The sequence below is a fragment of the Brachionichthys hirsutus genome, chromosome 19 (genome assembly GCF_040956055.1).
Source record: "Brachionichthys hirsutus isolate HB-005 chromosome 19, CSIRO-AGI_Bhir_v1, whole genome shotgun sequence".
Lineage (NCBI taxonomy): Eukaryota > Metazoa > Chordata > Actinopteri > Lophiiformes > Brachionichthyidae > Brachionichthys > Brachionichthys hirsutus.
In genome coordinates, this window is record NC_090915.1 from 1681732 (window position 1) to 1815177 (window position 133446).

Here is a 133446-nt window from a genome sequence, read left to right on the forward strand (position 1 = left end):
AGAGACGTTCCTGGAATACAAGGACACTCCTACTTATGGGTAAATAGTACAGCAGCAGCATGAAACCAGAGACTCATCCCGCTTGTCCCTTATAGGAGGGAACAAAGGAGCAACCACAGTGTTGTCAGGAGACGTAGTGACGTTCAGGCAAAGTTACGCGTCTTTTCTGGAAGTGTAGAGATGGAGGAGATTCTCCGGTCGGGACAAAGTCCCCAAAGGAACGATCCACTATCTGCCAGAGAAAAAGAAAGCGAGAAAGAAAGCAAGGTCTCGGCAGAAAATGTAATCTATACTCATGGTGGCATTAGCCAAATGAAGCCCTCGCGGTTCCAGACGCAGAGGACAGGGCGTCTAAAATACACGTCTGTTCTTGTTTTGGCATAAACTGCGGCATGACAGCCTCACGCAAGTCCGACGGACACGAGACTCGCGGCCACCGAGGAGCGTCAATACCCGAGCGTGAAGAAAATAAGGAGGCGGGGGAAAGAGGAATAACGACTAGGACAGGTATTTGTGTGTCTCTCGTAGAAAACGGGGAAAACAGAAATATATCGAAGTCTTTACCTGCATGAAAGTCCGTCCGTCAAACATAAGACACGCAGCGTCGTCGTGTTCGTGTCGGAGGCAACACGCCGACGCCGAAAGGAGATAAACGTTAGGATGGAGAGAACACGGAGACGGCGTGTTGCTCAGGGCGCTCTGCCGCCAAAACAAATACAATTGGAGGACATGTTTTGTTTTTGCCTGTTTTGTCACTGACGACTGTGGTTTGTCAGCCTCCAAGAAGTCTGAGGGACACATTCATGAGACTCATGTCCACAAATCCTCATCTGAGCAGAGAGACAAAGGTGAGGAGTGAGAGGGACAAGCTGGGAAAAGGTGTCATAAAATAAAATGTACCTCCTACTGCTGCTTGTAATATAATGATTGTGTTTCAGTCACTCATAATGTTGAGGTGCATGAGCCTCGTGGCCATAAAACCTCATGCGTGCATGAGGAAGAAAGGGAGGAAGAGGAGCACGAAGGTACTGTACTCCAGTAGAAACAGCCAACTGTAGTTGTAGTAAATAAACGTCAACGAGTTAAACTAGGATAACTATTGTTATTCTGAAGGGCAGGAACATGAGACTCATGGCCAAAAAACCTCATCCGTCCATGAGGAGGAAAGGGAGGAAGAGGAGCACGAAGGTACTGTACTCCAGTAGAAACAGCCAACTGTAGTTGTAGTAAATAAACGTCAATGAGTTAAACTAGGATAACTATTGTTATTCTGAAGGGCAGGAACATGAGACTCATGGCCAAAAAACCTCATCCGTCCATGAGGAGAAAAGAGAGGAAGAGGAGCACGAAGGTACTGTACTCCAGTAGAAACAGCCAACTGTAGTTGTAGTAAATAAACTTCAATGAGTTAAACTAGGATAACTATTGTTATTCTGAAGGGCAGGAACATGAGACTCATGGCCAAAAAAACTCATCCGTCCATGAGGAGAAAAGAGAGGAAGAGGAGCACGAAGGTACTGTACTCCAGTAGAAACAGCCAACTGTAGTTGTAGTAAATAAACTTCAATGAGTTAAACTTGGATAACTATTGTTATTCTGAAGGGCAGGAACATGAGACTCATGGCCAAAAAACCTCATCCGTCCATGAGGAGGAAAGAGAGGAAGAGGAGCACGAAGGTACTGTACTCCAGTAGAAACAGCCAACTGTAGTTGTAGTAAATAAACTTCAATGAGTTAAACTTGGATAACTATTGTTGTTCTGAAGGGAAGGAACATGAGACTCATGGCCAAAAAACCTCATCCGTCCATGAGGAGGAAGAGGAGCAAGAAGGTACTTCCTGACGTACTGCAGGTGTAGCTGAGACTTGCTGTGGGTACTGATAGTAGTTTACAGCAGTTGTGTTGTTGGTGGTTGTTGTGTAGTTCAGCAATGATTGGGGTGTTTCAGTGTCTCATAAACCAGACAGAACGCAACAGGTACGCCAGATTCACGGCCACAAGACAACCTCACCTGGGCATGTGGAGAGCAGGGAGGAGGTGGAGCATACAGGTACAACCACAAGTACTGGTTGAGCATGGAGCTATATCCTGATATGAGGACCCCCTCAAAAACGAGATGGATCATCTCGAGGGGTTTTTCCTCTTAATGATTGTAAAGAATGAAATCGAGTGCGTGCAGTAAATGAGCGATTCTGTGCAAATCACGACTGATGTTTCAGTCTCCCATAAGTCTGAGGGACGCAGACACGAAACCACCACCTCACATGAGCACAGGCAGAAAGAAGATGAAGAGGAGGAGCATGAAGGTACATACTTATTTACTGATGTGGCTAACCAGGGTTAGCGTTTAGCTGGTGGACAAATTTACAAAAACAGCTCAACTAAACAGCCTATAGCTCCTTTTTAAATACTGGATTTCTGATGATGTGGCGAATCAGTCCCACACACATTTGAAGAACACGAGGACCAGAAAAGCTCATCTCACGGGGAGGAAGGGCATAAAGAGGAAGGAAGGGTTGGAAGGAAACGTATCCTTATGTGCAGTATTGAGAATATTCTCGTCAACTCACACTTTACGTTTTTGCTTGCTACGATGAGTCAGTCTCTCATCACTTTGAGGGTCGTGAGCATGAGACTCATGGACACGAGACAACATCCGGCCACGAAGTGGAAAGGAAGGAGGAAAGAAAAGAGAAGAAAGGTAGATATATTTCAATACGAAGTTGAGACATAACTCACTGCTTAAATGAAATCTATTAAAAGTGGAAATTGAAAAGAGCAGAAACGTCCATGAGTGATTCGTCATCCACCCTGTCTTCAGGAACACAAACTCTTTTCTATCTTTTCCAACATTTCCAGTGGAAAGAACAGCAATTAATCAAAATGCCCAAATATCAAAGTTTTCAGGGTTGACTGAGGTGGAAAAGTTGACAAAATACGATAGAAACAGACACAGTGGATAAATCATCTTGTCTGTCCCTGTTACAAACTATATCAAGATTGTTGTTTTAATTGTGTTTTAGTCACTTCTGAGGGACACACTCACGAGACTCATGGCCATAAACCAACCTCATCTGAGCAGGTGCATGAGAAGCAGGAGCATGAAGGTATATCCTCCTACATAGTATTGACAGACGTGCTGCTGTGATAAATGTTAACATGGATAAATAATAATGTAGTAGGTATATGAGGTTTATTATTTGTCAAATATGAATGCTGTTTCAGCGTCTCACAGACCTCATGGACATGATCATGAGACTCATGGCCACAAAACAACCTCATCTGTGCATGCAGAGACAAGAGAGGAGGCGCATGAAGGTATATGCTTCCATTAAAAATGAGATACCTGCTTCCCATCTCGATGAGAAATGATGATAATAGAATAAAATGAGGGTCAGTCTCCAAAAAGTCCACTGGACATGCAGAGGAGACTCAGGGCCACAGAACAGCATCTGAGCGCATGCAAGAAAACGATCTTCCTAATTTGTCGGAGGCCACAGTCGTGAAGCTGCGAACTGTAAGCAGCGATAAAGACGAACAGCTCCCATCAAACTGAGGAGCTCATTAACGCCAGGCGCGTGTGCTCGTCAATTCGGTTTGGCAGACAATTATGGGGTCACCACAATTCAGGGGACACTTGTTGAACTGCTCCAGAGCAGCTATGGCTCTGGAGAGAAGATGCACAGGGGATGAAAGGCTTTACAATGCCCGCCAGGTGGGAGGAGTCATTGCGTATGATGTCACAGGGAGGGCTTTTCTGTTAGCGTTCGTCTTCTTCAGCGTCCTGCGGAACCACAGCTTGTTTGTGTGCTTTCATTGTGAAGCCTCAAGTTGGACACTGCCTCCAGGTCGGAGCCCAGAATCGCTGCCCGAGGACAGGAAATTGTCCTCGGGCAGTGATTCTGGTGTTTGACGTGAACCAGTCAGCTGATAAAAAGGCTGAAATGTATTTCTGTTTACCAGCTAGCTTCAGATATATTTCTATTTTATGGCATTTCAGTCTCTCAAAGCTTCGAAGGACATGAACAGACTCGGGGACATAAACCCTCACCTGCGCAGGACAGAAAAGGTATCTTCTTCAGCTCTAGTCACTGATCTGCTTACCAAATCTTCCTCATATTATTCTCTGACGACAATTGCGTCAGTCTCCCGCTTTTTCGAGGGACATGGACATGAGCCTCATGGCCACAAAACGAGCTCATCTGAACATGGACGGAGAAGTGAGGAAGAGGAGCGTGAAGGTATATCCGCAGTAGTTCTGTTAGTGTAGCTTAGTGGCAGGCAAAGCTTTAGCGCCGTTTAAGCTTACAGATGCTTAAGATAAATTTGGTCTTATAGTGTCTCATGAGTCCCAGGGACACGGGCATGAGACCCACGGCCACAACGCAAAAAGCTCATCTGGGCACGAGGAAGAGGAGCACTATGAAATAAAAGGTACCGGTTTCGTTTTGTTCACTATTATTCTCAGCGGTGCATTAGCCTGACACGTGTGATATGTGGCGTGACAGCCGTCCGCCGGTCTGAGGACACTCATGGCCACAAAAGCTCATCTGAGACGGGGAACGCAAGGGAGGACGGAAGAAAAGACGAAGGTACCCGCTTCACGCTGGGGGAAATATTCCCTGAAAATATACATGTCTTCTCTTTATCATCAGATGATTAATGTATTTCAGTGTCCCATAACTTTGAGGGACACCTTCCGGAGTCTCATGGCCACATGATGACTACCTCATCTGAGCATGAGGAGAGAGGAGAGGAGCACGGAGGAAGACACACTGAAAGGAGAGGTACAGCTAGAATACGCAGAGGACAGCAGCTCGAGAGATTCCCATCAACATTGATCTTTGGTTGTCTTAATACCAATAAGTGTCTGGAATTAATCAATGACAACAACCAGCGTGAATAGAGTCTCTGCTGCCACGCCTCGAACAAACCCCTGGATGGCGTCGCTTGGTCAGCAGTCGTTATTTGGGGAGACAGTCAATGCGGATTGATTTGTGAGTTGTTGCTCCTTTGTGCTGCACAAAGTTATTGAAGACCCCGAGTGGGAAGGAGGCCGGCATGAGACCCCGAAACAGCCTCACGGGAATGAGGATGAAGAGCGAGAGGAGCGTAGGAGAGAGAGAAAGAAAGGTAACGTCCGTGTGGTAGAAACAGCAGCGATTCATAACCGGCTGCACTTATAATACTGAGGTTAACGCGTGACGCGGGGGGGTAATTATAGCACATTAAAGGTGGTGATTTAGATCATTTGAAGCCACAGCTGAGTCATCAATCCTTATCCGAACGCCCCCCTCCCCTCATTGGTGTTTGGCTTCAGACAGTCGCTTTAAATTCATGTTAAAAACACTGATTGGACTTGGAACAGAATTTCAACACAGGTTGATGTTAAAATTCCTCTTTCCCGGTGCCATTATTGATTTGATTCTAGGTCTTTACAAATAACGATTGAACTTCTCAGACACAGAGGTTTTCAAGGTTGAGAAAAAACCTTCACATTCATCTTTTTTTCGGGAGGGGGGGGGATTCCGGACATGATTTTTCTGCTATATGCTGTAAAAACTGTTGGCAGTGCAAACAGCAGTTCTTTTTATGCGAACTGCTCAGGATGACTTTTGGATTCTGTCCAGCCGGTTAAGAATCGCTGCGCTAGAACAGCTTCATAGAACAAAGACGCTCCCATCACGAAGGTAGAACTTAGCGGGAATCCCTTCCACCTGCTCCGGATGTGAATCATGCAGTAGACAAATCCTAAATAAAGATTCCTTCATCCCCCCCAAGGGCTTCTGAAACTTTTGATCTCAGGAGAGCCGCAGGCCAGACAGTTGTTTGGGATCATATATGACTTCAAAGGTAAGACCGGCACCGGCAGCGATGGTCTGAAGGTACAGGAAACTCGCGCTCAGTTAAACCCCCGGATCTCCGGTTAGATCAGCGGATTCTTCCTGTCAGTTTGACGTTGCTCTTCCAGGAGAAAACCTGCGGAAGAATTCCCTCCATTGCACGTTTGGTTTTTCATTCCACTCAAATTCTTTCCTCGTGCATCTGTGACCCCCCCCGTGTGGTTTATATTTAATTTTGTGTGAATGACCAAAGTAAGTGTATTCAAGCATCAAACTATTTGTTTATTCGTTAGCATCATTTCCACCTCACCGCTTCTTCTCTTTCTGTCACTCAAAGTAAAAGTCTCTCGCCGTTAACGATCCAAACTGATGAACACGGAAGCAGCAGCATTTTCACTTGTAACGTCAACGTGTGGGACAACGTCCCGTTGCCTCCACCGTCTGTGGGGTAATTGGACATTTATATTTCATTAGGCAGTTCCTCCCCCAGTGCTAGCGAGGTTCCCTCAGTGCTGAGAGCGGCACTTTATGGCGCTTCTCTCGCTGGCTTCCGATAAACCAGCTCATTATTAATTCAGCTAGCATCGCCAACTAAACAATAATAAAATAATAATGTGACGGCTGATTAAACTGCTAAACCCTAGACTTTTTTACCGTGCGTTTAATGCGTATTTGCATAAACATGCCCGGTAAACGCTGTAAGCGGACACCGATGCCTTGCAGCACACGGTTGCACCCGACTTCTAAAGCTTAATTAGGGAGGAGCCGCAGCTCTCCTCTGCAAAACGCAAAGGCTTCAGCGTCTCCCTCTGAGGAGGCTCGGCCTGATCGACCAGCGACTGACATCTATAATTGATATGCAAGATTTGATTGATTGTGTCCATCAGGAGAGCTGGTGTGAGAAAATTCTTATGGCAAGCAAACAGGTACAGGCGAGCACCTTAAATTCATACAGAAGACCCCCAGCGGGAGAGCTATCAGAGTTAGCAGGTAGCTAATAACTTACAGCAACGTTCAGAGGAACGTGAAGTTACTTTCATTCGATCCATTTCTTACAGCTTATAGATTAGTTGTAATAAATGGTAATCTTTTTAATGATGCTAATTCATATTCAGAATCCAAACTCCCAGTCGGAGTACCTTTGATTTCAGGGTGTAAAGTCTGAAGCATTAAATTCATAATTGTACAAACTTGTTGAGGGTAAAAGGCAAAAAAACCCTCTCAGATAGTTCATGAATTACAAAGAGAAAGCTTAATGAAGAGTTGATTTTGTTGCTGCGTTTGAATTTAAAGCAGTTGAAATGAGGAGCAACCAGAGAAGCGAGGCGAGCAGGTGAACTCCTCCGGCGCCGCACCGCTCGCCTCAGATCCTCTCCGTTATCAATCTGTAGGTTACAATCTACTCATCGAACGCAGTTCAAGTCCCAGACACAATTAACACGCACACAGGATGGTGGAATTCCCATCAGAAATCAGAGCAGCCCAGTGAAGCAGACTCAGCAAGCCTGAGTGCAGGAATGGACAGGGGGGGGGGGCCTCTATGCCTCTATTGAACCCATATAGAATCAGAAAGGCGAGTCATAAAACACACTCGGCGTCATTCATTTGTTCACAGACGTGGAAAAATAAAACTTTCAGACAAATCTGCCAGCGCAGGCCGTTCATCATTTCCCACCGTCACCGGCGAATCCTGCGAGGACGCTTAAACACACCGACCCATCGGCTGGAGCTACCCGGCTAAAAATACATCTGCCTGTCCTTCCTTCCAGACTGCGAGTGCTACGGCCACTCCAACCGCTGCAGCTACATCGACTACCTGAACATCGTCACCTGCGTCAGCTGCAAGCACAACACCCGGGGCCAGAACTGCCAACACTGCAGGCTGGGATACTTCCGCAACGCCTCTGCTGACCTGGATGATGAAAGCGTCTGCACCGGTCAGTCTGCAGGGGGGCCGGGGAACGGCGTGTGTGTGTGTGTGTGTGTGTGTGTGTGTGCTGAGTGCGGTTAACGAGAAGAGACTGCAGTTGGTGAAACTGTTCAGAAGCTGACAGGAGGAGTCACGTCAAGGTCACAGCAAAACTATTTAATTTAGATATTAGAGACGGAGATTTCTACCGAAAAGGTTCGAGAGCCAGAAGAAACCGAACTGAAAGCGTGCTTTTTATGAATAGCTTCTAAACTAATGCTAAAGGTTTGTTTTCATGGTTAAGGAATCTAAAAATAGGGATAAAATAAATGTAGGACAATATCACAATACAGGGGGACCGAGGTGCTCGGCGGAGGTCTGCGCTATCCGAGTGCTTTTCTAGTTTATTAACGATTAACGGAGCCGGTCGACATTCATCAAGCGGTAAAAACTCCAGCAACGTGTCAGGAACGATTTCATAAGAAAAAACCCCCACAAAAGACGACCAATCAGATGCGTCTGCATATAAAGCAGCCGAATTCACACGGTGAAAATATGTCGGTGTCACGGATCCAGGTCACGCTGTTTACACGGCCATGGAGCTAAAACCTGCTGTCCATATGGATCCACCTGCAGGTGGACGCTGGACGGGGGGGGGGCTATCTGTGGAGTCAGCACACACAAAGCCCCATTAGCTTTTCTGCTAGCAGCGAGCGTGGCAGCAGAAATCCGTTCACGCCAGCGTTTCAAGCTAAAGATGCATCTTCTGGTTCTCACAGCTCACACACGAGCCCAGCATTAACGACCGCGACCCACAAGCACGCCGCTGCACCGCCGCGCTGGGCCCGGGGCCTGTTTCACCTAATCAATAGTCTATAACGCATTCAAAGTAAGTGCATTCATTTGAATTTGGGTTTCAGCAAAGGCGAAACACATTTATTCTACCTGCGTTTGACCAGAACCGACGGTCCGATTCGAGTCCGACAGCAAACAGCAGCCGACTCGTTCTGACACGGGAAACCCGACGATTCTCCTGCGGGATTGATGACGCTTCGTCTGTAGGAAGCCATGACACCGTTTCTATTTGCTTCACCACTTTCTGTTCAGAGTGTAACTGCAACCAGATGGGTTCTGTTCATGACCGGTGCAACGGCACGGGCTTCTGCCAGTGCAAGGACGGCGCCGCGGGGGCAAAGTGTGACGACTGCGTGGTGGGGTACTACTGGAAGCAAGGCTGTTACCGTGAGTAGAACCCTCGCCGTTCTCTGTGGTCCCATGAAGCAGTCCATCAGACACCATCAGGATGACCTTTCCGTGCCCTCAATCCGATCATGCATGAAACATGATAAAAAGTCAAAGGAGAACGTTTTTAGTTTTAAAGATTTTTCTTTTTGCACTAATTACTTATTTTGAAGGCAAATGTTAAATTCTTCGGCCTGCTTGGATCAAATGAGGCAGAGGCGGGTCGTTCCGGGTCTGGGTCTGGACGGGAAAAGCGCACAATATGCTTCTAGGTTGCATCTCAGAAGTGATGATTGGCTCAAAGAATCAGAACCAGTGAGCAACTCCTTGCCTTTTTAGAATCATTAGAGAGCGCTCGTCTCGGTGCCGCAGGCTCCGCCTTTCGTCACCCCATCATCGCTAACTTAACTAACATTTACAAAACGGATTCCGGCTCCTTGGACCCAACAGGGGGGTTAAATTATGTCAAGTGGGCTGCGGGACTTTACAACGCACAGGATGAAGGAAGCCTGCAGTGAAGTCGAGCTCGAGGTCGAGGCGACGGCCTTTAGCGTGACCTTGAAGAAGTGCAGGCTCGAGAAACACAGAGAGAAAAGTGCAGCAAAAAAAAGGGCAGGTGGAACCGGAGAATTTATCTTTCCTCTGGTCTGTCCTTCCTCCTGCTTTCTTCTCTCTGCCCTAAACTCTTCCTCATTGCTGCTCCCTCTTCATCCCCATCCTTACCGCTTCCTTCCCTCTGCTCCTCCCTTCTTCCATCGCACTCTTTCCCTCTGCTCCTCCCTTCCTCTCCGCTCACAGCTAATGTTTGCGACGTGGAGATGCTTCTGTGCCAGAACGGAGGAACATGCCACCAGAACCAGAAGTGCGTCTGTCCACCGGAGTTTAAGGGGGTGCTGTGCCAACACTCCCGCTGCGAGGCGGGCAAGGACTGCAACGCCGCCGCCTCCCTCCGCCGCCCCGTGGCCACCTTGCTGTTGTGCGCCCTGCTGGCCACCTTAACGCCCCGCTGAGCCATGACAACCCACCTCAGAACAAGGAGTGTGTTGAAGTGTGTGTATGTGAGGCGAGGGGCGATCCAAAGAGGGTCGGGCTGCCCCATTCATGGACCCGACAAACACACGTACAGCACTAGCATTAGCTCACACACTCACATGACCCTAGCTGGCCCCGGTCTCTCTCACACACACACACACACACACACACACACAGGACTGTTATGATACCGAGTACTTGCTCAGGTACGGGATGGACAAACTGAAATTTAAAACAAGGAGAAATCTGAGAAGCAGCCGAAGGGAGGAAATAGAATCATACCAACCACTGTTCCCTTTATTCCTGAGCTGACGCAATGTGCATCAAACCAAAAAGCATTAACGAAACGTTTCACTCCAAAGGGAAGGACGTTTGAACCACGAGGAACTTTTCTTGTTCTTGTGTTAGACTGAGGGGCTCGGCCAGAGGACGATGTTTCGGCAGCGCGGTTGGGCCTGGAGCGAAGGGGTGCGCTCGTTCCTGCTGCCGGCGCCGACATGGGACGTTAACCGGGTTTCACTTCCTCCCCGACGAGACTTGATTTGACATTTATTCACTTTCTGCTGCATTTTTTTAAATTATATCTTCAGTCATGGTATCTAACGTGCCCACTAACAGTCGCTGAGATTATACGTATTATATCATATCCAGGGGGGGGGGGGGGGGTTACGAATTATTAAAGAAAATAGCCACTATTATGGATGTTTTAGGAATGAGTGATTGTTGCCACATTTAGCGAGATTTAATCTTGACACGTATTCAGGAAGCAGAATTTAACTTATGAGAAAGGAAACCATGTATCAACATTATATGATATTATTTGAATCTTTTTTGTAGAAATTATTTTTGTTTGAAGTTACAATAAATTATAAAAAAAGAAAATACATTTACAACTATTCCAAATGAGCATCTCGTTGCAGAGCGTTTAGCTTGCCGTAGATCTGACTGTTATTTGCCTTCTTGCTTGCCCAGTTTTTGTTTTTTTTCATTCAAGCGTCTGGATTCCATGCTCTTCATTTATTGTATTTTCTTTCAGCAAAAATAATCAGAGCAAGTTAAGAAAAGAGAGCTTTATGATTGGATGTATGGGCGCTGACGTGTGGATGATTGCTCATTAGCACAAGCAGATTATTCGGGTTTGGATTCAAACAGTCTGACAATCACACAGAATTGCTTTCCTGTCAAATGAATATAAATTATTTTATTCTGATAAAAGTTGCATCATTTTTACATCTGAAAACGTTCCCCTTCTCCAAGCGAACCGCCGTATTGCCGAGTCAGCGCAGGTACGCGTCGCATAAAGAGACACGAACGCTGCTTTGCACCCGGATGCAGTGAACATCAGAGATAAAAGCGAGGCTGAGCCTGTGAGAAATGACAAGGCTTCTGCTATTACGTCTCCACTCCTGCAGCGGCGGCAGCTTTATCAGCCATTCTGTGTGTAGAACTCGTCGTATCGGAGTCTGAGGCGTGGGAGGGAAGCGTTTCAGAACATTGGGCAGCGCGGACAAAACAGTCGACTTTACCGACGGAATAATGCTAATAGTTAATGACACTATAGATACAGTGGAAATAAAAAGAACAATTCAGTTTGAATTGAGGAACACACACGCGGCAGACGGGGGTGAAGCTAATGCTTTTAGCTTTAGCAGCTTCTGAGGATTTACTCTTTAAGTCAGGTGTGCATGAATTCGGGGCTCTCCGTCAGGGCTCCCCGAGGATTGGATCATACCAGATGAGCTCTATGGAGCCATTTAGGCGTAAAAACAAAAACGTTCAGCCGAATTCTTCCAGAAAAGGTTCGAATACGTTTTGCAGACAAAGAAACCGCCGCAGGCTTTAACCGGCATGAGTCAGAACGAGCCTTCAGCTACAGGCTGCAGCTGGTTAGCTTGGTTTAAACACTGAAATCCAGTTTAACGCATGACCGATGCTGCATTTCGTAATTCATGGGCAAAAAAAAATAAAAAAATAATAATCTGTGCTAAGTGACTTTTAAAAAGTTGGGTATGTTCTGCTGATATACTATTCCTCACGATAAAAACCGTGCAGCGAGGCATTTATCTTCAGGGTTTGTTAGAGTAATAAATGAATATTCACATCAAACTCTCTAATTAAATTAAAGTGGAGCATCGCTGCAGTTTCCTGCTCTCCTCCTCTTATTTCACCTCTAAATGGCCGAATAATTAAGGAAAAATTTAGTGTATTTTATGGTTTGTCTTTAATATGTGCGTGGGCGTCGTCAGCGGTCGGGCTGATACGGAGACGACGCATTAAAGAGATGCAGGAAGAAGTGACAGATATATCACCTCTGATTTCATCATGGGGTGTGTGAAGCTAGCCTGTAGCACCTGCCGGCGCCGAGGTGTCCGTCCGATGACATCAGAGACGTGGGTGAACAGCGGCGAAACAGTTTGGTGAAACACGTCGCTACTTGTCCCCGTCATCTCCGTCCTGTTTTCCCAGCTGCACCGCCGCGGCCTGTCTCGGTATTTTTGCCATAAGCTTCTCTTCATTTCGAGGACACGCACGCCCGTCACCTTCCCCACATCTCTCGTTCGTTACAGATCTTCCCTTCTACCGGTAGGTTCGTGTGTCTCTGAGTTCATGTTTCATCATCTTTCATAAAAACTTGTGGAGTCAGAGCAAGTCTAGACGAATCCCAGAGGAAGAGGTCCGACAGAACGGAACAAACTGGACACTCCCAACAATCAATACGACTCCAATGCTATATTAGAGCATATTATCACTAATATAACCCGCCCACAGCCTCACCTTCACTCCCCGGCGTCGAAGGAGGGTCCCTCACGCCGTTAAGATGCCTTCGGTTTTGAAATACAGCCTTTGAAGAATTCAGTGCCTGAAATGAGATGCAGTTTGTGTAAAAAAAAAATACATGGCAACAGTTCTTAGCCAAACTAAAGATTGTATGACGGCGACCTAAACATGAACTAGGAGAGATAGCGGTGACCCAACAGCGAAATCCGCTGAGTTTCTTACATACCTCAGGATGTTCTCTTGTTTACCATTTAAATGAGCCGTCTTACCTTTCAGCAAGAAAACAAGAAGAAGTAATTGTGCGGGAAGCGTCTCGCCGCCGCCTCCCCTCCATCTCTACAAAGTAAATTCTCCTAGACTCACAAGGGTTTTCCTCCACAGGTGTGCCACCAGCAGATGCTTCATCACAAGCGCTCCATCATCATCCCCTTAAAGCGGACTAGGAAGACTGAACCGGCTTCAAATGACAATGGTTTCACGCACATACAGCGGCGGATGATCAGCGTCTTCCAAATAAAGTACTTCTACCGCCCTGACCCCAAAATCTGTGCAACTTAACATATGAAATGTAGCAGGTTTAGCTAAATTTAGCGGAGACCAAACGTAATCAGCGACTCTTTATTATAAATATCACAATTTGTAAAAAAGAAAGCCGACTTCCTGTTTGTGTTAGCTGATCTCTACCCCAATGCATTCACGGAGTAGAAGTTAATTTAAAAACGAAACGCTTATTATTTTCATGTAAGACAAACTTCCCAATTAAATTAAAAAAATAAACATAACAGTGCATTTATAAAGCCCGACAGTGTAGTTCACATTTACAGACCATAAAGCTTTATTAGCAGTAAAAAGCAACTTACATAATAAAAGATGGGGCACTCAAACCAAATACATTTACCCATACTCTTTAAGCCTGTGTTAAGAGTAAAAATTATGATGCAATATTTAATAAAACACTTGATTCCTAAATGCAGAGCAAAGTAGTACTTTTACTTTGCCTGGATATTGTAATATTATTTAATGGTAGTATTTTAATATTTTGTAATGACAGGCATAAAAGAGGAAGAAAGACTCACCTGGATCAAAGTTCCATCCCACCGCACCAATTTATGGGCGTTGACTTCTCTCTAGCTAATTAGCTAACTTGTTAGCATAACAGAAGGACCCGTAAACATCTGTTGTGAGGCTATAGTAAGTGTCCTCAAGGTTCGCGTCAGAGTATTTTTAGAATACCGGTACTTTCCGCTGACCTAAAACGTGTGTTTCACGTTTTGCCAAATGTTTAAATCAAAAGCTGTCAGCTACACCTAGCTAACCTTCAGCAGAGCCCAGGTGACAGCGCCGGCTTCAAGGGTGCAATACCATCTTTCACCACCAACCTGGGTGACATTGACCAGCATTACAACACAGAGTGGCGCTGTTTCGCAGCAGGAAACTAGTGAAGAAAAATGTCCATTTGTTTACGTTCAGTGGAAAATATAAAATATAAAAATATAAATCTGATGTTTGAGACCCGAGGTTTGGCTTCATGGCGAAAAAGACAGGGAATAAAAATATTAGTAAACCCTTTCAGGGTAAACTGATTATAAAATAGGATCTTATGTTAAAAATAAATTATAAAGATATTAGCAATTGGTTAAGCCATTTCCTGATTTCAAAGGTTCAAATGACTTATTGAGTACCTTAAAAGGTCAGTAAGGTAAAAAATAAGGCAGCTGGTAACTTTAATATAAGACTATTTATATTTATGCATGCATTAATTATATGCCAAGACAAGTGTAGTTATATACAGGGTGGCCTGTTTTATCCATGAAGAGGAACCTTTTACCATTAAGGACATCGTCCTATGATACCTCCAAACAGCTTTGTCTGAAACATCTATACAGATGGAAAGAGAGATTGAAAAATGTGGCATTGCCTCTATGAAGAAGAGGAAAAACAGCTTTTTACCACACCAAATTATTGAAAATGGCATCTTTAGAGACACACGCCGCTCAGCAGTGTGGAGCTCAAGAGAAATTGGAGCAAGAAATAACAAAAATACAGATACAAGGGAAGGTTTGGCAGCTAAATGACATGGGGGAAGGAAGCTTGGTTCATCAACAAAGAAACACTGCTATTTAACAAATGCATGACTCTGCAGTGTAAACAGCATATCCAGCAGAGACATGTTTGTAGTTCAAGTTGTCTGAAGACTGAAAATTTGACTTTGAAGACAGCACAGCCCAGTCTTGACATCGTTTTCACAAGAAGCTGACAGAAGAAACGGAGAGTCCTCGTTTTGAGGACGCGACACAAAGAGTCAGCCAAAGCGATTCACTATCTTACGATGTATACCTGTGGTATTTTGTGTTTGGTGAAACAAGCATTCATTTTAAACATTTGACCATTGATAAGATGAACATTTATATCTTTACACCTCTGTTTTATTAAGAGAATGGTTAGTTCTTTGGGTATGAAGTACTGTACTGTATTTATTGCTCTCATTAAAGCTCCCTGTTTGTGTTGAAGTTCTAAGCATTGACTTAACATTCTAGGTTTTTAGAATGCCTAAAAAAAGCTTTTTCTCTTCCCCTCTTTTGCACTCTGTTCTTGTTTGTCTTCTTCAAACGCTGATCTCGCCGCGGCTTCGTCATGCGTGGCAGAGCGCCGTGTCAGCGACTGCCACACATCTGAGCGCTGAAGCTTCTGATCTGTATTTACTGTAAATGGGTGGAAAGAGAAATGGTTTCCGGAAGAAGAAAACAATTGTTGGTTTTGTTTCCCAAAGTTTGACAGTTGGTAAAATATTTATGAATGACTGTGGAACGAGCAACACCTGCATCTCGACGGCAATTTAAACACTGGGTGCCACAAAGGAACTCTAGCATTGGTAATAAGAGACTTTTACAGGTCTGCTAAATTGTATTTCCTGCAGGTGCAGTGTGCTAACAATGCTAACAGCATGTGAGAAGATCTTAGCTTAACCAGTTACAATGCTAATATTGTGAACCACGTTTAAACATAACAAGATTTATATTGACCTGATAAGTGATCACATAGTTATTGCAGTAGATGCTGGGGCGGGACATTTAAGAGTAAGTACAGCAGCAGTTACAGGTGAGGGAGGCACGCAGGTAACCTTCCAAACGCAGCTGTGTGGAGCTTTGTCAATGTTCAACCGACTTCACAATAAAAATTCACAGTAAGTAGACGCTTGTAAAAAACAAAAATGTTGGCCTTAAACTTAAACTCGGAGAGCAGCACGAAGAAAACCCAGCGAAATGTCTCTGAGACGACACGACGCTGCCGCTAAGTACAGGCTGTTCCTCAGAAATCTTCTACGCCTGAGTTCAAATAAGCAAACCAAAGAAGTAGAGAGAGAGAGAGCCGAGGTGGAGAGAGGGAAACGAACTAGCGTTTTATTACACGGAGTGTTTGGAGGTTAGTTCGCTAGCGCCATGTTTCTGCCTGCCTTTGTCATCGGCCCCGTAAAACCTTCTGGTAGTTTTAATAAGTTTCAAAATATAGAAGGTTCTGGGCTCGTGACCTTGGCATGGCTGAAATGTGTAAAATAAATAAACAAGCTAAGCGGGACAGGGAACAGTAGCAGCGTTCAGACATCTGACTGACTCAAGGACTTCTGTCGCTAAGAAGACGCGAGTCCTCTGGGAGACGTGCCGTAAGCTTATTTTAGATGCAACGTCCAACTTTAATGAGATCTGTCAAAAGCACTTTATCACAAGATGGAGACGTAGGTGGAGTCAATGAGGTCAGTTTAGAAGCAGGAAGGAAGAAGAGGCGTCCCGAATCTCCCACAGGGTGCAGGTTACCCTTATGTAAAAGCATATATAGTTCAAAAATCCTGCAGGTGGAGGAGTCTGCCATACCCAGAATGCATCAGGAGGAGGACCTGGGGGAGGTGCTAGCTCAAAGCATCTGAGTGTGCCATCTGGGACAAGGTCTGCCATCCCATCATATCCTGCACGGCTGCCAGCGGCGACGAGAAGCTGTTGGAGAACACGACTTCACGGAGTCACAGCGACGAACCGACAGGAAGCAGGGTTTACAGACACGTCACAAATGTGAATTATTCACAGTTTCATCCACAATCGAGTCAGTTTCATCAAATCTGGGTTCAAATATCACCCAGGAAGGATGGATGTATGTTATCCATCATGCATCCAGGAGGGTCAGGGGTCATGACCCCCCCAAAATAGACTCAAAATGAAAGCCTAAATGTGCAAAAATGCTCTAAATTCGTTTAAATATCTGATTCATGAAGATGTAAATGAATATTTTATCTGATTTTTCTAACTAATGTCTATTGTCACCCACTCTTCCATAAACCAGGCCTTCCAAGGTCGAGGACTCGTATTCTGAGAGTCTCGTGGGACGCAGGCTTCCTTCCAGGACCCGTCAATACGGATGTCTTTTAAAGCTACTGTGTGTTTGGTCCTTTCATGTCGCTTCCTTCTGTCCTACTTTATTCTATTTTACTGCATCTTTCAACCCTAAATCAAATTATTTGACCATTTAATGCGTTCTGGGATCGTGCCGCTTGCAAGCGCATTTCATCGTGTGAACCTGACTCGTATCGAGTCGTGAAAATAACAAAGATGAACATTTAACCTTGAGAGGGATGGAACTCAACAGAGCTGAGCATCTCCACCGTGAATGATGTGCGCCACACCCTGCACATATTTCACTTGTTGTTGTTGCTGCTCTTCCAAATCTGCCAGCGGGCCGTGAGGAAGTGCCAGGAGCTTCCCCGAGGACAGGGAAGCTGCAGCTCTGCCAAATCTTATCAGATCTGCAGTGCAAGCGTGCAAACGGAAGACGTAGAGGAAGTCGCTGGAAATACAGAACGGCCTGCTGGTAATGAGGAGCAAAAGGGAAACAGCAGCAAAGCGGCGAAGCGGAGCGACCAATGGACACGGAGCACAAAATGAATCCGTAACAACTCGAGCAGGACAGTTTAAGCTGTTTTACAGGAGGGAAGAATGACTTCCTGATGCTCAATCCGTGATTGGCCGATCAGCCATGACGTTCGCCTCAGCGCTCACCTGCGACCTCACTGCGCAGGTGATAGACCCCTGGTTCCGCAGGGCCTGCCTGTCCGTCTGTCTGTCTGCCTGTCTGTCGGTGCGTCGGTGCGTCGCTTCACGGCCAGACGGGACGAGACAGCAGGAAACGACCTGAGACATGACGCAGCGTCCGGTTCTGCTGCAGGTGAGCCTGCAGCGAGCGCGCGCCCGGAATGACAAGTGGAAGAGGCGAGAAACAAATCAATAAGAGGAATATTCATAAAGAGATTAAAGCGTCCCAAAAGAAGCGAAGACATTTACTGAGCGGGACTAATAAATGTCAGCAGCCGCGTTTCAATGCGCAGGAAGCGAGGACGGGGCGCGCACACAACGTTCATCATCATCACGCACGCGAAGCAGGCCTGACGCAGCGTCACCGTCCGTGTGGACGCGCGGTGCGTTCAAGAGCAGGAGTCGGGGAAAACGCTGCTTAAATAATGAGCCAGCAGATAGACAATCTCTCTTTAGCTCTAACAATAAAGATTATAATACAATACAAATATACATTAAAGAAAAAATAGCAAATAGAGCAGCTGAAACAAAAACGGGATCATTTACCGGCGTAGGAAATCAGCTCGCCGGCGATAAAACTCTAATTTACGTCCTGCAGAAACACTTTCCTCATTTTATTACTTCACTAATTAAAAATAAGACAACCGTTGTTTGTTTACGCGCTTGTCAACATCAGCGCCGATGTGCGTCCGCGGATGATCCTCAGCGATCTTTCCCACAATCCTCAGAGCCGATCGGTCGAACCTCTTAATCATGTGGAATCAATAAAACACGGCTGAGGCTCCTATCGACGGATGATTGTCTTTACTTGGTTATTTTAATGGGAAGAATTCCCATGCACTTAAATAAGACCTGATCTGCATTATACTGGAATAAGAAGCTGGAAGCGCCAGGATCCCCATTAATCCCCAACAGGTGATGACTCACAGGAGCTTCAGGAGGATCACCATTCATTCATTCATGCAGGCTGTGAGGATTAGAGGATGAGGAGGGAGTCCCGGGAACAGGATCCGGAGTCCTTCTGTTTCACCGGAGTTCACTTTCAGTCAAGTCGGGAACGCAAGGAAAAAGGAGGCTCCACAAAACAGACATTAAAGGGATGACAGGTACCAAGAGAAGGTCAAAGAGAAGGTCAAACAGAAGTTTATGTCACACATGAAAAGAAAGAGGATCAAGAATCACACTGAGGTCACCAAAGGTCATTTAATCCTGATTGGGAATTTGGTGCAAAAGAATTTCTGCACCAAATTTATCGAGGAATTTTGTGCTGTGAATATCTTAATTCCACAAATGCGAGCTTTGCCCTGATGGAAAATGAATAGGAAACAGGAAGCATGGTGTGTGAAGCACAAGCAGAAATGTTGATTCCAGCAAAGTTTGATAAACACGGACTGGAATCTTAAGTCAGTGAACGCACCATCCCCGAGTTTCAGATTTATTCATTTTGATCTCCTTGGCTCGAACATGCTTTGAATGATCAGAGGTTTTATAGTATTTGTGATGCATCCAGGGTCCAAATCATATCTTATTTGATACCTTAGTGAAGTGTTTTTTGGAGATATGGATCTTTGGACACCTTATTTCTGAAACTGGACATCACCTGAGACGGTTTCAGGTAGCCAGGAGAGAGTCTCAGCCAGCAGGGCAAAAGGGCCGGCTGGAAAACGCAGGAGGGTTGTTGGGCAGAGGAGAGAGAAAGACCAGAGATGAAAGGTTGCCTGGAGAGAAATCAACGGCCCGGGGCGGCAGGGAGGAACGTGTGCGGCTGAAACAGAAGCTGAAAGAGGTTGGGAAAGAGTCCAGGTTAGAGAGAAGAAGAAGAAAGTAACAGAAGAGAGGGGAGGCGCTGGAGTGAGATCCTGCAGCACAGCCGGGCTCGGGTTCGAAAGGACAGCCCGATAGACATCACTTCTCAGTCCAACCTGACAGCCAGGAACCAAAACGCTTCATCGTCTCGTGTCCCTCCACGCGAGGACAGGAAACGTCTCAGACGTGTCCAGCAGGGTTCTGTTCGCGGTTCCTTGTGATTCCACTAAATATTTTAGAAATATGGAACTTTAAATTGCTGCGTTCATCTGTGGGAATTAATTATATGGTGGTTTAAAGGTTGAAAACTTTAAAAGGAATGCTCACTTATTAAATAGAGTCCACTTCTTATATAATCTAATCTATGTCCCATTCGAGCCGTCATGTGCTGATAACACAAACGTATTTTAATTACTTTTAGTGTGGATTTTAAGGATTTGTTTTAACTTTAGCCTGAATAAAGGCTCTTCATACTCAGTATACGAGCACAGTCAATCATATAATCCTAAAGTTAATGATCAGACATTAAGTTTTTAATTCATCAGAATAATGGGTTCGCATAAAAAGGATAGTTTCCGCTGAAACTAATTGCGTTGTTTTGATCTAATGGCTGTAAAACGGAAATGCTGAAGTTGCCGTCTGTGAACTTCTCGGGCTCAGTTTGGTGGAGTAAATTCAGTTTATGGCCTCGTCCCACATTTAAAGCAGGACAAACAGATTTGTTATTCAAGAACAATAGAAATACCCCATTATTTCTATTTGGTCCAAAACATCTCAAAAACTTTGTGTTTTATGGACGAGTCCCGAGTTCTGTTCATTTTGATTTCATCAAACTGAAGACACAAAATGTAAAATATGTTTACTGTGCCAGATAGAAATAAAAGAATCAGTCCGAAGGGCCCAAACGGTCTGTGATAAGTGAAGGACAAATAATAGTGCTGCTGGACTGGTGGTAAACGCAAAGTGTTGGACACATTCAAAGACTAAACCAGTCCTGGAGAGACCTTAAGTTTTCACGCCCTCACAGATCTCTGATAAAATTAAAAGAATCTGCCTCGGCGAGGCGGTTGAGCATTTTGAATCGGGAATAAGAACTATTTTACTCCCAAAAGACCAGAAATATGTCCAGGAAGACAGGGGGGGGGGGGACATTTGTTGTATTTTGAGTTCTATCCAAGACGAATAAAGAAATCTGAGGGCGGCAGTTTGAGCGCATCTCGTGTTTCCTCTGAGGATGGAGGAGCTTCAGTCACTCATCAGACGCTTCAGCGTCTCAAGGAACGTTCAAAAGCTCGGAACAAAAGTCGGATTCTTTTTATCGGTTTATTATAGCTTGTCCTCTTTATTTATAAAACCTAGCTCTGCCTTGCATGAGTCAGTTTGAAGGGGCCTAATCCTTTCTACCCGTGGATCTCAAGACACGCGAGACTAAACTAGTCACCTGGTTAAGCTAGTTAACCAGTGAACAGTTCATATCGACCATCCATGTAGGAGTCTGGTTTTTTCTGTCAATCCGAATCACCTTCAGTGTCATCAGGTAGCGGCTCGTAGCTAGAAGAGGGGCGCCCCCTAGCGGTGACACAGACACTGTGTTTGGACTTTTGAGTCCCGCAGAATAAGTCCTGAAAGCCTTAAAGGTCTCGGACTGGGATCGAAAAGGGATTAAAAATATAATCACAATTTTGAAGGATAACATCGGTTTAATTTCTTATTTTCATTGCTGTGAAGAAAACACACGAAAGGTTCAGGAAAGCATCAATCCATTCCTTTGTGTGTGTATATACACACACATACATATTTACATACACATACTACTAACAAGCCGTAAATAAGAGGAATAAAATCACCAGACATTGATTGATGGACCGTCAGCGAATCAGACGCTCGAGACGGATTCAGCGTGAGAAAATGAAAGCAGCATTTTGACTGCATTTCAAAGCACGACACAAGCCATCTATTATACATAAAGACATTTTTATTCAGCCTGATATAGGTTACACGTGGAAAAAACAAGTCAATGTCGAGGAGAACTACTTCCCTTCGTGGCGCTAACGATATGAAGGTTTAAATCAGCCTCAGATCTCAGGTTGACGGCTTTAAACAGCGGCCGCCGGCGAGCCGTGAGGAATGAAGCGTCTCATGCTACGACTGACCCGAGGCTCTCGTAAAAAAAGAAAACACCCCCTCAGCAGTCAGGGTGTTTTCTTCACTTGGAAATGCAGGTATAATGAAAAAAAACGGAATATAAAAACACAAACTGATTCTCAGCTTTCTGCTACCGTGTGTGAGCCGTGAAAAAAAGCCACGAGATTAACCGTGACCCGATTCCATCTCACGAGCCTCAACCGTGGCGATGAGGAGAAACACAGCGCTGACGATAACACCCAGAGAGAAGGGGCATTAGAGCCACGCTTCGGACTCTAACAGAGAGAAAGGCGTCGGCTCGGAGACATTTAACCGCCACTAGCTCTTTTTCTCCTTTCATTTCACAAAGTGCTCATTTTATTTTATGTTACATCACATCCAATTTATAGAAATGTTGAATTTCTATTATATTACAATAGTTTTTTTTTGAAAGCCGGAATAACAAGCCCCCCCCCCCCTCCCCACAGCGACCCATCAGGATGAAAGGAATCACGCATTCCATGCTGCCGTCGCCCGTTCGTTTGAAACCTGCTTTCAGGCTCCTGGAATCTCTTTCTGCCAGCGTGCGTTCAGAGTTAGAATATATATATTAATCTATCCTTAAATAGTGAGCCTCTGGCGCAGGCTTGCATGCGTTGGGAAGCATTTGGAGCAAGCCGCACAAGGAGAGGCGCGTGGACGGACTCGCTCGGGCTGTCTGCGCCGGGCGGGTCCAGGCACTCGTTCACCACCTGGAAACAGTTTCTGCCCCTTGCAACCAGTCCAAACGATGGTTCTCCAGTGTGTGTGTGTGTGTGTGTGTGTGTGTGAGTGTGAGTGTGAGTGTGTGTGCGTGTGCATAATGTGCGGTCCTCAACTCAGTTTCAGGAATAAAAAGAAAAAAACAAGGCGGATCACTGAAGTTTTGTTCCGAGCTTCCGTTGTCTGTTCCTAGAGCGGGAGGGAGACAGGAAGGAGTGAGCCGCGTGATCAATGGAAGAGCCGCGTGATCAATAGAAGAGCCGTCTATACTCAGAAAAGCATGGCTAGCTACTAGCACTGCGCTAATGTGCTCCAGCTCGTTAGCATGGTGGGCAGTAGCCGTGCAGATTCCCCTCATTGGAATGCCTTTGAAGTGAAACCACAAGGCCTTCAACACGTGACCCTGTTCGTGACTCACCTCGCCTCTGATCTGGTCACCGTGTACTCAAACCACAGGATGTTGGGGATCAGGCTCGTGTCTCGCACCAGGAAGTACTCTGATATCGGCCTGCAAGGGAAAGCCAAAAGAAGGAGGAGTCATCACAGAACCGGAATGGACCAGTTCTGATCCGGGCCAAGAATGAATCTTTGTCCCCGGTGACACCAGACGGAGGAAGAAAATGAGAGCACAACTCACCATGCTGCTATTTTGGGGAATATTGGTGTCAGCACCTCCTGTGTGAAAAAGAACCAGAAGATTCCAATCGTGCTGCCGGCCACTCCGCCGTAGAACACCTGGCTCCAGGTGTGGTACAGCAGGTAAACCCTTCAAACGAGAGAAGACGATGTCCAAACAACAACGAGTGAGCGTTTGCAGGGTGGACTTCAGACAGGAGTGGCACAGAGACTCGTACCACGCGAGTTACCGTTAGTCGCCGGCCCCTTACCTGCTATACGACACCGATAAGGCGACGCCCAGAAGGATGACGGACAGTATGTGTCTCCAGAGCAGGTCCACGCACCGAGCATTGTTCGTCTGATGCATTCTGACACAAACACACACACAGACTCACACTGACGTCCGTTTCACATAGAGGTGGAGTCAAAGCAAACGAGTGACTGTTTACATCTTTCATTTGAGAAACGGAGAAACACTCACCTTAAGTAAAGGAAGAGGAAGAAGTAAACAAAAAAGAACCAAATGAGCTGGGAATGACTGGAGGGCATCCCATAATCTGTGTTCAGGTTGGCGTGAGCTCCTGCAGAAACACAACACAGCCTGGTACGGCGCTCCAATACGAAGCGTGAAACGCACACGTCCGTGGGGGGGGGGGGGTTCATGCCGTTCTACGGTCCGGATCCTTTTAAAACGTTTTAATATTTCCCAGACAGATTGAGACTTTAACGGTCGTCACCGCAAACTGTGGGAATAGTTTCTAATCGACAGAAGATAATCTGGATAATAAAGGGCAGCGTTAAACTTTAACCAAACTAGACTAGATTGCTGCTGCTCTGCACCTGAACAGATGACGTCGCCACGTTCTGGATACCGTGACGCTTGTCGCTTCGCTTACCTGCACATGGGCGTGGCTCTCGGAGAATGTGCTTCAAAACCCAGTTCAGCCCTTCGTTGAGGAGGAGCCCCCCAAAGAAGGAAATCTGCATAAAGACGGGGACAATCAGACATCTGTCCCGCCTGACACCGCCGTCCATGTCAACACCCGACCAGGACCACTGTAGAGATGAAAAACATTCTGCAGACGCCGAACTCACCGTGTGCAGCTCCCGTTTAAACACTATCAGTGTGACGAACCCCACCAGGATAGCGATGGGAAGGAGACTGATGTAAGCCAGAACCCGTCCCAGCAGATCACCTGGAGAGATAGTGGCAAGGCAGGCGAGTTAAGCCGCATCGTAAGGCAGAGTCACCGGGCGGGGGGCTCAGGTAGAAGCTGCTGTGGTGGGTGCAGCTCGGTGATCACCGAACCACACCGTTTGATCTGGCTCATACAGGAAGATGAGTGCAATGTGGTTTATGCTACTTATTCAAATTAGTATCAGGGCAAGGAGCTAGCTGGCTAATGCGATAGCCGTGGAATTTCCGGCTGCTTCCCCGCAGTTATGAATAATACTTTGCTTTTCAGTATTCTTTTTTTATGTCGAATAATTATGAGAATACAATCTGCATTCAACCATCGCGAGAGAATATAACAGAGCCAATATTACAACAGCTAACGGGCTAGCTAGCCTCCATTGTGGCCATTGTCGCCAACTGCGCATGCGGCGATGTCTCACAATTTTGCAGATCGGGTTACACTCCCCGCTAGGCTGTAGATTTTTGCAGCGTCTCACAATTTGGCAATATCGCCAATGGCCGTATCCATTCAGCAGCGAGCAAGCAGACATTCGCTCCGGAAATGAAACCGCCGCAGTTCATTAGCGCAGCTTCGGCAGGTGAAGACGCCGAGTTCGCTTACCTTCCGGGAACTCGACGTGTGTTAGAGATATGGACCGCCATTGAGGTGGTGCCGAGCACTGCTCTTCCGACGCCATCTTACCCGGACACAACCGGGTTCTCCCAGTGAAACGCCCCCGACACGCGTCCGACCAATAGCGAACGGAGCTCCGCGTTCACGCGGGCCCAGCGGTGGAGGAGCCGTCCAATCAGAGCCGCTCACTGGAAACGTCCATAGACGAGAAATATTGAATGAACAAAAACAATAAAGTCCTGCATTAAAGCACCAAAGTACACTCATTCAAGAAATTCTAGTTATTTCTCAATAAATCAAAATGTTTTGTTTTGTTACTAGATTCAGAATACTTTAATAATCCCATAGGGAAATTATATTATGATCAGATATCACCCTAAATATTTATATATGTTGCTATTCACGGAGCAAAATATTCAGTTATCTCTGTCTTTGTGAAGTGATTAGTTATTTCTAAAGATATAACAAAATACATGCATTAATGCATTACAGCTCACACAGAAGTTTTCAATGTAAGGTTATTTAAAATAAATGAAATGTATTCCCCATCTCTATGGGAATATACTGTACTTATATTCCATATAAGTACAGTTGTACTCGTGGTAAATTGAGAAAACCACTTGTACATCTACAAGTAGGAACCACTTCATGAGTCTGCAAACACATTTATAGAAAAACATAGCCTTCATCCAACTAACCCCAAACCACACAATAGTCAACAAAATATAACTTTGGAAAATGTAATGATTGGTGTTTTTATGTAACAGACACTACCCGAGATATATATGTTTTCAATGCAATCTTAAAACATAACTTTATATTTTTGGATTCCTCATGGAACGTAAAAAAAAACAAAGAACTGTCATTAAATGGGACAAGACATCATAAATATAGGTTTTAATAAGAAAACATAACATTTAATGTGGATTGTTGGACAGTGTACTGGCATCGGCATTTAACAACAGAAAAGACAAAAGGCATGAATGGGACACTTTTAAGGTACAGCAGTGACTTAAAACAACAACATCCCTTCACATTTGGCCATTTGAAACCCTTTTTATCTATCCAGTCTTTGAGTAGCGTAATCCATCCCTGAATGTTGACTTTCAAAGGTTTCTCAGTTCCTAAATGTTGTTCTGAAGTTTACTGTGGCTTTTTGAATGCAGCAACGATTCCAGCTCAGGCTGGGTCTGAAGGATGTGTCTCCCATCATCTCCCCTGTTAACATGCACATCCATCCAAGGAGCTCCTTTCATTTCAATTCTGATCATTAGCTCTGACACAGAAAAAGCAGAGCTACATGCTAACACAAACTTAACATTTACCTGCACATATACTGAAGACCCAAACATGGGAGGACGTTATTTAAAGCGGCGCTTCCAGGACGGGCACAGGGCAACACTTTGGATCGATTTTCTTGGAACTATAGTACAGAATTAATGCTCTGGTATGATTCAAACAGGGTTGTTGGGTATTCCTGTGTCTTTCTGCCTGTTTCATAAAGTGCAAAATGCTTTTAAAAACAAACAAAGCTGCACATTTGTCAAAAAGAAGCATGTAAAACGTACGATTACGGTTCCGACTGAAACTTGTTGCATCTTTCACACATTCTCAGAGGCGTGTTTGCAACAAGAGCTGGACTTGAATCAGCACAAAAAACGCGCTCGCACCCTTTTTGTGTTTCTACTGGCGTCCATATAAAATTATTCCTCCACATTTAACCCACGCAATTCAGTTTCTTTAGCAAATATCACCTGCAATCTGCCCAAACCCACCTGGCTTTTACACCAGTTCCCTGTCCCCCCCCCCCCCCCCCCCCCCCCCCCGTCTCTGCTCCAGCAGACGACTCCTGTTACTCCCTGAGAGCACCGATTCACTTTCGGGTACATCCTCAACGCTGGCACTAATACCTGCGACGGTGCTGCGGATTCCGTCACACCTGGCGACAGGTGTGGTGGGTTTTAAACGGTGAGGAATCCATTCTGCACCGTTGCTGCGTCCTCTAGACGAAGCTTTGTGTGGTCTGAGGTAAAACCCGGGCTTCGGGATGACCCGACTCCGCTATAATTATCATGTAGGCACGCTAACTCAGATTGAAATGGTTTTTTAATCGATCATTGTGGATCTGTGACAAAGAAAACAACGGGATCCTTTCATCCTGAGGGCATCGCTCATAGCTTGACATCCGACGGATGGACCGGTGAGGCTGAGGAACACGATTCAATCCGGCCTCACTGCTTTTCTGTCTCTACGGATCAGCCCACAGCGTTCAGCCTGTCCAAACCACACGCAGCACTTTGTGACCTTTAGTTGGACCCTAAAGGGGGGTCCATGTCTCTGGGCAGGGCCCCATTCAGCTCCAGGAGGCTGTCTATTCCCAGGTAGCCCAGTAAGATCTCACTCCGGCGGTGGGAAAGGCTCAGGACGTCCTCGGCTAAGCTGTGAGCGGAGGTGAAGCGCACCTTGTCGTGGTCAAACATATCCTTAAAGTACTGCACGATTTGTTGCTGGAGAGAAAAGGATGGATGACAGAGCGTTACTCTCATCAACCCGTTTATTTCTGCTCAAACATAAAACCAGGAGCTTCAGTCTCATCTCTGCTGCTGCAGAACCCTCGCCTGAACGCAATGTAAAACCGCTAACGGGGAAAACAGCCACTGGTTGTGTTGGTCTCACCTTGAAGATGGTGCACACTTCACTGAGGTGCCGCCTGGGTCCCAAAAACCCAAACGCCAAAACCGGGCTCACGTGTTCCGATATGGCATAGAAGTGAGAGATGAAGCCATCGGGAACCTCGGAGAAGAAAGGAAAGACCTGCCGTCAGAAATGAATGTGAAGCGCGGCGCCGGGCGACGCAGGACAAAGCTGGAACTCACCATCAGAAGACGCCTTTTAGCCTTTAAGACGGACCAGCAAGCCGTCGCCAGAGCCTGACGGACAAACAGAAGCGCGTTACCACAGGAAGCCGCACCTCTGCCATCACGTGCGTTTGTGTGAGCAAATGAACCGTCTCTTTGAAGCTGTCTGAAAGCCAGCGGTTCCGTAACACGGCGACCACAGACGAGGGCGGGCTCTCCAGGTCTTCAAACGCATCCATGAGGATGAAGTCCAAAACTATGTCGAAAAAGTTCATGCAAACCACCTGGGGAGACGAGAACCCATCAATGAGACTCGAAGTCAAACAGGAAAGCCATTTCTAAATGGCTGCTTCCCTTTCGTCAGTGTGTGAAATCCACGTGTTATTCCGTTATTCAACAGTAGGTGGCGGTAATGTCCTTAGGCGATGACTAAATCTGTTTATGACTATAACACTCCTTTCCACCGCTCACCTTGGGGATTTAATGAAATGTGGATGTGTTCTTTACAACCGATCGATCGTGCACAATCTAGAGAAAACGCTCACAAAGTCGAACGCAGCACACGTTGAGAGGCAAACGAGGAGACGACGACGCAGCGCGACTCACCCCTCGGCCCTCCAGCTCCATGGTCGTAACGGGCCACGTCTCCTCCCTCTGCGTGTAAAGCAGCATGTCCTCGTAGCTCTCCAGGAAACCCCGGGGGCTCTGCAGGAAGGCAAAGAGCAACACAACGCCTGCTGCCTTACAGTCGAGATGATTCCACAGAAGGAGAAGCGCGTCCTTTCTGTCTTTAGGTTAAGGAGCTACTCCACCTTGCTGGCCTTCACCATCAACCCCGTTATCATCTGCTTCCCGGTCTCCATAAAGAACGTGCGGTGAGTTTCATCCAACAGAAGGACCTGCAATGCAAGCCAAGGTGATGTGATTGGTCGGCGTCCACCAGATGTCTCGGTCACTGCAGTGAACGTCCACAGGGGACAGATTTAACAGTAGTCTCGTGTAACGCGCGGCCTGAGCGCCCTCTAGTGGCCAGAGTGGCAGCCTTTCTATTGAACGTCAGCGTCCGGATGTTTCCAGAGCTTTTCAAAGCGCCACCGATTCGGAGATCATTCCAACAAGAACTGAATCTATTAAGCTGAAACAGACCTGGAACGCTTGTCTCACACAATGAAGCTTGGCGAGGAAGTCTTGGTCACTAAAGCATTCAAGTAATTCCGTCCTGGTTAGAGAAACAGAGACATCGATTTAGCCAGTGGAGATCGAAAGCAGTGCACGTTCATTTTGGGCAGCTGGGTCGGATAGATCGAACTTTATATACAAAAAAAATGAACGCTTATGTTCATCCTCCTCATAACCGAGGCGTGGCTCACCTCAGAGTCCTGTAGGCCACTTTATTCTCCTTCACCAGGGACAAAGCTTCTTCGAAGAGCGCCGCCGGCTTGAGTGGCCGGTAAACCTCCCCGAGGGACATGGCGTCAAACAGCTGCACGCGCAAAACACACGCATCGACAGGCACCCCATGTGACCGCCCGCATCCGGCGTAATCATCCGTCTGTCTCCGGAGAGGAGAGGAGAGGAAAGGAACTGACCTCTGCGGCGGAGAAGAAAGAATCGTCGGAGGAAACGGTGGAGGTGTCGTCGTCCTGAAGCCGGCGGAAACGTCCCCCTCGAGGCAGGATAAGCGTTCCTTCACTTTCTGTCGAGACAGAAAACTGTTACCGACGGGGAGCGAAGAGGGTCAAAGGTCACGGAACCGAACCTACCGAAGTCTGCCAGCACGCTGTCGGTCGGGATGCTGCTGCCGAAGTCCTCCTGCAGGTGGTACGCCCTGTGCAGCAGCGTCTCCAGCTTCTCTGCAAAGACTTTACTTCGGGCTTCAACCTGTCATGAACGGAACAAAATCCCAAACACGGCCACGGTTACATCAATATTGGGTAATAAGCAGCGCCTGGATCAACGCAACGCAGGAAACAACATGACAACAGCAGCAGGAGGGAGATACTGGAGTTCCAACCCGCCTGTGCTAGTGATGATGATGATGAAGCTACCATAGGAAGGTCTCCACACGCGGCCCCCTGCAGCGCCAGGCTGCTGTTGCTGGAGGTGGAGGGGGCGTGATGGCCGATATTCAGGGCCTGTTCCCACTTCTGAAGCGCTTCCTCAAACAGCTCCATGCCTAGAGGCAAAATGGCGCCCAGCGAATCAAAAACATTTCCGTCATCCATGATGAATAAACGGATGAAACAAACCGTGAACGATCACCGATAACCGACCCGTTAAATAGAGATTCTCCGCGTCCGCGTCCTCCACTGCCCCCGCCTCCTCCACCACGGCCGCCGCCTCCCAGGGGGGCGGCGGATCGACGGGCTGACTCGGAGTACTGGGAACCCGCACCTGTCACCCGCGGAACGAACACGTTAAGGGACGTGAACACGAAAGCAAAATGAATGTCAAACTGTAGATCTGACCGATGTCAGGCTGTGCGAGGAGGTCGAGTGTCTGCTGGGGGCCAGCGACGATATTCCACTCAGGGTGTCGTTGCTCCGGGCGCCGGGACTCGTCGCCTGTCGCCCGCTGAAATGGCCTGCGAGGAGTAAACGTTCTCTTTACGTATTCCCAAGTAGACTTTAATCGACAGGAAGCATCGGGTCTCGCACACCTCTCTTTAATGACGAGGGTCGCCCGGTCTTCATCAGTGCCTCGGGCATTCCCACCGTCTTCTGCCCCTCCTTTCCTTTCGCCGCCTGCTTTCTTCTCCTCCCCCGCCTCTTCAGCTGATGAGCAGCGAGAGCCAGAGCGACGCTGCCCAGAGTCGTGGCGAACAGGACCTTCTTCAGGCTCGGCGTCAGCTTCAGCTGCGAAAATATGGACTAAGAAAGGCATCAGCATGAGCAGCGGTGTCTGGAGGAGGCGTTCCATACGGGACACAAAGAGGTTTACCTGCCCAAAGGTGGAGGAGAGAAAGACGGGGATCTCTGCCACAGTCATGGCCAACGCCTGAGCGATGGACATCCCTTCCGCTTGTTTCAGCGCCATGTCAGATCACGCTCGCTACAGGAAGGAGATCAGCCGGCTCAGGGCTCGCCGGCGAAGCATCCGTCCTCATCCACGTCGCACCGGGCCAGATTTATCACCCTACAGTGAATAAGAAAGGGGGTCCCAGCCCTCCATTATTAAGGACATAAAGCCTGTCGGCTCCAGGTAAAAGATGAGACGCAGCCTCGACTTCAAAGGGCTCGAGCTTTAAACTGGGGGAATCAAGCTGGAACTGACAGTTCAGCACCAGAGCAACATCCTTTCAGTCTGGAAACCAGCTCGACGGACCGGCCGAAGCTAATGGACGCGATAAACCGCAGTGGCAGGTTGTCTCTGTTGAGACAGACAGCCGGGACAAGTGATGGACAGCGGACAGGCTGAGAGGTGAGACAGCCGCGGCCGTCGGGCCTGTCCACAATCAAACGATCCAACACGGAACGTAAAACGCACCGGAACAGTTTTATTTAGCTAGCATGCTAATATGGACGTTAGCTTGCACATTGAGTTAGCTTAGCTCTGACACATTTGTCACGTCACATCCCGGTATCGTCCAGTCAACCGGACATTGACTGCAGGGCTTTAGCGGCGCCGCGTTCAGCTCAACTAATAACGTACCGGTAATCCTCCCCGTTAAGTACGTACCACGAGCAACCACGACGGGAAGGGCATTCCAGTCACCGGAAAGCCGCACACTAGCTTTATCACCGGGGCGGGGCTTTGGGCACGATGGGACGCTGGCGCAGCCATCAGCCAATGGAATAAGGAGTACAGACGGGATAGTTTCTTTCTTGACGAATCCAATAAAAGATGGGCGGGACAATCATTTTACTGTCCAATCAGGTCGTACCTCACAGTGTCGCGACCCCGCGGCACAAAAATTAAAGTTTTCTGCAGTCCGCATGTTGATAAAAAGTACATGCAATGAAGTTTAAGAGAGATCATTTGTGTTTTTATGATATTTTAAACTAAAAAATATATATTCTAGCATTTCACATTAGAAGCATCTTGGAGGCTGGTTCTGGTTCCGCCGTGATTAACTGGGTTTTCTTCAATATCCTGATAATATACCGATCATTTAAGTGTTTGCCTGCAACTTTTGGGAGGTTAATAAATCAATTTCACCCGACGAGGGTAAATGCGAAGGCAAACGATTATCTCCATAGCTACACTTAACTTTTATTGTGAAATAAACCTAACAGGAAGTATTTTTCATACACGGGAACAAGGTCCGAGTTATTAAAAACGCTTTCATGTATCGGCTACCAGTGCGAACAGTCTGGATTCAACATTACAGCAGATTACAAATAATAATAATAATAATAGAATTATTATTATGGTGTTAAATCGGACGCGATTCTGGACGGAGAGAGGCTTGTGACCGAGTAAACACGAACCCAGCAGACCCCTCCGCGGTCGAACCGGGTCTCTCTCGTCGGCTGCGCCTCAGGTAGAATGGACCACGATGCGTCCGGCCTGGCTCTCCGGAGCAGGACGTTCTTCAAGTCCTCGACATGAAATCTCTGGTAAGATCGACTCTTGATTTGATGTCATGCGAATGACGTCAGAAACACGTCAGAAGGTGTCATTCTCTTCCCAGGTGTGCCGCTGGCTCTGCTTGCTCAGCCTGAGCCTCCCCCTGTTGATTTGGTTCGGCCACAGAGGATGGTCCGTGAGACCGGGGGGGCCGTGGCCGGCTGCTGGAAGCACCGGACGCCGGGGCTACGTGAGGATCACCCGCAGCAGGGGGGCCCAGGTGCGAAGGGTTCGGGTCAACGCCATTACAAACATTCATTCCAAACACAGCAGGCGGAGGTCCGGGTGGAAGTCCAGGTGTCTTCTCCGTCCAGGAGACGGACCGACACTGGAGGGGAGACCTTTGTTCCATGTTCCGTCCCGGCTCACATCTACGGTCCCCGATTACATCAGCTGTCGAACCTGGAACGATTCCTCATCCTGTCGTTCTCCTCTCAGGTCCTGGACATGAACTGCAGCCGGTGCGCCCTGGTCTCCAGCTCGGGGCAGATGCTCGGGGCGGGGGTCGGAGAGGAGGTGGACCAGGCCAAGTGCGTCATCCGCATGAACAATGCACCCACCGGGGGGTTCGAGGAGGACGTCGGGAGCCGCACCACCATCCGGGTCACGTCCCACACCAGCGTCCCCATGCTGGTGGCAAACGAGCGCTACTATTTCCAGCAATCCGCCAACACCACCTACGTGTTCTGGGGTCCCGAAAGGAACATGAGGCGGGACGGGAAAGGACGCGTCTTCAACACTCTGCTAGAAATAGCAAGGAAGTATCCGCACGTCAGAATGTACACCGTGAGCAGAGAGAAGATTCAGCACTGCGACGACGTGTTCGAGAACGAAACGGGCAAAAACAGGTCGATCAGAACCAAAGCGTTACGAATACCACGATAAATCGAGCCCTGCATCCAAAGCCAGTATTCAAATATTCTTAAAGTATCAAAAGTAACGGTTCTACACGCAGCAATGAAAAGTCATTAGCCCAGATTTGGACTTTTATTTTGTAATCGGCGTGTAACGGCCTTCATCCCACGCAGGATGAAGACGGGGGCGTTTCTCAGCACCGGCTTCTTCACCATGATCCTGGCCATCGATCTGTGCGACAGCATCCGTGTTTATGGAATGATCGATGATCAATACTGCAGGTGAGACGCGACCCGCGCGATCGCGTGTCACCTGAGCTGACGTTCACCTGCCTCCCCGACAGTCGAGCCAATCGCAGCGCCGTTCCGTATCATTACTACGAGAGGAACCGGATCGACGAGTGCCGGATGTACCGGGTCCATGAGCGCAAGCGGCGGGGGGGCCATCGCTTCATCACAGAGAAGGCCATCTACGCTAAATGGGCGAGGCAGCACAAGATGGAGTTCAGACACCCGACCTGGAAGCTCTGAAGACAGCGTTCCCCGAGCGTGGGATTCATCAAAGAAGATATTCTTCTGCTTCCAGTCATCGTGTATAGAACAGCTCCATGTGCTGCTGATACCACTTACCTGTGTAAAGTACTACCTTGAGTATTACGGACACTTCATAGCGTCAAAGTATTTCACTGCTCATTTCAGACGGGAATCGTTTGAATTAAATGTATTAAAAGCTGAACTGGAGCCGTTCTGCTTACGTTTGGACCTTTACAGGTAAAAACTTGAATGTCTTTGCTGATTAAATTAATAAATGTTGCGATCATCTGATTGTGTCTCGATTTAGTGAATAAAATGTCCTTCATATAGATTCCATTCTTTCTAATCAATCAATGAGCTTCAGAGCCTCCTCCTTTAGCCATCAAATGGCCCCAAACATGAATAACGTGACGCTGTTTGATGACGTATGTTATTAATATCCGCCTCACGCACGCCACCCAGAGAGCAGTCCCCCCCCAGTTACTGTGATGCGGGAGGGGATGGAGCGAAGTGGCGGTGACGTCATATGGTGGCGCAGGGAGCTGGGTAACGGGGAGAGACCGTAAAGATCATGACACGGTAAACGCTTTAGCTTCACTCGAGCTGACGTTTTACATAAAGACGTGATAATAACGGATGTGAAGGAAGGAAGAAAAGGATGTTTAAATATGTGTGGTGACTATGAGCTAAAGCTAAAGCTAGCAAGGCTACGGTGCTACTGCACTGTAAACACCCAGACGGAAGTTATTTTCCTACCGAACGAAAAGATGTGACATAAAAATAGGATTTACTTCCTCTCAGGTATGACGTCAGACGCTGCCATCCAGCCTATCGGTCCGCAGCCTGATCAGAAAGCATGGGGATCAAAAGCGGCGTCAAGGTGAGCCGGGGCATGGCGCTCTGACGTCATTGTCCGTCATCACGTGTTGCTGTGTTGCTAACCTGTTAAACAGACGCAAGGCCCCTCGCACTTTGCGCCGACCGGAGGAAGTGACGTCATCGGCTTGCTCGTTGAGTCCACTCCCACTGTTTACACCGCAGGGACATCGCAGCCACCGGGCGGCGATCCTGGCCGCCGTCGCCATCCTCACGACGCTCGTCATCCTCTACGGCTCCAACAACATCCCCGATGAAAGCGGCGCTCCGTTCCGTGTGGCCGCGCACGCCGAGGTCAAGTCCACGGACCTGAAGAAGTGGGCCGGCGGCGACGGCTACGTGCCGGTTCACGGGAACAAGGTGCCATGTTTGAGCTGGGTCCTGAATGAACGGCTGAATGCACGAAAGCGGTGCTGATGGCGTGTCCGAGCCCACGCCGGACCTTACTCGTCAGTGATTGGTCGGGTTCTCCTTTCAGAACATGACCCTGCGTTGTCACAGCTGCGCGCTGGTGACGAGCTCCAGCCACGTTCTGGGCACCGGCGCGGGGGAGGAGATCGACGGCACGGAGTGCGTGATCCGTATGAACGACGCCCCCACGCTGGGGTTCGAGGCCGACGTGGGCAACCAGACCTCGCTGAGGGTCGTGGCCCACTCCAGCGTGTTTAGGGTGGCCCGGAAGGTCAACGAGCTGCTGCACCGGGCGGGCGGCGGTCCCGTGGTCGTCTTCTGGGGGCCGCCCAACAAGATCGGGAAGGAAGGCAGAGGCACCGTGTACCGGCTGATCCAGAAGGTCAGCACGACCTTCAGCAACTTGTCGTGCTTCAGCGTCGCCCCCAGCAAGATGCGCAGGTTCGACGTTCTGTTCCAGAGGGAGACGGGGCGGGACAGGTGCGTCTCTAGCGCCCCCCGTGTGTCAGTCGCTGCCGAGGCGACGAACCAACGCTTCTGTTTCTCACCCCGCCAGACAAAAATCTCACTCGTGGTTGAGCACAGGCTGGTTCACGATGGTCATCGCCATCGAGATATGTGATCACGTCAAGGTGTACGGGATGGTCCCGCCCAACCGCTGCGGGTGAGTAGAGGGGGCAGCCCGGCCGTTTAGCCACGGCGGCTCGCTAACGCCATCGCTTCTGTTCCTAGAAGGAAGTCCGGCGCCGGGAAGATGCCCTATCACTACTACGAGCCCCGGGGGCCGGACGAGTGTCTGACCTACATCCAGAACGAAGGCGGGAGGCGGGGCAACCACCATCGCTTCATTACGGAGAAGCATGTGTTCGCACGCTGGGCCAAGCAGTACAACATCACCTTCCTCCACCCCAGGTGGCCTGAATGAAAGCCCGGAGCCGGAGTTCGTCCCCGGAGCGGCGGATACTTTCACCTCCGTCGGCTTTAACGGGATCGGACCGCCCGTAAACCGACGAGCTCCTGGATCCATAAGTGGATCATTTGACAGTATAGAAGCTGAACTGAGGGCGACTTCGGATGCTGCGGCGCCGCGGTGTTGCTTGATATCAGTTTAACTTTGTGCAGTTTCTCACAAAAACACGTCAGTTCAAAGCAGTATTTGTATTTAAATATATACACGATCCTTTCAGGACACAAACAGGTTTTCCTGTTTCTGATGTTTATGGAACGTCTGCCGCTACGTCTTTGCGTTCGTGCATCAGGAACTCTTCACCGATCCGTTGGACACGACCGCGAACGCAGCTGTGATCTTCTGTCTCAGAGTCGCCATGGAAACCAAAATGGCCTCCTGTTCCAGCAAAATGGCAATAAAAGAAATGGACAAGCAATAAACGTAAAGCGTTTGTAGGAGGAGCAGAAATGCGTCTCATCACATGGTCTCACACCTCTGTGCGAATGGTTCTGCTGCCCTGACCGGGACAGGTGTTGAGGTAAAGGTCAAACAACAGGCTCGGGTCGGCCACGTCCAGGTTTGGATCCGCGTCCACGCCGGCCTCCAATCCCTGAACTCCTCCAAAAACCACCAGAAGATGCCTGGAAAACGTTTCAATAAGACGTGATCGGCTAAGAGTCCGACGCGAAACATGTAGCAAGTCCTGCGCCGTGGTTTTGTACATTAGCATGCTAACGTTAGCTGCTTAGCAAAGTAAAGTACGACAGGAAGGACATTACTTCAGCAAATTGAATATGATAGAGGGATGGAAAACAGTCATACATCATGAGGGCTTCGTGTGTTTGTACCAATTTTCATGGCTAGTTTACTAAAAACGACACGTTAACCTGACGGAGGCGAAAGAGGAGGAGTCAGAGGCGTTGAGATTAATCCCAAAAAATGTCTGCTCAAAATATGATCGGATTTCATCTGGTAATCGTTCACATATTTCAGTCAGGATCAGCATCCCGCCACCTGATTGGGCGTGAACCTACCTGAACGGCGGCAGCGCCACCGGGTCCACGTCGCCGCCTCTCTCCGATGTACCGACAGTCACGTCGTATCCTTCCTCGTACGGACTCTCAGAGAAAACCGCGCCTGCAGTGAAAAACACGACGGGGGGTGAAGCGGCGCTGAAGGGACGGACGCGGGTTCGAACGCACCCTGGATGAAGAACGAGGGTCCGGCTCGGCGCCGACGTACTGAGGCAGGATGCCAGGCGAACACTGTAACCCCAGTAGAGGCCTCCTCGGGTCCGGGGCGTCTGGGGAGGCACCACCACGCCTCTGTAAACTTTCTTCTCTTGACACCATTGAAAAACACAAATAACGGACGAAAGATCATTTTCAATTCAGAAAACATGAAAAACGGAGGAGGGAGCAGATTTTACCTCGATTCTCCGACTCGTTGAGCCAAACAGTGACTCGGAGGCCGGAGCGCAGCTGCTTATCGATCCGGACCTCCTGTGGGAGCAGAGGGGGGAGAGGGGGGGTCCGGTTCCATCATCCACATCTAAACATTCTGCTTATTGGCTCATTCCAAAGCACGAAAGCTTGACGATGCTAAACTGATCAAAGCTGCACAAAACAAGAGTTTCTAGATAAGACTTCTCATTTAAAAGCTCATTTCTCACCATTTCATGACATTTAATAAGCAGTTAAGCTGAATAAATAAAATCAATCACCTATATACGAAAGCGCCTTTGAAACATTCTTACTTTTCTCATTCCGCAGTTGACTAATGAACCCTGTCCTTGTTTGGCCGGCCTGTCCAGGACTATTCCCTCCCGGTATTCCGATTCATCGTCCATCCTCATGTGATGAGGGCTGTCTAAAGGGTTCAGCAAACCTGGCAGAAAAATAGATTACATTTATTAAACAATTAACATCAAACCCTTTGTTCATTTATCAGTCATAAGTCAGTCAAATCTGAAAATCTTTTTCCAGACAAACTTGCCTCAAATTCAAAGATCCGACACGTGAAGTTTGTGTTCGAGGCACAGGGAAATGTTTTATCATGAAGAGAAACAGACTTTAAAAACGCTCAAGGAAATTGAATTGAATTAGACTGTGGGACGCATGAGATCAAGATGGAACGCGTGGAAAGGAGGGTTTTACCTGCGTACTGTAAATCTTGATGCTTTGGGAAAAAACACTTCCGTAGATACCTGGTGGCAAAGCAAAGCTGTAAACACGATCTGATCGATCACAATCAGATTAAAGTACCGTTGCTACTCACTGCGGACACTCCAGGAACTGGAGTATTCTGGCGAGCTGAATACTCGCGTGTCCTTTCTTCCCAACACCTTTAAATTCTCCTTCCACGCTCCTGCGAGGGAATTTCTTCTCACGGTTAATTTCATGACCTTTTGGAATAACCAATGAACTGTTCTTCTTAAGAAAACATACGTGACGTCGTCGCCTTGTTCATCAAACACAATAATCTCATCCACGCAGAAGACGCCGCAGGCGCGGGCGATCTGTCCGGCCAGGTACGTCCGGAGTTCAGCGGACTGAGCGTTATCCAGGACGGATCCCGGCAGCGCCACGCTCACCGTGTACGCACGGCCTGCGACACGCAAACAGACCGTGTTCACTGGCGCCCGCGCAGGCTAACGGCGGCGCGTGACGTCACGCTAGCGGCTAGCCTCACCTTCTGCGTTTGGCCTCTGCTCCAGTTCCCGTCTGGCTCGCTCTGCAGCCTCTTGATCTTTCTGCTTGTCCAACTGCTTGATCAGCTTGGCCTCTTTCCTTTGCTTACGAAGCTCCTTTACTGTCGTTGAAGGAAAACAATGACGTAAAACGTAGCGGTGACGTCAGAACGGTCCAAACCCTTTTTAAACGGTATGTTTTCTCTCTTTCATGCAGATTAAGATCTCAGCGAGGCGACAGGCTCAAATAAAGGATTCGATTATGTTTGATTTATTATCTTATTATTCAGCTGCAACTTATCATGAAATCTACGTATTCGGTGACGAACAACACTTTTAACAGGATAATTACTCTTAATTACGCGTGGGTTCGTTTTATTAACAAACAGAAAACAAAATAAAAGTTTGACATTAACATATGTTAAATAGTTTTCACTCCGTTCTTGGAGTAAAATAAATCATCGCAGGTCGCCTGATGGTGCGTAAATGGCTAGCTAACCGTTAGCTTCGTGTAGCGTTTACTCACTCTCTGCTTTCCTCTTCGTCCAGTTCACCTTCTCTTCCGGCTGTCAGAAACAGAAAACACACAGAATGGAGGCTATTCACAGAAGTGCGACATAATTAAATGTAAAGCATCGGTACCTGAGAAGACACGAGTCTGGGTTTCTTCACGGGAGAAGACATGACTATAGACATAAACGTGTGAACTCTATTTACTTCCGGGTTGTTCCTCTTCTTCGGGGTTTTACCGCAGCGGACATCCTTAGAGGTGCAATTCCACCCCCTGTCGGACAGATCCAGGTGTACACGGTCTCAAATATTCCTCAGCTCTGTTCCCGTCGGTTCTTCTTTCTTTTTCACCTTGCTGGATATCATGTCTTATTTTTGTTGCATAATTTCTGCACATTAGGGCGCTGTTGCCACACAGCTAAAATGTTCTGGGTCCGAATCCTTTCTGTGCGGAGATTGTATGTTCTCTCCGTGTCTGCGTGGGTTTCCTCCGGGTTCTCCGGTTTCCTCCAAAATTCCACGATTCATGCTTAAGCCCTGCCCTCACCACCAGGGTTCATTAGGGTTCTTCACGCCTACTAATGGCTTTGAACAAATGATGCAAACACGAGTCATCAAAGTCTTTATTGAGCCTTCTGGATGGTTGGAAGAACAATGAATCTTTAGGTTTCTTCTTCTTTGTAGAGGCAGTGAGTTGCCGGCTGAAGGTGCGACTCCATCAGGACAGACAGCGCATTTCTGCGTGTGGTCGATTTCACGGGTTAAATCTCTTCAGTATGTCCTGGGCTGCTTCCAGAGTGGAATCCTCCTTTTATTCAAAGACAATGAAAGGGAACGTTAAAGAGGAACGCACTGAAACATGAGAATGCTTCAAGTCAATGAAATAAAAGATAAGAATCTGTATTTTGTGTACTTTGATGAAACAGAGCCGAATGTATTTGTCGAAATCCTTCTTGTGGTCACGGCTGTAAAACAAAGAGACCGGGATCGCCGACAAACCCTGCAGGAGAGAAAGTCAAACCGTTTGTGGTCGGCCATCCAGCCAATGTCCTTCAGTCTTAAAACCTACTTAACCCTCGCATTGCTAATATCTGTTGGTAAGCTTCTTGCCAACCTTCTTAAACGTGTTTCCGACATGGTCTGTAATAAATAGATTCTCTTTTCCTTCCAACTTACCTGAAGTCGACATTAAAATTGAAATCTTTACCTTCTCTTTAATTAGCCATTTCACAAATCTGAGATCATAGGGATCATTCTCAGTGCCGGAGTCACCGAGTTCCACGTCTGTAAAAAAAAGAAAAGAAAATAACTCTTATTCTATGTCACGTCCACCGATTTACACCACGCTAGGCTCACTGATAAAACTAACGTCCAACACTCACTGAAGCAGGAGATGTCTACGATTATGAAATAGCCTCCCTGCGGCAGGATGGGCTTCAGACCCAGCTGCTCCAGGGTGGAGGCCAGCTTGTCCCTCTTGTTCTTCAGAAGCGCAGGCAGCTGGAGGAAGTAGCTCTCCGGCGTTCCGAACACTTCGTACTCTCTCTCGAACCCCTGAGCGACAGCCTCCTGTCAACGGCGAGGATGCATCAGGTGGGATTTTATTAGGGCCACTAAATAAATAGCTATGACTCGGTTTCACCTTTATTCTAGATTTATAGTTGTACTGCGCTTCTAGGCCACACGGGGCGCTGTTTCATAGCTCAGCATGAACACAAAGGCAGCCAATGCCCTGTTTAGAACTCATTCTAATGATGGCCACCATTGTTTATTGATCACCAATAGGAGGTTAAGAACACCTCACCAATCAGAACACAATGATAAACCGTTTGGAGCTAATTAGCTAGCTTTCTAAACGAGAAAGTGACTGTTATTATTGATTATCAATGACATCACCTGTAGCTATCAGACAGAGAGACAGGTGTCGGGTTTCAGCGACTTCCAGCAGTGACAAAGAGCAGCAAATGACTAAAATCATAACCTGTAGGTCGCATCCATAAAACAAGACCATCAGAATCCTGAGAAGCAGCCAATCGCCACGGTTCACGATTATTTGTGTGAATAAACATTAAAAAAAAGTGTTTTTTCACCAAGAACCCTGGATTAAAAAATTTGTTTTTTCACCGAGAACCCTTGATTAAAAAGTTTGTTTTTTTACAGTCAAGATGAACCTGAAGGTTCAGACGCAGACGGATGATTTTCTGGAGCAACAATGGCCACACGGCTTCGGAGCGCATTTACCTGAGCAGCAGTTGCACATTCGGAAATAGAAATCTGTTGCACGGCTTTTAAGAGTTTGGTGATGTTCCCGGGGCTGATGGCCCAGCCGACCTGACAGGGGGAGCAACAGGAGGGCGTCGTTACAGGCGGTGGTCGCTGGAGGAATGCCGGCCGACCGGCGCCTCACCTTCCAGCCCGTCGCGCTGAAGCTCTTTCCGGCGCTGCCGATGGTGACGGTTCGTTCCCACATCCCGGGGAGGGTGGCTGTCGACGGCGATATAATGAACACGTTAAAAACGCTGCTTCGTCTGCGCCGATTCGGCCGCTCTCTGGCCGCGTCTCACCGATCCGAACATGTTGGACGCCATCGTACGTCAGCCACTCATACACCTCGTCACTGATGCAGATCGCCTCGTATTTGATGCACAGGTCAGCGATCATTTGGAGTTCCTCCCGAGTGTAAACCTGTCAAACAGAGGAGATGCAACCCAGAGCCGAAGCCTGGAACAACCGGCAGCTTGTCCCGCTGGTCTTACTTTGCCGAGCGGGTTGTTGGGATTGTTGATGACGATCGCTTTTGTGCGTGAAGTGAATTTGCTTTCCAGCTCTTCGGGGTCAAGGACCCAGTCTCCGGACCGGTTGGCACAACCCCCAGCTTTCTTTAACACACCAAAGGAATCCAGAGAGTTATGAACTGAAATAAAGACAGGCGCTACACAACGCGGGCGTTTCCCACTCACCGGCCTCAGAGGCACGTTCACCGACTTCCCCCCACAAAGATGCGCCATCGATTGATAGCAGTCAAAGAACGGCTCAACAATTATGACCTGGGGAGACAAAGGAGCCTTCAGAACTGCTTCGACACGCAGAGACCAAGAACCCTGGATTAAAAGACAAGAACTTGGCATTTGGACTTCAACAAATGTGTTTTGGTGAGTAGATACCGGTGTAATAACTCGTTAGCAGTTATTACACGTGTATAATATAAGGTTTAGTGGTTAATTGCCACTAAAATACGTTTATAAAATAAAAACCTGGACATTGGCTCTTAGGCATTTAAGGCACGACTCCTGGCGATCAACTCATCACCCCCCCCCCACACACACACACACACACACTGAAATTCCTCTCATCATGTTGAGTGATGGTGCGAATGCTAGGCTCAGTAGCATGGCCAGAGTGAGACGCTAGGTGAAGTCCCACTGGTGGCCGGGGTGAGTGAGTCCGGGAGAGTCCACGGGCGATCAATGGAGTCAACAGACACGAGAGCACACATGACCTGGAATCTGACCTGGAATCTGACCTGGAATCTGCATTACACGTAACTCCACCCACCAAGTCAGCAACGTAAAGAGCAAATGAAGAACACATTTCACACCCAGAACTACATCCACGTACTATCATGAGGGAAGAGTGGGAAACCGTTCCTGATCATCTCTGGGCGTAAATTGTGTTTGCAGAACAAGATCATTAAAGGAACAATGACACAACAATCACTTGATATCCGCAGTCAAGATAACAGAATGTTCAAAGTCGAGTAAACGCTGAGAGTATCTGGTACGACGCGTTGGTAGTAACCCGCGTGACTTTATTCTTATTTCCCTTCCCAGCTAGAACCTGGGACAGGAAGTGCCGCAGCAGGACAGCGGCGCTGCTTCCTCGTCTTCGTACCTCGTCTCCTTCGTCAACCAGAGCTTGGAACGCACAGAAGAGCGCGTGGTACGCCCCGACCGTCACCACGACGTCCTCCAGAGGGTCGATCTCTCGTCCCGTCATCCTGCTGAAGAACTTGGCGAGACTCTTTACAAGCGAGCGCTGGCCCTGAGGAGAGAAGGCCCACGGTGATCCAGGGAGGGGGCGCTGAAAGACGCACCGGGCGTGTCCACTTACTGTACTCCGGGTGTACTGGTGCATCATGGCCCCCCCATTCAAAGCTTTGCAGAATGCCTCTTTGACAAAATCAGGGGGGGCAAAATCAGGAAAGCCCAGGCCGAGGTTCACCGCGCTGTACTCTGCTGCTAGGAGCGCTAATTGGAACCTGTCGGCACCAATGGCATGTTCATTAACCCTTTCAGCGTCAGACAACGGCCCTTACTCCGGGAGAAATGAAAGATTCAAAATCTGATCAGATCAATAATGTTGATTAAAAATGGTTACCAGTGCAAATTAAATAAAAAAAACGGGTTCAAATATTCAACAGGTTTCTCGCGCAGTGCAGGGAACGAGCCCGCGCGTGCCAGTATCACGCAGCGGCGGACGAGCCCACGCGTGTCGGTATCACGCAGCGGCGGACAGACCCACGCGTGTCGGTATCACACTCACCACACGTCATCGTCCTCTGCCAGATACGCACGAACTCGTCTCGACATGCTTCAGCGTTGTCTCCGCGACGCGATCAGCTGCTACAGACTGACAGTCAAAGTTTATTGACGTGGCATTTGTGTTTCTGAGTTAAAAGTTGAAAAATCACAAGCAGTATCTCCATGACGTCACGGGTTTCATGCTTTTTTTTGCGACGTTTTGACCCGCCCTACTTCTCTCTGATTGGCTAGATCAGTTTGAGAATCAGACATTGAGCGAAGACAGCGCTGAAGCCCATCCCTGAAAAAAGGAGTTTGTAAAAAAAGCATTAAAAAAAATCCCCCACGACAGATTTAGCACAAAGATCGATCGATCAGCGTTGAATTCACCGATATGAACCATCATGAAACACGTCTTCTGAACGCGGTCAGGACATTTTCTAAACATTAAAACCCATTTATGGAGTCAAAAATCTGTAATAAATAAATACACGTGTGCACCGTGTGGATGGTTTCAACGAGCTGCTTGGTGGAGGCTCGTGCTCTTCTTGTTTATTGATTTCATCTACATTTTCCAAACCTACAAAGACACTAAAGCCATCGGGAGGGGACAGGATAAAGGAGGGGGGCTTTTTTGTGTGGGCGGTGCTTCACGATGCTTTCATGGATGGAATCACACACGGACGCTGATTACGGCTCACTGTTGACCTCGCCGGAGCAACGCGGTGCGGTCCAATCTTCCCGTCACGGCCGACTGGACTGTCCCCGACTCCACCGCTTCACGATGTCTCCCATTGCGTCCAGGGTGGAGTCCTCCTGTGGACGAGGACGGGAGACGCGAGTCGGGTGGACAACAAAGCGCCACGGCAGGAACAAGATCCGCGCCGAGGTCGGAACTCACCTTGATGAAACAGAATCGGATATATTTTTCAAAGTCCTTGCTGTGCTCCGGGCTGTAGAACGCCGAGACCGGGATGGCGGCCAAACCCTGAACGGGGAAGCACACGGCGTCCAAACCTTTATGTGCTTGTTTAAGTCTGATTGGCGATATCTGCTGATACCGATAAACATTCAACATTTTAATACTCCTCATCATCGCACACCAGCTGCCCGGGAATTTAAAACAATCACGTCTCAGTCTCACAAACCTGAACTCCAAATGAGATCGACACCCAACGTTTACCTTCTCTCTAATCAGCCATTTAACGAATCTGAAGTCCATCGGCTCGTCTCCAGAGCTCTGATCTTCGGAGTCCGCCTCTGAAACCCGAGGCAAACGCAGATCAGACGCGACAAACAAGGGAATAAAGAAGAGATGCTTGAACGAAGCGTCTGCTGCTCCGGACTCACTGACGGAGGAGAAGTCTGCGATCATGAAGTAGCCCCCCTCCGGCATGACGGGCTGCAAGCCCACGCTCTCCAGACACGAGGCCAGCTTCTGCCTCTTGGGCCGCAGCATCGCCGGCAGCTGCTGGAAGTAGCTCTCTGGGGTCCCGAACACTCGGTGTTCCCTCTCAAAGCCTCGGGCGACCGCCTCCTGCCGCAGGGAGGGGCGGAGTTAAAGGCGTTTTAAACCCGGCTCAGATTGAGCGAGGACTCGGCTCACCTGTGCCAGCGTGGCGCAGTGGTACACCACGTTCTGATGGATGGTCTTCATGTGCTTCATGATACGCTGGGGGCCGATGGCCCAGCCGACCTGGACAGAAGACACGAGTCGTCACAGCGGAGCGTCTTTGGGGGGGGGGGGCACCTGAACGCCCGGTCGACCGCCGCCTCACCTTCCAGCCCGTCGCGCTGAAGCTCTTTCCGGCGCTGCCGATGGTGACGGTTCGTTCCCACATCCCGGGGAGGCTGGCTGTCGACGCAGCGGCGCCGTTAGTCTACTGATGGCGCCGCCCGGCCGCCGTGCATTCGGCGCACCTCACCTATTTTCACGTGCTTGGCGCCGTCGTAAGTCAGCCACTCGTACACCTCGTCGCTGACGCAGATCACGTCGTGTTTGATGCACAGATCGGCGATCAGCTGGAGCTCCTCCCCCCTGTAGACCTGTGGAGGACATTGATCTGTGGCGTCTGAAACATCCGACACGCTCCAGCCGTGAAGCAGCACCCGGGTCGCCCCCCCCCCCCCCCCCGGGTCTTACCTTGCCCAGGGGGTTGTTGGGAGTGTTGATCATGATGGCTTTGGTGCGTGGACTGAACTTGCTGCTCAGCTCCTCTGCAGACAGAACCCAGTCTCCACTGGACAGGACGCCGCCGGCCCCCGCTTTCTTCAGCGCCGCACAAAGAATAAAGGCGGGTAAAAACCTCAGAGTCCGTGAACGCAAAGACGGAAGAGAAACGGCCGCAGCCCAACGTGAGAAGCGCTCACCGGCCTCAGAGGAACGTACACCGGCGCCCCCCCGGCCATCTTCACCATGGGCTGGTAGCAGTCAAAGTAGGGCTCGATAATGATGACCTGGAAGACACAGACCCCGCCCCCGCCCCCGAAATCTGTTCACCAGCGGAGAGACGGCGAGTTCAAGCTCGCTGTGACGTTTCACACCCGGTCTGGACTTGTACCTCGTCCCCGTCGTTCAGCAGCGCTTGCAACGCAGTGAAGAGCGCGTGATAAGCGCCGACTGTGACCAGGACGTCCTCGAAAGGATCGATCTCATGTCCCAGAATGCCACTGAAGAATTTCGCCAGACTCCGTACAAGGCGGGGGTGACCCTGGGGAGACAAAGGTCGCAGCAGACGTCACACTCCCCCCCCCCCCCAGCCTCTCATAGCTGGTTAAAAATAAATCCTCGTCGCACAAGCCACCAACAGGAACGCTTATCATTCAGAGACAAAACGTCCACTTACAAAACCCCTGGTGTACTGGTGCACCATCGGCCCCCCCTCCTTCAAAGCGTCACTGAAAGCATCCAGGAGGAACTGGGGGGGGGCGAAGTCTGGGAATCCCTGTCCCAGGTTGACCGGCTTGTACTCGGCAGCCAGTTGAACAAATTCATTCCTGTTGGTGCAAAACAGGCGAGAGATCCAGAGCTACATTGACTGGATACATGTCGCTGTGACACGCGAACGCAACACACGGTTTCCGTCTCATTGACTGGATACATGTCGCTGTGACACGCGAACGCAACACACGGTTTCCGCCTCATTGACTGGATACATGTCGCTGTGACACGCGAACGCAACACGCGGTTTCCGCCTCATTGTAGGTATTTGGTGTCACTGGTACTTGATGTTATTATAGGATTACTGCGTTTACTGTGCAAACGTTGTAAATGTTATGTGTGTTTTTTTATTGGACCATTGTGTCTGCAATAAAGATTTGATTGATTGAATAGATACATGTCGCTGTGACACGTGAACGCAACACGCGGTTTCCGTCTCATTGACCACTAGACACATACCGCCCTGACCTGTCACTCACCACACGTTTTTATCGATGCCGTCCGTTCTGGTTGCCTGAATCTGGCCGGCCATGGTTTCCTAAAGCCGTTATGGCGGCTTCTTTTACGGGTTTATGGCGTCCGGGAAGTACCGACGTCTTCTTCAGGATCTCGGCTCACAGCAAACCGTTCGTTTCCAGCACCAGGACTTTGTTATCCTCGAGTCTTCCTCGTGATCTCACTTCTACTTCCTGTTTGGGCGGAGCTAGTCCTCACTTAACGTACTCGTTAAAGATGTGAGACTCAATACGTCTATTTTTATGTGATGTTTTATAAGCATTAAACGATTTCCTACGGTGGATTTCCGCTGGGTTTACAAAATGCATAAGTCGAGGAAAAGTCTTCCCCGACCGGGAATCGAACCCGGGCCGCGGCGGTGAGAGCGCCGAATCCTAACCACTAGACCACCGGGGACTGTGGCTGCCCGGCTTGTATTAACTTAGATTAGCTTCGTCGAGTCTGTTGTGCGAGGGAGGAAAGGTTGAGTTGTTGTTGTTGTTGTTACGTTTAAACTCCTTTTGTCACTTGTTGATCTTGCAAGTTTTTCTATTTGTCACTTTGATACAAAATAATGATTCCCTGACCGGGAATCGAACCCGAGCCGCGGCGGTGAGAGCGCCGAATCCTAACCACTAGACCACCAGGGATATGCAACGGGGCGGAACTCGAACAGCTAGCATGCCGTAAAGTGGAGTGTCGTAAAGTGTCTTGTGTCGCTACATCTAGTAACAGTATTATGGGATGTCTGTGGCTACTACATCAACAATAACGTCAGGTAAAGAAGGATTCGACCCTTTTAACCGGATTCACCGAAGGGTGAGACCGTTTCCACCGTTTTTAATGCGACCGGAAGACCTCCTGACAGAATGTTAATGTTGTTTTCTGATTTGCCATTAATCTGAGTAGTTTAGATGTAGTATAAATAGATGTCGTCATCAGCGGAAGTTTGGAGTGTGTGAGATCTAATACCATCCAGCGGGACGCAAAAGCAAATCTGATTGTGGTTAATGGAGTCATAGAAAAGGTTAGCGCTATGCTATGCTAACATGAAGAGTGCTATGATCACTCCTATTCGGCTAGCAGGTGTATTTACTAACGTGCTTCTTTCTGCCCCCCCCCCCCCCCCCAGGTTCGACATGGGGGCTAAGCAAGTGATGAGAAGGAATAAAGTCGCCATCATGAACGGCTTGTTAGACTGCGACCCCATCGCTTTCCTGGAGAAGTGTCGCGATCACGGTCTCGTCACCTCTCGGGGATTCTGCAACCTCAGACGTCTCTGTGGGGGGGACGCGAGGGGCGCCGTCATTGAGCTCATGGATTGCATCATGAATGAAGGGGACGGGGCCTGCGACGCCTTCCTGAAACTTCTACCAGCTGAAGACTTTAAGGACCTTCATCCCCACAGGTGTACAGGTACGTCAACGGGTAGAATCTATCGCGTACGAGCTCAACATAACCGTACTTTCATGTTTGGAGGTGGGACTAAAGCTTCTTATTTCTTCAGATGCGCCTTTAGAAGATGGGAGGAGACGAAAGCAGGTGAGGAGGAACCCACTAGAAGCCGTTCCCTGCAGATCAGAACCCAAGGATGACGTGTACCGCTTGAGCCGCCGCCCCATCGGCCTCCTGCTCATCCTAAACAACGAGAATTTTCTCGCTCGACCTCAAAGGAGCGGAACCGAGCGAGACGTCCGTACGTCGGCCCGATTCGCACGCCGTTTCCCACCGAGGGGCTTCTTAAGCTTCTCTCTTGTGCAGAGCGTTTGGCAGAGACCTACGGCGGGCTGGGGTTCAGGGTGCTGATGTGTAAGGACCAAACCAGGGACCAGATGACCCGGCTGTTGAGGCGCTTCGCCTCTCTTGCTGACCCCTCCCAGCTGCGGGAGCTCGGCGTCGCCGAGTGGTCCGGTACCGGATTCGCCGACCTTCAGGGCGCCCCCGAACACGGCGACGCCTTCTTCTGCGCTGTCCTGAGTCACGGAGAGCAGAGCGGCGTCTACGGGGTGGACGGGCAGCTCCTCTCTGTTAATGCGATGCTCGGGATCTTTAAGGCGACCCCCCAGTCCCCCCTCGTTGGGAAGCCTAAATGTTTCCTGATCCAGGCCTGCAGGGGAACGCCGCTGCAGGGCGGCGTGCCATCGGGTGACCTGCAGACCGACGGCTTCGAGCCGCTGTCCGTCCCCCTGGAGGCTGATTTTCTTGTGGCCTTCGCCACCGTTGAAGGCTACGCGTCGGTTCGACACGTTCGAGAGGGCAGCTGGTTCATCCAGTCGCTGTGCAAGCAGCTGCAGGAGGCGTGTCTCAGGTAAGCACCCCCCCCATGGATCTAGCGGTAGCATCTTTACCACATGCTAGCAGAGCAGTAACCGTTCGCTCGGGTTTCAGGGGCGAGGACATGCTCGCCGCCCTCGTGCACGTGAACGATGAAGTCAGCCAGAAGGAGGTGGGCCTTCAGCCGGGTCGAGGGAAGCAGATGCCCGAGGTCCGGTTCACCCTGAGGAAGAGGCTTGTGTTGGCACCAGCAACCCCCTGAAGCTCCATCAACATCTGGAATGGCCGTGCACGTTGGCCGTGCACGTCCCTACTTTATCTGTGTTTTTATTTTTGTTGTAGTTTAATGTGTTTGATTTTCTTTTGGGGAAGGAACGAAGACGTTTCTGCTGTTCGCTGTGCCTTTAATTACCTGGCCTGTCGGCTCACCTGCCCATCAGGTGTAAACATGTCCAGGTAATCCAGATTCGTGTGTGTACGCGCATCATCTGGTTTCAGAACGCCGCACTAAACCAGTTTAAAGAGGCGTTACCGCTGATGTTTAGCGGTTACGCCTCGTCGGAAGTAGCGCTTGCTGGACTTTCACAATAAGAGCATCACGCCAGTTCGATTACGGGAAGTGACGTGTGAAAACGATGACGTATCGAATGTGAAATAGATCTTTATTTTGTCAATGCATGCACACACACACACACACACACAAGGCTCGTACCCTCTATGTGATGCTGCATAAGAGATTAAAGAAGAGAAGATCACGTCCGTCTCTCTGTCTCTTATTCCCACGTACGCTGAACTGGCTAACCGGGCTCTGAACCAACAACCTGCAGACAGAACCCTACGTTTAATTTATACGTTAAACACACCGAGGGAGGGAGCAGAGGGCTGGGACCGCAGTGTGGCCCCCGTCCAATGTCCAGTCTCAGAGGAGCAGTCCGGGATTCGAGGTTGTTCCTGTAGGGGGCAGCAGCGCTCCATGCCCTGAGTCTTTCCCCTCCTTTTCTGGGACGTGTGGAAACACAGCCCCCGTTTAGACCAGAACCCCCGGCTGGAGGCCTCAAGGAGGGTAAAGTGAGCCCCGTGCGCACTGGCACTGGTGAAGCTATCCGGATTGGGGGGGGTCAGGCAGAAAGCACAAGGAGGGGAAAGTTTCCCATCCTCTGAGGACATCGTAGGACGTGTTGAGTAACCTCTGTGTGAGTCAAGCCTTCCAGCTCGTTGGACGGGCGAGTTCCCCGTCTGGAAAGTAACTGAACATCTGGCGTCCTTTCATCCCGAAGGCGTGGCCATGTGGACGCAGACGTGTCGGGATTAGCGCTACCCAGAGGCGTTTTCAATCCTCCCACATTCCCAGGATTCCAGGAGCTCAGCTGGTTTCATCATCAGTGGATGTTGCATTCAGGGAAGTTCAGTGTGTTTACCTCCACCGAGGAGGTTCTGGGTCCGTCAGCAGGACGACTGGAAAACTGCTGCATGGATCTGGATGAAATCAAATTCTGTAGGTGGGTCTTCAGATTTCATCCAGATCCACTCTGGAACCTTTTGGAGATGACCCAGATCACCATGTGGACGGTGTAGATCCAGTTGGGAGGGGCGTGAGCTGCTTGGAGGAGGTCTGTGCAGCCGAGCCAAAGGTCAAACCAGCTCTCAGGATTCAACACTCCGGGATCGCGTCCGGCGTGAAATCCTGGTTTCACCTTCGGCCGTCCAGGATACGACAGAGAACTCGTCCAAAGCTCTTATATAAGAGACGAAGGAATGCTGGAGCTCGGCCTGGGACGTCTCGCTCTGTCACGCAAAGGGGGGGGGCAAACAATCTGCCCCAGGAGAAGACCTCACTAAAATAACCGAATGAATCAACGCGCTGACGGAAACTCGGATGTTTATTATCGACAAAACCGAAGCAGGGATTCAATAAATTAGAATTACAAAACTTCTGTGCGGGAAAATTCATAGTCCATGAAGCTGCGTTCCGGAAAGTCCTCCGTGGAGAAGTATGAACCCCCCCCCCCCCCGACCCCCCCAGGATTCATTACGGCTTTGTTGAGGCGTCAAACACACACCGAGGAGATGCAGGACGTGCGTGAACCCTGACCTGAAGTGAACATTCGACCTTCCCAGAGGACGGAAGGGAACCCGGTCCAAATCACAAAGTCAAAAACCTTCATTGTCCTTTTAAATACAGTACAAAGACATCAACTTCAAAGAAAAGGGTCGAACACTGACCAGAGCAGCTGCGCTGTCATCACATACCTCGTATTGCACTGTCAATGACGCTCTTCTTCTTTATGCGCCCCCCTCCCAGGAGCCCCCCCCCCCCCCCCACAAAGACCACAGTTCGTCCCGGGATGCGTTAGGCGTAAGGTGAGACGACCATCAGGATTTGCACGGCCATAGACACACAAGGTATTTGTGCCAGGATGTAGGCCACGGAGCGGCTCGGCGCGCGCCACGCCAGCAGGTAGGCGGCGCTGTGCAGCAGCCGGGCCAGCAGGAAGGCCAGGAAGTGAAGGCGGGCGGCGGCCAGCGAGGGCCCGCTCAGGGAGTAAACGGCCCCCAGGAAGAGGAAGGGCAAGATGTTCTCCATGTCGTTGAGATGGGCTCTGCTGGGACAAAGAAAGGGCTTCAGTCACAGGCCCGGTTCCTCTGGGGCGATGATGAAGCTCAGAGTCTTCCTCACTGCTCATCCACATTCAGATCATTACAAAACTACCGTTTGTTTTTGTTTTTAAAGGTGACTCATCGAGTTCACGGGTCTGAGTAAAATGGGATTATCCCGCATGCATCAGCAGGAAGGGTTCCGATCCCGACCCGGGTGCAAATTCTCACTCAGTGACCAAAGTCACTCCTAAAAAGTAAAAAGTGAAGGAGATCAAACGCCCCGCGCGACCATTACACGATTACATCATCAGCTCTGACATCATCCATGACAAGATTCACTTCTGGGTTAATCTGATGAATACTTTACCCATTAATTCTAAAAAGGGTTAAAAAAACAACAACATTTCACTGATTCTTGAATCCATAAATGGGTTTAATGTTAAAATGTAATATTTGTTCCTGACCTCACTCTGGATCAGAACCAGAAGACGTGTTTCATGATGGTTCTTATCGGACCCCTTTATGACTCTGATTTTTAACGAGTGAATTTAATGCAGATTTTACAAGATAGGATTTATTTTTTTAAAGTATCCATTATAAGTAAATGGGAAAATCCAGATGTTTCTCTATCCAGACGGGAATCCGGATCTCTCTCAGAATTGAATGGATCTAAAGTAGACCGGGACCATCTTCAGATTTCTTTTGATCAACAGACAGACGCACGGCGCCAGAAACGGAACCTCCTCGGCGGAGCCGGTGATTCTATATTTATTGGACGTTCTTTGGTTCCTTCAGCTGCGGGATCTAAAACTCTGGAAGCTGTTCTGATGTTTGAAACCGACTGGGCCAGACTTTATCCTGCCTTGGCGCTGCGCTCTTACCTGCGGCACCGCTCCACGTCCGGATCCTCTCTCAGGAACCGCAACCCTCCGTGCCGCAGCGCGTCCTCCGGGTTGGCAAAAGCCTTTCGTGGAAGAACAAAAAGTTTCCCCATCAGCGAAGGAAACGAGCCCGACCCGCTTCCCCGGCTCCGGGTCCGACGCTCACCTTTTTGCGCAGCCTCGCCTGTCCCACGATCACCGCGACCAGGTACATCTTCAGCACCAGCAGCACGCCGTAGAAGATAAAACAGGACAACACTTCATTCCGGATCATGGCTTCCATGGATGTAGGAACCGGAGAGGAACCGGAGAGGAACTCTGGCACCGACGCGTAAAAGTGAGAGTCAGCCGGGGGGGGGGGGGGGTCGGCTTTATACCGCCGGCGGCGCCGCCCACTCCCATGACAGGTTCGAATAAACCGACGATCTCACCGACGCCCCGAAACGACAGAAATGTTCCACTTCAAAAAAAATCTCAAATTAAATCTTACAACGAATCTAATTTAAAATCATTCCGCATCAGAGTAGAATTATAATATAACAATTAATTAAATATTAGGGCTCGTCCTTCTGAGTCAGAGCATAAATCACTTCATAAAGTTATATTCCAGAGGCGCGCTCAGGAAGGGGGCGGGGCGGGGCGGGGCGCCACCCACTAAAAATCGCAGCGTAAATGCACGTTGTGATGAAACCCGTCTCCATTGGGTCAGAATTCATGACGTAATCACATTAAAAGCACGTGACTGCATCATGACTCACGCTGACACTAATTGGCAGTTGATATTTAATCGACTGAATAATGCGACCGTTTCCAGGATGACGTCATCTCCTTCCGGAATCAGGAATTATCAACCTTCCCGATGTGGGAATTCCTCAAAGCCAGATGTGGCTGCCGGGTTCTGGTGTGAGAAGAACCTGGTTTAGAGCTCAGGTCTGACTCAGCGGCTCTCTCCTCTCCTTCTGCTTTCCCTGCCGGCAAAATATGACTTCAGATTTTAGTTGCAAAAGAATGAAACTTTCCAAAGTCGTTGAGTCAAGCTGTGACCGGCTGCCCTCGTGACGTCACGGCGGCCTGTCGTCATGGGGACGCAGCGGCGGAAAGCGTTGTCATCACTGTTTTATCGTCCGATTTGGAGAAGTTCAATAATTGATCCTGATTTCGATCGACGGAATGTTTGGAGCGTCGCTTCTGTCTCTGAGTCTGGAGGACAAACCGTCAGCGTTTATTACAGGCCTATAAAAGGTTTATAACCGGAGACGGGAGAGCGCAGCTCCCGATCAAGTCCTCTCCCGTCTTCTGCAACCGAAAAACCGCAACAGTCTCACAACAGCAGGCCCGGGGGGGGGGTGCTCCACCCGGGAAGCTCAAATCAGAGCCGGAACCGGTTTGGGAAGAGGTCGCTGCCAGGAGGTACGCGTAAATATTTACTGCAGCCGCTTGAGAGAGACAGAGTGATGGGGGGGGGGGGGGGGGAGTCAGATGAAGTCCAGGCCCAGAGTACCGGTACCTTGTACCGATCAAAGCGTCTGTCTCCAAGTGGGTTGAGGGAAGTTCTATTTTAAATATGCTGAGTCATGCAAAGAGTGGTAATAAATACGTTTACTTTTATAGGCCTTTTACCTTACAGCTCAATCTGGAGTCCCTCAGGGTTGTTTCATTATCTAAAGGTTTAATGACTTTAATTTAGTTTCTGGAATAAGATCACAGGTTTCAGGATTAGAGCGGCCAGGCGGTTCTAATCCTGAAACCACGACGAGACGTTCCAACAGAACCGCTTCCACGCCTTCCACAGACGGTACCGCCGAAGCGTGTTGGAACAGATCGAATTCACAGCGGAGGATCATGTCATTACGCAAAACAGAACCGGCGCCGGTCCGACGGTACGCGAGCACGGAACACGCCTTACAGGTGTGAAGCACAAACACGAGGCTGCTGGTTTTGTTCAGACAAACGGACCAGAACCTGACCCTAACGGGTCTTTAAGGGCGGAGGGTTTATTATGAGCCACGGACGCCGTAAAGTCCGATCTGTGATTGGACCAATCAGACCTCGATAAATCAATTGATTCTATCTTCTCTATTCACACACAGGTTTAAACGTAGAATCGATACACGATCATTGTTATGTATCGATTCTTCAGCCTCGCGTCCGGCTCGGGGTTCTGCTGCTTCGGTCCAATCAATCGAGCGGAAGGCGAGGAAACGAGCGGCTTCCTTCTTCAGGGACGGGAAGTTCATCTCAGATAAGATCTTCAAACGCTTTTAGAAGCGAATGTTCAGAGATGAGAAGAGATATTGATCAGAGATGATCGGTTCTGACTTTCCAAATAAGCGGACGCAGCGTTCCCGGTCGGACGAGACGCCTGCGGCTGTTTCCTTTTTCCTTTTTAATGGTTCGGTCATCAGATCGCCTCGCCGTCTTCAAAAGAATTCCGATCATTGGGGATCGATTATTCCGTTTCTCAGGTCGGCCGACAAAAACATTTATGCAACATCACTCATGTCGGAACTTCTAGCGAGGGACAAAGTGGAACGACGACCAGAAAGCGAAACGTCTCTCCCGTTGCTTCCGTAGATGAACGGGCCGGGCGGCGGTTCTGTCCTCAGCAAACCGGATCAGCAGTCCATGACGGCGCGTCTCCACGGCAGCCACGGCTCCATCGTCCATCCCATAAACACACGGCTACATTTACAAAGTGCTCACGGCGAGGTTCCTCCGCCGAGGTGCAAATTCCCGGGAGGAGGAGACGGGGAGTCCTGGAGGTGAAGGGAGAACGCGGTGAGGACACGGCTCCTCCAATCAAACGGCTCATATCGGACCGGGAGATGTTTGTTATCCGGACGCGCTGCCGGCTATTCCTGATCCCTGCGGATGAGGCAAGAAATGCTCGTCTCCGGACCAACCGGGCCAATCCCAGTTCTTCTTTTTAACCCCACCCCTCTCCTTTTTGAGTTCCGTTATGGTTCAGATGTTTATCTGTTGGGGAACCGGGATTGGACCCTGAAGGCACCAGCGCCTCCGGTAACTCGCGGGTCAACGCTAATGCTTTAAGACGAGCCCCAGACGTGTGTCCGGGTCCGGCCTCGGTGACTTCCTAACCTCTTCCTGTCTCACAGCGCTCTGGTCTCTGCCTCGATCTTCCTCTCCCCGTGGAGGCCGTCCGGTTCCGCTGGAGCCACCGTCTGTCTCACCGCGATCTCAGGGCCTCCTCCATAGATTCTCAACAAGTAGAGCCACGTCTCCTCCGAGATCTGGCCGTAGTCGGCTCCTTCAGGAGAACAAGGGTTAAATCTCGCCGCTTGTCTTAAAGCCAGCGGCGAGGCGTCCCGGGACAGTTTTACCTTGCTTCAGCTGGACGTGTCCTCCTTTCATCAGGCCGATTCTACTGTTGTCTATTGGACCAGGAGGCTCTGAGGAAACGTCACAGGAGGGACGTCTTCAATGCACGTTTGAATGCTGTGTGGGGGCTAGGGGCTAGGGTTCAGGTTAGGGGTAGGGGCTAGGGTTCAGGTTAAAGTTAGGGGCTAGGGTTCAGGCTAGGGGCTAGGGTAGCAGTTAGGGGCTAGGGTTCAGGGTTCAGGTTCATGTTAGGGGCTAGGGTTCAGGGTTCAGGTTCGGGCTCCTACCGTGGTCCTTGCCCTTCACGAAGCCCTCCCACTCCCTGAACCACTGCATGCTGATGCAGAGGATCACAGCCGGAGCCTCTTCCGCCTGGAACTCTTTGTTCAGCTGCAGGTGAGAGGAAGCGTCTCATCTCGCCAGCACGATTACACAAACGCTCTAATCCCTGCAGATTACGGGTTTTTACCTTGATAAATGTGTCTATTTCTGTTTTTCTGCGTTTAGCCAGCGCTTCAAGCTCCACCTGGCAGATGGCGCACATGTACAGGTGGTTCACCGCCGGACCGCCTCCAAAGCTGAGGAGAGGAACGTTCGTTTAGAGGCACCGATCTGCTGAGTCATTACCCCCCCGATACCCCGGGGGCAGCAACGCGAACCCTGGATTACAGGAAGGAAAGTGGCAGCTCAACAACGTCGCTCCGGTTGCACCGCGGGAGGAGCCCGACGATTCCGGCTCGGCGCCGAACGCAGCGAGACGGGAACACGCGCTGCCGACCTCAAACAAGATGAATAGTTACCTGCTGTAAAGGTGCTCCCACACGTTCTGGGGAACGATCACGACCAGGTCGTCCACGCGGCCGTACTTAGGAGGAGGAATCCCTGCAGGGAGAGAACGGGATTACATTCTGGACCCGTCCGGCCCGGTGACAGCTGGGCGTGAACAGCAACGGCGTGCTCGGGACTCGCTCGCTGCTGTTTGTTGACCGTAAATCCTGCCATGGGGGGGGGGGGGGACTGCTTGTTCCTGAGTTTATGCTTTCCCTGTTCTGTTTGTTTGATGCTCTAAAACTACTCGACACGCTTCCATAAAACTCGGCGGAAGGCTTCCTGGACTGAAGCCAAGTAAAGCAAAGGTCACGGGTTCAATAGCCGCAAGAACCACGCCGGGCGCTGTGCTGGCGACGCGTCCGGGGGGGGGGGGGGGGGGGGGTCAGCTGGGATCGACGGACGGGCGGACGGTTCCTCGGGTGATGATCGGAGGCGTCGAGCTTATCTGAAGTTACGAGTCTTCGCTCGCGTGCGGCGTCTCTGCCCGAGTGCATTTCGGAGAACTTGCTCAACACTTCCTGTTTACGTCTGAAACGAATGGATGCAGATTACAGCAGCGTGCTAACGCTACAGTTTCTCGGTAGCGCCGCGATCAGGTGGGGGGGGGCTTTGCCCTCACAGACCTCCGTGCCGGCAGAGGAAGGCGTGGTTGCTGATTGGGCCCGGCTCGGCGAAGGTGTTGAACTTGTTCAGCCATTCCCGGGAGATGTAGAACTGCAGGAGGCTGGACTCCGTCACGCTGGCCAGAGCCACCACCTTCTGCCGCTCCCTCACCGACTCCTCGCAGCTTTTCCTGGGGGGGGGGCAGAAACGCAGGTTTGAATGCATCGCGGCGGGCTTTCCGTGGAGGCGGGGCCTTCGCCGGCTCACCTGTAGAACAGCACGTAGGCCTCCGCGTTCTGCACCACCGTCTCGTGGACTTCGGTGACGTACTGGTCGTCGAACTCGTACCACTGCCCGTTGATCACGTTCTGGCAGTAGGCGACGTAGTGTCCGCCTGCGGGAAGCGAGGGAACGGCGTGCGTGAGAACCCGCGCGCCACCAGCCGCAGGACGCGAGGCGATGGCGTACTTCCTGCCGTGCCGTGGTGACAGATGACAGACAGCAGGTCGTAGGTGGCGACTTGGGACGGGCTCTCCTTGGCGAGGAACGGCTGCATGTCCAGGCCGTCCAGCGGGAAGGACACGTGGCTGCTGACCTTGAACGAGTACATCACCTCGTGGCGGAAGCGTTTCAGGTGAACGCACAGAATCTGAGGGGAGACGCCCGACGTGAGGCCGAACCACGAGCGCAGAGCGGGGCGGGGCTCAGACAGGAAGTACCTCAGGAAGTCTCAGGACTTTGCAGTATTTGACGCCGTTCCTCAACCTGAAGAGGACATGCCGCGTTAGCGCTCGGCGTTAACCCCGTCCTGACAGCGGAGTCCGGAGAAACGCCGCCATACTCACTTCTTGCACCGCTCGCAGCTGTACATGTTGTCCCCTGGGGGGAGATAAAGAACGCAAATGACGTCATCCACACGCGAGGAATGACCCGCCGGTAATTCTGTTCACCTTTGAGCTCATCCGCAGCGAAGAAGGCAGCGAGGCAATCCTCCAGGGTCACCATGGGACCCCAAAACCAGCCGGGCATGCAGGAGACCACGAACCTGTTCAGAGGAATCGCGTCAGCGCCCGGTGGACTCGTGGGCGTGAGCGTTCAGTCAGGCACGGCTGTGATTGGCCTGGCACGACTCCCAAATACCCCCCCCCCACCCCCCACCGCACAAAAAGCTTATCCAGCCCCGACGGGAGGGGAAAGAGCTCGAGCTCGTTCTCCTGCCAAACGGAGCGCGGTAAAAACAAACGTTTCCTGCCGGCCTGCTGAAAGCTTCGTGCCCTCGGGTTCTACTGGGAACAGCTGGAGCCGGTTCCAAACAAACAGCTGGATGTTACAGACGGGGTGCAGCGAAGCGGCTTCCAGGGGAAAAGACGGCGCAAGCTTCCACTGGCCCGCATTCTCGGAGACTAAAATAAAGAATCGAGCCGAGTCTGATCAAATCTGGGCTCATTAGATTGGAATGATCCCATGTTTGTGCCCCCCCCACTCCCACTGACCGACGGATGGAGTCCATGATGTACGAGATCCACCCCTGGGGGCCGTATGTGTCGGGACACACGCCCGTCTTCGCCGGAACGCTCTGGTGGATGGACGAGTGGAGCTTTGCCAAGTCCTCTTTTCCGGGAATGGGGAGGGACAAATCTTGGAAGGTTTCCACTGTTGTAGAGACCTGTCAAACAATCAGGCAGACGGCTTCAGGGGACCCTTTAAGAGCCGCCCCCACACACAAACAGAACAATGACCCCGACCTTTTAATAAAAAAAAGGAGAACAAGAAGAAATAAATAATAGAAGTAAAAAAAAATAATAAAAAGGAAGCGTTTGAATGTCTCCTGGCATCAAATGAAAGAGGATTGCAATGCGGAGGGGCGCCCCCTGGTGTTGAAGCACGTGAAGCGCGTCTCACCCTGTCGCAGGTCAGACACTGGACCAGGCTGAGGACGGAGCCGTCGAAGATGTCAGAGATCACGCTGCGATAGCGAGACGGCTTCTTCTTCCTGGCGCTGAGCATCAGCTGAGCTGAAAGATTCAGGACAGCAAGGGGGACATCAGAGGACAGACACGGGGCAGCAAGGGGGGACATCAGAGGACAGATTCAGGACAGCAAGGGGGACATCAGAGGACAGACTCGGGAAAGCAAGGGGGGACATCAGAGGACAGACTCGGGACAGCAAGGGGGGGACATCAGAGGACAGATTCAGGACAGCAAGGGGGACATCAGAGGACAGACAGCAGCTGGGACACTGGAAGGCAGAGGTTTACGCCTCGGGGCAGCCCGAGGGGGGGGGTCACACCGCACCCTTCTTGAAGGCGTACGCAGGTCCTGCAGAGCGGAGGGGGCTGGACCGGGCTGGGCCGGAGGACAGCAGGGTCCGAGCAGGACTGCAGGGAGTGGCCCGGGGGGGGTCCATCGAGGCTTCGTTGTCCGGCTCTACAAACACATTTACATTGTTGAGACACACGAGCTTCATGAAGCGGCCACGCCCTGCTGGTCTGTACCTGGGGGGTTCTGGGTCTGCCCCTGACCCGGATCAGATATCTGGCTGTTCTCCTGGGTTTGGATCTCAGCATCGGAGGTCGGCACCGGGTCTGCTCCACCCCCCCTGTCCTCAGCAGCTGTATCCACATCAGCATCTTCATCCACGTCCTGGGAGCCCCCCCGAAGGGGCGAGCCACACACCCTCCTCTCCTTCATCCTCTCCTTCGCCGAGATCACGCCCCCCCCCGGCGACCTGACCCCGTCGCACTCATCCTGCAGGAGCGGCTCGCCGTCTCCCGCCCCCCGGTCGCTGCTGGCGCCGGAGTCGCAGGACAGGAAGTCATCCTCCGACGGGGAGCGGTCCCCGTCCCTCGTCTCCTCGCCGTCGCTCCCCTCCACGCCCTCCACCAGGGGCTCCTTCAGCTCCTCGTGCAGCTGGTCCATCAGACAGCGCAGGAACTCCTGAGTGTCCTGCAGCGGAGACGCAGAAGACGGTCACTCAGGAGTACCAGAGACAGAGACAGGGACAGGGACAGAGACAGGGACAGGGACAGGGACAGGGACAGAGAGACAGGGACAGAGACAGAGACAGGGACAGAGACAGGGACAAAGACAGAGAGACAGAGACAGGGACAGAGACAGAGAGAGAGAGACAGGGACAGAGACAGGGACAGGGACAGAGAGAGAGAGACAGGGACAGGGACAGAGACAGGGACAGGGACAGGGACAGGGACAGAGAGAGACAGGGACAGAGACAGAGACAGGGACAGAAAGAGAGAGACAGAGACAGAGACAGGGACTGGGACAGAGAGAGAGAGACAGGGACAGGGACAGGGACAGGGACAGAGACAGAGACAGAGACAGAGACAGAGAAAGAGAGACAGGGACAGAGACAGAGACAGAGACAGAGACAGGGACAGAGAGAGAGAGACAGGGACAGAGACAGAGACAGAGACAGAGACAGGGACAGAGACAGGGACAGAGACAGAGACACATCTTTGTCCTATCCAGGCTGCACACTAGAGTGACGCAGGGTGTAGTTACCTGCTGGCCGCTTGCCCCTACCTGCTGAGCGTAACCACGAAACAGGGGGTTTACTAGTTTGATGGCGTGAGACAGGCTGGTAGGGACGACATAGCTGGGCCTGGGACGGGGACGGAGAGGACAGTTACTTCGTATTAAACATGGAGCTGCACGGGCGCGTCCGGAGTCACCTTTCCTCACCTTTTTTTATGCCAGAGTTCAGAGACGAGCTTTTGGTAGCTTTTACAGAGAGCCGGCTTCTTGTCGGTCCGGATCAAACCGCCGCAGTCCAGGAAGAACTGCGTGAGAGGAGGACTGGCGAGGAAAGAGAACCCGGCTGTTAGCCTGACGGGAACCCCCTCACTCCTAACGGGGGGGGGGGGGGGGGGCTCACCAGTTGGACAGGGCTTGAAGCGCCGCATTCATGTAGCACGAGTTCCCAATGTTTTTCATTCCCGTTAAACCTTTAAACCAAAAAACAAGACGAAGGACGAAAGGGTTCAGGGTTGTCTCGACGGAAAGAGGCGGGCCTAAGCTCCTAAACCAATTAGAGCATGAGCTAAAGGTAGGACCACCTGAATAACAACCCCCCCCAGATGGCTCTGGTTTGGGGGTCTTCGTGCGTACCTCTGGGTCTCAGCTCGTCCTCCTCAGACTCTGAACCCTCGTCTTCTGCCACAGCGATCGGCACAGCTTTCGGCGGGCGGCCTGCCGGCGGCGGCGCCGGCGCAGGTTTGTGGTCCAGAAACACCTCACGCTCGCACACGTAGCACCAGATCCGGAACGTGGTCAGGTTCACCGTCAGGCTGTGCTCCTTGGCCTGAAGGAAACACACAACCGGGCCTTGACGTGCCGCCGCACCGACAGCCGAGGAGCCGGCGGAGAGGGGCGTTACCTGCGCGTGCAAGGTGCTGTGGTCGGCGTCGGACTCGCCACAGCCAACGTACGGGCAGTCGCTCTGCAGGGCGAACACAGAAACACACCCTGAACCTCGTTCCACCTGCTGAACGTTTTAATCACACATCCTGAACCTCGTTCCACCTGCTGAACGTTTTAATCACACATCCTGAACCTCGTTCCACCTGCTGAACGTTTTAATCACACATCCTGAACCTCGTTCTACCTGCTGAACGTTTTAATCACACATCCTGAACCTCGTTCCGCCTGCTGAACGTTTTAATCACACATCCTGAACCTCGTTCCACCTGCTGAACGTTTTAATCACACATCCTGAACCCCGTTCCACCTGCTGAACGTTTTAATCACACATCCTGAACCCCGTTCCACCTGCTGAACGTTTTAATCACACATCCTGAACCTCGTTCCACCTGCTGAACGTTTTAATCACACATCCTGAACCTCGTTCTACCTGCTGAACGTTTTAATCACACATCCTGAACCTCGTTCTACCTGCTGAACGTTTTAATCACACATCCTGAACCTCGTTCCACCTGCTGAACGTTTTAATCACACATCCTGAACCTCGTTCTACCTGCTGAATGTTTTAATCACACATCCTGAACCCCGTTCTACCTGCTGAACGTTTTAATCACACATCCTGAACCCCGTTCTACCTGCTGAACGTTTTAATCACACATCCTGAACCTCGTTCTACCTGCTGAACGTTTTAATCACACATCCTGAACCTCGTTCCGCCTGCTGAACGTTTTAATCACACATCCTGAACCTCGTTCCACCTGCTGAACGTTTTAATCACACATCCTGAACCTCGTTCTACCTGCTGAACGTTTTAATCACACATCCTGAACCTCGTTCTACCTGCTGAACGTTTTAATCACACATCCTGAACCTCGTTCTACCTGCTGAACGTTTTAATCACACATCCTGAACCTCGTTCCGCCTGCTGAACGTTTTAATCACACATCCTGAACCCCGTTCCACCTGCTGAACGTTTTAATCACACATCCTGAACCTCGTTCCACCTGCTGAACGTTTTAATCACACATCCTGAACCTCGTTCTATTTGTTCCCTTTGAAAGGACAAAAATATCGAGAACATGAAGGATCAAAAAGGCGGCGTGGCCATTTCGAGCTTACCTGCAGACAGGCCCACAGGTTCGGCCCCCCAGCGCCACAGGACTGGCAGGTTCCCTGCAGTGAGAGGACGGGAACAGTTTAGGCCGGCGGATCGGCGCCGTGCGCGGCGGCGTCGTGCACGGACACGGCGCAGAGCATCAACAGGACGCGAGAGGAAACCTGCCTTGGACTTCTGCAGCAGCTCCTCCTTGGTGACCCCCCCGATGGAGTCCAGATGAGGACACAGGTCCTGCTCGGCCATAGCTGCGCACTGTGCTCGGGAGGACGTCTGCTGCGCGGACAGGTGCGTGACGACAACAGCCGCGGACAGGTGCGTGACGACAACAGCCGCGGACAGGTGCGTGACGACAACAGCCGGGTTCCGGTGGAGGGGAGGCTCGCCCGGCTCGTCCGCCTCGAAACATCCGTCAGTGAATTACGTCGCGTTTAGTCCGCAGCGTCGCGACGACATATTTATCCCTCCAGCAGGTCAAGGGTCGGCCTTGCGTTTACCGACGACAGCGCAGCGCGGACATCCTCTTCATCACAACAGTGACGAAGGAGTCGTATTTACCTGTCTTACCTTTATCTGTGATTGTCGTTCTCCTTCACTCCTCGCGCAAAGAAGCCACAAAAAAAGGCGAGCTGGCGACGCGAAGCCCCGGCCCACCGCCCCCTCCCTCCCGCAAGTCCGCCGCGACACGGCGGGAGGAGGAGGAGGAGCCACTCGGTCACGTTCACCGGACTCAGCCCGCCTTAGAAGATGCCTTTATTTATTTTATCGGCTCGTTATTGTCGTTTTCATGTGCTCGAAACCAGTAATATTAGTCGCTGTATTTCAGGGAAACCGCATCAACAACATCGCGGATGTGACGTACAGCGCTTAAATAGGTCCCCACAACAACACGGAAGGAAAGTTGTGTCCGTCCGCTCAAAAGATCCGGCTGAAAATATCAACGTAGTTCTTGTGCAAATTAATTCTACTACTACTACTAATAATAAACCTGCAAGATACTCAGTGTAGACTTTATTTATTATTGTTTCAGAGAACACGTTCAATGAACAACGAAATTGTATGTAGCCATTCCCAAGGTGCAATTACAAAATAAGATAAAATGTTAGTTCTATAAGATTGCGAACAAATTACGCTATTGTTCGTAAATATAAACGATCATTTTAATTAATTTGCATCTGTATAAGATTTGTCGTCGTTTAGTTGCTTTTATAATGAAGTAGAAAATCAAACACAGACCGCCGTTCCTGAGTCAGTATCCGTGTTTCTGAACGGCTCAACAATGAAAGGCGAGCGGCTTGAACGTCTGACCTCAGATCAGCGCGCGAGACGCACGTCATCACGCAGCAGGCCTCGTGGCATTCTGGGTATTTACGTTACCCAGAATGCCCCGCTCTTCCTTTCGGCCTGAACCAACATGGTGGGTACATTAACCGCGTCGCCTCAGCGCTAACTTTACGCTTTGTATCTCCTTCCATCCCGGGGAACATGCGTGTTATCACCATGGAGATTACGTATGTTAGTTCTGTGAGCCTTGTCCGTGTGTGCGATGTCGATATTGTGCGTCGATGACAGTTATCTGCGTGTAAGTCCTGATCGAATGGAACTACGGCGGAGCCGGCAGGACCGCGACTCCCGGTGAGGCGCTAAGGCTAACGCGGGTGAACGCGGCAGATCTCCGGCTAGTTTTCGCTTTTGTCGCCTGCATTTATTTGAGCTGCAGGTTCATGTATCGCAGCGTGGTTGAGTTCCATTGCTAATTCGAAGCCACGTTTAGTAGTGAAAATGTGCGCGGTCGTGTAGCCTGGTAGCATCGAGCTAACGGGCCCTCATAACATCGGAACTAGTGCAGCACCTTCCTGTACGGGCCTTTGTAGTTCTTCAGTTTGAATTCGATTGATCTATAAGAACAGAAAATCAAGCTAACTTCGTCTGGCTAAAGCTAACAGCAGTAATCTGGGTGTTTGGCTAGCTCGCCCACTTCTACGCTTCTCATTCAGTGTTACAGAAGTTGTACCTTCGTGTCGGCTAAGAGATCCTGAAGCTAGCATGCTAATGTTTTGGAAAAACAAGGACGTTCGATCAGGCTCAAGCTAGGTCATTCCTCAATGCGGATTTTTTTCCATTTGTTAAGAGACTTTGCGGTTTTCAGATCTGAGCGCAGCTTTTCTCGAGACCCGTTTAAATGATGATCGCTGGTGACGCTAAACCGAGTTTCTCCTTCTTGGCAGCCCAAGGGAAAGAAGGCGAAGGGCAAGAAGGTGGCGCCCGCCCCGTCTGTGGCCAAGAAACACGAGGCCAAGAAAGTCGTCAACCCCCTGTTTGAAAAGAGGCCCAAGAATTTTGGCATTGGTGAGTAGTCACAGCTGCATTCTGGGAGAGCCAGGCTTTGGGTCTGTGCAGGTGATGATAGAGGAATATTTGCTATCTTAGTGTCACTGATGACAACTTCCCACCAAGATCGCTGATGCACTTCTGATCAGACAGATTTACCTCGGGCCGATCTCAGGCGCTGAAAGTTCTCGTCTCCCGCAGGTCAGGACATTCAGCCCAAGCGTGATTTAACGCGCTTCGTTAAATGGCCTCGCTACATCCGTCTGCAGAGGCAGCGTGCGATCCTCTACAAGCGCCTGAAGGTGCCCCCCGCCATTAACCAGTTCACCCAGGCTCTGGACCGCCAGACCGGTGAGTTGTGGCCGTCGGTATAGGAACGGTACCGCTGAGGCTCTGCACATGATGTGAAATAATATTTGCTATCTGGACGTCTATGATGACACTCCCACCAAGATCGCTGATGCAGTAGCGCAAAGCTAGTAGCACAAACGTAGCCGCGCCGGGGCGAGGTCCGACCTGTCGCGTTCTGTTCTGCAGCCACGCAGCTGTTCAAGCTGGCCCACAAGTACAGGCCGGAGACCAAGCAGGAGAAGAAGCAGCGGCTGCTGGCCCGCGCCGAGCAGAAGGCCGCCGGGAAGGGAGACACCCCGACCAAGAGGCCCCCCGTCCTCCGTGCAGGTGAGCCGCACAGAAACGACCGTCGATCCGCGCCGCCTCCCCGAACCGGGCCTGGATGCAGTGATGACCTGAATTTCTTCACCTGAAACTTAGCTGATGTTTTCTGAGCTTTTTAACCCTGAGCATTGGCCGGAGTAGAAAGCGTTGGGATGGTGTGATTCTCACCAGGCTGGGTTAATAAAAAGGTGCCCCCCCCCCCCCTCCCCTCCAGGTGTAAACAGCGTCACCTCTCTGGTGGAGAGCAAGAAGGCCCAGCTGGTCATCATCGCCCACGACGTCGACCCGATCGAGGTGAGTTTGCTTCCGATCGAGGGCGGCGGTCACCGGCGATGATGTTTGAATTTCTTCACCTGAATCTCTGTGTGGATGAAAATCCGAGCTTTTTAACCCTGAGCCGACCACGAACAGTCTCTCCCGCTCGTACGTCGGTACGAACGCGTCCCCGGGCGGCTAACGCTTGATTCTGTGCCCGCCCTGCTCTCCCAGCTCGTCGTCTTCCTCCCGGCGCTGTGTCGTAAAATGGGCGTCCCGTACTGCATCGTCAAGGGCAAGGCTCGCCTGGGCCGCCTGGTGCACAGGAAGACGTGCACGTCGGTCGCCTTCACGCAGACCAGCCCGTAAGTCGGTGCACGGAGTCTCCTCAGCCACGAGCTGCCGAGCGAGCCGATCTGACTGTCCTCGTTCTGTCCTAGTGAGGACAAAGGCGCGCTGGCCAAGCTCGTGGAGGCCATCAAGACGAACTACAACGACCGATACGAGGAGGTGGGCGTTCGGGTTTCACAACGCCTCAGAGAAACCGTCGTTAGCGAGCCTTTAAACCTCTCACACTTGCTTTCCAGATCCGGCGTCACTGGGGAGGCGGCATCATGGGCCCCAAGTCCACCGCCCGCATCAACAAGCTGGAGAAGGCCAAGGCCAAGGAGCTGGCGACCAAGCTCGGTTAAAATGTTCAGAATAAAACGTGTCTAAAGAGCTCGTCTTTGTGTGTTTATGAAAAACGCTTCTTACACGGACAGAAACGGCTGAAGACGTTTAATTTTGGGATTTGATGCACATGATTCCATTTCTAGGGGTCGTTCACCCCGACTAAGACACGCCCACAGCTATTTATATCGTACTTCCACAGCAGGCCGTTCCTCACTCACATCTTCTTGATGAACTTTACGAACCACATGTAGGAAGTGGCGGCACACAAGCCGTACCTGAAGAAAGGGGCGGGGTCACTGACTGTCCAGTGGTGCGGGTCGGGGGTGACTCGGTGTGAAGCGTCCACCTACCACGTCAGTAGATACTGCATGTGCTCGTTCCTCAGCGTGACCCGGGTCTGTCCGCCGATTGGTCCGCCCGGGACGGTGCTTCCTGCAGGACGCATTCACTTCCTGCGTAAATCAACGTGAAAGCCTTTCGGTTAAACTTCTACACGCCGACTCACCGGAGTCGGCGTCGATGAAGACGGGCTGCGCCCCGGCGACCCTGGACATGGCCTCCAGGTCGCGGTAGTGCCAGCGGTTTCTCTCCACATCGTTGTTGGGAATGAAAGGTTTGCGGGTCTCCGTCAGCCGGACCACGCCCACCACCTCCACCTCGCCTTCCACCTGCGCTCGCGCATCATCGGTGGGTTAGTTGGGATTTACAAAAGGCGCCGGCGTGTCGCGTCGCCTGAAATACCGACCTGACCCTTCATCCTGGTGTCCGGTCTCATCTTCTGCCTGGGGACGTATCCTCGATTCACCAGGATGGTGATCCTGCGGGTGGAGGTCGGAGGTCAGCGGGTGACGCCCGATGCCGCTGGCGTTAGATTCAGAGCGGCGTTCTTACCCGAGGTCGGTGCAGCGGAATGGCGTGACGACGTTCGCACCGGTTTCTCCGCTTGACGACAGGCGGCCCGCTTCCCTGGCCTCTTTCTCCGGGTCGACCGGCGAGCGAGGAAGAACGAACAGCTCCTGGGCGTGGTCGAAGCGACCACGCACCCTCACGCGTCTGTACTCCAGGCTGTTCAGCTCACCGGGGCTGGGATTCAGGGAGGAAGACGAGCAAACCAGTCAGAACGTACCGGGATCTCTGGGGTGGGTGGGGGGGCGAACCCCAGCTGGCCCCCCCAGGCGATGCTCTATTCAAATAAATTCAACCGCTGTATTTGTCATTACGCAGTTTGTCTAAGATCAAGTCTGTCTTTCGTTCCGTTACTATGGCAACTTCTGCTGGAGGAACCAGCCATTAACGGGCCTGCTGTTTGATGCTATGGACTCACTCGACGGGGAGGGGGATGGGCTCCGCGGTGGTCAGCCTGCCCAGCTCATCGATCAGCTGGATCTTCCACTGACGTCGTTTCACCTTCGCAGAAACAAAAGCGTTAAAGGAATCGATCGTTTCCAGTCCTTGTGCTTCTGTCGGAGTTTCACCGACGTCCTTTACTCGGGTACGACTACGCAAAGCCAACCTGCCAGGTTCCGAGCCCGAAGGTCGTGGCTGGGATGAGCAGCAGAAACCACTTGAGGAAAGAGTCTTCTCCTTTCTCCGCCGTGGAGCTGGACCGTCTCCCAAACGGGACGGTCCACCCTGCAACGGACAGGAGACAGAACCCATTTCATCCTGCTGCCGTTAACGGCGTCGGCAGATACTCGAGATCAATGTAACAACGTACGCGTGGAGAGAGGCAGCCTGGACAGGAGAACGGTCCTCTTCCCGGGAGTCTGCAACAACAGGAAGTGACAAATGACTTTCACGAGTCTTTTTCTTCGGGATATAAAGACGCGGAAGTGGAGAAACAACAGAAAAACTCACCCGCGTTTTCAGAGCCGCGAACGTCCTGCTGGAAGAAGCCAGCGCGGATTTTAGAGAAGCCATGAAGACACAGAAAGGAGAGCTAAAGCGGCAACAGTCGACATAGCCGCTCGGAGCGGGGGACCGCTGTCGGTGTTACCCCTTCCGCTTTAGCGAGGCTTACTTCCGGCTGCGCTCCTCCAGCGTGTTTTTGTTTTCCGCTCGCTCGTCCCCGTTTTTTAGAGCTGCAATCACGTCTTGAATGAATCCGTCGACATGGATCTCGCCTCCAGAGACTCGTACATCCAGAAACTCGCCAGTCGAGTCATTTCTCAACGCGACCAGGAGTCGAAGAAGAGACGTGAGCCACGCTTTCAACGCGCACGCGCAGCGCTTACACGTTGTTACCTACCGAGAGGCTAATAAGAGTCAATAGTCGTCATTAAACCTCGGGCCAAGTTACCTTTAGTTACCCAAAGGTGTCGGAATACTGTATAAAAACAAGTGTTAGAAATAGGCAAGAGTAAAAAATGACCCAAAAAGAATTGGTTAGTTTAAAAAAAATATATTTTAAATATATGCAACTATATATATGCTTTCTGTTTTTATATTTGTAGCTTATTTCAAGGGCAAAAGTGGCAGCAGTCCTCCAAAGAAGAAGAAAAAGTGCAAGAAGAAACACTTTAAAGAGAAAGGTGCTGACGAGAAGATGCCCGTTCCTAAATCCCAACGGAAGCCATCGCCCTCCGCTGCGGCCAAGACGGCGCCGGCAAAGCTGAATGGATCAAACATAGATGGGCCGAAAGGTATAAGAAGATAATCCACGCGTGTTAATCCTGTAATAACTGCTTCCCTGTCTGAGAACATTTCTCCTTCTGTAGCCACACTTCCTGATTTCCTACAGTCACATGTCATCTTCTTACAGGAGGACATTTAGTGTCCAAGTTTTCCACAGTAGACATCCTGCGCCAGAGGCTGCATGAAAAGATTCAGGAGTCCAGAGAGCAGGCATGGAATATTTCTTTCACTACTTAAATAACGAGGCAGGATCGAGAACACGCCGCCTGACGATTAAGTGTTTGGTTTCTGCCGGACTGACGTGCTCTGCTCCCCTTTCACCAGGGAGTCCCTCTGGGTTCACCATCGGAGGCGGTGCAGGCGAAGCGAGCGAAGCGCAAGCTGGAACGAGAGCGCAAAAAGAGAAAGCGGAAAGAGTTTCGGATGAAGGAACTTGCTGAAAAAAGCGGCCAAGAACAACAGCCGCAGGTAAAACAGGAAGTCAAGCCGCCCCCAGCCGCGCGCAAGAGAGATGAAGCTGCCATCATCTTCAACAAGGTGGAGACGGTGGAGGAGCGATACGTAGACAAAATACAGAAAAAGAAGGCGAAGAAGCAGAGCGTGAAGGGCCAGGTAACACCGCTGACCGGGAAGAACTACAAGCAGCTGCTCGGCCGCGTGGAGGCCCGGAAAGCCAAGCTGCAGCAGCTGAAGGAGAAGGACGAGGGCAAGGCCCGCGAGATGGAGGAGAAGATGAAGTGGACCAACCTGCTTTACAAGGCGGAGGGCATCAAGATCAAAGACGACGAGGACATGCTGCGCGCCTCGCTGAAGAGGAAGGAGAAACGAGAGGCTCAGAGGAAGAAGAACTGGGACGCGCGATCCGAGAACGTCGTGGAGAAGATGCAGCATCGGCAGGAGAAGAGGAGAAAGAACATCCAGAGACGCAAACAAGTCAAAACGGAGAATAAGAAGAACAAGGCGAGGAAGAGAGGCCGAGTGCTGCCCGAGGACTTGAAAAAAGCTGCTCTCTAAACGCGTCTTTGAAAGACTATGAATTTATTTACACACGAAAGGAGTGCTGCAGCACTTTGTTGTACTTTGTCAAGTCAGTGGGTGTTTACCGAAATAAAATGTGATCCTTCAGCCGGATGGACTTTAATGGAAAACCGTATTAAAGCTTTTATTGGATTATTCTGTCATAATTCTAGCCTCTGATGAGACCTTAGCCGTAGCATTAGCGCCGGTCCCAAACCCGGATAAAGAAAGAGGGTCCCGTTCATAACCAATACTGGATCAGAACGGAATAGATGTTATGATTGTCAAGAAAAGAAATATAGGAATATAAACATTTACCACAAAACAGCATCAGGGAGGATTTACGTGTATCAAATGTATCAATACATCTGTTCAGCGACAAATGTAAAAAAGACATCAGATTTACTGTGTCTGTAATTTCAGCACACACGAACAAAATAGTGTGTTTTGTTTCATTACAACTAATAGCCTTTCATAATGTCGTCGGATATTATGAAAGGAACTTAGAGGAACTAACACATCCGATGTGTAATTACACATCTGCTGCAGTAGGGGGCAGTGACGCTTTCCTGTCTACACACACACACATACCAAAGAGCAGAAGACTCAGTGAACAAATATTTAACGGATGAAGAGAAAGGCGGCGCTAAAAAGAGGACGAGGAATTCAGGAAACAAAAGTGAATAAAGTTTTTCCTTGTTCTGAGTGGATTCAAGTCTATTTATTCCTGTTTGAGTGTCAAGCATCATGAACTAGTACTCTATTACTAGTACTAGTACTCTAATGCAGTGGTCGCCGTTCTGACCTGCAGATGAATGTGACGTCAACATGACTGCGTGACGTGTGGAAACAGAAGCCATGTTTCCTTTGCGCATTCAGGCTGCATTCTGACAGGTGCGGCGCGTCCCTCCCGACGCCGCGACCTCGAACGCGACTTCTCAGGCGCGACTTCCGCAGCTCGACCAGTCCCGGAGACGAGAAGCGCCTTTTCTGCAGGAGGACATGTCGAAACATGTCAACGCAGGAAGGACGAGCAAAGTTGGACGGAATGTTTGGTGCGTAAAGCTGCGTGGATTCATTTGTCTTCAAGCAGCTGATTCCGCGTGATTTTAACAACGTGGAACTGAATTTCTCTTGAGATGTCGTTTTTTCTTTACTTCAAATAAAATAAATAGAACAAATAAGAACATTTAACAGAGAGGTGAGATTCATATACCATAATACACACACATATACAGTATATATATATATATATATATATATATATACTGTAATTAATACATATAGGGACAGGTAGATATAATGGGGGGGCTGGAGCTCGAACATCAGGGATGGTTTTGTCTCGTGGCTGTGTAATCACATCTGGTTGCTATGGTAACGGCCGTACATGATCCCCTCTGTGTTGTGTGGACAGGAGAGAAGTTGGACAGCTGGCAGCAAAGCACCGTGCCCTGAACCTGGCAGAGGGAATCCCGGACTTCCCCCCTCCCACGTTCATCCGGGAGGCTCTGTGTGAAGCTGTGGGCGGAGGGAATGTGATGCACCAGTACACGAAAGTGTTTGTGAGTCGATCGATTCCTTCTGCAATCCAGCCTGGACGTCACAGAACCGTTTCTGCATCTTTTTGGGTTAATAAGTGCCGGATTTTTGAAGTATTGGGAATATTTCTGAAAGCAGGTACAAATCGCCCGTTGCGATGTCTCCTCCTCAGGGTCACCCCCCTCTGGTTAAAAATGTGGCCAAATTCTTCAGCAGGATCATGGACCGTGAGATCAATCCTTCCGAGGACGTCCTGATCACAGTCGGAGCTTTTCACGCTCTCTACTGTGCAATCCAAGCTCTGGTTGAGGAAGGAGACGAGGTACAAACGCCCCCTGGTTCCGTGACCGCCGTTACAGGAACTAACGGCCGCGTGTCTTTCAGGTCGTGGTGATCGAACCGTTCTTTGGCATCTACAGCAATGGAGTGAAGATGGCCGGGGGGGCGCCGGTGTACGTTCCTCTGAGGCCGGTGAGCGCTTCTCACGTTGGGCTGCGGCCGTTTCTCTTCCGTCTTTGCGTTCACGGACTCTGAGGTTTTTACCCGCCTTTATTCTTTGTGCGGCGCTGAAGAAAGCGGGGGCCGGCGGCGTCCTGTCCAGTGGAGACTGGGTTCTGTCTGCAGAGGAGCTGAGCAGCAAGTTCAGTCCACGCACCAAAGCCATCATGATCAACACTCCCAACAACCCCCTGGGCAAGGTAAGACCCGGGGGGGGGGGCGACCCGGGTGCTGCTTCACGGCTGGAGCGTGTCGGATGTTTCAGACGCCACAGATCAATGTCCTCCACAGGTCTACAGGGGGGAGGAGCTCCAGCTGATCGCCGATCTGTGCATCAAACACGACGTGATCTGCGTCAGCGACGAGGTGTACGAGTGGCTGACTTACGACGGCGCCAAGCACGTGAAAATAGGTGAGGTGCGCCGAATGCACGGCGGCCGGGCGGCGCCATCAGTAGACTAACGGCGCCGCTGCGTCGACAGCCAGCCTCCCCGGGATGTGGGAACGAACCGTCACCATCGGCAGCGCCGGAAAGAGCTTCAGCGCGACGGGCTGGAAGGTGAGGCGGCGGTCGACCGGGCGTTCAGGTGCCCCCCCCCCCCAAAGACGCTCCGCTGTGACGACTCGTGTCTTCTGTCCAGGTCGGCTGGGCCATCGGCCCCCAGCGTATCATGAAGCACATGAAGACCATCCATGATTACTCTGTTCACCACTGTCCCACGGCCGTGCAGGTAAACTGTCCCACGGCCGTGCAGGTAAACTGTCCCACGGCCGCGCAGGTAAACTGTCCCACGGCCGCGCAGGTAAACTGTCCCACGGCCACGCAGGTAAACTGTCCTACGGCCGCGCAGGTAAACTGTCCCACGGCCACGCAGGTAAACTGTCCCACGGCCGCGCAGGTAAACTGTCCCACGGCCGCGCAGGTAAACTGTCCCACGGACGTGCAGGTAAACTGTCCCACGGCCGCGCAGGTAAACTGTCCCACGGCCGTGCAGGTAAACTGTCCCACAGCCACGCAGGTAAACTGTCTAACAGCCCCCGCTCCTCCGCCCCTCCCTGCGGCAGGAGGCGGTCGCCCGAGGCTTTGAGAGGGAACACCGAGTGTTCGGGACCCCAGAGAGCTACTTCCAGCAGCTGCCGGCGATGCTGCGGCCCAAGAGGCAGAAGCTGGCCTCGTGTCTGGAGAGCGTGGGCTTGCAGCCCGTCATGCCGGAGGGGGGCTACTTCATGATCGCAGACTTCTCCTCCGTCAGTGAGTCCGGAGCAGCAGACGCTTCGTTCAAGCATCTCTTCTTTATTCCCTCGTTTGTCGCGTCTGATCTGCGTTTGCCTCGGGTTTCAGAGGCGGACTCCGAAGATCAGAGCTCTGGAGACGAGCCGATGGACTTCAGATTCGTTAAATGGCTGATTAGAGAGAAGGTAAATATTAAGCTCATGATTAATACCGCCTTCAATCTAAAACCATTTCTTTTGATTCGGGATTTCACTTCATCCTGTAAACACTTTTCTTTTTCTTTTTTATCCTGCAGGGTTTGGCAACAGTCCCCGTCTCTGCGTTCTACAGCCCGGAGCACAGCAAGGAGTTTGACAAATACATCCGCTTCTGTTTCGTCAAGGTAACCTGAAGCCTGAGACGCACTAATCTGCGTTTTCAGGCGTCTCATTGACGGTCTTTGCCTCACAGGAGGACTCGACCCTGGAGTCAGCAGAGCGAATCTTGAGGAAGTGGATCACCGGACAGTGAAATCAGCCACAAGGAGATTTCAAAGTCCATAAATATTTATTACATATCAATCAACAGAATCGACTACTTTCACAGCAGTGGTCTACAGCACGCGTTTAAAATAACTGCTCAAATAATTATAATGATCATTAATTATATATTTCAGTTTCATTTGAGGCCACATTTGATACACAAACATTTACAAGTAGTACTTGGCATTAAAAACGATGGCGAGACGTATTTTAAGACACTTGGTGTTTTTTTTGTGTAGATTTTCGTTGGTTTTGATATCACAGAGGTTCAGCAACAGTCTAAACAGCAAATACAGATTCAATACAAAAGAAACGGTGGAAACGCCAAGAGGAGATGGGAGGAAGAGCGATGGCAGAGAAACGGACCCCAAGTACAGAAGATGAAAGTGGACTCTCGTTGAGCTAGGCCCAGATAGGGCGTGTTTACTGCATCACAGCTGGAATCACAGCTGGCCAATGCAGAACTAGAGAAAAGCCAGACCCGGAAGTGTGAAGAAGACGCGATGGAGCCAATGTCAGTTTTCAAGATGCAAAAAACACAACTTTGCATCTTCCCTAATATAATGTTACAAGTCTCCACCCCTGTGCCTCGCTGTGATGCCTAAATTCAACATCCTTGCTTGGAAAGATGGTAAAATATGTGCAGATAGATGGATGACAGTGCTTCCAAATAGAAGGTCGACCTCCTAGCATTGACTCAACGGGCGCGGCTGCTGAGTCAAGTGTTTAAACCGTCTCAACCCGGCAGCAGTTCATCAAATATATGTGCCAAAAATTCCCGTCCTGTACCTCCAGGATCCATGACAGACAGTGAAAACAGCTCTGAATGCTCGGTGTGATGTCGCAGCCCTCGTTGTTGCCAAAGAAACGACCTTTGGCTCAGAGGACAAGGCTCGTGTGGAAGGCAGGTCAAGGTCTGCTAAGCATGGGAGTGTATTCACACAGACCGAAGGACTCGTGGGTCACCTGTAGTCTAATCTGAACAAACGGGAACTACAAACATGGCTGCAACTGCCAGACACCAGAATCGGTTGCTGTTGAAGGTGCGATTCAAAGGAGGATTCTGGGAAATGGCACTTGTGAGAGTCTTTGCCTCCGGTCCCGTCTATGCTGCGGGTACAGAGAGGAATAACGACGAAGATGTGCAGACGGCATAAAACGCAATTTTACTAAATAGGTGAATAAAATGGGTTTTGTATAATATATCTATAAATAGGCTTCACACGCCTGCCGTCACACAACACGTAAAAGTGGGTTGGACATCGCATAATATACAAGACGCATGGAGCTCACTCCATCGTCATCACGGCGCATTGGGAACCAGATGTTGGTCGAGCCTCGGTTTGGGTCCACTGTGCATTCAGTTTGTGGTTCGGGATCAAACCGTCCCCCTCATCTCCCGGAAGCTGCAGAACCATTTCTTCACAAATTCATCGCCTCTTTGGAGTATTTGCAGTAGCTGAGGGACTGCTAGTGAAGGCTAGCGTGCACAAAGACACACGTTCTGACTCCAACCGGATCCGTCTCCTCTGAAGAACGGGGAGAACCAAGACGCCGAGATGCTAAAAGGATTTTTACAAACCACAAATTAAAAGGAACCCCAATTAAAACAATGAAACAACGGCGACGGGACAGGAGAAGGTGGGCGGCGGTGGGATTGTCTTCACTTCAGGTCCAGGACGTCTTCCTCAAAGCACGTGGTGAACGCCCTGGCGAGAGGCGGGCTCTCCGCCCGCAGCGCCACCTTCTCTGGCTCCGCCTCTGGACTGGGTGAGCAATGCAGCTGGATGTCCAGATCCGATTCAGACTCTAAGGCTAACCTATCGCACACAGAGAGAACGGAGTTGAGCGCGTGCAAGACGAACAGGCCTGCACAACTTCTGCAGAATCTGTCAGACCTGTCGCTGTTTGTTGACGTCAGAGCTCGCGCTTTGGACTCTTCCTCTGTGGTTTTTCTGCTCATCTTCCTTTGTTTGATGGTTCCACTGTCTGACTTGCCGCTCGGTTCCTCTGTTAAGCCTTTGTCCACATGATGTCACAGAAAACAGCCAATTATTTGCTGCCTTACTGCACTTAGCTTAGCATGGAGACTGGGTCGCAGTTGGATACAGCTACGCTAGCTCTTTCTGAAGGGGACTTTCCCTTACTGGTATTTGTAAAGTTCAAAAATTAACATATTCAGAAGAAAAACACAAGGAGTAAACAACTTGATTTGAGTTTTGATTTTTAGCTTAATTACCTCCTGGCAGAGCAACTACCACATATGTCAGGTTTCAATGGGGTAGCATCTACTGAAACTTTTCCAGGCTAAGTTAAGCTACTATTTGTAGCATCATCATTCAGAAAATAAAAAAGCAACAAAGCATGTTTGTAATTGTTTGTGTTTGTCATGACGGTCGCATGAAATGAACTTCACCTAGCAGCTCCTTCCGTGTCCGGCTGGCTATCTCTTTGATCTCCATGCGGGACAGGGACAGCGAGTGCGTGGCAGAGACGAGGGGCGACGGCGGCACCATGCCGGGGGTCGGTGTCGTCGTCACCTTGTTGACCAGAGGGGACTTGAGGGGTCGTTCGATACTGCGGCCGACCAGGTTGCACAGAGGGATCTTGAACATGTGCTTACATGCTGATTCACCTGCAAGGGGGAAAGAGGCAGGTGCTAAGAGAAGAAATGATTCACAGAAATTAGCTTAGCATAAGTACTTAAAGTACCCATGTTTTCAGAGGTTTAAATTGAGTTTTCAAGTGGCTCAATCGTCCACAAAGCTAGCAGAGCGCTAACCTGCAGTGCCCGATTGAGCCACTAGGGGGAAGCAGTGCAGCTCAGCGGCCCCACAGTGTTCCAGTAAAACGGAACAAATGTGAAGACTAAACTGCAAAACTTGTCCTTTTAATGAGAAACGTCTGTAGTAAAAGTTAGCTGAGCAGATTAGTGAGACACAGACGGTCCCTGCTACAGACGGTTTGTGTCGGTGCACATCCTCTGTCCTGCAGCTGCGCCGTCCTACAACAAAAACCTCCATTAACCTAAGGTGTGAAACCATGCAGCTACTTGGAATACATAGTCACAGGCATCAACATATTCCACATGCGTTTCTGGATCAACATATTCCACATGCGTTTCTGGATCAACATATTCCACATGCGTTTCCGGATCAATATATTCCACATGCGTTTCCGGACCAGGGGAAGCGTCAGACTCCGCCGCACTGACGAATTAATTTCAAAACAAATATGGAGGTGTTTTCAGCACCGATTTTAGTTCAAATGTCCGGATTGGCTCTGCTGCAGGTATTTAGCTTGTGATTAAGCCAGTGTGTGTGTGTGTGTAGGGGGGGCCACATCAGTAACGGCAGCTTGTCCACATTACTGATGGGATCACATCCGACGAAGCCCTCCCCGAGGAGCAGAAGCATTTTTTTTGTCAGCGACCCCCCCCCCCCTGCTATACACCGCCCCACCCGCCATCACCCCTCGGATTGTGGCACGGCTGTTTGGACCACTTTGGATCGAAGAGAGGGCTGACAAAAGTCTCCATGGCGACGGTACAATCTATAAATCATGCTGCGGCAGACGTGTCTTCTCCTTCCCTCCCAACCTCTCGCTTGTGCTCAGCCCCTCCCCTCAGACTAATGCATGCCTTCCCTGCATCACTTCTTCTCTTCGCCCTGTAATTTAAAAACGCCAGGCTCCACATTATCTCTCTCGCCTTTGCCCCGTTCCCTCTCTCCCCCCAGGAATGCTTTAGTTAGTAAAGACGGAGGACGGACGGGAAGACATTCACTTCACGCTCAAGTCAACATGCCGCCGTGAAGCAGACGGGGTGGGTCACGTGTTAGTGGGGCAATCCGTGGAATCCGTCAGTACCTTCTGCATCCTTAGACATGTACAGGGAAAGCTTGGTACCATACGGGATCCGTATAGAATCTGGACCAGGAACGGAGAAGAGGGTTACACAAACATGTGGACACACACGCATCTACACACACAGCAGCGTCTCGTTCTTGTGTGAATAACCAGCTCTAAGAGGAAATAAAGCGGACCAGACTACAAGCAGAAAGCTTCAATGGAGCCCGCAAATACTTAGTATATATCGTCTCGGAGGCGGGCGCGGTGGAAGTGGGAGGTCTCGGAGGCGGATACGGTGGAAGTGGGAGGTCTCGGAAGTGATTAGCCTGTTCCTCTTTTTCTAATCTGTGGTTTCTGAGACCTTTAAGGACCCTTTTGAACATTTGGGATCTTTAACAACAGATTACATTTACGTAACTGCCAGTCGCTCTCTGAATTCCTATCAGCGTCTCATTAAACTGTTGAAAGGCCGTTTGCAGCAGAGACGTAACGATAATAGATCGCACTGCACACTTCGCCGCCTTGGTCTTTGTCAGCGTCGCGTTACCGCTGCGTTGAGGCATGAATGAATAGAATAAATGGAATGAATGAACAGGTGCGTTCAAGGACGCTCTGAAATCTGAACGCTGGCTGCCTGGTAGAAATCCTGCAGAGGGTGATTCTTGTGATACTTTCTATTTCACTGATGATTAATAAAAGACCAAACCCAATGATGACATCCTTTTTTTAATCTGGGGAAGCATCGATATATCTGCACCTTATTAGATTATATAATGCCGTCTTTATCTTTTTGTTGTCATTCTTATCTAATTTTATTACCCTTACCAAGGCAGGAAACTGCTGACTGTTAATGACATCAGATGACTCAGCACTTTCTGTCCGGGCTCCTCGGTCTGACCTTCCCGAGGAACTTCACTTCCCAACTTTTGAAGCTTCCCCTGTTCTTATTATTTTATTCACTGGAATTCTGGCGCAGTAAATGGATTTGGGATCTCTAAGGCAACGGGATCAAAGTCAAACCTTCCACAGCCAAGCGTCAACAGGAACGTCTCTGGTGCTTACCATCGCCGAGCGGCGAGGGGAACATGGGCGCCTCGTAGCCGGTGGGCGTCTGAGGGGAACTCTGGGAGCTGGTGTCTCTGGAGCTGCAGTTGGAGGCTGAGCTCACGGGAGCCGAGGAAACGAAATAGATGTCCGACTGTGGGCGGAGAAAGGAAACGAGATCAATACACGGACACGGAGAACACGTGGCTGCCGGCGCGGCGGCCCACAGACTGACCCGTGAAGCGGCCAGCTGCAGCTCCGGGACCACCGCCGTGTAAACCAGGTTTCCATTCACCACCAGTCGAATCTCGATGGAGTCCGTCGTGAAGGCCAGGATGTAAGGAAACGCACAGACTGCAAAGACAACGCAGGCGTGAAACCGACAACCAACTGCAAACGAAGATCCGACCCGAGTCAACGTTCAGCCGTCACAGAAGGAGCAGATGGTTTGAACTAGAAGTTGAATAATATCGGATGCTTGTGGCTAAATGTGTTGTTTCCACGGCAACCCACCGATGGCATTGGGCATCTGATTCCAGCTGAAGTGGAAGTCGGAGGCATTGGACTGGATCATCGGCGTGGAGCCGTTAAACGGACAAACTTTCTTGTAATAACAAATATCTGAAAGAGGAAACCGGGTCAGAGGAATGAACTCAGAACCGGACTTCAGCATCCCGCGGCATCCCGCAGCATCCTGCAGCATCCGTGCTACCATGTTTAAAGCAGGCAGGACTCACAGTTGTAACACAACAGCAGACCCGCCTCCCCGTCTTCATACACGTCAATGGCTGCCACGAAATTGACCTGCGGGCAGAATGAGCGGAGGAGAATGATGTCAGCGAGGTCAGGAGGTCAGGGCCGAGCGCCGTTGGCCGGCAGAGAAACGGTTAAACCAGAGCAGCTGTTTCTTCCTCCTGTGCAGCTGGCAGCGGCTGATAATCAGCAGGTAAACAAAGCGGGACAAGAGAACCGTCTCGGCCCCGCCCAGAGAGGAGGAGCAGGAAGAGGACGCCGGCGGCGTGCGCCTCACCCTGTTGGCGTCGACGTGGTGTAGCCGGTAGGCATCGCCGGTGCTCTCGTTGATCAGGTCGAACTGATGTTTGTAGGCCACGCAGATCATGTTGGCGTTCTCCCCCGTCGGCCCGTCCACCAGCGCCATCACCGCCGGCGGGTCGCAGAGGCAAATCTCCTGACAGAGGGGCGGGGCGAGACGGCGGGGTAAGGGTTCAAATGTCAAATGTTGTTGTTTTACAGTAAAAATAAACACATTTAGGAGCATAAAGCATGTCGGTATCTACATTTGTAACGTTTTCTTTTTGGATTAATAATCCTGCCTACACTTCCCATGATGCTTTGGGTTTTACTTTTACGGATCTTCTGAATACGACTCGCGGCGGCGTGAAACCCGATTCCACCCGAGAGACTTATGGCGCTTTACCCGGATGTACTGGAACTCGTCCACCGGCGAGTCCGGGCCCGAGCCAATGGCGCTGAAGCCTTCGAATCGGGGATGCTTCCTGGTGATGAGGAGGAGCTTGGTCCTGATGGCGGCCACTATTCTCAGCTCGGCGCTGTGGTGGGTGTTGATGGCGTACAGGTGACAGCCTGGGCGGGGGGCGGGGCACAGGTAAAGACACAGGCTGGATGGGACACGTTGATCGAGGGCATGAATAATTCAGGGTTGTCTCTAGAATCCACGTGGAGACGGATTCAGGACAGAATTCAGATTAAAGTCGGAATAAAGGCTGATCTGGATCGGATGCTTTAATTCTGAATCACTTCCTCTCGACTGCGGCCCATTGTTCCGGGGAACCGCCTGCACATTCCCGCGCACCTTTGGTTTTCTCCAGCTTGTTCTCCCGGCTGTCGCACTTGTTCCTGGCGAGCTGCTTGTCCTCCAGGCCTCTTTTGAGCGTGCCCAGTCTGAACACGTACAGCCGCGCGTCCTTCCCTGGAAACCACAACAAAAGATGCTTCTGCTCAGCGTGAAGGTTACTCTTAATTTGGCGTCTCTGTTTTAGCATCCGCCCACGGCCTCGCGATGATGTCATGCAGCGGGAGGATGGGGGGGGGCCGTGTTGCCATCGCGACGGCGCCGCTTCCCTCGCACGCCCAGCGTTAGGCTGAGCTAATCGCCTGCGGGCTGATGCCACAGAGGTCGGATCCCAACGCTGCCGTATGCGCCGCCTGGACGTTGGTTTAATTCCCTCTGATTTGGATAAGGAGAAGGATCCGGGAATGTTTCGTCTCTACTGTTTTGACAGATCCAGATATACATTCTTTAAATCAAACGCTGGTATTACTTCCTATGTGTGCGGTGACATCATCGTGACATCACCGTCTGAGCTCAGGCCTGGATCGGTGCAACAACCGATGATCTCATGGTGACACACTTTACGACGCCGTAACCCATGCAGCAACGGGGACGGGCTCTTTGTGGGTCAGCTCGCTTCGATCCCAGCGACAGATCAATGCGCCGGCCGAGCCGATGGGAGGGAACGGGAGGAGGAGGAGCGGAATGGCGATGAGGCACCTTTGTCAGCCCTGCTGATGAGGAGGTCCTGAGGCTCCAGAACATGCATCTGCTTCACCACCACGGTCTTATCAAACACCTGCACCGGGGGCAGAACCGGCGTCTCTGAAACGCAGCACAAACATCACCATGAAGAGGCTGAGGCCAGAAAGAACCGGATCACTGGACCCACTCACCAGCGCCGGACCCGGCCGGATCAGGAGCTGAAACATGAACGCACCACGGTCATCGGCCAAGTACTGGATGGGAGGTTTGGGTTTAGGGGGCAGAGGTTAGGCGTGGGCTCACCGTCCAGCAGCAGGACCCCTGCCGCGTCCGTGGCCGCCAGCAGAGACTGACCCCAGGAGTCGGCGCACACGATCTCGTAGGGGAAGGTGCTGCAGAACGGCTGGGACTCCCACGGCTGCAGCACGCAAACACAGAGCGTGAGCGCCGAGGACGGCGCCGCGAGGACGGCGCCGCGGGGACGGCGGCAACGAGACGAGCAGAATGTCTCACCTCCTTCCTGCACAGACCGGTGGTGACGAGGCTCGTCGGGGCGTCGCCCCTCACGATGGTCTTCAGCTTCAGAGCCTGCAGACGACACGCATGAAACACGGCAAGGTTCTCATCCGCCAAGACCAGGGTCTCATCCACCACAACAAGGTTCTCATCCAGCATGACAAGGTTCTCATCCGCAAAGACCAGGTTCTCATCCAGCATGACAAGGTTCTCATCCGCCAAGACCAGGGTCTCATCCAGCATGACAAGGTTCTCATCCGCCAAGACCAGGGTCTCATCCAGCATGACAAGGTTCTCATCCACCACGACAAGGTTCTCATCCAGCATGACAAGGTTCTCATCCAGCATGACAAGGTTCTCATCCACCAAGACAAGGTTCTCATCCAGCATGACAAGGTTCTCATCCACCAAGACAAGGTTCTCATCCAGCATGACAAGGTTCTCATCCACCAAGACAAGGTTCTCATCCGCCAAGACCAGGGTCTCATCCGCCACGACAAAGTTCTAAGGTTCTCATCCACCACGACAAGGTTCTCATCCAGCATGACAAGGTTCTCATCCAGCATGACAAGGTTCTCATCCACCAAGACAAGGTTCTCATCCACCAAGACAAGGTTCTCATCCACCAAGACAAGGTTCTCATCCGCCACGACAAGGTTCTCATCCATCAAGGTAAGGTTCTCATCCGCCACGACAGCAAAGCATCAATAAAGCGCCACAGAAATTCACTTCACACACAAAGTAAACATGATCGATGATGTCATCACCGTGACGCCACCCTGGTCGGAGGTGTAACGATGATGTCATCATCCCCGGTATGACCGCCGGACTCAGCGCCTCTGACTTTACGTCATCATTTTATTCGGACCTTTTGTAAACCTCGTTATCCTGTGATCTAATCAACAAGCTGCAGAGAGCAGGAGGGTACAAATCCCCACTGCTGGGGGGTATTTAGGGCATTGCCCGATCGCCTGGTCAGCGGCCCGATGCTGCCGTTACGTGGTCGTTAACCTTCAAATGTCATTTCCGGGCGCGCCGCTCCAGTGTGGTGTAAAAAAAACAAGAATGATAAAGGTCAGACCAGGATTCCAGTTCCAAATGTGAAAGTGGACACGGACGCAGCAACTTTAACCCGAGCTGAAAACTATTAATGCAAGCGTCTCAAAATGTTCGGTCCAGAGCTTCACAAACAAGAGACAGAGCCCTGATTGGCCGGTGACACTGCGTTTATAATCACCTGTCCTATCCTGACAAACTCCGCCTGCCGCGCCTCCTCCTTCTTACGAGCCGACTTGGGAGACTCGGGCAGAACGTCGCTGAACGACCGCCGGTTCAACATGTTCTGGGGAGAAAAAGGAACCTAAACGTGGTGCACGAACACACACACACACACACGCACACACGCACACACGGAAAAGGAAAGCAGAAAGGGGTCTCAGTTTGACCCTGGAAGGAGCCGAGAACATCAGATGTGAAATTCAGCAATAAATGAGTCGTTAGAGGCGCCGGTGGAAGCCGGGAGGAGGAGAACAGGAGGAGGCGAGGAGGAGAAACCAGCGGTGCATCTTCAGCAGCGACAGGGAGGAGCCAGCAGGCGCCGTGGCGGCGCCCCCTGCTGCAGCCCTACCTTGTGCAGGTCAGGCATCAGGTCCTGATAGAGCGACCGGATCAGCATGTCCAGGGTCCGCTGGCGCTTCTGGGCGAACGTCGGCGTCTCCAGCGTGGCTTTCTCTCCGTTGATTACTGCAGCAATGCGAAGCAAGAACTCATGAGACGTGGTGCAAACACTGGCGAGGGCGGGTTCAAAGGTCGCCTTCTCTTACGTTTGACCAATAAAAAGTCCCTGAATTCCTGGTGATCGGTGAAAACAGGCGGAGCTGGAAGAGGCGGTCCGAACAGCGGGACGCTCTCCTCCGAGAAGATCTTCAACCTGCGACAAGGAGCGCACAGATGGGAGGAGCTCCACCCACCCAGAGCTCCACCCATCCACCCCCCTCCCCCCACGCTGATCCATCTCCTCACCTGTAACTGTCATACTGGCTGTTATATTTAACTAATGCAAAGATGTCTGGAGGACGAGTGAAGGACATTTGAAGGGCATTTGAAAGCTGCCGAGTCGTCTGTTTACCACCTCAGATCCCTGCCCTCGAAGGATACGGGTGAAGTGCGAGCGAATCATCGACGGTTTGAAGGATGAGGAGGCGTCGTCGCCTTCTTGGAACACGATGGTAACGATGTCGTTCCCGATGTGTCTCTTTCTCTCCACCTGCCGGAGAAGAAATCAGGTGAGAAAGATCCGAACCCAACGAGCCACACACTCCGATGCAAACATGCCCCGTTGCCATGGATACGGTGGTTTGTCCTGAGGGTTCGAGCCTCATTCTCTTCCTATTCCCGACCGGTCGTTGCGTCTTTTTTAGACCATTCGAACCATAAAAGCGAGCCGGCGGCCGCGACCCCACACCCACCTGCTGCTTGTTCTCTTTAGAGTAGGGCAACATGGTGGACACGTGGAACATGAGCTCGTGGCCCTGGTACACCGTGTAGATGGACTCGATTCCTGTAGTGTCATCTGAAAGACAGAGGGAAACGCTGGCCTTCAGCGGCGCGTCTTTAGAGCGGCGTTCCGGTGATCCGGAGCCACGCCTCTTACTCTTGGTGTCCAGCCCCCCCCGGTATCCGGCCCATCCCTGCAGCGTGACGGAGTCGCCCAGCAGATTCAGGAACTTATCGAAGCTCTCGCTCCCGGTCTCTGAAACGACCACACGGCCTTTGAGACGCCGCCGTCCTCTAACCAGGCAACTGATCAAAGAGGGCGTTACCGTTACTAAACATCTCGTCGTCCGTCAGCTGGCCGTCTTTGGCGTACAGGACGCCAAATTTAAAGTTGACAGAACCCTGTGAAGAATAAAAGGCAAAAATGTAAATGTGCAAAAAAAGATCCACGAAAGGTAAACAGAAAATGATCTGGAATTAAAAAGAAGAACAAAGACGGGCGTGGAGACGGGATTTAGCAGGATCACGGTAACCGTGACAACAAGGAGTAACCTGAACCGTCCCGTACCTCCTGCTCCTCCAACACCAGGAGATCCTGAGGAGAGAGGAGACAGTGATTATCGTTCGCCCCGATCGGGCCCGGTTCCTAAGATCCGGTCGACGGCAGCCTCACCTTCTGAATCTCCGGGTTCAGGATCTCCCGGGGGCCCTTCTCAAACCGGTCCATGTTCATCGCACTGGGAGGAAGAAGAGGAGGAGCGGAAAAAGAGGAAGGCCTGTTTAGGATCCAAAGTAGACAAATAGCCAGAAGGGTGGAAATGTGATGCTCGGCTCTGAATGGGGCCTTCTGCGGGACCCCGCCCCTTTAGCGTGCGGCTACAACGCCGTCCTCTCGGCGCTCCGGGCTGCACGTCTCACCTCAGGATGGACTTGACCGACAGCGTTTTGGTCGGGCTGTAGGGGAGGCTGATCTTCAGAGTGCCCTAGGTGAATAAGAACAGGGGGGGAGGGGGGGGGGGTTAAAATCAGATCCAGCATCCGACCCCGGTAGAACAATCACATGGGAGCGAGTGAAACTGGAAAGACATTAATGTGATCAGGAAGCGGCGGCGCGGCGTCCTAATCGGGTTTCAGACGGGGCTGCAGGACAGAATTAGATGCACGGCGTCTTAGCCATGAAGCTGAGCGCGCGTGCACGCACACGCACACGCACACGCACACGCACACGCACACGCACACGCACACGCACGTGCATCGACTCTTTTCTGTTCACATGACAGGACGAGAGCGCTTCCCGGGCGAACTCACCGTCTTCCTCCAGAGGATGGCTCTGTACTGGGGGACCCGCTGGTTGTTCTGGTCCGACAGGACCACCGACAGGTAGAAGGGGTTCTTCTCCGCGTCCGTCCCGACGTAGTTCTGGTGGACTGAGAGGAGACATGAGGATAAAGCCAGATGCATGAACCCATCCTGACCTCGAGGACACGGTCTTCTCCTCGCTCTCTTGTTTCCTTCAACCTTTCCTTCGTCTGGTTTTCATTCCTCGGCTTCAGCGGTTGATGCCGCAGCGTCTCCAGAAATGCTGCACAGACCTCCAAACCTAATTAGACGCAGGATCTCTGTCTGCAACGACGTCCTCTCCTTCGCCTGGCTGGGATGCTTCCACTTTCTTCCTCCTTATTCCACATTAGCCAAGCTCACTCACGTGATTATTTTGCATCGTTTGGCTGCACTTATTCGTTTAGATGGCTTTTCTGCACAACAGCCACACGTTTGTTTTGTTTTTCCTGAATCGAGGCAACGGGGACAGAAACGGGGACGGACATAATCAGGATGTATGGAAGTCATCACGTCGGATGAATCATCATTCGTGCTAATCTCAGACTCCGATTCCCAGAGTTCTTAGCGCCGTGTGCGTCATCGTGCAGCCGGTTCTGCTCGGGCCAGCGTTCCCTGTTCAAACCGCCCGAGCCTTATCAGAGTCGCCGCCGCTGGAGCTCCGCCTCTTTCTTTCCTTCACCTTTATCTGCATCCACCTCCGGCGCCGTCCGTTATCTCAACCTTCCAGCTCAAGACTCTAATTGGAGTCACGGGAAAAGAAATTCAAACAACGATCTTTTTTTTGTTGCTGCATCGGCCAGAAGGTGAGCTTGAGGTGAAGTGAGGCGGGACGATGAGGGACCCAAATGTGAGGGGGCCGGTGGCCCCAGGTCCTGTGATCGGGTCCCCATAGCGGGTGTCCTCTGTGGCAGCGGCCCCCAAAGTTTGTCCTGACACGGATCTGTGTTTTGAGTCTCCTGGTTTGTCTGTTAAAGACGTTTTCTTTTCTTGGAGGTCGTCGGCTCCTCTTCTTCCTCCTCTTCCTCCTCCTCAGTTGGACTTTTCTCCTTTGTAGAGAAGTTCTCCAGTTTGTTTAAGTTTGTTTTTTTACTCAGTTTACTTTTTTCACGTATCACGTGACCAAGTGACAGGCGATCGGGAAAAAATCAGGTAGTTTTTCAAAATAAAACACCCGTCAGAGAAATTCTATACATTTGTTTTTCTCTCTGTGCGGTCCGGCACCAAATGCCTTGGACGGGGACCCCTGCTCTGTGGACATCGTTCCTGGTGTGGACGAGACTCAGTGGGACATGGCTGGATGCAGCATGAGGACGAGGACGACTGCGTGTGTGTGTGTGTGTGTGTGTGTGTTTTAAATGGAACACGGAGCAGCACTGACCTTTCCCCAGGAAGTATTTAAAGAACCATCTGGTGTGATATTCCGGATTCTCCAGGTGGACATCGGTTCTCCTCCAGGTCCCCAGAGTGTAGTCCAAAGTCTGTTTGTCCCACACACACACACACAGGCACACACACACACACACACACGCACACACACACGCCTCCTCGTTACAGCGCCACCTTTTATAATGCGAGGCTGAAGATGAGATTCTCAACGAGAGGTTCTAACGTCGAGCGTTCCTTCTGACATTTGATTCCTTTAATGAGGCCGCTGAGGACGGGGCAGGCGGATCGAATGCCGGGTCTAAAGTGTATTATATTGCAGGCACCTCGTCCGATGAGCCGTTCTCCACCCTGAAGCGCCCCGCCCTCTGAATGGCCCCGTCTGCATCGCTGGAAATGAGCTGGGAGGGGAAAGAGAGAGAGAAAGAGAGAGGTTAGAATCGGGCGCCGTTCGCGTGTTCACGGCGCCCGAACGACTCCTAATCCTCATAACGCCATTAAGGCGCGCCCGTTGGAGAGCTTTGACCCTTCCTGTGACCCTCCTTTCTCACAAAGAAATTGGAATGACAGAAATAACTCAAGGTCGTCTTCTGACCTTCCGACGCCAGCGGTTTGGCGTCAGCAGGCGTTGAGATAAGGGCGAGGGAGGCGAGATAAGGAAGCAAACATTGGTCGGAAACGGGTCACATCTGGCTTTCTGTTGGCGCTAGCGTTGAGCTACATCCACTGTTGTTGCCGTGACGATTGCTTTGTGATTATATAAGTGCCTCTTATTAGCATTGAATGCTAACCAGCGCATTATTTTCAATCTCCATAAGAATCTGGTGGGATTAAGACAGAGATGATCTGATTCCAAGTGAAGCACGGGTGATGAAGATGAGAAGAAATTAACCACTGATGGGCCGCCTCCTCCTCCTCTCTTCTTCCTCACATGTACCCCCCCACCCCCCCCCCCCCACACACCCAAACAGCACTTTGTGCATATGGTCGGTCTGTTAGCGCTGATAAGTAGCATGTGGTTTCTCCTCAACGCTAATCAGTCAAACACATGTTGTGCTGCACAAACCCACAGCTTGCCTCCGATGGGAAGCCCCATCGCTATGCTAACTGGCTAAATGCTAGGACTTCCTGATCCTCTGGGCTATCGGGATGCACACACACACACACACACACACACACACACAGCATAGCAACCAACCACGGCAACACACACACACTGAGCTGCAGCTCCACATCAGCTGCGTCAAAACTAAACAGATTCAGTCCGGAGGGCTCCAGGACACCGCTGGACCACACCCAGGACGCCATGACTCATCACCTGCCCCCCCACCCCCCCCTACCCGCCTTCCCCTCACGCCAACAGAATCAAAAGGACAGACTGGAAAGGAGGACGAGGACTGTGGACGGGACTCACCAGCTCCACGGAACCATAGTGCTTCCTGCTGAAGTCTCCACGCCTGCAGCCCAAGTCCTCCGAGGCGGAGCTGCAAAGCAAACACATGGTCAGACACATGGCCCGCTGGCGCCCGCCACCGCACAGGGGGGCCCTCAGCGGGGGGGCATCGCTCACACAGGACAGGCGGAGGCAGCATCTGCCCTCCTGCAGCCTCCTCTTCACGTTGGTCTGCGTCTCACTTTGTCTCTTGTTTCGTCCCCACTTTGGACACCCCGTGTTCTTTTATTGCAACGGGTCAATTGGCACGTTTGCCCGACTGTTTGAATGGTCGCATGGCCAAAACGCTTTTTCCTCCTCCCTCTCTGGTCAGGTTTCTTCCTCTGCAAAGAAGGAGGAGGAGGAGGAGGAGCAGGAGGAGCAGGGCTGCTCATACATAATGTAAAGGATGCACTTTAAAGGTTCTCCTCCAGGAGGTATCCATCCGGCTTCTCCTCACCCACTCGCCTCCGATGCGTTCGAACCTTTCGGGAGGAGCTCTCATCCAAGAGGCTCCCCCGGTTCTAACCGACCGGTAGCGAGTCCACAACGAAGGACTCAAAACCAGCAGGACGAGACTCCTCGGGAGTCGTAGAAGGATCTGGACTCACTACCAGTCTAGAACCGGAGGAGCCTCTTGGATGAGAGACGAAACATCTGGATCAGATATTTCTGATTCGGGCCTTCGGGTGTCGGCCTCATTCACACAAGGTGTGGGGGGGGGGGGCTCCATAAAGCAGGAACATGAGTCAGAGGGTCAAGAACATTTAATGGAAGCATCGTCTGTCTTCCTTCACTGCACAAGTGGTGCAGCAAGGAAAGCCCCCCCCCCCCCCCCAGCAATGGAGGTCGACTCCATCCGCCCATGGTGCGTTCAGGTGCCGCTGCAGCAGCTTTTTACACTCTAATATTCCAGAGTAACGTCGGACTCCATCTGAACTCCGTGCGCCATTAACCCACGCACACTGCGTGATTCCCGCGCGCACCCCGTGAATAATGTATCGTGTTTCCGCATACGTTGAGAATTGTCTTCTCTTGTCCACCGACTCATCTCAAACACGCAAGCTGTGCGTGTGCGCGTCCTCTGACGGCTGCGCGTGAAGCTGCTGTGCGGGTCAGCCTGCAGGGGCTCGGCTCTCCAGCCGTTCCAGAGTCAGTGGAGAGATGATCAGTAAATCATCGATAAATAACTCCACCCTGCTGTAAACACCGGGCTGGTGGCCAAACCGGAGCCACTCCACGCCATAAACGGGTTGCGCACCGGAACAGGTGGCATCCTGGTCCGAGTTGCGCAGGGCTGCAGGGATGTGACCGAGACACCGGGCAGGAACGCGTGCACGCAACAGATGAGCGGCGGCATGCACGGACACGGCCGGGGGGGGTCGGCTCTTACCGCTGGTTGAAAGTCAACAGTTTGTTGGCCGCGGGATCCGAACCGTTCATGGTCCGGCGTGTCGAGTCTCTCTCCGGCGGGCTAAGAGCGCGATAACATCACGAACACCGGATCAGATCGGATCAGATCGCTGCTCTTCCTGCGCGCAACCGGTCAAAGCGCGACGGCTCCGCCATAGGAACTGTGGATTTACTGCGCCCTCCCTCCCTCCCTCACGCACATTAATGCTACAGACATCCGGACCCGGTGGCTGTCGTCGTCACAGGGTCGACGTGACGTCATAGGCGAACCGCCTATTACAGTATCCTGGAGCGCGAAGTGATGTCAGGAGGTTAAGGTTCACATCTCATGTCTGGATGGAATCATGAGCTCGACCACAGCGCATTGTGTGTGTGTGTGTGTGTGTGTGAGTGGGGGGGGGGGGGGGCACCAATCGATCAGTCACTATTAGTATTATCATCGGAATTATTATAAACTGTTTAATAAACTATTACTATTGATTCCAGAGGATTCCAGTTTGGGTGAAACAGATCAGCTTCATTCATGAAGCCTAAAATCTAAACGATAGCTTCATTAATAGATACCGAATCATTGATCTTTGGGTTGCCTGCAGGTATGTAACGTTTCCTCCTCCCTGTGAAGCCACCTCTGGAGCGACATGCCGGCGGAACAGAGAACCAAGGTCTCTCTCTCTCTCTCTCTCTCTCACACACACACACACAGGTGACACCTGAGCTCAGGTACATCGGACACCTTGATGGCAGCCCGGCCTTTCCCAGCTCGGCTCAGGCGACACTGCGTTCAGCTGCTCAGCAGGACCCCCCCCCCCCCACACACACACACTGCAGGAGAACGCAGGCGGCGTCGACGCATTCTCTCTGAACCCGCACCTTTAGAAACGGCTCCTGTTGAAATGCAGCTGAAATCCACGCCGGCCTGGAGCTGAAAGGTAACGCCGGCTCGATCACCTCAGAGTCGCGTTACAAACACGCACCTTCATTGAGAAGCCAGAGGCTTAACCCCCCCCCCCAGCCCCCCCGCCTTGTGACCCTATGACAGGGAGTTTACCAGTCACACCTGAAGGAATTGAAAAGGGTTTGATTTCATATCGGCCTCTGTTCACGCGTCACAGCGAATGTTTAACAAAGATGGAACCGAGCGGAGGAAGAATCCCCTGATGAACGGACAAATGGGCCTGATGAAGGGCTCCGTCAGCCCGCCTCCTTACCGGGGCCGCCGCTCGTCTCCGGTAATCCGAGACATTACGTGATCAACAACATCTCAGCAGAAAAATCACCGATCATTGTTTGGTTCTCAAAATGGCAGCAAATTGTGACAATTAACATTCAAGAATCAGGCAACATGATCAGAGGGAGATTTGGGCTTTACAAGAACAGGAACAAGAGATGGAGGATGAGAAGGACGGAGGATGAGAAGGACGGAGGATGAGAAGGACGGAGAATGAGAAGGACGGAGGATGAGAAGGGTGGAGGATGAGAAGGATGGTGGATGAGAAGGATGGAGGATGAGAAGGAAGGAGGATGAGAAGGACGGAGGATGAGAAGGAGGGAGGATGAGAAGGAGGGAGGATGAGAAGGATGGAGGATGAGAAGGACGGAGGATGAGAAGGATGGAGAATGAGAAGGACGGAGGATGAGAAGGACGGAGGATGAGAAGGATGGAGGATGAGAAGGAAGGAGGATGAGAAGGATGGAGGATGAGAAGGAAGGAGGATGAGAAGGAAGGAGGATGAGAAGGAAGGAGGATGAGAAGGATGGAGGATGAGAAGGACGGAGGATGAGAAGGAAAGATAGGAAGGCATCATCAAACGCGACGATCAGAAGATTCCCCATGTCGCCAATTAGATTAGAATTAATTAGAAATCAGAAACAATCCACGATCAAAGTGTCTGAAAGGCTAACAGATCATTAAAGGAGGACGTCGTCGAGAACTGTCCAATCACCATCCATCGAAGGACAATGTGGGCGGGGTGATCTGGATTCAGACATGTGACCGCTTTGCTTCTCGTTCCGACCCGAATGCCAGCAGGTCAACGCGCGGGTCACTGCAAAATGTCAGCGTGTCAGGTGGCGGCGATGGATGACGTCACCATCAAACGTGATCACGTCAGAATTAACCTGAGCCCTTTGGCCGTGTGTGTGTGTGTGTGTGCGTGCGCGCCTTTCCACACAGTTTCTTAATGCACTTCCTCCTCCTAGTGCACAATTATTACTATTATTACCTGCACCAATGAGGTCACGTTTTCACAGGCGTTGTTTTGTTTGTCAGCAAGAAAACGTTAGGATCGATCTCAATGACATTTTCAGGAAATGTTGGGAATGCTAGCAGGAAATAATTATTATCATTACTATTATTATTATCATTAAAATGATTATTAGTGAACACTCCTCAACTCAACAGTTTAATTTTTAACGCATTAGAATCTACTTATATAAAGATCAAACGTCCCAGGTACACATGATTTTAAACTTACCAGTTTAATATTTACAACTTCTGCTCCTGTTGGAAAATATAACCTCACAGTTTTTACAGGGAGAGACTGCCCCCTAGTGGCTGGAACCTTTATCACAATTACCCGCGACTGAACGGGTATTAATGTAAAAAATAAAAGACTTGTGACGCAGGACGTGTCAAATACGTCCTTAAATGGGGGGTTTGTTCCTGAAACAGATGCATGAGGAACAAAACATCTGTGCGTGACGTTCCTAACGGAACGTACGGATGTTCTGCTTTATGGATCATGCACGAGGAACATGTGGTTCCTGAGTGTTCACGCTCAAACCTATTGAACTGTTTCTAAATCTTGATTTCCACTGCGAGCTTCCATTGTGGCCCTTCAGGTCGTTAAAAGACGGAGGAACCGGAAGCAACTGGACACGTCGTTAGTCCCAAAGCAGTCAGTCCGGCGTGCCGAAGCTGATGATGATAATAATAATGATAATAATTACACGTCCCTCACAAAACGCAGCTGCCGTTTAGTCGTCCTTTAGGAGACAGAGCCGGTTGTTTTCATCCACGCGTGTTTAAGGTTTCATGAGATGGATCGACCTTTAGAACATTCATGGTCGCCAGTGGTTAAATTCGGCCGCCATCTCTCTGGCGTTCCCATAGAGGCGCCACGAGGCCGTGAAACTCTGAACGGGCATTCGTGCTCTCCAGAAGATGAACGTTGTTGTTGATTTGTAAAAGTTAAAACTTCCTCCAAAAGGTGGCGCATGGCCGTGACGTTACCAGCAGCCTCCTGCGGTTCGTTAGCTAATAAACCGCGGCACGCTAAAAATGCTAAACAAAGATGGAAGCTGAGGCCGCTAACATTAGCACATGGCATCTTTACCGTTTACATGTTTGCGTCCGTGTCTTCTCGGTCAGAGTTTGAGAGCCTCAAAAACAAGGAAATTAAATGCAGATGTCTTTTCTTTTCTTTTTTTCTTAGAACGACTCAGGCAACAGCAACTCGCAATAAAATCCATACTCCATGACAGAGACCGGCTTACAGTCGGGGAAACTCCCTTTACGAAGAATGTCCACACTTCAACAAATTAATTTGGGCCACGGCGTCAAGACCTCGGCTAAAAATACGCCTTCCCATTTCTCCTTACTTCTTCACCCTCTCTCTGCTGCTCGCTAACGAAGGGGGGGGGTTCGGCCGGATTCCCTTCAGACCGCAGGATGAAAATGTCCGCTAAGCACTCGCAGGTTGGGCTCCACTTCCTCGTCCGGTCTCCGGGGTTACGCCGGGGGCAACGGGCTGGCGGGAAGCCTCTGTGAACCGGTCACACTGCGTGGACTTTGATAGTTCCCATTTTCACACTCTCACTTGGACATCTGGACGGCCTCGAGCATAAAGGAAACGCCACCCGGATGATGCGTCTTGCGTTTGCGCGGTTTGCGGGTGGAGCCGCTGGCCTGGGCCGGCAGCCTGGAATGGGAATGCTTCTCCAGCCTTCCTGCATTGTAATGTGTAGGCATGCGCCTTAAATGGAAGCAGATGTTCTCGTGGAAGACTTCAGGCTTACGTTGGGCTGTAACCCAGCGACGGTTCTTCTCGGTTTGTCTGAATGAGCTGCATCGGACCGGACCGAACGGAACCGGTTCTGCTGAGCTATGCAGCCACACATGGGAGCGATTAGAGTCCAGTGTTTATCGGGCCTCGCTGCCTGACGACGGAGCGTAGCGTTTTAGCTGCATTCCTCTACGGAACCGGACGATGTCGGAACGGCCGCGTCCCTTTAGAGGGGAAAGGCCTCACCTATTGATCGCAGTTCAAACGCAGGTGAGCTGAGCGCACGGCCGTTCGACCGCTGGGAGATGCTAACCTTTGATTTAGCTTTGACACCCCAACAGCAAAAGTTAATTATCCGCCTTCGCCATTTTCCTGTTTACGCTGACCTTGAACCTGACCTTGGCGGAGCGACGGTGCTCAAATGTAGCATGTGCAGCGTAACTCAGCAGCATCCTCCTCGTAGCCCATCACCTCAGCCGCCGCTGGGGCTTCTGGACAGGCTAACGCAGCCGGGCTCTTCTCACTAATGCGACCCGCCGGTGCATCCTGCGTTTACAAACAGAATCCGACACCGAGGGCGTGTTCTCATACGAACAGCGGCGCCGGCGTGAATGAACGCGGCCTCCCGCCCCTCGGCTCCACCTGGCGGGCTGGCGGCGTTTCAGAGCAGATGGACTCTAACAACGTCTGGAAGCAGGCGAGGGAGGAAGAGTCAGCGTTTGGGCGGCCGCCGCCTGTCGAGGGTCTATTTTTGGCTGCAGATATAAACCGAAGCCGCCGCCGCCTTACGGGAAGCTCTTTGTTTACGGCGTCAGCGCATGCAGCGAAAGCAAAGAGCGGCTGCGTCGATTGAAACAGCAAATCCGAACACTAATCTTTGCTCGCCGTGCTGCGTTCAGGCTCCTGCGTGGCGTTGTAAAAGCGTGGCAACGTGCTCCAGTCGCGCTCGGTGATGAATGGGCTTCTCTCCCCTCGCGTTCCAGCATCGCTCTCGGAACGCCGCCCGGCAGCGCATGCCTTTCCTTAAATGAACTGCAAGGTTCTGTAAAGGACCGACAGCCAATCGGGTTCGTTTCCACCGCATCGGAGTCGGGATTCACAGGAAGTGCTCCGGTCTGACTGATGACGCCGGCTGCTTTACGGAGAATAAATAGTTCCTGCTCCCAGATGTTTGTTCCTTCTTTTTGTTCTGGTCGTTCACCATCAGAACTGAAGCGCCGTTTCCTGCTGCCGGGTCTCGCTCTCACACACACACACACACACAGACACACAACTGGAAATAAGAGTTTAACTCTCAACCACTCTCTGGAAGAACTGGTTTGGGTTTCTGTTCCTGGAGGCGATCCAAACCCGATCTCCAGATTCCAGCGCCGAGGAGCTGCTTTGTTGCTTCTTCCTGATGAGCTCAGATTTCTCAAAAGGAGAATTTTGCTGATTCAGCGCTCCAATAATATTACAGACGGCAGACGATCCAGATTAGAGCCATCAATATTGATGCGTCGGCGTCTGAGCTAACGCTTACCCACAATGCACCTCAACTTCCAACGGCTCAGGTGGCGTGACGTCCGCTGGCGCCTCCAGCAGAGATGAAAGGAGGCGACGACCTCGTTTAACCCTTCGTGTTTTTCAAGACAAATGGCACGAGGGGCTCGGCTCGACCGCTTCTTACCGACATGGATGTTTAAATGTCACTGCGGACGCACAAACACGGCCGTGCTGTTGGTACACAAATAAAGTGCATGTCAGGAGAGCGCCACAAACCAGCGGACCAAATAATCGGTTCCAGCGACTCGCCAGTCACCGGCGTCGAAACACAGACGGAAAGGATGCGGCGTGTTTATCCCAAAGCAGATTACCCACCGGGAATCACCACGACTCCCGTCGGAGATGAAAGGCGGCGCGTTCGTCTTTCATCCGTAGGAATCACGGCGAGGCCTTTTCCAGAATAAGAGTTTCATTTCACGTTTTCTGCTGCTCGACCTCCGAGTTAAAAACACACGTGTGTTTGAATCTGCTTGCTTCACGTACAGGTGCATGATGGGTACTTGGGTGCAGTTTATTTTGGGCCGTTACTCCCGGTCGGTCGGTTGCTCTCCTCGCTGCAGACACGCTCCTGAGGAATGGCGAGCATTTCCCTTCCCTACCTTCAGCGTGCCGGTCACGTTGCCCCGACACGCAGCGCCGTTCTGGCAGGTGCGAGTTCCTCCCTAATCCTAGTTCCTGCTCATTTTGGGATGATTTTGGCTCAAGGCATCATGGGTATACGACGGAGACACAACGAGGGCAGGTCAGAGGTCAAAGCCAAACATATAAAGAACATGCTACCTGTATGAAAGCAGCTTCCTAACAAACCGTGTCCTCGTTGACCCACGTCTCAACCAATAACACACACACACACACACACACACCTCAGCAGCCCCCCCACTCTGCTCCAGAGTCTTTCAGCCTTCTTTAGGCTGCCTGAGGACCCATCTCTCCGAGCAGCAGCACTTCAAGCTGCTTTTGATTGATTGTCAACTGCTGGCGTCTGAGAAACCGTTTACCGGGAGGAGGGGGGCGGCTCGGTGGAGTAAATCAGGCTATTTGAGAGCAGCGTGCGACCTCAAAGTAGGTGCTCGGAACAAAGGCGGCCAAATCGCACCACTTGTGCCCGCCCCGGGGGCTGCCCCCCCGCCTCATCGTCACGCACAAACATTCTGAGACAAAGTTATCAGCCTTAAAAGCGACGAGGCGAGATCCATGAGCAAATTTACACTCCGGCACACCTCACGTCAAACAGCAGGAAATGAGCGTGGGGGTGGGAGGAGGTGAGGGGAAGGATAATCTGTGGAGATTATAATCCAGATAATGACAGATGGATATGCAGCGGTTTGTTCCATCAGCGTCACAGATCGGCCTGGAACTCATTCCCGATCAGAAACAAGTTCGATTCGGATCGAACTGGTTTAGTTTAACGGGACTGCGGCTCCGGTAAAAGTCGGAGCTCTTTACCGGTCCGAACCGAAGCCGGCGCCTCGCTCGGGACGCGCGTGAACTCGCAGGCATCCGGCTGCGCCTCGGCGGCTTAAACCTCCAGCAGGTGACGTGACGCCTCCGAGTCCTCCCTGACGAGTCGGCTGGACCGGGCTGGACCGGGGCTGGGAGGATGCGGGACCGGGGCCGGACCGGGCTGGGAGGATGCCGGGCTGGGAGGATGCGGGACGGAGCTCTTTGTCAACCTTGCAGCGTCAGGTGCAGACAAGCGCATCCGTGCGTAACGCATCCGACACGGTCCGACAGGACGCGTGCACGCTGGTGTTTGGATCACTAACGATGGCACCATCCAGAGACGACGTCGTTGTTACCCTGAGGGGGACACCTTAAAACGAGTTCTGGAGATGCGGGATAGATTTTGGGGCATCCGGACCCCCATCGGTGCGTCTGCACCTCGGTGACTGGCCTTACGCAGAGTGACACCTCACGTGTGTTGCTTCTGAAGGGGAGCCCGGTTCTGGCCCGGTTCTGGCCCGGTTCCTGCCCCCCCCCCACACCCCACACACACACACACACACAGAAACGAAAGCGGACCTACCTGGTGATCTCGAAGCTGCAACCTTTCCGGAGCAGCAGGGCTCTCTTCCGCATGATGCCTTTGTCTCTGCCGAGGTTCACATTTCTATCTGGATTCATGGGTGCTGGAGGAGCAGGGGCGCGGAGGGAACCGCGGCGGCTCGGTTCCAAGGAGAAAAAGCCCCCCCTCCAGAAAACAAGCAAAAAAAACGAGTTGAGGATCCGAGACGCGGAAGGACAAAGAGGAACCCGGTGACGCGCGGCTCACCTCAGACCTCTGTCCACGCCACGGGCGACACGAAACACGGTGCACGGTGTCCGGTTGGTGCGCTCCCCATGCGGGCTTGGCGGGGGGGGGGGGCTGCTGCAGACCGAGCGAATGCGGCTCCGCGGCGCTCCTCCTTCAGCCCGGCACTGAGTGGTTGCTCGGCAATCACTTCAGGACAATGGTGGGGGGGGGGGGGGGGGGGGGGGAGAGAGAGAGAGAGAGAGAGAGAGACATGTCTCTGTTCAAATCTGGATGATCAATATTGATTAACCGGATTAGAAGAGCAGACGCGCACACGCACTAACTTCAGTAACTTCTTATTTGTGATCTGAAAGCGCTGGAATGAGAAATGTATAGGAATAGTCTAAGTGGTTACCATGGACACCGGGTACCCCCCCCCCCCCCGCAGCGCAGCGGGGCAGGTTAGCACCCAGAGGTCGGAAACACAACTCCAAAGAAGCGACGAACTCCTCACAGCTGATTCAAGCGTAAATCAGCTCATTTAGTGTTCCTGCTGCCCCCTAGAGGCCGCTTTAACTGCGGGTTCATCATCAGGACAGCAGCCAGGAACCGGATCGGATCCGGATCCAGCTCTGAAACCAGACTGACCTTCAGATGCCAGACGTAAGGTCATTTCATCCAGATGAAAGCAGAACGTCCCGTTAGTCAGGAAGAGGAGCGGACCCGAAGCAGCACGCGTGAGGGGGGGGGAAATCTGACCTGGTGACCAGAGGGAGACGTGGAGACAGGAACGTCCTGGACCGAAACGTGAGGGAATGTGTGTGTGTGTGTGCGCGCGTGTGTAGATGGCTTAAAGCTGCCATGTCGTGTGTGCGTGTGTGTGTGCGCGTGTGTGTGTGCGTAGAAGGCTTAAAGCTGCCATGTCGTGTGTGTGCGCGTGTGTGTGTGCGTAGAAGGCTTAAAGCTGCCATGTCGTGTGTGTGTGCGTGTGTGTGTGTGCGTGCGTAGAAGGCTTAAAGCTGCCATCTTCTACTCTTTTCTAATTTATTAACACGTTTATTTCAGGACAACGGTCTCTCCTGCGTCTCCGAGGCTTTTAATTTTAGCCTCCGTGTGGAGGTGTCGAGCATCTGCTGCTCACAATGACCAGGATTTGGGAGGTTCGATCCAACAACACGAAGGTTCTGTTCATCAGATGAGCTTAAAATGATCTCAACCAGCCCCCCCCCCCCCGTTGTCCAACACGAGGACATTGAGGTAGGACGCTCGTTTGGACACCCAGCGATGGAAGCCGTCTTCGATCCGCCGGGTTTCATCCTCAAACGTTCCTGACAGCTTCAAACCCCGCCGAGCGGATCAAAGGAAACCGATTAGGGATCGACGTTCTGCCTCTCAGGTGAACCGGCCTACAGGCCTCGCCGTCCTCCGTCAATCAGAGCCTAATCCAGCAAGGTGTGGCATGCCAGGAACAGGGGGGGGGGGGGGGGTACAGGTGGAGGAGGCGGGACAGGAAGTCATTAACTGGCGGAACAACTTCCAGGCCGTGGACAGGAGTCCAGTCCCGTGATCCTGATGGGCTGATCCAGAATGCAGGGAGCATCCAGGCCCATCGACTCTTAGGGACGACACCCAACTGGCTCGACCCGGCGACGCCTCAGGAATGGGTTCACGACTCGATTCCTGCAGCGATGCCCCCGTGTAGAAAAGAGAACAAACGAACTCGCACAAATCAATTCAATGCTCCTTAGGGCTGCTTCACCGTGCACGTGTGTGTGTATGTGTGTGTGTGTGTGCGTGTTAGCAGCCGCACTTTCCACATCGACAGCTGCAAATGAGATGGGATCGATTCCCGCCGTGTCTGCCCAGGGAGAGAACACAGTGGGAATCGATCCAGCATCGCTCCCATCAATCCGCCGCTTCAGTCTGGATGATGGGATTTATCTCTCACAGCGTGGAGGACGTGAAGATGGGAGGAAGAGAGGAAGAAGAGAGAAGGAGGAAGAGGGGAAGAGGAGGAGGAAGTGAAGACAGGAGGAAGAAGAGGAGGGTTAAAATGATGGTGAAGAGAAGGACAGCAAAAAACCAAAGAACACTAAACATTCATGGACAGGTATGTCCATTATTGATCAGCTGATCAGGGTCCAGTGTCATGGAAACATACTACAGATAAAAATCACAGGTGAGCCCAGGTGTTCCTTTAATCGGCTTTATTTTACTCTGACACGCGTTATTCACGTTTCCTGTGATGTTTAGAAAAGTAGGATTTGTTTTTTGACTTGGCAACTGTCCTAAAGGTTCTGTTGATTGACCTATTGATTATTCCTCGTATTGAAACACAAAGAAGCTGCAAACGACTCTCTGAAAAGGCTAAGCTACGAGCAGGATGATGCCTTCATGGGTAATTTGCCCTCGGAGCTCTGAACGAAACTGAAGTGCTGGTTCGTCAGGATTTCACAGCGTGAGAAATTCAACCATCCATCCATTCATCCATCCATCCATCCAACCTCTTGGAGATGAGACGACCGGCTCCCTTTGTGTAGCAGGATTACAACCACGCTATCGACAGAATAGACCCGACAGTATAGACAGTATCTATAATCGATTCTATTCTAAATCTATTCCTCTATTATTTCCAGCATGGCTCTGAAACTGAAACGACGCTCAATGTGGCACAAAAACCTTCAGACACCCTTTAAACGCTGAACAACTTTCACCACATCCACCAAGAACAACGACTGGCTCCGCCCACTTCCATTCATCCTCCTTCCTTCTGACTTCCTTTTCTTTCTATCCCTCAGCCAATCAGGCGCTTTACAGATGGCGAGGCTCCTCCCAACATCATTGATCATTTTGCATCAAATCTTCCCACATTGGAGCGTCTAAACACGGACTACTAGCAAGAATCAGCCGTTTCCTCGAGTCCTGCCGTGTCTTCAGGGGGCGTCGACATCGCTACCGGTAAGCTGCTCAACATTCTAGTCACTAGAAAGTCAACATGATCAATAAATTCATTACAAAAATACTAAATCTGTCTAATCTAAACAACGATTACTACAAATGCTCATTGGTTAAATAGTCGTGCGGGTCGACCTGAGGTTCTAGATCTGAGATGTGGGCCAGGTGGAGTCTCATGACGAGCCAGATGGGTTCGGGTCGACAAACCCAAAGCTGGCGTCCGGCCGGTTCCGGGTCACAAGCGGACGGAACCATTTCAATTCCTGAAACAGATCCCAGCGCAAACAGAAGCTCTGCATTATTGCATTAGAATTTGAGCGCGGGACGGGGGGGGAAGGTCTGAGGACGCCCGGGGGGGCGTCCCGGCTCCGCCCGGCGGGGCGTCCTAACTCCGCTGTGGGGGGCCGGGGTCTTCCTGGCAGCTCTCCAGCAGCTCGTCCTCAGAGAAGCTGATGTGGAGACACGTACTGTTCACGGGACAGGAGAACGGCGGCGGCTCCTCATTGGTGTCCGAATGCGAGACGAGGACGGGGCGCTCGGCGGCACACGAGTCCGACTCCTTCAGGGGGCTGCTGCAGCCGCTGGGGGCTGTTAAAAACGCCCCGAACAGCTCGCCGTCATCGCGCAGCGGGGACAGCAGGGACTTGGTCTCCGAGCGGACGCCCGAGTCCTCGCTGGCCGAGCTGGAGCTGCTCTCGCCGTTGCTGAGGGAGGGGAACTCGGAAGAGGACAAGGAGCTGGGCGTGACGTCTGGGAAGGAGAGACTGCTGCTCCGGTCGGGCGCCGCATCGTCAACGACCGGGACGTCTGACCCCGGAGACAAGGTCCTGCTGGCCCGCTTGCGGTTAAACGAAGGCGGAGGAGGGTGGAGCTTGGGGATCGTCTGTTTGCACCTGCAGGGAAGAGAAGAGAGGAGCTGATTGGTGAAGCCGAAATGCAAGCTCCTCCTACTCATCTGCATTTCATTCAAATTCAGGGACAGGAATGGTTAATGAGACGGGACAGAGCGGCCTGAAACGCCCTGCAGTCCAACACACGGTGCAACCGGCCTACAGGCCTCGCCGTCCTCCGTGACTCCTCCCACCACGCCGCCCCGGCGCCGCCGGCTCCGCTCAGACGGGGGGTCCGGTCCGGCATGCGGCTGGACTCCGGTCTCTAATGGACTGATGTGTCCTGAGACGTACGGTAATGATGCAGGGAAACCATTTCCACAGATAATTACACACCGTTTCCCCGGCCGACAGACGAAGAGGAGGGTAGCATGGCTAACGATGATGATGATGATGCATATAAATGACGCTCAGCTGGTGGATCATCAAGGCTCGGCTTGTTTCTGGTATCGGATCATTCAGATTAATTGGGACAAAAATTTATCAAATTATTGGTCAAATATTTTTTGCCACTTATTTTGCAGTTTTGTCTGTGATGAATATTTAATAATGTTAAATAAAGCACATTTGTTATATCCGGACGCTGCACCTGGTGATCCTGACTGATTTATTGCCTTTCTCCCACGCTGCCCACCCACAACACGCTAATGCCACAGGAGGCGCTTCTGCATGCTGGCAGCCAGGATTAATACTCACATGGAGGGAGGAGAAGGGGCAGAGAGGAGAAGAGGAGGATGAGGAGGAGGACAGGAAGGGGGCTTAGGCAGCGGCAGAGAGCTCCCCAGGCTCCTAGGGAGAAGCCGGCTGGTGCAGCCATCGATGGGAGGAGAAGGAGGAGAAGGAGACGGAGAAGGAGGAGGAGAAGGGAAGAGGAAAGGTTTGGCTGTTTGGGCAGACGGACAGCTAAACGGTTTGGGATGGTTAGATGAAGAAGAGGAAGAGCAGGTGAGGCTCCTCGGACCTGTACCAAAGAGAGGGAAGAGTTAGCGAACCGGAGACGGGACGGGGACGGGACGGGACGGGGACGGACGGCTGGACCCGAGCGTCCTCATCGGTGAAGCTGCAACATAAAGGATCCCAACAGTTTCAAAAGCACATAAACGTGGCGGCTCTGAGTTCACGCTACGGCCAGGCTGTGGGAACTACATTACCCATGAGCTTTAGCTACGTTAGCCAGGGAGGAACGTTTTAGGCCCAATTCAGAAGGATTTCTGTTCGCCGGTTTCCACGCTCGTTATGAAGGATCATGTTAAACGAGACGGCCTCAATCCTCTCATCTTTGTTCTCCGGCTTCCTCCAAAACCAAAGCCAATGAGTGGCACGGTGGTGCAGTGGGTAGCGCTGTCGTCTGTTTTTTCTCTGCTTCTCCGCTGCAGAAACCACACGAACCCGATCCCATATCCAACTTTGGAAACACGCCGAAACGTAATCCTCTTAAATGACACGGAAATGCAAGCACTTACAAAAGTTCACCCGGCGCTGACCCAGAATGGAAAAACAACTTAATTTCTGCACCAAGTTCCTGCTTCTTTTATTGCTTTACTCGCACTGATGACTCGGCTGAGCTGGAAGTCCGTAGAAACGCTCCGACGGTGACTCACCGAGCATCTATTGGAAGAATTACACATCTGGAAACAAACAAAAAGCGCCTCGAACAGAATCAGGTCAACATAATTTATTTGCGTTTAAATACCCACAAAACTCACAACACTGCCTGCTGTACTTAGCATGTACACTGCTAATTAGCAAATGCAGCATGCTAATACTCCAAGCTATGATTCCTGCTAGATTTGTAGATGCACGTTAGCCTGCTCATGCTAGCATGTTGTTAAATGCCCCGCTAACGGCCAACGTGAACATCACAGCTAGTGAAAATTAACATTTATAATTGTGTTTTTGTTTAATTACAGCCTCACAGAGCCGCTGGCACAAATGTACACGCTTTAATTTCACGTTTGTGCGATAAAGAGGTCGATGACTCAGAACGTTTTAAAAGCTATACCCACAAAGTTTATTTCTAGAAGACGGTTCCATCCTGTTTTGATCCTACTCGCTTCCCTCTTTGCCGTGTTGCGCGTGACTCATTGCACAGCGAGGCATAAAGCTGGTATGTTATTTTTAATATAGGTACTTTAATTCATCCTGTTAAAATAAATAACATGACTTATGTGGTGGGCGGGGTTTCAGGTGGAGGTGCGCCTGACTGGGAAACACTCAGGCCACTTGTTCTCTCCTGGGCGGAGGAGGAATGGAAAAAGAAAGGGAGTTGGAGGATGGTATAGAGGAGGAGCGTCTACTTTAACTCACTGTAGGTAGTATTTTGTCCTCCAGCTGGTGCTTATGATGGTTTAAGGGTGATTAAAAGCTCATTAAAAAGCTCATATTTACATGCTGCAGCCTCATATCTATAAGCAACGACCGCTAGTGCTGAACGGAGAAAACCAAACTTCTCATTCCTGAAAAGCTGAAAACATTGATGAGAAACGATTCCCCGTTTCCTCGTGACATGGAAACCCTGGGAAAGAGTTCCAGCCGAAGGAGTTTCCCCGTTTCTCTTAGATTCCACGAGCGTCTCCGATTCCAAGCTCAAACCCGATCTCCTCTTTGTTTGCCGAGGCCCGGCCCGTTTCCTCTAGTCCCCTGATTACAGTCACACTTTAATTAGCCGCAGGCCGGTTCTGTTGAGTTGAGCAGTTCTCTGCTAACAACGCTAAACGCTAAGAGGCTGCGTACCGCGTAGCCCGGCTACATCCGACACAGGCCGACTGCTACAACATTGGGAATGTGTAAGGACATTAAAGGAGTGGTTTGGGAGTCTTATCTGACTTCCTGTCAGCCGGATACACAGGTGTGCGTGTGTGGAGGGATAGCTAGCAGCAGTAGCTTAGCACAAACACTGGAATCAGCCTGACCCCACGCAAAGGTCACAAAGTCTGCTACTTCCTGTGGTCAAAGGCAAGGCCAGATATGAACATTTGCTGGTGTTTTTGGATTCAGCGTGCCAAGACCCCTTTGTACTTCCTGTGTGTATTTCTAATGAAAGTACAGCCTTACTTTTCATCCGTGCTGGCAGAGTTCCTCAACGTGAACGGGACGACCTCCTGACACGGGCCCTCGTGGGCGTGCGCTGCCCCGTTGGCTCTGATGAAGGGGTCCAGGTCTCCGTTGACCGATGCGTCCGCTTTGGTGGCATTCTCCAGGTTGAGCAGGTTCAGGTAGGACTCGTGGTCCACCTTGGTGGGAGGCCGCGTGGAGGTGATGAGCTGATCCAGAGTCCGGGCGTAGCGGTTCTTCAGGTTCAGAGACAGCGGCTTCGAGCTGCATGGCGACTCCGGACCGACTGCGAGAGACAAACACAGCAAGGAAGACCTCTGATGATGCTCAATAGGAGGGGGGGGGGGGCTGGTGCCGTGACAGCAAGGGCCCAAAAAGGAGCTCGGCCATTGGATTAGCATGATTAGCATTTTCATGAAAGACGACACAATCTAGTCCGTAAAGTGTGTGTGTGTGTGTGTGTGTGTGTGTGTGTGCGTTCCGTCAGCTTCGTCTGGAGGCTGAGTGTCGAAAAAGATAAAAATAATTCTAATCAGCTCGTCCGATCAGAGCAGAAACGTGAAAATGGAAAATAAAGCTTTACTCTGTGACCTTTGACCTCATTAATGACATCATGCATGTGCGCTGCGTCTACAACAAAAGGAGAATAGAATGAGCCCTTAGCGCCGGTGGCTTTCTCTCGAGAGGCACTTAGCTTCCCGGCGAGCGTCTATTGATGCGAACATCACTGAGGGAAGAATAAAGAGATGTGAGGAGGCGATTTATGGAAGTGGAGAGGCTGTCGTTATTATTATTCTATGAATATATAATGTTATATTCTCTTCCTTCTTCATCTTTTATTGGTTTAGCACTTCCCAGGATTTAAGCGCCTCCTGTGAAGCCGTTAACTGAGAACAGCTCAAACTGCTCCAGACACTAAACGGTTAACCTGCAGGCGAGGCGTCATCCGACCCGCCGTGGAGGATCACTCTGATCCCGCAGGCCTCCTCGCCGCTCACTTACCGCGCCCGTCGGCTCGGGGCTCCTGCTGCGGCTGCTCCGGCTTCGGGGGTCCGGCCTCCAGCTCCTTCAGCTGCTGCACCAGCAGCCTCAGGTGCTGCAGCAGGTCCCGGTTCTGCAGCAGCAGCTGGTGGACCCGAGCCTGAGCCTCCATCCGGCCGGCGGCCTCCGCCGCCATCTGATCCTTCAGCAGCTGCACCTGGAGACGCAACGAATGGCGCGTTTGTGAGGTCGATGCATCGGCGCAGGTGAAGCTGAATCCGTTTCGACAGACGTCTTAGTGAGTATCTGGAGCCGCTCCATTAATGCTGCACTGGCTGTGCTCATGCTGCCCCCTACTGGGAGAGAATCAGCCTTCAACTGATTCACAGGCACGGTGGCGCAGTCAGCGGTGCTGTCGCCTCACAGTAAGAAGGTACTTGGTTCAATTCCTATCCGAACAGCGTTCGTATGTTCTCTAAAAGCACGTTCAGGTAACTTGACCATCAAATTGTCCTTAGGTGTTAGTGGTCGTCCATGTGTGCCCCCGTGACGCGCTGGCGAGGCATCCGGGGTGTTCCCTGCCTCTTGCCCGTAGGTGTGGATCGGATCACACGTAGGAGTGTGGCCTGCCGTCCCCGGCGCGTCAGCGTCTGCTTCCTACCTGTGCGACGGCCACCTGAGTGTGCTGCTGCTGCTGCTGCAGCTGCTGCTGGAGGAGCTGCAGGTAGTGCTGCGATGCCAGCGGAGTCCGGCACGGAGAAGACGGGCCGCTGGGAATAACGCCCGGGGATGATGGAGTGAAAACGGACCGCCGGTTGAGGTCCTGACCAAAGACAAACACGTTCCATTAACAGGACAGCAGGAGCAACGCACACCGATGGCGCCTTAGCAACAACAGGATGCCTAGCAACAGAAGCTGAGGTAACCACAAATGTTTTCCAGGTTGAGCCGCAAGACATTTCCACTCCACCCCACGGAGCAGCAGTGGATTCCACGATCTGCGCTGTGACTCCGACAGACCGCTAGAGGGCGACACACGCTGTGCAGCATCTTCATCTTCCTCAGGTTATCGCCAGATAAATAAGGAAGAACAGTTCAGTTTCAGATTAAAATCTTCAATTTGATTCAAACAATTTTTATTGGTTTATTTTTTACTTCCAGAAAGCTAGAATCCATATTCTTCAGTTATTAAAGCTAAAACTACTAGTAAATAACTACTAAATGTGCTTTGATTATAATCCTGATGTATATTATAAAAAAAAGGATCAATCATCGTTTATTATTTGTTTATTTAAAAACGGCTTCATCAGGACAGTTTGGACTGTTGTCATGGGAGGAAATAGATTTTTAACGACATGTAATTAATTAAAAATAATGACAACTTGATTACTATCTGATCTCTTATTACTCCTTTCTCCAAAGCTTTCTTCCTCCTCTCTTCCCTCGCTCCTTTCTTATCTCCATGGAGCAGCCGTCGATGAGCCCCTCAATGGGATTATGGTGCCGGTCCCCAGAAACCAAAGGGAATGGATTTGGTGTTTGGGATTAAGTCCCCCCCCCCAACCGGCAGGAATATCCAGGTTCTCCAGTCCGTCTGGCTTTTAGGCTTTTAGCAGCAAAAGAAAACGTTGCAACAAACTGAAGCTTTGAGCGTTTGCATCCGTATATCCTGATGAAATGTTCAGGATCTAAAGTCTGCCGAAGGTGATTTGTTCTAACCTTGTGTTACGATATCAAGCTGCAGATCAATGATCTGATTCTGCAGGATGACAAAGCACTACACCGTGATTTATTACCTCCATAAACCACTTGGAAGAACTTCCTAGATAATCGCATCAAAATAAGCCAAAGCGATGAGTCAGAGCCGAGTCCTGTATCTACGAGGCCTCGAGCGGCGTGGAGCGAAAACGATGTCCTCATTAAACTGCGGCGCTGCTTCCATTCCACCGGAGTCAGCAATAAAAACAGGAATATCCTCCTGGGAAGGGGAACGTCTGGGATACCCCGCGTAGCCTGATGCTAACAAGCTAGCCTGGGATTAATAGATTTTAAAAAACACAAATCTGATTTTCCATTTTAACCTCAAAGCATCTTCATTTCCATGAAATCCCTATTCTGGTGATAAAAGGATGTTTTAATTCGTTAAAAAATACCATGTGACAACGCCGCACACTCGTTCTCGGACTCAGTGAGCGTGTGTGTCCTTACTATTATGGTCTGTCCGGGTTTGACCACGTTCAGTTCAGACAGACTCTGCAGGATTTCACCAACCGCCCTCTCGCTGAGCGCCGCGCCGTCGTCCTCTCCTCGCCTTCCTCCGTGTTTGGCGTCCTCCCCGTCCTCCCCTCGCTCTGCTCCCGTTAGCTTACGGCCTGTGAATGGCGAGCACGCAAGAAAACGCTGATGTCATACGGCGATGAGAAAAGGGTAAATGTACCGATTTGTCTCATTGCACTCTTAGTGCTAAGCTAAGCTAACCTGTAGCTAGCATTCTGCATTTTTGTGACGTTTCCATTCATACCTCAGTAAGACAGAAAAAAAAATATTATTCTAAATAATTTCAATTGAACACGTGTAATAAAAAGTCTAAATTAATCTCGCCTAAATGTTGATCGGAAAATGCCCCGCCCATCACACCATCTGACTGGTTGCATTTCATGAATGAGAGCCAATCGGCACTGAGCAATCCGAATGTATAAAGTATCGCTGACTGAAGTCATCAAGTACATTTTCTGTGTGGATATGTTGTGTAAACGCGGCAGCGAGTCCCGTCAGGCCGGCCTCACCCCGCCTGCCGGACTCCTCGGCTGACCCGTCCCCGTCCGGCGGGCCGCCTGCGTCCTGCTCGGCGTGCTGCAGACTCAGTTTATGACACACCTCGAAGGCCTGGCCGACGGTCCTGACGATACGCATGGCCTGCGTCTGACAGCGGAGGAGAGGAAGGAGGGATGGAGTGAGAACACGAAGGAGGAAGAGTCACATCATCGGCATCGGATCCGTCCCTCCTTCCATCTGTTGGACAAACTTTACATCCGGAGAGAACTATTAGTGTTTAACAGCAGAAACCACCACAAGCCGCCACTAGATGTCTCCAAACCCAACAAAAAGGACCCAGTCGCTAGTCCTTATGCTAAGATAAGATAACCATCAGCTGGTTCCGGGGTCCGGCTGATGGTGCCGACTCGCAGCACGATCCTCGACCCACCTGAGCAGGTAAAGATTGGTCTTATCGATCACAGATCCGTGACGGGCGGACGTTTGTCGTACCGTTTTCTTCGACTTAAAGACGTTACATCTGAAGGAATTACTGGAACCGTCTCTGGCGATGTAACTGAAGATCTTCAAGTCCTGGGAATCATGAGACACGTAGAAAATCCTGGAAAAGAAGAACAATTCTGTGTTTGATTTAAGTGGTTCAGACAGGAATGATTGATTTGGGATGTTTGGACATACATGAATAAATTAATTTAATCCCACACATGGTTTTGAACATTACTGTGACTGTAATCTCGGATTAAGAGTCCTGGCCATGGAATTATTACACGCCGAGTCCTGCGTGATCATTTCTATCCACTGATCCTGGGTCAGACTTCCGCCGTACGTTACCTTCAGCTGTAACGACTTCACTTAAGGCTAACGAGAGCGCGTTGGACGGACGGGACAGAACACCAGACGCTGTAATCCCAGAGGCAGATTAACAGGCGGACTGACCGGTATATGGGGTCCTGCATGAGCGTCATCCTGTTCTCATCCCACGCCCGATCTTTCCTCTGCGTACGAGACAGACAAAAGTAATCGAGCGCTGATGAGGAATCGTGCATGAAATGGAAATGTTTAATCAAGTTAATCACAAAAACCTTCAATAAAGTATTTATCCCAGTTTTTATGACTATGAATATGTTTTAATAGACTGATTGACGCCTCTAACGCCCCCTGCAGGTTTACCTTCTGCTTCCTCCTCAGCATCACTTTGACGCCGTCCACAGACACCACGATGCTGACCTTCTTCTTCTTGATGTTCTTGGCCTTGAACTCAAACTGAAGAGAGACAGAAATGCGAGCGTCAGGAGAGCACGCCGCTCGCAGCATCGCCAGCGGCGGCGGCTTGCCTTTTACTGGCTTTTTAATAATTCACGTCCAGAATTCCGGTCGAGTGAAACAGAATGGTGTTCCCTCAATCAGCGTATGAAATTTTTATATTTTCCTTCCTTTAAATGCGCGGCGTTTTGAAATATTCAAGCTTCCAATGCGCTTGTACGGTTGTGCTTTTGCGGTTACCAACAACAGAACAAAACAATTAAAAGAGGCGAGGCCGGAACACTCGGCGCGCCGCCCAAACGGCAGGACTTTTTAATCTCGGATCCAGAAACGTTCTTTAGGTCCTTTTGTCTGGCGTCTTCGCGCCTCGTGAAGGTCGTCCCGGACCTGCAGGATAAATTCAACACAACCCCGGTGACAACTTTCATTTCCGGCTGGCCGTGTACGTTCCCGCCGGAACCATCGGTCTTCCCAGACAGCGGAACAAATCCCAGCCAACGTCGCTCCATTATGAAGCCCTCTCGGCTCTCGGCTCGCTGCACGAAACCGAGAGGGGGAAGCCGGTTTAATAATCAAACCGACATCTGACAAATTACAAGATCAAAGCAGACAAGAGGACGTTCCCGCTCTGCAACATCCGACGGCCAGACAGCATCCGACTAAAGTCACCGTTTAATACCCGAAGCATCAAACAAGTCGGCTTTGAGCCTCTTTGTGCGTTTAGCTTCACCCCCCCCATAATGATCAGATCTCCATCACCTGCTTTGCCGATAAATCATTTACATCACACTTTATAACGCGTCCTTTAACTCAAGTCGATTCTAATCGCTCAGAATTGATCCTCTCTCCACTTTCTACCGTGGCTGAAAACACGCCTCCGACAATTACCGTTATTCAGTTGAGAGAAAAGTCGGGGGAATAAATGAGCAGGACAAAACAACTCACGGACAACGCCCCCCCTTTGTCAACCCTGAATAGCAGAGGAATGCGGGGTGCATTGTGGGTCATTGATGCTCCCCTGTAGTCCCATTGAATCAATGCAGGAGTCCACAATAGGCCTATAGATCGCAACCTAGCAACCGCCTCATTACAATTCTCAGGATTTGGGGAGTTCCAGGGAATTTCGCTGCTTTTTTCCGCCATTCGGTGCACAAAGAGTCGCCTGTTGGGAAGAGGACTGAAACGCATCAGCGTTCCGACCGGCGTGGCATTCCCGGAAATTAAAGTCGAAGGAACAATCGGCCTTTGAAGGGAATTTCTGCAATCAGACAGTTGCTTCTGAGGAGGTTATTTTCAGACGGGCGATGGCGGGGGCCAGCCGGCGAGGACGGCGCCACACCCTTGATGCAGGAGTAGCCCCAGCGTCCGGAATGAACTGGCACGCCTCATCGTTAGTCAGGAGGCGCCATTACCCTGACGGTCGCCACGGGCGACGACCTTGGGCTGGGAGCTCGGTTTTGTGCAGTGTAGTGTGTAAGGAGGACAGACGGAGACGGGAGACGAAGGTGGACACGTCCTCTAAAGTGTGTCCTCTCATGCATTTAGATGCCCGCTGGTGCCCGTCTCTGCTGAGTGGGGGTTCCGCATGAGTGCAGCTACTCTGGATCGAGTCCTGCTCCGTTGGCAGATCCGGTCCGGAGGGCGCCAACAGGAAGCAGCCCGTTAACATCCGCCAACGGCGCTGGATGACAGCGGTCCATGCGGCCCGCTAACTCTGTGCTGCGTCCTTGATACTCGTATTACTGCCAAGAACGGCGGACATAAATTAGAATAAAAGGTCATGTGGGAAGAGTCCGCCTGTTCCTGGGGAGAGGCGCCGGCTCCACGCCGGCTCCGCAGCGTGGGTCCGGAAACTCGCTCCGTATCGGCGCCACTGCAGCGAGAACGGACCCACGCCCAAGTGAGCCGCTGACAGAACCAGAGAAAGGACAGCCAGTCGCAGAGCGCTGACGGTGTCCACCCAGGGGGGGGGGTCACATGGGACACCAAAGAGACGGTCGGACGGATGCTGCGCTCACGCTGCTACACGAACACACCGTTCATTCAGTCATCAGGTAATTACATTATTTCATAACCAGCGAAACCCAAAGTGATGCAACAAGTCGGCGTGTTGAAACACGACCCCCCGTTAGCGCCGCGCATCCCAGAGCTAATTAAAATATCACCCTGCGAAGATGCACGAAGACAGACGGCCTCCTGAAACGGTCCAACAGACGTCCAATATTTAAATTAGGGGGACTAAACCTTCCAGTCCAAAGACAAAAAGCAGAGCTAACGGCATCGGTTCATTCGTTCTAAATATCAGGACAACGACCCGTTCCATGCAACAACAGCGGGACTGAGGCCACATGCCCCCGCCCGGGTGAACCGGGGGTCTGAATCGGGGCCACCATCTGTGCCTCGCATGCAGACATGGCCCAAAAAGCCCCCCCGGAAGAGGCTTTAAGTGAGTGCTGGAGCTTCCACAAAGGTCAGTCGTGTCTGTCTGGGCCCACGGAGGGCCCGACAGCAAAGGTCTGGGCGGAGCCTCACACCCGATGACCGCCTCCTCCTCTCCATCCTCCATCGGTCCCACTCTAAAAGCACTGCACAGCTAAAGTCAATAGGGTTCATCCTCTGGGGAATAGGATCTGCACGACTGTCACAGGTGGCGGCAAAGGAGGGGAGGAAGATGAGACAGAAAGATGAAGAGATCTGAGGAGAGCAGACACCATCATACCCCCCCCCCCCAGTGACAAAGCAGCACAGTCAAAGGCAAAGATGCAACCGGGACTCAGTTATTCAGAGGATGCACGAGAGGAAAGAACAAAATCATGGGGGGGGGGGGAGGTCAGAGGGGAGGAGACTGGACTTATCGTGTTGCTGAAAGACGTGGCAGCGCCTGAAGGCCGGTGATGAAAGCATGTGTGTGTGTGTGTGTGTGTAATGCCACCTGTCTGTCCATCCATGTGAGAAAAGCCCTGCTGGCCTCCCACTAGATTTATCCAACACACACACACACACACGCACACACACACACACACACGTTTCTGAGCGGTCGAGTTCTCTTTGTGCATTAAAGCTTAGAGCAGGGGCCCCAAACCGGGGTCCGGTATGAACACGTCTTCTGGTTCTGATCCAGATCACCATGTGGATCCAGCTAGGAGGGGAACGAGCTGCTTGGGGGAGGTCTGCGCTCTCTCAGTGCTTTTCTAGTTCGTATCAGGTTTCTTTGATTCTGCAACGACCCGAAGCGAAGCCAAAGGAAAACCTCATCTGCGTTTCCTGACGGGTCCGAGACGACCAGTCTTCCAGACTGAAAGATTCTGGACAGCTGATCCGGATCTCAGAACGCAAACAGACTCGTCAGCAGACAGATGGATCAGCCGGGACATCCCATTGGAGCCCGGGGGGGGGGCAGGCATCGCCCCGTCAAACCCAGTGGACGGCAGAGGCGGGCTAAAGTGAGACTTTCATTTTGGTAGGAGAACGAAGGGGGTGAAAAGAAAACACCGGCGGGGGGGGGCGTGTTTCCCTTTGAAGACAGCGGCCTCCTTTAAATAGCGCCGGCTTGCTCCTCAGGGAGGCGCCAGCAAATAGACCCGTCCATTCTGAGGCAGCGGGCGAGATCCGTCTCCACCCCATAGACCCGGATACGGATCTGGCTCCATCCCATAGACCCGGGGACGGATCTGGCTCCATCCCATAGACCCGGGGACGGATCCGGGTCCGGCGCCGTACCATGGACCCGGTTTATGTCCATCTGGGAATACTCGGGAGCGAACCTCCCAACGGGAGGCGGAGCCTGAGACTCCCTAAACGCTGAGCTCGTGAATGTTTCAGAGGCTTTTAGCAGCGAATCCCGTCTTTGCTGCACATCCGAGTCGGGTCGGGTCTGAGACGAGGAGATCCAGCCAGGATCACCTCAACCGTCTGACCGGCACCGCTGGGCAGCAGCACACGATCGCCATAGCAACACAACGGATGAAACAACAGCATGAAGAATAGGGAGGAAACACATGGAGCCTGAGTGGGTTTAAACCGGGGTGCAGGTCCGGCCCGGGTCCCCCAGCGTCCCCCCTGCATCCCGGGTCCCGGACAGCAGCTCTGTTTGTGTTGCTATAGCGATGTGATGGTTTCTTCTTACCCTGATCCTCCTCATGGCCGCCACGATCTCCATCCGACTGTTGGGCCGGGGTACGTCCAGACTCCCCACGTACTGCGGAGCGGAGCACAACGACAGTCAGAGACGCGACCCAACAACCAACGTCAAACTGATTCTGCAGCGTCTTTAATTAAAACGGTCATTCAGCCGCTGCTGGAAACGTGTCTGAAGGACTCTGGTCGCGTCACGTGGTCACGTGGTGCAGCTGAGTTTGTTCATCAAAGCATCACAATCTCCTCTTCTTCTGATACTCCTCACAAACAAACAAACAAACAAACAAACAAACAAACAAACAAACATCACGAACTCCGGGTCTGACGTCATGACACACGTCACGAACTTCCCGTGATTGATCCTGAGCAGGTTCGAGTTTGTCTCCGGAACCTTCAATGATTCAGATCAAACCTGAAAACACAACCGGGCCCAGAAAGCAGCGCGTCCGCCGCGCGCGTGACGCGCGGGGCGCCGCGGGTCGGTGCCGAGAACCTCCCGGTGCCACTTGTTCAACATGCTCGAAGCACATGCGCGTTGCGTCGCCATGCGTTCCAACTTGACGTCCGGACCGGAGCGCCGCGCCGCTGCGGTCCGGTCCGCTCCGACGCGGCGCGCGCGGGGACGCGTTCGGTTCACCTTGGACTGGAACGGGATCCCGTGCTGGTACGCCTCCTCGTTGTGCAGCGGAACCCTCGAGTCCGCCAGCTCGTCCACCAGGTTGTACCGGTTCCTACCGGGCATCGCGGGTCGCCACCGGAACACCGAGCAGCAGCTAAACAGGCGGGAGTCGTCCCGGGTTCGGACGGCTCGGATCCAGCACGCAGTCCATTGTTGTTGCCCTGAGCTTCAGCAGGTCCCGTCCTGAAGGGGGGGGGGATCCTGGAGGTGCGCGTCAGAGCTGCGCGCCAGAGCGTTCTCTCCCTCCGCAGGTGATTTCTGCTGAACGACTGATGATGATTTTATATTCCTTCCTGTTGGTGGCGACGCGGCACCCGTCTGTCTGTCTGTCTGTCTGTCTCTCTCTCTCTCTCTCTCCCCCCCCCCCCCCCCCCCCACACATACACGCACACACACACAAGGCACCGATTTCTTTAGAGAGATCTTAGAGTTCTTATCTCAGATGAATCCTTCGTGGATACAGAGAAAATGATCTGAGTCCTTCCAAACTAAACTTTAAAAACGGATCCGCAGGTCGATTTATCTATTTATCCTATTTATTCTGTAAATATTATTTGGTGACGTCTGAAAGTCTTATGGATAGAACGACTGAGTATTTACATAATTAGTAAGACACAAAGAATAATTAGGAGATGCGAGAGGAGTAATGTAACGGCGCCCTCTGCTGTCGGACTGGAGGTAAAACGTTACTTTTCCTTTTTACCTTTTCCGTTATGGAACCACCTTGGAGGTAAATTAAAAGCTTTATTTGAGTTTTACATGAATTCCAGGTGAAATGAATTCCAACGCTGCAGGGGATAAATTCTGAATTAGCATCAAACAGATTTTATCCTCGGCTGTACCTTAAGGAATAAAAACACAGGAAGCATCGCCGACGTTAGCAAGGTCGTTTAATTCACTAATTATTAGCAGGATCACGACACACACGCACACAAACACACACACACACACACCCTTACTGCAAAACACTCAACACCTGCACAGGTAAAGACAATCCAACATCATGGTGGTCTAGGATACAGTGGGGGGGGGGGGGGGGGGGGATGTGAATGTTGTTCTTAAATCATATTAATACTGGTGTGTGTGTGTTGAATGCTGGCTGCACAATAATTATGATATTACTATTATGATTGGTTCAGTCCTCCTGGTAGAACTGGAATACCGAGTGTTACCAGTAGGTGTCGCCCTTTGTCCACTAGGTCACTCCCATTGAATCCACTGGGACCGTTTTGAACAACTGTGCTTTCGTTTGTGTCCTTCCGGTGCGTGTGTGAGTAGCTAGCGCCCGCCGCTGGATGTGACACCTGAGAGCCGGTGCGCATGAGCAGAGCGTTCAGTCACAGACACACCTCTGAGTGATCATCATCCACCGCTCAGAAAGCTGAGTGGACTACAAAGACCAGCGAGCTTCTGAGTAGAGAGAGACACGCCTCCGAGTTGAGTTTCAGTAACAGTCAGTACCAGGCACCCTCCAGCGTTACCATAACGACACAAACGCCCCGACCAATGAGAGCTCGGAAAGGACGTTCAAAGCAGCTGAAGGTTTTCATAGGAACGTCACCGAAACACGCCCAAAATACAAAAGATTAAAGTATAAAACGAAAATGAACTGTCAACAAGATCCCTGATCAATGTTATTGATTTTACATTTGCCGGTACTTCCCACATCAAAGCCCCAGAATCTGAATACAAATAAATAAATATAACGCAGAGGTAATAAAGACAGATCTAAAGCGTCACGCTAAGACTTCCTGTTTAGCCGCCGCGTTAGCTTTAAACGATGGAAGGAAGGGAGGACGAACTGGTCTGGGAGGAGGGGCGGCTGCCTCACTCTGGACCCCCGTCTATCGTTCCCGTCATCCTCTCTTCATCCCCCTGTTTCTGGTGCTGCAGCCTGGCGTACGTCACTGCTTCTCCCCTGAGGACAGAAGGAAAGGCAGGAAGAGGCAGCGGGAAAAGGAGGAGAATTAAAAAAAACGAGGGGAGCGGCAGGTGGAAACCAGGAGGAGGGAGGCGCCCGTTAGCCGCGAGGTCGTTACGCCGCTCGTCTCGTAAAGAAAGAGGCAGATTAAAAGTGTTAGAAGCGTAAAGTCAGTCTTATTACGTTGCTGTAATGTGGAATACTGCTTAATACGTCAGCTTGTTTTAATGAGACAGTTAAGATGAGGGAGACATGAGAGACATGAGACATAAAGAGAAACAAACACCGATGCCCCTGCCGGACGTCTTACTTTTTGCCCAGAGACGCGAGGCCGTACAGAACTCCAGCGGCAAAGGCGATGGCGTTCCCAAACAAGGTGGTAAAGGTGAAGCTCAAAAACACGGGGAACAGAGCCATCCTGGAGGAGCAGCAGAGAGGACACAGGCGTCAGCGAACGGGGGGGGGGGGCACATCCACGCCGTGATGGATGTCCCAGGGGCGAACGCACGGCTGCGTACCCGCAGTAGAAGAGCGCTTTCTGCCACGCCCGGAGTTTGTCGGCTCGCGCTGCGACTGCGTTGGCGAACTCGATGAACTGGCAGCAGAACGGGACTTCACACAGGAACAGGACAAAGGCGTTCAACCTGGGGACGGGACGGGACAGGACAGGACAAAGCTGCAGCTGAGCCGTCGTACGGATGTCCACGCGGAACGCGGGGACAGACTTACACCATCCAGACTCCTGCGGCGATATTTAGCGGGTTCACGGTGACGCAGCTCCAGACTCCGGCGACGGCACAGGCTTCATCAGCGGGACGGAAAAACAAGACAAGGTGAAAGATGAGACGCGAGAGAGATCACGCCATCACACAGGAGCTGGGACTCGGGTGACTCGATGACTGATCGATCAAATGTGTGTTTCCAGGGAACGATCGAATTCACTTTCAGGTGCTAAAACTCATCAACTCAAGTTGAGCGTCTAAAGAATGAATGAAATACGCTGACGAGGCAGAGGATCCACCTGATTGACGAAACAAAAAGTGCAAACTTCAACCGTCACACACACGCACGGCAGGGTTTATAATGTGTAAACATTTATTTACTGATCACGTGATGCAAAATGGACCTTTACTTACATATTCCTCCCAAGACGCCTGCTATCTTGCAGATCCATCGGTACCACCACGTCATCCCGTCGTCCTCCGGCTTGCCGGCCGGTGCGGTCGCTTCGGAGCTCATTGTTTACTGTCGATGCTAGCTAAAGCTAAGCTAGCGCCAGTGTTTACAGATGTCAGACTTCACTTAGCGCCTCAAAAACCGGCTAACTTGTTTATTACGCGGCCTGTCGGAGAATCAAGGTGTCATCCCGACTTCCCGCTGCCGTTGTCTTTTGTTCCCGTGTTGTTTTGCTCCGTGTGTCGTGCTGGAGTTACCGGAAGGTTTTCACGCCGCTTTCTCCCGCATCCAGCTAGTCAGCTAATGCTAAGACGCGCCGCCAGCAGCGGCCGCTAGGAGGCGCTAACGCCACTGCCTCTCGACAGAAGAAGAAATAAAAACATTAACTTTCTTTTAAAGTTAATGACAGAAAGCTGCCGTTCACCCGCTTTCTACGATGTTCTGTGTCCACTAACACCACACGAGCGGCTCGCCTGGGTTCTAAGAACTGCTCTGTTCTGGCTAGCTGCTCGGGTATGTGGGCGGTGCATTGTGGGAAGTGAAGTGCGCCATTGTTTACGTGCTGCTCCCATCAGTAGATTCTGGATACTCAGAGCCGGCTCTAGGCATAGGCGAACTAGGCGGTTGCCTAGGGCGCCACCAGCTGGAGGGGGCGCCACTCCAAGCCTCGAAAAAAAATTATATATATAAAAAAATAAAATGAAAATAAACTAATAATAGTTATAATTTATTGCCCCAACGGGCGCCCCTTTCTCATGCTCTGCCTAGAAAATAAAAAACAAACAAATACAGAAAAAATGAAAAACAACACCCCCCCCCCTCGTTGTTTGTCATTCTTGGTATGACCTGAAACACAATGCCTTGACCGTCCAAGAAGAGGGGGGGGGGGCGATTTATCAGTGCGCACCTCAGCTAGACCGTGGCAGTTGCTGCTGCAGCATACCTGTCAACCAGTACGTTTTTATGCATTCTAAGACGTGTACGGCGTAGAAGAACATCTGTACGGGAAAACGCAAATTTGTAGCGTCCGTCAGACGCTGAAACAAGGACGAGATGGGTCTCAGAACAAGCTTTCATTAACCGGTAACCCCGCCGCTAACAGGACAGATATCCTCTCCCGTCTCTCTCACCCCCTCCACGCTCACACACACCCCGCCCCTCCTCCCTGATGCCTTCACTGACTCCCTGCAGAGTAGGAATTACGAACACAAACACGAACTGTTACAGTCCCATCCGGTCTGCACCAAATATCAAGAAACGTGAAAAACATGTTTCCCAATCACAAGCCAGCAAAGGTTTGTATTTTCTGTCCCTGTTTGAAATTTAAATTACAACCATCATTGATCGATACTTAAGTTTGGTTTACAAAAATAAAAATGCTAAATATTTCCCCCCCCGAAATAGCTGTTCTTATTTATAAATTTAAATTACAAGCATTATTAATGGATATTTTAGTTTAGTTAAAATATCAAAATTAAACTGTATCCTAATTAATAATGTCCAACTATGTACATAAATAAACGCATTTGAAAAAAAATATATGGTGTAAGGTTATTTTGTATTTTGTAAGGAAAAAATCAACGGTTTGTAAGGCCATGGAGCCTAGGAGGTTGACAGGTATGCTGCAGAGAGGAGCTTCTCCAAACTAAAGCTTATAAAAACTGACCTGAGATCCACGATGTCACAAGAGCGTCTCAATGGACTTGCTTTAATAAGCATAAATCATGAGCTTTCAAGACAGGTATCATTTGATGATACCATCAAATACCATCATTTAAAATTTTAAATGTAAGCTATAATGCAAAATTATTTGCTATGTATCTGTTTTGCATTGTTTGTGTGGAAGCTGTCAGGACTTTTAATTTCCTCTTAATCTGAACAGTAACCCTGTTTTATTTCCGTTTATTTATTTTATTTTATTATTTGTATTGTATAGCGTGTGCTAGTTGTTTTGAAGAATAATTAAACTTTTAAGGTCCGTCATATGGTTGTTGTTATTAATGTTTTATATATATAATGTTTGCTGTGTATGGGGGGGGGGGGGGGGCGCAAAATCATAATCTCGCCTAGGGCACCAAAATGGCTCTGTGGATACTGATGTCAACTTCGCTACACAAACTAAAAAAACGTCCAGAATGAAACGATTTGGGGATTAGTAAACCTTAAATTTATCTGAGAGAACATAGTATTTCTATAATATAATATATCTATATAATAAAGAAATAGTCATTTTTCAATGATTAAATATTTAATTCTGCTTTATCACACATTCACACACAACCTTCTGTGAAGTTTCTCCCAGCAGCATTCTGATAACGCAACAACGACCTTTTCATGAAACTGGGATACAAGAGGGCGAAACGACCTCGAGTCGAATATTAGTCAAATATTAAAATTAAAGCTGTACATATCTGTTTATTTTCGTTAAGTAACACTTGGTATCAACCAAGATGGCGGGGCGCGATGCTCAATATTACCACGGCGAAGACGTCGAATATGATTGGTCAGCACTGATCTTGTGACCCTCGCCGAAGAGGAGGCGAGGGTATTGCAATTGGGTGCGTTTGTTTTTTGTTTGCTTGTTTTTCTTGTTTGAGCTTTTTATTAACTATTTTTCAAATATAAGGTTTTGAAACTAGTATAACTAGTTGTTTATTTATTGAGAATAGCTGCTGCGTTGAGTTGCGACTACTTCCTTGTTTCCGTTGCTATGGACTGGTTGCTCTGGCTTCCTATTGGCGGAAAAAAGTAAGAAGTTGCTATGGACCAGAGTCCATAGCAACTTCTTACTTTTTTCCGTTGCTATGGACTCTGGTTGCTATGTGGCTCAGCCAATGAAATGTTTCCATTGGGATGCGTAAGGGTTGCGTACGCGTTACGTCATCAAGTTCGCGCGACCGCCTGGCGGCATAAATAGATGTTGATAAATTATGGAAGCCCAAAAGATTCAAAATTAAATAAAAACATAATTTTGATAAATGACAGACAAATATATAATATTGGCATTAAATTGAAAAATAAGGTTATATTATGAAATATATTTTTATTCTTTAATTATTTATTAAATATTTCATAATGAATATTTTAACAATGTCATACTTTTTAAAAGATTGATTTTTTAAATTAATTTTCCAAGATTTTATAACATAAAAAAAGTTTTTACAAAGTACATTTTTTATTTCATAATGTCCTTTTCCACAAGTGCTCTTGTCTTGTTTCTTTGGAGCTTTTCACATGCCGTTGCTAATATTAATACAATGCCGCTGTCATTTTAGGGACAATTAACGTAAAGCCCATCCATACACACATAACCACGGGCCCTCGGTCATGGCAGAAGCTATGGCACAGGACAATGGAGTGCTGACATGGAAACTTGCAATGCGGCCCTTATATTTATAGTGCTGACATTATCTGAGAAAAAAGCCTGCACTCATTCCTGTCAGACTGTGTCTGAGTTATAAAGTCGAGTGTTTGTGGTCTGGATGAATCACAGAGATCTATAAAAGATTTCCACTTCCTGAGGTAAGTATGTTTCCTGAAACAGATCACAAAATGCAGTGGCTTCGAGTGGCATGACTTGGCTTCACCTGCTGAAACAACACAACTGGGCCTTTAAACAATGAAGAAGACGCAGAGACGGGTTCCTGTTTGCACAACAGCTTTTATTGTGGTTGTTTTTAAACGTGTCGTTTAGTACTGGTACATTTTACATCATGGTTCGAGAAAATATTGCACACAAACATCAGAAAGCGCTCAGGAATACTTTCACTACTTGCTATAGGTTGCATATGAGTTTGGGAAAAGGGAAGAGAGGATGCAAGATCACAAGACAGGTATACCACTCAGCTGCAGGCAAACATTATGAGAAAGGCTGCGAGAAAGATGCGGCCATGATGAGAAAGAGAGAGAAACAGACGTTTAGAGCAAGAAGACAGGAAAGAGAAAAGTCAGTCCAAGAGAAATGTCAGTTCGGATTGTAGATTTGTTGTTGGGTGTGATGTTGGTTTGATCGTGAACGTCTGACTTGATCCCAGAGCCGGCGGATGAGCATTGCGAGTGGGTCGAGTCGGAAATGACCGAAGCCTGGAATCATCGAGTTGTGAATCTGCCTCCCCAGAAGCTGGCTCATCTGCACCAGCTGCACTGTGAGTTTGGTACGTGTCATGTTTGTGTATATACTTCCATCTGGAACACTCCGGTCACCAGCGCTCACCTCCCACAGGACCAGAAAACAAACTTTCAATCTGAAAGTACACCGTCTTGCACCCGCAGTCAAGTCTTATTTCTACGCAGTGCAATTTATAATCCCTGGAGTTACGGTCATGTAAAACATAATGGCACAAATGATAAAACGCTCCTTTTCGTAGCCTGTGTGTCCTCAAGCCCGAATAACACATAGTACAAGACATTTCAAGTATTCTGGAAATATCCTGCCCTCCATCTTTACAACGGGAAAAGCCTCGCTCCCAAATAAGCGCCGTGGTTACATGAAAAATAAAAGCAACAACATTCACAGATGTAACACAATCAAGGAAGAACATTCTGAGGCAGAATTCAGTTTCACAGAATAAATTAATATCAGCAGCAACATAAACAAAAATAAAAACGCCCCAAACGGCCATTTTCAATCAAACGTAATCCGGGAACAGTTTGCCCTTGTGATGGACATGACGCTAGACGTCGTATTAATGCTAATCAGTGCTCGTCCATCCTTCCTGTCGTTCAGCTGCATAACAGTCACACGTCTGATGACCGTTACCCGACCGCTCTTCTACATTCATTACAGCTCCCTAAGGCAACAGCAGGTGGCATCGTGGTTTATCCTTTGGTGCGTAAAACAGCCATTCATGAAAATATTACATGCCAGTTTTATTCCTTGAAAGCAGTTAAATTGAATAGACTCGATATAGCCACATCATTATTTGATGGTGCCATAAGGGGTCATAACAAAGGTCGTAGTGGCTTTGGCGTTCGACAGTTTCACTTTAGAACGGAAGCATTCTCATTTTGGATGGAGCCCATTAAAGCTTATTTGTATTAGTCTTCATTGCGGATATAATTTCTTTCCTTGGTTTATTATGTCTTAGTTCTGCACGTGAGTGTTTAAGCATCTGCTTCAGTTTTTCTTGCTACATGAATCGATTTTCCTCAAATAATAATCTTACAAGCAGTCGGGCCTCGCTTGGAGACGAAGAGGTCTACATCTCAATCTTACAAGCTGGGAAGGACTCGTCCTGCATGACGACGGTGCTGCTGCTGGCCAGGACCATGATGTTGAGCTCCTGCTGCTTATCGTGGGTCTCCTGGTACCACTCCCTCATCACGTCAGTGTCATGGGTCGGAATCAGAGTGACCTGACATCAGAGAGGGGGGAAGTTCCCAGGCTTTAGTCTCGGATGGGAGCGTTAAAGTTTCTCACATTGGTTTCCAAAGATGCCAACTGCCACTCCAGTTAATGCATCAGTACCACACAACCGCACGGTATCTATATGGAATACTTACTTGCACATTGTTGCCCCACTGGGCCTTTCCTTCCAGGAGGGCATCGAGGACAGCCCTGTCGGGTTCCTGGGCATTCAGGTCATTGCCGCTGACAACATAGTAAGAGGAGCGCACTCGCTTGAAGAAGTCAGCGTCCACATTCTTGGCACTACAGTGATTGGGAATGTAAACCAAATCCATGTACATGGGGGGGCAGTTGGGCGAAGACGCCCCACTTGATGCCTTTCCACCGCTCGTACCTGAAAGAGGCCGAAACGTAGGCGAGCATAAAAGAATATGAGCTTCTTCCACGATAAGAATGCTGACAATGAGCAAACTGTACTCACCCGATGTGGCACTTTTTACGCCTCTTGATGCAGAAGTATTGGTTGCGTTTTTGGCGTCTTTCCCTTCTCCAACAGTCTTCTTGGGAGAGGACGTTTTTGAGTCCTTCACTTTGGATAGAGCGGTCTTCCTGGCTGGCGAGGACGACTTTTTCAAGACCTTTTTCTTCTTGGGTTTTTCTCCTTCTTCTGTATTTGCATTGTGGAGGTTTTCCTCGGCCTTAAGGGCCTCTGGATCCACCATGCAGACATCCTGGTGGCCTGAAGATGGAGCGGAGTCCCTGGGCGCCACTGGAGGAGGGTCGGCATGCCTGTAGGTCAGGGTTCTGTCAGTGGGAAGAGTCTCAGAGTCGTCTTCTGAGTCAATGTTAGCATCTGCTGTAATGGAGGGACACTCCTCTGTCCCCGGTGGCACATCTGAATCTGTCTGTGAGGGAGCAGATTCACTGATGGATGTGGGTGGGGTCTCCTCACATTGCTTGGCAGGAAGTTTGCCCCCTGGGGCTGGAGGTCCATCGCCAGGCTTGGCTAAAGGCTTCTCTTCATTCAAGGTGCTCTCTTCGTTAATGAAGTACTCCAAAGGGTTAGGGTTGATGAAGGATGGCGATAACTCTGTCTTGGGGTGACGGTATTCACATGAGGTCACTAGGCAAAGGTCAACATCAGTCCTAGATGGAGGAGAAGGACCCTTGGTGGGTTGTGGGTTCCTGGCACCGCATGGATCGGAAGACAGAGGTAGATATGATGGAACTTCTGGGCTCACGGGAGATTTTTCCTCAAATGTAGCATCTGCAGTTTTAAACGGATTAGTCTCCTTTACTCTGGAAAAGGTTTCCTCTCTTAAGGAGGCCAGAGGAGATGATGGTGAAGCCGCCTCAGGAGGTGGCGTTGATTTGCCAACGTTTCGCGGTGTGTCGGGTTGATCATCAGTGCTCTCTTCGTGAGATGAAACCGGGCTATTGGCGTCTTTAGTCAGGGGATAGTCAACCACTGGCGATAGCTCACTGGAGCAGGGGGAGTGGGTCAGAGATGATGCTTTTGGGGTAAGTGGGGATTTTCCTGTCTGTGGGATCTCTGTCATTTGACACGGTGTTGTAACAGAGGGAGTGGACTGAGACGCATCTGACGGCGTTGCAGAAGTGGCGAGGACTGAATCACTGTCAAAGAGAAAGGGCTTGTCCACAGTAGTTTGATGTTCACATGATCCTCTATTCAGTCCACCTGATGGGCTGTAGTCCACCTCAGTTGGACCATTCTCCGTAGCGTGTGAGCTGCCCCCAACAGATGGATGCTCTGGGGACTGCTTGCTGAAGTCCAGGGCTAACGAGTGGTCGGGGGAGTCCTGGCCGAACTCTACTGACATGGTGGAATGCTCGGGGGATTTTGTGTCCTGCATCTGTGTTCTGCTTTTCGTCTTTGGTGAGAGGTCTGGGGAGATAGACATTGGCCTTGGACTGTCCTCCTTTGATGGAGATCCCTCAGCGTCTTGAAACATGGTCGGGGTCTGAACGACGGAGACGGACAAAGAGTCATCTACTTCTGTCGAATGAGGAGAACCTACTTCAGCATGAAGGGAAGGAGAGTCAGTGGTGGGTTCTGGCAAGGAGCTGGTGGCCAGAGAGGTGGTGGATGCTGAAGCTAAATGTGAAAAGGTCTCCTCTGCTACCACTTCCTCTGGAGGGGTTCCTGACTTGTCTGATGCGGTACCTTCTGAAATGGACATTTTACTTTCTTCTTTGAAAGCTGTGAAAGGATTAGCGTCTGCTTCATTTTGGTTCAAGACAGATTGGGTGTTTGCCTCAATTTTCTTGTCATCCATTTCAAATGGTGACTTTTCCATCTTTTCTGTGGAATCAGGGGGAAATGGAGGTGGGCTTTTTGGAGAGATTACTTCCTCTCCAAGGAAAGCGCTGTCTGCTTCTGGCTCGTAGGGCTCTGGGGTGACCCTTGCAGAGGAGTCCTCTTTATCACTTGTGATCTCTACAATGACCGGTCCAAACCCTTTCTCTTGTGACACAGGTGGTAGAGATTCCACCTTTTCATCCACCGGTGACTGATGGTAAGGGGTGTGGCCAGATGACTGAGGAGAGCTAGCTCCTTCCAATGTCTGATCATCTGGATTGACGGATGAATCGGCTCTTACCTTGGTACACCCTGCCAGAGTGGTGGACAGTTCAACTGGAGCAGCAAATACGTTTGGAACATCAGTTTTGTTTTGTTGATCTACAGATGGAGATCGTACAAGAGGTGAGGTTGTGGAACCCGAGTCCGTCTCACGGGACTCTGGAGCTGCAGCAAGCCCCTCAGCTTTCCCTACAGAAGGAAACTCCTTGCAGATTTTATCCTCTTCTAGTGACGAAGGAGTAGGTATTGTGGAAGCGGAGTGGTTGTAGTCATGGCCCTCTGTGGCATCGCTCTGAGAATGGTCCGACCTCGGAATGTCCTGAGCCAGGGACAGATTCTTCCTATCGAACTCTCCAGATGCTGATGTTCCGGACCTGCCGACATCCTGAGAAGGAGATACATCATTGGTGGTTTCGTCGCTCATGATGTCCCTCGGAGTCACCATCCCATCCACGGGAGTAGGCACACTGGTTAGCTCAATGGTGCACTGAGTGTGGCCGGAGGTGACGGTATAATCTTCAGGGATTTCATCTCTGTTCTCGTCATCAAAGGCGGCTGAGCGCTCACAGCCCACTGGGAGCATTTCGTCATGGATAGATGCAGCCGGAGAAACCGGTGAGGATGCTTTGGGTGAGGCTGATAGAAACGGATTATGTTGATCCACTTCACTTCTCTCTTTTTGTTCATCCCGACTAGGGGTAGGTCGGTTCTTATCTGGCTCTGCTCTCTGTGGTTCACGCACTTCTTCTATGTCTCCTTTCTCTTCATAATCCGCTCCCTCAGAGGTCTCTTCCATGACAGTACCTTCATCTTCAAACTTCTCGCTCATGCTGCCATCGAGTTTCGACTTAACGACTTGTTCTTCTGGAGTCGTTCCGCATTCGCCTTCAGCCTCTGTTGTGGTTATTCCTTCATCGAGAGACTCCAGCGCTTCAGGCGATTCCTTGGTTTTTATTAAGTCTTCATGGTGGATCAGCACTGCCTCCTCTTCTTTGTTTGGTTGCACACTTGCATCGTCCTGCACCAACTCTTCAGCTCGAAGCTTATCGAAGTCCGTGGTGAGATCTTCCGGCGAGGACATGAGGGACCGCACGGCTTCTGGATCTTGTGACGCAGCAGCTACACTTCCTGCGGGTTTACCACCATCCACCTTCGTATCCTTCCTCGTCACCTTTGACTTTACTGTTTCTTTTGACTTTGACGGGATTCCTGCGTCTTTCTTGGAGTCCTTTGTCAGGGGTTTTGGCTTTGGTTTTGGAGATGGACCCTTTTCTTCACCTGCAGCGGACTTTCTTATGTCTTTAAAAGGCCTTTTGCCATCTTTCTTTTGCTCTCTCTTTTCTTCCTTCTTCTCCTTCAGAGGAGAGTCTCTTCTGATATCCCTTTTGAAAACTTTCTTTGCTTCCTCTTTTTTCACTTTCTCATCCTTTTTGCCCGCTTGTTTGGGGGCGTCATCTTTCTTTGCTACCTCTTTTTTACCCTCCTTTTCCACAGACACTTTGGCATCCTTTTTGACTATCTTTTCCTTCTTTTTCTCTGGAGTATCGTGTTGAACTGTCTTCTCTTCCTTTGCTTTTGATTCTCTCTCAGTTGCCTTTGCCTTTTCCTTTTTTAATGGGGCTTTTTGTGATTTCTCATGAGACGTTTCCACTTCTGTCTTTGTATTTTCTGGTGCTTCGTCCTTTGACTCCTTCCTAGTGCTTTTGATTGGCGACGGCTTCGGGGTAGACTTCAGGCTCTCTCTGCTGTCAGTCCTGTGTTTCATCTTGGCTTGCTTTACCGTTGGTATTGATGGTGTAGAGGACATTGCTTTTTGAGTGACAACAGGCTGCTTCAGGAAGTCCAGGTGCTTCAGTTTTTCTAAACCTTCAAAGATGTGATGCTGGGTAGTATTTCCAGGAAAGAGAACACGCAAAACCTTATCCGCGTGATTTGCAGGATGCCACACAATGAGCGAGGAGATCGATGTCAAGTTAGAGACGGGGAACTCTGATTCTTTTCCGTTTGGGAGCAAAATGGACGCAGTGTCTTTTGCACTTCCTGTCCATTGCTTCATAAAGTGTTGCATCTCCTTGCTGTTCTTTGAGGGATTTAGCACGTACATTTCAAGCTTCCCAACTCCCATTTTCTGAAAGAGTGTGATTGGCTCTATAGTGTTTCCAACAGGTCTTTGCAAAGGCTCTATCCTCAAATTAAGTTTCATAAGCAGGTGCTTCATAACTGCTGCTTCCTCAGCGTCGCTCCGCACTCTGTAATTGGGTTCAGGGTTTTCCAGATTTTCTGGAAGATTCACAAACACAACGCCGATATCTGGAGAAATCATGTTCTTCACCCAGTCGCTGTTAGCGGTGGAACCCTGCGACTGTTCTTCCTCAAGCTCTGCAACCTTCCTCTGCAGCATGCTGTTGATGCCCGGCAGGTTATCACCGCTAACGTGGGTCAGCAGGATGGAGTCCACCCTATCCAGATGTCTCACCAGCTTCCAGAAGCATGACTTCCTGTCTGAGCCGCCGTTAATGAGCATGTTGAAGCCATTGACAGCAAAGAGCGCAGAGTCACCGCAGCCGGCAGGGAAAATGTAACAGCATGGCTTGGAGAGTTTTAGGAATCCACCTGATGTTGGTGGCTCCAGCATGTCAAACGGAGACGGGATCTCTACCGATTCAGATAAATACTCTGTGAACTCGGAGAGGCCTTCCATCTCAGGGAGGATGAGGGAGGAGTTCAGCTTCATGTGAATGAAATCCTGCAGGTTGTGTTTGTCCAAGTTTGAGTTTTTCCAGTCGCCGTGTTCAGGGCAGGAGAGTGTAAGGCTGGCTTTGTTTGCGGGGTGAATGGTACTGAGCAATTCCCCAATCTGTGCACGAGAAAAAGTAAATCAGTGCGTTGGAACTTCAGCTTCCCGATGCAAAGCCGACCTGCATGCGAACGACAGAAGCGTGCCGGCTCACCTCTTGGTCTGTGAATATGTCGATGAAGTTGCAGAAAGAGAAGGATCCCGACTGAAGGATCAGCTCCCCGCTGGTTTCAGAGCATTGCCCCGCCAGAACCAGAAGCTTGTGTCTGGCGGCGTCTGAGATCATCAAGCGAGCCTGGAAGAGAGAAGGTCGAGCTTCAGTGAGAGCAAACCCGACTTTGGTTGAAAGTACAGGAACAAATAGTAACGTGTGTGGCACACTGCGAAACGGAAAGTTATTTATTTAAAGTATAAAATAATGACAGACGTGGTCTGAGGGGGGGCAGGGGCAACACTGAAAGGGGGCACCAACAGGGGCACACCCTGTCATGTGACCCTCAAACTGCTGCTGAAGCTTCAAATAAAAGCGTGTTCTTGTGAAACGGGAATTTAGTTTTATCCCCTGAGCTCCAATTTGCTCCTTCTTTTATTTATTTTTTATTCCAACTAAAAACAACAGCAGTTCAACATTAAATGATTGACGCAGCCGACACCAAAGACTGAGTTGCTTCGTACTTGTGCGTTTTGAAATGGAGATTAAAGAACAAGGATGATGTCATAGAAAGCCATTAGCGGACTGTTAGCTCTTAGCGTCCAGCTCATTGTACCTCAGTGCTAACTGCGTCGTCTGCTGGGTTGATGAGCACCACCGTCTCCAGGACATTACTTTTGTGGTGAAGAATTCTCTGCCCTGCAAAACAACATGGAAAACACACAAGTGAAATTAAATGTGCAGATTTAAAAGGGGAATAATCTTGTACTAACAGGAAGAAGCGAAAGAAAACAGTCATGAACCAGGTTTCTTTCTTTTCACGCTTTAAACCTCGTCGACTGTGTTTGTTAACGTTATAAAGAGATGAAGACGTCGATCACAAACACAATCATCCACGCCCGAAATCAATCATTCTGGGTTTGGGTTATTGGTTATGATAATGACTTTGATCCTACTGCGTGTAGAACACAATAATGAACTTCTGGGGAGTTCAGCAAAGGCAGAAGAAAGGACGAGCGTCTGGAATTCTATTGTAAAGGGGGGGGGGGGGGGAGAAGCGATGACGCAGAGACCATTTGGATGGTCCATTTGGATGATGCCTTTCATCCAGTGATGAATGCATTAATGTGTGAATGCAGCCTAATAAACCGCCCCAGTTAGCGCCGCGCCACTCTGCTCGTGTCTCAGCGGGCTGTAGAACTGAACCGGTCTCGGCGGTCCGTCGTCCATCCTGTTCATGAACCTCACAGCAACACCGGTGCCATAGAATAACTTTTTATTCTGTCTTTGTCTCCTTTTATATCACAGAACAGAAAGTCCTGATGACAAAAACCACCAAGGGCGAGACCGGATCCGACGGAACCAGAACAGATGGCGCCGCCGTGCGCGCAGTCGGACAGATCGGATTGTCCGTTCGTATCCGATAACTGAGAGCCTGACTTTCGGGAATCCGTTTATTCCCAACGTGGATGCTGCAGCTCGATTCCTCCTCCAGACAGGAAAGTTATAATTCCTGTGACTTCAGCTTCCCGACTGATTCTCCACGCTCCAACTTTTCCGTTCTGTTTAACAGGATTACATTTGCAGAAATGACCGAGAGGAATTTGATCTTTTCATCAAATTCATTTGGAAAAGACACCAGAATTCTTTATGACTATTGATGATTGAATCGATCGGTGTCTCGGAGACGGCCTTTTAACCCTCCAGGTGAGTCCGTCTCTTTCTGCCCCGTCGGCAGGAGGCTGGGAAATCGATATGCAAGGCGGATATTGTGTATCCCTGAAGAAGATGCTGGGGGTGTCTCTTCCTGCTGCTGTTTTGTGATTTCCTGTAATCAATAAGGTTTAAAGCTAAAAGTATTGATTTGTTTAATGTTTCCAAAGGCACTGGTGAAATGATCCCTCACATAAAATCAGTGTAATGGACGTTGGACTCGTATCCCTCCATTCAATGTAAGGCTAATGCTAGAAGCTAAAAGCTAAAAGCTGTGTGTGTTTTTCACCGTCTCAGGTTCTGTTTGTTGAGCCGCATGAATCAGGCCGCTAGCGTGAAATGAAAGGGAGGATAGAACAATCCTTTGTTCCTGGTTTACCTTTGACTTCTGCAGAGAAGCGAGCCGAGTGTCTCGAGACAAACAGCTTGAGCTCCTGGTCCAGGTTGCATTCGATGAGATTAGCGTCCCATGAGCGGATCCCTGCAAGACAAAGGAAGGGAGAAAAAAATCCATGAGCAAAAACAAAACCAGGGATGGACAAGTCACACCGTCCACATGTTGTCACGGTGATCTGGATCAGCACCAGGAGGTTCTAGATTGTTCTTGTATCTTTATACACCAAAATGAAAAGTCAAAGTGAATCAGAGCTGATGTTTATTTTTAACTGATTCTTGAATCCATAAATGGGTTTAATGTTAAAATGTAATATTTGTTCCTGACCTCATTCTGGATCAGAACCAGGAGACGTGTTTCATGCTGGTTCATATCCCCCCCCCCCCTTTATGACTGGGATGTTTGGTGACTTAATTTAATGCATTAATAAAGATTTTATCATCAGGGTCCGTCCTGCGGTTTTTCGTAATCCTTAAACAAACGGCACCAGAACCAGAACCAGAACCAGAATCAGCCTCCTCCTGGAGCGAATAAGAATCCAGCCGTCTTCCTTTTGCTTTGTGTCCCAGTCCTCCCACTCTGCTGAGTCATGGTGACGTCGTCCTGTCATCATTACGCAGAGTCAGGCCTGCCCAGGGCCTCCGGAGCAGGGCGTCCATTATCCGCAGCACACGTGATGCTAACAAAACGCTCCAGAGTGCGATTAAAGCGCGCTAGAAATAAACAGCCCGTTTAGAACGCGGGCCCGGACCTTCAGTCAAAACGCGCAACGCGCAACGCGCAACGCGCCTTCCCGTAGGGAGCGCACTGCGGACCAATCCACGCCCACCGGCCGGCGAGAGACGAGCGGGCCTGAGTGGGATGATGATGATGATGATGATGGAGTAGAGATCCGTTATTACCGTTATCAAAGCAGAGACTACCGGATCCAAACCGGGAACAAAGGCCTGGAAACCCGCAGCGGCCGCAGAAACGCGCGCGTGACTGTTGCGTTTCTGACGCATCGTGGAGATTTCACGCTGAATCATTACCGTCCGCTTCCGGGCCCACGTGTGGATGGCGACCACCGGGCCTTCCGCCACGACAGTACAATAATATAATAATAATAATAATAATAATAAATAAATAATAAATGGGTGGGTGGGTGGAGCCTGTGAGCTTCAGGGAGCGGTCCTGATGCTACCGGGAGACGCGTCACTCCCAGTTCAAAGAGTCGGGATCACGTTTTATTAATGGATCCAGAATATGCGCAATGCGCTCAGGCGTAATGCGCCGTGCGTAAAACAACCCCTATGATCGTTTACACCTGTTGTTGAGTTCTAATGAAGACGTCACGCCCCCGGGGGGGCCCTCCGCCCAGTTACCTTTCTCTATGTCCGCAATGGCACACCTCAGGTGCTCCTCGGCCGCGATCTCCCCGATCACCACCAGCAGGTAGAATTTACTGTCGTTGAAGCGCTGCGAGGCGCTGGAGGAGGTCGGGGACGCGCCGGTGGCGCTCCGGTCCCCTAGAAGCTCCGGGTCCGCAGGCTGCAGCAGGGTCGCCATCCTCCCGTCTCCGTCTCTCCTCCTCTCTGGTGTCTCCGGGGTGGGCGCGCAGGATCCCGACCGCCTCCTCCTCCTCCTCCTCCTCCTCCTCCTCCTCCCTCTCTTCACCGCAGAGCCTCAGCGGAGCTCCGGTAGGAGTGGCTCTCGCGTTTTATCCTCACGGACATGCTGTTAAAGTCGGTGACCGGGGAGAGGAACGCTGGGCGTTTTTCGCTCACTCACTCCACAGCTGACGTCATCAAATCAAACGCCCCTGGAGGTCGCAGAGACTCCGCATATTCCTCCGCGCCGGACTAACTTGTTACTCAAACACTTTTGAATAAGGTTAAATATTGACCTCTCATCCCGGTGATTCCCTCTCGTTTAGAGACAGCTGACGTCATTGATCCTGCAGAGCTTTTCATACATCAAACAGCAAGTTTTCAAAGAAACTCGGAATCAGAGGGAGGTGAAAGATGCAAAATACAGATAAATGAAATTAGATCACAAGATCGGAGCTGTCAAATGGAACAGAAATAAACTGTGAGCGTGCACGGAAAGAAGAGATGAGAGAGTTCTGGAGGATAATCTGAAGCAGCATCTGAAACTGGGACTGAGGTATAAAGCGATGATGGAGATCAAAAG

The 133446-nt window shown here is 50.6% G+C and overlaps 17 protein-coding genes and 6 non-coding genes across 25 annotated transcripts in view; 11 read left to right on the forward strand and 12 right to left on the reverse strand.

Moving 5' to 3' along the window:
- ntng2b (netrin g2b) overlaps nt 1-10004 on the forward strand; it is a 35249-nt gene extending 25245 nt beyond the window's left edge. The window contains exons 5-7 of the mRNA XM_068753124.1: nt 7613-7780; nt 8860-8994; nt 9793-10004. Of these exons, the coding sequence (XP_068609225.1) occupies nt 7613-7780; nt 8860-8994; nt 9793-10004 (515 nt within the window). The remainder of the gene's footprint in view (nt 1-7612; nt 7781-8859; nt 8995-9792) is intronic.
- An 11658-nt stretch (nt 10005-21662) lies between these two features.
- Nucleotides 21663-25067, reverse strand: dolpp1 (dolichyldiphosphatase 1). Its single transcript, XM_068753078.1, has 8 exons — nt 24992-25067; nt 24288-24388; nt 24089-24173; nt 23674-23773; nt 23462-23560; nt 23212-23340; nt 22993-23082; nt 21663-22763 (listed from the first exon to the last, which is right to left on the reverse strand). The coding sequence occupies exons 1-8, from the start codon at nt 25065-25067 to the stop codon at nt 22727-22729; spliced, it is 717 nt and encodes a 238-aa protein (XP_068609179.1). The 3' UTR covers nt 21663-22726.
- Nucleotides 25068-26863: 1796 nt separating this feature from the next.
- On the reverse strand, nt 26864-30897 carry miga2 (mitoguardin 2). The gene is made up of 15 exons (XM_068752981.1): nt 30802-30897; nt 30521-30731; nt 30330-30445; nt 30135-30255; nt 29910-30037; nt 29625-29742; nt 29451-29557; nt 29232-29344; nt 29008-29080; nt 28674-28760; nt 28468-28566; nt 28011-28145; nt 27880-27933; nt 27680-27796; nt 26864-27510 (listed from the first exon to the last, which is right to left on the reverse strand). The coding sequence occupies exons 1-15, from the start codon at nt 30895-30897 to the stop codon at nt 27310-27312; spliced, it is 1776 nt and encodes a 591-aa protein (XP_068609082.1). The 3' UTR covers nt 26864-27309.
- Nucleotides 30898-32390: 1493 nt separating this feature from the next.
- On the forward strand, nt 32391-34101 carry st6galnac4 (ST6 (alpha-N-acetyl-neuraminyl-2,3-beta-galactosyl-1,3)-N-acetylgalactosaminide alpha-2,6-sialyltransferase 4). The gene is made up of 5 exons (XM_068752939.1): nt 32391-32420; nt 32495-32650; nt 32869-33278; nt 33459-33566; nt 33629-34101. Exons 1-5 carry the CDS (start codon nt 32409-32411, stop codon nt 33813-33815), a joined length of 873 nt encoding a protein of 290 aa, XP_068609040.1. The 5' UTR covers nt 32391-32408; the 3' UTR covers nt 33816-34101.
- Nucleotides 34102-34319: 218 nt separating this feature from the next.
- On the forward strand, nt 34320-36494 carry st6galnac6 (ST6 (alpha-N-acetyl-neuraminyl-2,3-beta-galactosyl-1,3)-N-acetylgalactosaminide alpha-2,6-sialyltransferase 6). The gene is made up of 6 exons (XM_068753050.1): nt 34320-34397; nt 34620-34698; nt 34860-35054; nt 35173-35585; nt 35662-35769; nt 35838-36494. Exons 2-6 carry the CDS (start codon nt 34675-34677, stop codon nt 36028-36030), a joined length of 933 nt encoding a protein of 310 aa, XP_068609151.1. The 5' UTR covers nt 34320-34397; nt 34620-34674; the 3' UTR covers nt 36031-36494.
- LOC137908704 (uncharacterized) lies at nt 36315-47370 on the reverse strand. Its single transcript, XM_068753125.1, has 24 exons — nt 47194-47370; nt 46620-46770; nt 46335-46484; nt 46144-46230; nt 45917-46042; nt 45699-45819; nt 45552-45628; nt 45380-45469; nt 45124-45310; nt 44957-45033; nt 44675-44761; nt 44522-44589; nt 39386-39527; nt 39270-39309; nt 38736-38865; nt 38502-38663; nt 38332-38421; nt 38211-38260; nt 37811-37941; nt 37484-37556; nt 37297-37395; nt 37089-37191; nt 36548-36695; nt 36315-36450 (listed from the first exon to the last, which is right to left on the reverse strand). The coding sequence occupies exons 1-24, from the start codon at nt 47244-47246 to the stop codon at nt 36361-36363; spliced, it is 2532 nt and encodes an 843-aa protein (XP_068609226.1). The 5' UTR covers nt 47247-47370; the 3' UTR covers nt 36315-36360.
- On the reverse strand, nt 39879-43842 carry LOC137908632 (kynurenine--oxoglutarate transaminase 1-like). Its single transcript, XM_068753049.1, has 12 exons — nt 43796-43842; nt 43364-43511; nt 43145-43294; nt 42214-42300; nt 42010-42132; nt 41818-41938; nt 41661-41737; nt 41495-41584; nt 40636-40822; nt 40461-40537; nt 40167-40253; nt 39879-40061 (listed from the first exon to the last, which is right to left on the reverse strand). Exons 1-12 carry the CDS (start codon nt 43840-43842, stop codon nt 40008-40010), a joined length of 1248 nt encoding a protein of 415 aa, XP_068609150.1. The 3' UTR covers nt 39879-40007.
- A 184-nt stretch (nt 47371-47554) lies between the features above and the next one.
- Nucleotides 47555-47626, reverse strand: trnae-cuc (transfer RNA glutamic acid (anticodon CUC)). The gene has a single exon. It is a non-coding gene; the product is annotated as a tRNA-Glu (tRNA).
- A 161-nt stretch (nt 47627-47787) lies between these two features.
- trnae-cuc (transfer RNA glutamic acid (anticodon CUC)) lies at nt 47788-47859 on the reverse strand. Its single transcript has one exon. It is a non-coding gene; the product is annotated as a tRNA-Glu (tRNA).
- Nucleotides 47860-47952: 93 nt separating this feature from the next.
- Nucleotides 47953-50888, forward strand: LOC137908508 (caspase-3-like). Of its 2 annotated transcripts, none has more exons than XM_068752919.1 (5): nt 47953-48028; nt 48342-48625; nt 48717-48905; nt 48971-49517; nt 49598-50888. In XM_068752919.1, the coding sequence occupies exons 2-5, from the start codon at nt 48349-48351 to the stop codon at nt 49743-49745; spliced, it is 1161 nt and encodes a 386-aa protein (XP_068609020.1). In that variant the 5' UTR covers nt 47953-48028; nt 48342-48348; the 3' UTR covers nt 49746-50888. The 2 variants fall into 2 exon arrangements, with proteins under 2 accessions (XP_068609020.1, XP_068609019.1); XM_068752918.1 differs by lacking the exon at nt 47953-48028 and adding an exon at nt 48093-48236.
- A 914-nt stretch (nt 50889-51802) lies between these two features.
- Nucleotides 51803-53288, reverse strand: ptges (prostaglandin E synthase). The gene is made up of 3 exons (XM_068753056.1): nt 53129-53288; nt 52963-53045; nt 51803-52083 (listed from the first exon to the last, which is right to left on the reverse strand). The coding sequence occupies exons 1-3, from the start codon at nt 53243-53245 to the stop codon at nt 51834-51836; spliced, it is 450 nt and encodes a 149-aa protein (XP_068609157.1). The 5' UTR covers nt 53246-53288; the 3' UTR covers nt 51803-51833.
- A 1346-nt stretch (nt 53289-54634) lies between these two features.
- Nucleotides 54635-63532, reverse strand: usp20 (ubiquitin specific peptidase 20). Its single transcript, XM_068752587.1, has 23 exons — nt 63455-63532; nt 63292-63345; nt 62129-62191; nt 61861-62053; nt 61628-61697; nt 61435-61548; nt 61276-61354; nt 60231-60681; nt 60031-60162; nt 59638-59750; nt 59229-59401; nt 58686-58780; nt 58581-58614; nt 58455-58500; nt 58204-58384; nt 58003-58129; nt 57756-57925; nt 57102-57183; nt 56771-56879; nt 56589-56691; nt 56304-56372; nt 56062-56230; nt 54635-55718 (listed from the first exon to the last, which is right to left on the reverse strand). The coding sequence occupies exons 1-22, from the start codon at nt 63530-63532 to the stop codon at nt 56073-56075; spliced, it is 2694 nt and encodes an 897-aa protein (XP_068608688.1). The 3' UTR covers nt 54635-55718; nt 56062-56072.
- Nucleotides 63533-64670: 1138 nt separating this feature from the next.
- Nucleotides 64671-67267, forward strand: rpl7a (ribosomal protein L7a). The gene is made up of 8 exons (XM_068752762.1): nt 64671-64703; nt 65515-65635; nt 65819-65968; nt 66155-66295; nt 66507-66586; nt 66782-66912; nt 66988-67057; nt 67135-67267. The coding sequence occupies exons 1-8, from the start codon at nt 64701-64703 to the stop codon at nt 67237-67239; spliced, it is 801 nt and encodes a 266-aa protein (XP_068608863.1). The 5' UTR covers nt 64671-64700; the 3' UTR covers nt 67240-67267.
- Nucleotides 65682-65755, forward strand: LOC137908973 (small nucleolar RNA SNORD24). The gene has a single exon (XR_011105975.1). It is a non-coding gene; the product is annotated as a small nucleolar RNA SNORD24 (small nucleolar RNA).
- On the forward strand, nt 66012-66082 carry LOC137908972 (small nucleolar RNA SNORD24). The gene has a single exon (XR_011105974.1). It is a non-coding gene; the product is annotated as a small nucleolar RNA SNORD24 (small nucleolar RNA).
- LOC137908984 (small nucleolar RNA SNORD36) lies at nt 66351-66422 on the forward strand. The gene has a single exon (XR_011105985.1). It is a non-coding gene; the product is annotated as a small nucleolar RNA SNORD36 (small nucleolar RNA).
- Nucleotides 66620-66693, forward strand: LOC137908983 (small nucleolar RNA SNORD36). The gene has a single exon (XR_011105984.1). It is a non-coding gene; the product is annotated as a small nucleolar RNA SNORD36 (small nucleolar RNA).
- Nucleotides 67268-67312: 45 nt separating the features above from the next.
- Nucleotides 67313-69238, reverse strand: surf1 (SURF1 cytochrome c oxidase assembly factor). The gene is made up of 9 exons (XM_068752779.1): nt 69080-69238; nt 68940-68988; nt 68736-68854; nt 68547-68629; nt 68114-68305; nt 67968-68040; nt 67728-67890; nt 67573-67654; nt 67313-67497 (listed from the first exon to the last, which is right to left on the reverse strand). The coding sequence occupies exons 1-9, from the start codon at nt 69140-69142 to the stop codon at nt 67437-67439; spliced, it is 885 nt and encodes a 294-aa protein (XP_068608880.1). The 5' UTR covers nt 69143-69238; the 3' UTR covers nt 67313-67436.
- Nucleotides 69239-69244: 6 nt separating this feature from the next.
- On the forward strand, nt 69245-71189 carry surf6 (surfeit 6). Its single transcript, XM_068752778.1, has 4 exons — nt 69245-69419; nt 69676-69864; nt 69984-70066; nt 70181-71189. The coding sequence occupies exons 1-4, from the start codon at nt 69335-69337 to the stop codon at nt 70868-70870; spliced, it is 1047 nt and encodes a 348-aa protein (XP_068608879.1). The 5' UTR covers nt 69245-69334; the 3' UTR covers nt 70871-71189.
- Nucleotides 71190-71875: 686 nt separating this feature from the next.
- On the forward strand, nt 71876-75395 carry LOC137908211 (kynurenine--oxoglutarate transaminase 1-like). The gene is made up of 12 exons (XM_068752581.1): nt 71876-71928; nt 72288-72435; nt 72585-72734; nt 72797-72883; nt 72985-73110; nt 73202-73322; nt 73393-73469; nt 73552-73641; nt 73976-74162; nt 74253-74329; nt 74440-74526; nt 74595-75395. The coding sequence occupies exons 1-12, from the start codon at nt 71876-71878 to the stop codon at nt 74652-74654; spliced, it is 1263 nt and encodes a 420-aa protein (XP_068608682.1). The 3' UTR covers nt 74655-75395.
- Nucleotides 75396-76328: 933 nt separating this feature from the next.
- On the reverse strand, nt 76329-98330 carry garnl3 (GTPase activating Rap/RanGAP domain like 3). The gene is made up of 31 exons (XM_068752983.1): nt 98233-98330; nt 89227-89296; nt 88139-88213; nt 87808-87907; nt 86397-86515; nt 86007-86071; nt 85762-85825; nt 85657-85683; nt 85415-85490; nt 85246-85344; nt 85061-85164; nt 84750-84858; nt 84615-84660; nt 84416-84522; nt 84220-84335; nt 83830-83952; nt 82590-82664; nt 82380-82494; nt 82268-82294; nt 82092-82196; nt 81393-81509; nt 80997-81163; nt 80589-80747; nt 80296-80362; nt 80072-80179; nt 79794-79912; nt 79577-79712; nt 78533-78592; nt 77082-77300; nt 76564-76684; nt 76329-76485 (listed from the first exon to the last, which is right to left on the reverse strand). Exons 1-31 carry the CDS (start codon nt 98328-98330, stop codon nt 76329-76331), a joined length of 3150 nt encoding a protein of 1049 aa, XP_068609084.1.
- Nucleotides 98331-116005: 17675 nt separating this feature from the next.
- Nucleotides 116006-118484, reverse strand: cacfd1 (calcium channel flower domain containing 1). The gene is made up of 5 exons (XM_068753044.1): nt 118231-118484; nt 117824-117896; nt 117613-117738; nt 117405-117512; nt 116006-117091 (listed from the first exon to the last, which is right to left on the reverse strand). The coding sequence occupies exons 1-5, from the start codon at nt 118331-118333 to the stop codon at nt 117001-117003; spliced, it is 501 nt and encodes a 166-aa protein (XP_068609145.1). The 5' UTR covers nt 118334-118484; the 3' UTR covers nt 116006-117000.
- Nucleotides 118485-123468: 4984 nt separating this feature from the next.
- map1b (microtubule-associated protein 1B) lies at nt 123469-132822 on the reverse strand. 2 transcript variants are annotated; one of them, XM_068752795.1, is made up of 8 exons: nt 132639-132822; nt 131260-131361; nt 129784-129866; nt 129171-129311; nt 125087-129076; nt 124099-124930; nt 123773-124011; nt 123469-123624 (listed from the first exon to the last, which is right to left on the reverse strand). In XM_068752795.1, exons 1-8 carry the CDS (start codon nt 132820-132822, stop codon nt 123469-123471), a joined length of 5727 nt encoding a protein of 1908 aa, XP_068608896.1. The 2 variants fall into 2 exon arrangements, with proteins under 2 accessions (XP_068608896.1, XP_068608895.1); XM_068752794.1 differs by having other exon boundaries at nt 124099-129076.
- Nucleotides 132823-133446: the final 624 nt, after the last annotated feature.

Bases quoted from the DNA above. Each gene is read 5' to 3' on its own strand.
- dolpp1 (XM_068753078.1), bottom strand. From the start codon at position 25,067: ATGGCGTCGGAAGAGCAGTGCTCGGCACCACCTCAATGGCGGTCCATA. The intron at 24,174-24,287 runs GTGAGTTCGGCG...GTCTTTATGCAG, and splicing joins TTAAACGGGAGCTGCACACG to ATTTCCTTCTTTGGGGGGCT. The intron at 23,083-23,211 runs GTGAGTTGTGCT...TTTCCCTTGCAG, and splicing joins TTCCCCAAAATAGCAGCATG to GCCGATATCAGAGTACTTCC.
- miga2 (XM_068752981.1), bottom strand. From the start codon at position 30,897: ATGGCGCTGAAACAAGCGGAAGGGATGTCCATCGCTCAGGCGTTGGCC. The intron at 30,038-30,134 runs GTCGGTTATCGG...TTTTGCCTCTAG, and splicing joins GGAGAATCTCTATTTAACGG to GCATGGAGCTGTTTGAGGAA. The intron at 27,797-27,879 runs GTGAGTTCCAGC...TTCTTCTCCGAG, and splicing joins CTAAAAGGCGTCTTCTGATG to GTTCCCGATGGCTTCATCTC.
- st6galnac4 (XM_068752939.1), top strand. The intron at 33,279-33,458 runs GTCGATCAGAAC...CATCCCACGCAG, and splicing joins AACGAAACGGGCAAAAACAG to GATGAAGACGGGGGCGTTTC. The intron at 33,567-33,628 runs GTGAGACGCGAC...CCTCCCCGACAG, and splicing joins ATCGATGATCAATACTGCAG to TCGAGCCAATCGCAGCGCCG.
- st6galnac6 (XM_068753050.1), top strand. From the start codon at position 34,675: ATGGGGATCAAAAGCGGCGTCAAG. The intron at 35,586-35,661 runs GTGCGTCTCTAG...TCACCCCGCCAG, and splicing joins AGGGAGACGGGGCGGGACAG to ACAAAAATCTCACTCGTGGT. The intron at 35,770-35,837 runs GTGAGTAGAGGG...TTCTGTTCCTAG, and splicing joins GTCCCGCCCAACCGCTGCGG to AAGGAAGTCCGGCGCCGGGA.
- LOC137908632 (XM_068753049.1), bottom strand. From the start codon at position 43,842: ATGTCGAGACGAGTTCGTGCGTATCTGGCAGAGGACGATGACGTGTG. The intron at 41,585-41,660 runs GTGAGGCGCCGG...TCCCCCTGTCAG, and splicing joins TCAGCGCGACGGGCTGGAAG to GTCGGCTGGGCCATCAGCCC. The intron at 40,538-40,635 runs GTGAGTGTTGGA...TTTTTTTTACAG, and splicing joins CGTAGACATCTCCTGCTTCA to ACGTGGAACTCGGTGACTCC.
- LOC137908704 (XM_068753125.1), bottom strand. From the start codon at position 47,246: ATGGCCGGCCAGATTCAGGCAACCAGAACGGACGGCATCGATAAAAAC. The intron at 44,590-44,674 runs GTGAGTTCCGAC...CCTCGTCCACAG, and splicing joins TCCGATTCTGTTTCATCAAG to GAGGACTCCACCCTGGACGC. The intron at 37,557-37,810 runs GTAAGAATGTTT...CTGCTCCCACAG, and splicing joins TCAACTGCGGAATGAGAAAA to GAGGTCCGGATCGATAAGCA.
- LOC137908508 (XM_068752919.1), top strand. From the start codon at position 48,349: ATGGGGGCTAAGCAAGTGATGAGAAGGAATAAAGTCGCCATCATGAAC. The intron at 48,626-48,716 runs GTACGTCAACGG...TTATTTCTTCAG, and splicing joins TCATCCCCACAGGTGTACAG to ATGCGCCTTTAGAAGATGGG. The intron at 48,906-48,970 runs GTACGTCGGCCC...TCTCTTGTGCAG, and splicing joins CGGAACCGAGCGAGACGTCC to AGCGTTTGGCAGAGACCTAC.
- ptges (XM_068753056.1), bottom strand. From the start codon at position 53,245: ATGGAAGCCATGATCCGGAATGAAGTGTTGTCCTGTTTTATCTTCTAC. The intron at 53,046-53,128 runs GTGAGCGTCGGA...CTTCCACGAAAG, and splicing joins AGGCGAGGCTGCGCAAAAAG to GCTTTTGCCAACCCGGAGGA. The intron at 52,084-52,962 runs GTAAGAGCGCAG...TTGTCCCAGCAG, and splicing joins GACGTGGAGCGGTGCCGCAG to AGCCCATCTCAACGACATGG.
- usp20 (XM_068752587.1), bottom strand. From the start codon at position 63,532: ATGGCCGAGCAGGACCTGTGTCCTCATCTGGACTCCATCGGGGGGGTC. The intron at 61,698-61,860 runs GTACGCACGAAG...TTTGGTTTAAAG, and splicing joins GGACGAGCTGAGACCCAGAG to GTTTAACGGGAATGAAAAAC. The intron at 56,231-56,303 runs GTAAAACTGTCC...GTTCTCCTGAAG, and splicing joins ACACGTCCAGCTGAAGCAAG to GAGCCGACTACGGCCAGATC.
- rpl7a (XM_068752762.1), top strand. The intron at 65,969-66,154 runs GTGAGTTGTGGC...TCTGTTCTGCAG, and splicing joins GGCTCTGGACCGCCAGACCG to CCACGCAGCTGTTCAAGCTG. The intron at 67,058-67,134 runs GTGGGCGTTCGG...CTTGCTTTCCAG, and splicing joins ACAACGACCGATACGAGGAG to ATCCGGCGTCACTGGGGAGG.
- surf1 (XM_068752779.1), bottom strand. From the start codon at position 69,142: ATGGCTTCTCTAAAATCCGCGCTGGCTTCTTCCAGCAGGACGTTCGCG. The intron at 68,989-69,079 runs GTGAGTTTTTCT...CTGTTGTTGCAG, and splicing joins TCGCGGCTCTGAAAACGCGG to ACTCCCGGGAAGAGGACCGT. The intron at 68,041-68,113 runs GTAAGAACGCCG...CTCCACCCGCAG, and splicing joins TTCCGCTGCACCGACCTCGG to GATCACCATCCTGGTGAATC.
- surf6 (XM_068752778.1), top strand. From the start codon at position 69,335: ATGGATCTCGCCTCCAGAGACTCGTACATCCAGAAACTCGCCAGTCGA. The intron at 69,420-69,675 runs GTGAGCCACGCT...TTATATTTGTAG, and splicing joins CCAGGAGTCGAAGAAGAGAC to CTTATTTCAAGGGCAAAAGT. The intron at 70,067-70,180 runs GCATGGAATATT...CCCTTTCACCAG, and splicing joins TTCAGGAGTCCAGAGAGCAG to GGAGTCCCTCTGGGTTCACC.
- LOC137908211 (XM_068752581.1), top strand. From the start codon at position 71,876: ATGTCGAAACATGTCAACGCAGGAAGGACGAGCAAAGTTGGACGGAAT. The intron at 71,929-72,287 runs GTGCGTAAAGCT...TTGTGTGGACAG, and splicing joins AAAGTTGGACGGAATGTTTG to GAGAGAAGTTGGACAGCTGG. The intron at 72,735-72,796 runs GTACAAACGCCC...CGTGTCTTTCAG, and splicing joins TGGTTGAGGAAGGAGACGAG to GTCGTGGTGATCGAACCGTT.
- garnl3 (XM_068752983.1), bottom strand. From the start codon at position 98,330: ATGAATCCAGATAGAAATGTGAACCTCGGCAGAGACAAAGGCATCATG. The intron at 86,072-86,396 runs GTGAGTTCGCCC...TTATTCACCTAG, and splicing joins CCATCCTCTGGAGGAAGACG to GGCACTCTGAAGATCAGCCT. The intron at 84,336-84,415 runs GTAAGAGAAGGC...GCATTGCTGCAG, and splicing joins GGACTTTTTATTGGTCAAAC to TAATCAACGGAGAGAAAGCC.
- cacfd1 (XM_068753044.1), bottom strand. From the start codon at position 118,333: ATGAGCTCCGAAGCGACCGCACCGGCCGGCAAGCCGGAGGACGACGGG. The intron at 117,739-117,823 runs GTAAGTCTGTCC...TCCCGTCCCCAG, and splicing joins GCCGCAGGAGTCTGGATGGT to GTTGAACGCCTTTGTCCTGT. The intron at 117,513-117,612 runs GTACGCAGCCGT...CTGCTCCTCCAG, and splicing joins AAAGCGCTCTTCTACTGCGG to GATGGCTCTGTTCCCCGTGT.
- map1b (XM_068752794.1), bottom strand. From the start codon at position 132,822: ATGGCGACCCTGCTGCAGCCTGCGGACCCGGAGCTTCTAGGGGACCGG. The intron at 131,362-132,638 runs GTAACTGGGCGG...TTTGTCTTGCAG, and splicing joins CATTGCGGACATAGAGAAAG to GGATCCGCTCATGGGACGCT. The intron at 129,867-131,259 runs GTAAACCAGGAA...GTTGTTTTGCAG, and splicing joins CTTCTCTGCAGAAGTCAAAG to GGCAGAGAATTCTTCACCAC.